This window comes from Scyliorhinus torazame, chromosome 21 (assembly GCF_047496885.1).
Source record: "Scyliorhinus torazame isolate Kashiwa2021f chromosome 21, sScyTor2.1, whole genome shotgun sequence".
Classification (NCBI taxonomy): domain Eukaryota; kingdom Metazoa; phylum Chordata; class Chondrichthyes; order Carcharhiniformes; family Scyliorhinidae; genus Scyliorhinus; species Scyliorhinus torazame.
Window position 1 is genome coordinate 106,280,894 of NC_092727.1, and position 144,179 is coordinate 106,425,072.

Sequence of the window (144,179 nt, forward strand, 5' to 3'; positions counted from 1 at the left end):
GCACCAACCGCTAAGCCATCCTTGGCTATGTTGTGGAAAATAGAGTTCTAGGGCCCGACCCGACCGCATGCGCCCCCTCATGGAACTCCCCCTCCCCACTGCCCCAAGGCCCTCAAACGATGACTGGGGTTTTTCTCCTATTATGCCCAGTGGGTCCCTAACTATGCGGACAAGGCCCGCCCACTCTATCCACTCCACAGTTTTCCCCCTGACGGCTGAGGCCCGCCAGGCCTTCAACCGTATCAAGGCTGACATCGCCAAGGCCGCCTTGCACGCAGTCGACGAGACCCTCCCCTTTCAGGTCGAGAGCGATGCATCGGACATCGCTCTGGCCTCCACCCTCAACCAGGCAGGCAGACCCGTGGCATTCTTTTCCCGCACCCTTCATGCCTCCGAAATTCAGCACTCCTCTGTCGAAAAGGAGGCCCAGGCCATCGTGAAGCTGTGTGGCATTGGAGGCATTACCTGGCCGGCAGGAGATTCACTCTCCTCACTGACCAACGGTCGGTTGCCTTCATGTTTAATAATACACAGAGGGGCAAGATCAAAAATGATAAAATCTTAAGGTGGAGGATCAAGCTCTCCACCTACAATTGCGAGATTTTGTATCGCCCTGGTAAGCTCAACGAGCCCCCCGATGCCCTATCCCGAGGTGCATGTGCCAGCACACAAGTGGACTGACTCCGGGCCCTACACGATGGCCTCTGTCACCCAGGGGTCACCCGATTCTTTCACTTCATAAAGGTCCGCAACCTGCCCTACTCCATTGCGGAGGACAGGGCTGTCACCAGAGACTGCCAGGTCTGCGCAGAGTGCAAACCGCACTTCTACTGGCCAGATCGACGCACCTGGTGAAGGCCTCCCGCTCCTTTGAACGCCTCAGCATGGACTTCAAAGGGCCCCTCCCGTCCACCGACCGAAACACGTACTTCCTGAACGTGGTCGATGAATACTCCAGATTCCCCTTCGCCATCCCATGCCCCGATATGACGTCTGCCACAGTCATTAAAGCACTTAACAGCATCTTCGCCCTGTTCAGTTTCCCCGCTTACGTCCACAGCGACCGGGAATCCTCCTTTATGAGTGATGAGCTGCGTCAGTTCCTGCTCAGCAAGGGCATTGCCTCGAGCAGGATGACCAGCTGCAACCCCCGGGGAAACGGGCAGGTGGAGAGGGAGAATGGGACGGTCTAGAAGGCCGTCCTGCTGGCCCTGAGGTCTAAAAATCTCCCGGTCTCCCGCTGGCAGGAGATCCTCCCCGATGCGCTCCACTCAATTCGATCATTACTTTGCACTGCAACTAATGAAATCCCCCATGAACGTCTCCTTGCCTTCCCCAGGAAGTCCACCTCCGGGGTTTCGCTCCCAACATGGCTGGACATCCAGGACCCGTCGTCCTACGCAAACATGTGTGGCTCCTCAAGGCGGACACGTTGGTCGAAAGGGTACAGCTGCTGCATGCGAACCCGCAGTACACCTACATGGCGTACCCCGACGGCCGCCAAGACACAGTCTCCCTCAGGGACCTGGCACCAGCTGGATCCCCACCCACGGCCCCACACCACCCGACACCCCCCCTCAGATTGCCCCGGCGCCACCCATCCTCCCCCCGCGCACCTCACTACAGCCCCCGCCCCAGGACGGTCCGTCCTCCCACTGGTTCCACCCAGGGATGAAGATGAGGACAACACGCTCCTGGAGTCACAAGCGACCAAACCGGCGCCTGCATCACCTCCGGCACCGAGGCGCTCACAGCGGAGGATCAAGTCACCCGACCGGCTAAATTTGTAAATTTTCACCAGATTGTAAACTTTAAATGCTCTCATACCTGTAAATAGTTTTCCACCACCCCCGCTGGACTCTTTTTTTAACAGGGGGTGAACGTGGTAGTCACCACTGTTTGTATAATACTTTTATTAGAGGTAATACGGTAAGGCTCCTGTACTATAGGTACGGGGATAGATCCCTGCCTGCTGGTTCCGCCCAGTAGGCAGAGTATAAATGTGTGTGCACACCGAGCTGCTACCATTTCTGGTAGCAGCTGCAGGAGGCAACACATCTCTGCTTAATAAAGCCTTGATTACTCTCTACTCTCGTCTCGTCATAATTGATAGTGCATCACATGGTTTCTGCATTTATTGTTCCAACAACTTCTTCAGGTTATTTCATCCAATCAAAACAGAAAATAAATATGTTTTGCATGTTCTTAAGATGAGTTGAGGTGTGATTTGATTTACATGTTTTTTTTTAGTGTCACAATCTTTTAAAGAAGCACATAAATCAATTAGTGTTGATGCTAAACTAATTAGCCTGTAGTTATCTGTTGTGGCTTTTGATCCTTTAAAAGCAATGAAACAATACATGCTGCTTTGAAACCCATAGAACCATAGAATCCCTACAATGCAGAAGGAGGTCATTCAGCCCATCGAGTCTGCATGACCCTCTGAAAGTCATGCAGACTCAAAATGTTAGCTCCCATCTCTCTCCACAGATGCTGTCAGATCTGCTGATTGTCCATTTTTTGTTTTTGTCTTTGAAAGAGCACATAGGTCCACTTCCCGACCCAATTACCGTAATCTCACCGAAGCTTCACATCTTTGGACACCAAGGGGAGATTTAGCATGGCCAATCCATTGAACCTGCACATCTTTGTACGCAAACATTGGGAAAATGTGCAAACTCCACACGGACAGTGTCCCGGGGCTGGGACCAAACCTGGGTCCTTGGTGCCGTGAGGCAGCAGTACTAACCACTGTGCCGCCCCGTTTCCACTCCCTTTTAACTTGTTTTTTCTCTCTCAGTTATCCTCACACCATTTCCTCAACCTCTGAAGCAGCGTGCTATTTTTGCAATGTCAATTCATAAATACATTGTACACAGGGAGGTGGACGAGGTACGTTTATGGTACTGCTCTGAAATCATTCCCCACATCCCATAGGAGAAGCAATGAATCTCTACAATCCCTATCTGATGATATGGTTGAGTGAGTCTGCAGAATTACAGGAGGTGGAGCCCTGGAAGAATTGAGATTTCTGTTTGCAGAAAACACAGCCATAAATCTCAGATTTTATGAAAGTGTTTCTTCTTGTATTTCAACGTATGAGTGTACTGGATTAATGATTTCCAAATATTAATGTGGTAAATTTTAAAAACATTTTTCATGGAATGTGGGTGCTACTGCCAAGGACTGCATATATAGCCCATCCCTAACTGCCCTTGAGAATATTTCATAAGGCAGTTCAAAGCCAAACACATACCGTGGGCCTGGCATCGCAGAGGCTAGACAAGATTTTGTTAGGTGAAGGAAATTAGTGAACCAGCTGGTTTTTAATGAATCTTGTGGATTCACAGGTCATAGGTCATTATATTTTATTCCAGATTTATTTCATGAACTGAATTAAAATTCCCCAGCTGCTGTGGTGGACCAACATGAACTCATAGTAGAGGCCTCTGGATTACAGGTTAAATACATAACTGCTACCTATTTCATTTCCAACTGTATCTATTAATATAGTAGTTGTATATATTGGTGAGGCCTGATTATGGAATATATTTACTGGCATGGCATGGTATACTTGGAATGAATATTTATGAACTAAGGGTAAGTAATTTGTTTATTCCTTTGTTGATGCATATCTACAATTCTGTCTGTGGCTCACACTGAGCAATTCAGACCACCCTTAAAGATAGTCCCATTACAATGATTAGGAATAGAAGTAATTCAACCGTGACAAATATAAGCCTGGGAAATTATCAAAAGCTGCAGATGTTGCCCTCTGTGTTTAATTTATTTGAAATGATATGCTAAGCCACACTTGCGATTTCATTCCACACTTCAATGTATAGGACTCTTTTGAAAATAGCTGTATACTGTACTGGACACTAAGAAATACAACTATAGCCCCTTTCCCAAACTAGCATTCCATGTAAATTTTAATAACATTTTTCGAATGTTTCAATAAACACTATGGAATATATATAATTTCTAGGTGTCTCATTTCAATGCCAGAACTTTGTCATGCCTCAAAGATGCATCCAAGCAGGGCAGCACGGTGGCACAGTGGTTAGTACTACTGCCTCACCGCGCCGAGGACCCAGGTTCGATACCGGCTCTGGGTCACTTTCCGTGTGGAGTTCGCACATTCTCGCTGTGTTTGCGTGGGTTTCGCCCCCACAACCCAAAGATGTGCAGGGAGGGGGATTGGCCACGCTAAATTGCCCCTTAATTGGAAAAAGTGAATTGGGTTCTCTAAATTTATTTTAAAAAAGAAAAAAAAGATGCATCCAAGTGAAGGACGGCATGATGGCACAGTGGTTAGCACTGCTGCCTCACAGCACTGAGGACCCAGGTTCAATCACGGCCCTGGGTCACTGTCTGTGTAGAGTTTGCACATGCTCCCTGTGTCTGCGTGGGTCTCACTCCCACAGCCCAAAGATGTGCAGGGTAGGTGGATTGGCCATGCTAAATTGCCCCTCAATTGGAAAAATTTAAAAAAAGATGCATCCAGGTGGAAGTTGGTTAAGTACAGAGGAAGGAAGGATAGGAGAATATGTTAATAGGGTGAGATGAGGTTAGGTGGGGAAAAGCATTGTGTGAAGCATAAACATCAGCAAAGATCTGTTGGGCTGAATGGTCTGTTTCTATGTTTAAATTTCCATGTAATTTTTTCATGCCCAACTTTGTAATGATATATACAATGTAAGGAGTGTAAAGGCTAACAAGATGATGTTCATGTATCTCAACACTAGATGACACCACATAGTCTTATAAAAGGCTGCATCGCTCGGAATTCTGGGAGGTTATGAGGAAGGACAGTGAGAGATTGAGATAGTTTGTTAGCTGTACTAAAAATATATTATAGATTTCTGTAATGTAGATTTTATACTGTTGTTTTATTAGCTATTGCTTAGTGAAGTGTGGAAACCATTTGAAGTAGTGTAAAATAAACTAGCTTTGTTTCAGATACATAGCTTGATGTTTTTTGTCAACATTGTGGCACAAATCCTTCTCCAGAGATTTAAATCCATAACCTAGGCGGACACTTCGCTGTAGTACTGAGGGAGTGAGACACCGTTGGGGATGTTGCCTTTTGGATGTGGCGCTAAACCAAAGCTGCCTGTCCTGTGGATGTGAGGAGTTCTCTTGGTGTCCATCAAAAACATGATTAAAACAGATTATCTGACCATTTTATATCAGTGCTATTTCTGGGACTTTGCTCCTGGCTGATTGCCCACTGTGTTTTCTTCTCTGACAAACAGGTATTTCAAAAGTACCTAGGTATCCATGAGGTACTTTAGCATAAAAGCAAATTATGGTGGATGCTGGAATCTGAAACAGAAAATGCTGGACAACTTCAGGTCTGACAGCAACTGAGGAGAGAGAAGGGAGCTAATGTTTCGAGCCTGGATGACTCTTTGTCAAAGATGAGGATGTGAAAGTACTTTCGGATGCTGGTTTGGGAAAGGGGCTATAGTTGTCTTTCTTATTGTCCAGTTCAGTGTCACAGAACCACAGAAAAATACAGTGCAGAAAAGGCTCTTTGAGTCTGCACTGCCGCATGAAAGGCACCTGGGGCGTCATTCTCCGCTGGCGGGAGTGTCCGTTTTGCCGGCACCCGGGGGTTTCCCGACGGCGTGGGGCTGCCCCACAATGGGAAACCCCATTGACCGGCCGGTGTTACGGAGACTCCCGCCGGCCGGTCGGGGCAGAAATGTGGCGGGGCGGGTAGGAGAATTTCGCCCCTGATCTGCCAATCCTCATCCCATTTGCCAGCATTTGGCCCATAGCCTCGAATGTTAAGATGTGCCATGTGCTCATCCAGGTACGTTTTAAAGGATGTGAAGCAACTCGCCTCTACCATCCTCCCAGGCAGTGCGTACCAGACCGTCACCACCCTCTGGGTAAAAAGGTTTTTCCTCAAATCCCCCCTGAACCTCCCGCCCCTCACCTTGAACCTGTGTCCCCTCGTAAGAATCACAAAACCAAGTATGTATGCAGCTATTTTCAAAAGAATCCAATCATTTCTTTCCCACTGTCTTCCTTTCAATCAAACCTTGTATTCTGTAGCAGCATGGTGGTTCAAATTATAACTTTGCAATTGATAAGCAGCGTTAATCTCCTGTTGACAACAGCCAGCCATCAAGCCAGGGAACTGTTGGCAGGGCTGAAGACTGGCCACAGTCCCTGAGCTTATTTGTGTTTTAAAAGTGTCGGGTGACATCAATGGAATTGCATTGAAAAGGTAAATCGCGCAAGATTTGGTTGTTGAGCAGGGGAATGTTTTTAAAGGTTCAGAAGCTCCCGTCCCAGGGACAGTGATGCTGTGGGTGGGCGGGGGGAGGAGGGGAACCTGATACTAGGCGCCAGGTTTCCAGCCGGAATTGTGTTCGGGGCGGGCCGGCCGGTAGTCATGGCGCTGGAGGCTCGCAGGCGGGTCTTTAAACTTCTCATGCGCTTCGGCGCCATCATCCTGACCCGCTTCCCCTTCTGGAACTGCTTCAGCATGTTGATGCTTTTCGCTGAGCGGGCCGACCAGCGCAGGTGAGTGTGTGAGAGCCGGGGGAGGAGGCCCAGGGGCCCGCCGCTTCTCCGTCAGCGGAAGCCGCTCGGGGCGTCGCTCCTCCAGCGGCTCGCTAGATTTCAACCAGCTCGGGCCTCGTATGCCGCAGGGATCCGCGTTCGAGATCCCCCCTCAAGGCTGACACCCCCAGGGCAGCACTGGGGGAGCTCTGACCTGCCCGGGCGGGAAGCTGCCCGGGTCGGGGCGGGGCGGGGCTCTACCTGGGTGGGGGCGGGGCTCTGCCCGGGTGGGGGCGGGGCGAACTCCATGATATACTTTGGGGTTCTCTAAACCCTGGCCCATAACACTAAATACCATAGACTCACGAGTATAAAATAAAGCTGCAAAATGATTTTAAAATTATTTTGGTAGTTGAGATATGAATATTGAAGATTTATTTTGAGGTCTCCACCTTTAGTGGGAGGTGGAATGAAGTCAGCGTTATAAAAAATACTTGATATTGCTGTTCACAGCATTTTTCCATGTATATTTTCATAAACTCTGGCCACACCTTTCAAAAACTGATGACCGCACTTTAAAAGTATTAAACGTACAATGCCTCTTTAGGATTTATTTTGTCAGCTATTGATGGCTGTGTGCAACAGCTGCACAAGAACAGTGTCCCAGGCCAAAACGTTTAATAGAATCATAGAATCCCGACAGCCCAGAAGGAGGCCATATGGCCCATCGAGTCTGCACCGACCCGCTAAAAAAGCTCCCCGCCCAGGCCCGTAACCCCACCTAACCTTTGGACACTAAGGGACAATTTAGCAGGCCAATCCACCTAACCTGCACACCTTTGGATTGTGGGAGGAAACCGGAGCACCTGGAGCAAACCCACGCAGATACAGGGAGAATATGCAAACTCCACACAGTCACCCAAGGTTGGAATCAAACCCGGGTCCCTGCCGCTATGAGATAGCAGTGCTAACCACTCTGCCGCTGTGCCACTATTTGACCTTTCACAATGTGCAATGCTAACCCATTTGTAGATTTTCAGTTGCAATACGTTTGATTGGTGGTGTTAAAAATCTGCTGCAGGATTGTCTTCCTTTCCCTTGCCTCTGTTATCTTTATTTTTGTGTATATCACTTTTAATCTTGGGAGGGTGACAAATAACAGGCTCCAGATGGGTTAGGTTAGATCTTAGGCAGGGGCTGGGGTGGGAAAGAAATAGACTTTTAACACTCAGATCAAATCTCCCCTCCTTATGGCTGTAAACTCCTCCAGTCCCACAACCCTCTGAAATATCTGCACTCTTCTAAATTTGGGCTGATGTGCACCACTGGTTGTAATTGCTGCACCATTGGTGACTGTGCTGTCAGTTGGCTGGATGCCAAGCTCTGGAATCCTCTCCCTTCACCTCTCTACCTCTCCTTTGCTTTCCTACTTTTAAAACATTTTTAAAAAACCTGCCTCTTCGACAAAGGTTTTGATCATCTGACCTAATATCCCCTTGTGTCTTGATGTCAACCTTGTTTTATGATGCTCCTGTGAAGCATTTTGGGGCATTTTATGTTAAAGGTTTTATATAAATAGAAGTTGTTATAGTGAGTTATTATACTTAATATGCATTAAACATAATGGATTTTATTCACAGTTCAAGTATGTTGGCTGATACAGCGTGGGAGTGATCTTATCTTTTTATTATTGTCACATGTAGGCTTACATTAACACTGCAATGAAGTTACTGTGAAACTACTGTAAGCTAAAGCCTGCTGTTACGTTACCCGTGGCATGTGCAATGTTAATCAATGGAAAATCATTCACCTTTTGTGGAATGGATTGGTGTTTAACCCTGATATCTTAAACATTACATTGAAAGATAATTAATAATTAAAATTTCTTCATCCAAAATATATTTTCACCCAAATGTTTCTTCCCACTTCTGCTGAAAGCACCAATTCCTGCTCGCCTTTCACAATCTCTCCAAAGAATGTGCCCTTTATATGGGAGCTTCAGTGATGGGTATTGATTGGTTATTCGTCTTTGGAGTAATGGGCCCTCATCTGACATACACTGTCACTGCATGCGTTAACCAGTGCTCTCTGGAGTCCACGATAATAATAATAATAATCGCTTCTTGTCACAAGTAGGCTTCAATGAAGTTACTGTGAATAGCCCCTAGTCGCCATATTCTGGTGCCTGTTCGGGGCGGCCGGTACGGGAATTGAACCCGCGCTGGCATTGTTCTGCATTACAAGCCAGCTGTTTAGCCCACTGTACTAAACCAGCCACATGAATTGACATGATTTTTTTTTCTTTTTAAAAATGTGCCTTATCTAAGAATGCTGAGGCCTGTTACAATTTCACATTGCTGCTGTGACTGAAGTGATCTGTTTTAGATCAGTACTGTGTCCTATGTTGCACTGATCTACTAATGGGAGTAGGCACGGAGTCCAAGTCGTTGAGCATCTTTAAGACAGAGACAGATAGGTTCTTGATTAATAAGGGGATCAGAGGTTTTGGGAGAAGGCAGGAGAATGGGGATGAGAAACATATCAGCCATGATTGAATGGCGGAGCAGACTCGATGGGCCAAATGACCTAATTCTGCTCCATGTCTTATGGTCTTATGGACTTGTACAAAACTTTGGGAAGATGGTCTGAAATGAACTTTCTATTTGCAGTGATTTAGTTATTAGTAAATTAATACTTTTGAAGCTTCTGAAATGATGAAATGAAAATGAAATGAAAATCACTTATTGTCACAAATAGGCTTCAAATGAAGTTACTGTGAAAAGCCCCTAGTCGCCACATTCCGGTGCCTGTTCGGAGAGGCTGGTACGGGAATTGAACCGCGCTGCTGGCCTCCCTGGGTCTGCTTTAAAAGCCAGCTATTTAGCCCTGTGCTAAACTAGCCCCTGCCCGCTGTTTCTGAAGGGGTGGCTTCTTAGAGCACAAGAAATTTAACCTCATTCATTTAATGTGGGAAAACAGGCTGCCAAGTTCTGGTAATATGGTATGTCTTTGCCTCATTCATGCCAGTCATCTGAGGTTGGGTTGCATTGCAGTGCAGGGGTGCTGGGATTTGCAATCTTTTAACTAGAATCCTTAGTGTTAGTTTGAGATTTGCCTGATGGATTACAACTGTTTGAAATTCAATCCATATCAATATCTTCGTCCATGGATGCTCGTGTAGTTGATTTTTTAAAAATCACCATGTACTTTAGAAGTTTATGTAGAATGGACTTGAGGTTCACTTGAAATGCACAGTTTCATGTGTTTGCTGATTTTTCCAATGGAAATTATGGCGTATGTCTTCTTTTTAGGAAACCGGATATTCCAGTGCCATACCTCTATTTTGATATGGGTGCTGCAGTTATCTGTGCCAGTTTCATGTCCTTTGGGGTGAAGAGGAGATGGTTTGCTTTGGGGGCTGCTCTTCAATTGGCTGTTAGCACATATGCATCATATATTGGAGAACAAGTGCATTATGGGGACTGGCTCAAGGTAAGAGAATCAAAATTATTGGTATTCTGAATGGTTAAACTGTCTAAATGTAGAATCCTATTGCAAGGGTATCTTGTATTCTGCACCACTTCGTTTTTTCACGTAGCAAGAAGTAATTACATTGGTGTTATTCTATTGCATTAACTAATGTCTGCCACAGGATCAGGGGTGGCTTGTTACTCACAGTAGTTTCAGCTTGCTCTGTATTGGTTTACTCACTGGAGAGAAAAGTGAAGGATGTAATTTCTGGGACTGTTCAGACTAGGGGCCAGTTATGTAGAATTGGCACAAACCGATGGTTTTGGTGTTGGGAAAGCTGAGGAAGAGGGGAGTATATGTAATCGACTAGCTGGGCACATTTGGCTGCTGGATCATTAACTTGCACCACAAGGTAAATTTAAGCTCAATTATAATTCACATAAAGGCTCAATTTTATATCATCAGTTTGAATCAGGATGTGGCTCCCATTGAAGTCATTTTAATTCCAGGTTTTATGGGTGTAAAGGAAAGGAGGAGTTTCAGATTTTGGGAACGGACTGTACTTGTGTCAGTTTTGTAAAAGACTTTGAACTTGAATTTTTGTTCTGTTCTTCAGAGCTATGATCTTTTAATTTATTCATGGTATTTGGGCATCGCTGGCCAGGCCAGCATTTATTGCCCATCCCTAACTGCCCTTGGATGTTGATGGTGAGCTGCTTTCGTGAACTGCTGTAGTCCGTGTTGTAGACTCACCCACATGCTGTTCGGCAAAGAGTTCCAGGATATTGACCCAATAATAACTGAAGGAATGGTGATATAGTTCCAAGTCAGGATGGTGTGTGACTTGGATGGGGCGTTGTTCCCATGCTGCCTTGCCCTTTGAGCTGGTGGAGGTCATGAGTTTGGAAGGTGCCGATGAAATAGCTTTGGTGAGCATCTTGTAGAAAGCACTCACTTATGACATGTGCATTAGTGATGGAGGGAGTGAGTGTATAAGATGGTGTATGGGGTACCATTCAAGCAGGCTGATTTATCCTGGATGGTATTCCGTTTCTTGAGTGTTGTTGGAGCTGCACTCATCCAGGTAGGTGGGAAATATTCCATCACTCTTGACTTTTGGCTCGTAGACAGTGGACTGGCTTTGGGGAGTCAGGAGGTGAGTTCCTCTCCACAGGATTCCTAGCCTCTGACTTGCTCTCATTGCCACAATATTCATATGGCTGGTCCCGTTCAGTAACCCTTGGGATGTTGATGGCTGAGGATTCAGCAATGGTAATGCCATTGATTGTCATGGGGAGATAGTTAGATTCTTTCTTGCTGGTGATGGTCAGTGCCTGCCACTTATGTGGGGCAACTGTTACCACTCAGTCCAAATCTGAATATTATCCGGGTCTTCCTGCATATGAACATGGACGGCTTCAGTATCTGAGAAGACATGGATGGTGGTGCTGAACATTGTGAAATCATCAGCGAACATCATCCGTGAGTATTCCCACTTTGGAAATTGTTAAGGGAAGGTCATTGATTGGACAGCTGAAGATGTTTGGACCGAGGACTACCCTGAGGAACTCCTGCGACAATGTCCCAGGGATAGGGCGGGAGAGTGGGCCTAGTTAGGGTGCTCTTTCAGAGGGTTGGTGCAGATTCAATGGGCCGAATGGCCTCCTGCACTGTAGGAACTCTATGGATTCTAAATGATTGATCTCCAATAACCCCACAACCATCTTCCTTTGTGCTAGGTATGACTCCAACCAGTGGAGAGTTCCCCCCGATTCCTATTGACATCGGATTGCTTGGGCTCCTCGATGTCATACTTAGTCAAATGCTGCCGTGGTATCAAGAACAGTCGCTCTTGCCCCATGTCTTGAGTTCAGCTCTTTTGTCCATGTTTGGTTTAAGGCTGTAATGATGTCAGGAGCTGAGCAACCGAGGCGGAACCCAAACTGTGTCAGTGAACAGGTTATTGCTGCGAAAGTGCTACATGATAGTACTGTCCATGACCTTTTTCATCACTTTGCTGATGATCGAAAGTAGGCCGATGGGGTGATATTTGGCTGGGTTGGATTTGGCCTTTTTGTGTACAGGACATACAAATTTGGGCAAATTTCAACATTGATGGGCGGATGCCAGTGTTGTAGATGTACTGGAACAGCTTGGCTAAGGGTGCAGCTAATTCTGGTGCACAAATCTTCAGTACAATTACCAAAATATTGTTAGGGCCCACAGCCTTTGCAGTGCCTTCAGCTGTTTATCACGTGGTGTGAATCAAATTAGCTGAAGACTGCCATCTTGGGGACCTCTGGAGGAGGCCAAGGTGGATCATCCATTTGGCATTTCTAGCTGAAAATGACTGCAAATGCTTCAGCCTGGTCTTTTGTACTGATGTGCTGGGCACCTCAATCATTGAGGATGGGGATATTTGTGGAGCCGCTTCCTCCAATTAGTCATTTAATTGTCCACCACCATTTATGGCTGGACGTGACAGGACTGCAGAGATTGTATCTGATTCATCGTTTATTGGATTGCTTAGCTCCGTCACATGCTATTTTCACTGTTTAACATGCAAGTAGTCTACCGCATTAACACCTCATCTCTTTATCACGTGGTGTTGCTCCTCTGCTTATTTCTATGACCAGTTGAGTTAGTGAATGAGGAGAGAGGCTTAGTGTGTGGTTAAAGTATGATTCAAGATGGACTTTATTCTTGCTTATTTGCCGAGTACATTGTATTCATTCTGTGCACCTGATGAAGCAGATGAAAATAAATATTGACTCAATGATCAGATAATAGTAACGCCCACTGATCCCCATGCATACATGGATGCAAAACCAAGGGGTTTCAGAGACTGCTTTACCCATGAACGCACTTCTTGCCAAATAATATTTGAAGTTGCAAAAATGAAACCTTGATTCTATTTTCCTCATCTGAAGTCTGTCCAAAAGTAGTTATGACTCCTGTTTGGGTCCTCTCCTCCATCAAAGCGGACAAATTTCAATCCAAAGTAAGATTTTGTTGGAAGGGTGAATTTAAGCTGGATTAAACATTGATTTTACCAGGTGCCACATTTTCAATTGAGTTTGGGTAGGATTCGTTTGAGCTTTATTTGTGTTTCAGCATACACAGCAGTCTGATTCACAACATCTGGGTGATGATTACATTCTGATTTGAAATACATTTTTGAGCCTGTGTGGCATTTTACTATTTCATGTTCACTACTCTAATAAAAACTGCTCTAAAAACCACACAGTTTAATTGTCGATTGATGGAGGGGGGCGGGGAATAGAAAAAGTCAGTATGTAGATGAAGTAAATAAAACAAATATTTTGAATCTCTCAGGTAAGGATGTATTCCAGAACTATAGCCGTCATAGGAGGATTTCTGATTTTAGCGAGTGGTTCTGGCGAGGTTTATCGGCAGAAGCCCCGGACGAGGTCATTGCAGACTACCGGTCAAGTATTCCTTGGCATCAACCTTATCTGTGTGGTGAGTAATTGACCTTCCCGATGCTACAGTTAAAGATGGATAGATAAACATAGATACATAGAAGATAGGAGCAGGAGGAGGCCTTTTGGCCCTTCGAGCCTGCTCCGCCATTCATCACGATCATCCAACTCAATAGCCTAATCCTGCTTTCTCCCCATAGCCTTTGATCCCATTCTCCCCAAGTGCTATATCCAGCTGCCTCTTGAATATATTCAAAGTTTTAGCATCAAAACTTATAACATAAGCATACGTCTGCAATCACAAGCAAAACTAGTAACCATTTTCTATGCATATCCATATTGTGTATCAGTGTGCTATTGATTAGGATCAGTAGATCACTAGTGCTACCTAATGTGAGAAGTTACATATAAGTTTTTGACTATTTTCTCTATACTTTATCTTAAATGTTGTGGGACTCTAATTGTGTAGTATTTAACCTACAGGCCTATTCCCTGCAGCACAGCAAAGAGGATCGTCTGGCCTATCTGAACCACATCATAGGAGGTGAAGTCATGCTGCAGTTGTTATTTGTACTGTACGCTGTACTGGCCTTGTCTTTCCTTTCTGGGTATTGTGTACGGACTGCAGCCCAGATGCTCTCTGTTCTTATGCCCCTTGTAGTTCTCTTTATCGATGGAAATGTGGGCTACTGGCACCATTCCCGCCGGATCGAGTTTTGGAATCAAATGAAGCTGCTTGGGCAGAATGTGGGCATTTTTGGCGCTGCTATAATTTTGGCTACAGATTGTTAATAGATTTTAAATGTGGGGTCCTTAATGCATGGCACAGATGAAACCACTGCCTTGTACTGCTATTTATTTGACATTTTAAAAAAATGTATAGGTTCTTAAATATATTTTCAATATAGATCATATTCTTGGACAATTCTAAAGATAAAACAAGCGTATGAACAATTGCTTGGATAAGGTGAATGTGCTGAATAGCTGAGGGCCAACTTTGTAGATGTATGCTCCAAGTTTCGAGCTTGCTCTCCAGGACCATACACAGAGAAACCAAGAGCTGCTTTTGGCAAGTCAGCCTTCAAGCCAGGAGCACATATTTGGACAATCGGCCCACTTTCTGTTTATTGGTCTACTTTTTCACCAAAGTCCAATTTAGGTAAATTATTGGTTGTGTGTGTTGCATCATGAATGATAGAAAAGGTCCATGATTTGTTACAACTTGATCTTCTATGATTTATGTAATTGCTTATGATGTGTTCCTTTATTCTCCTGCAAACTATCATAGTTCTAAGATCCCAATATTTTCTCCACCTTCCATTTCTTTACTGACTTGTTTACTCAAGCCAGCAAGCTTTGTTGAAGAGGTATCAACTGATCTAGCTGACAGCTTCAAGGACCTGCTTTGAGTTGAACCAGTGGATTTCTTGCAGAACATTTTAGAACCTCATTCCTTTTGTGTGACATTTTTATTCTTGATCGCCAATACCATGGACACGTCTCAACTGCACAGTTTAACACTAAAAGGCAATCTGCCAATCAGTTGTCTACTGCTTCCAGCAGTTAAATCTAAGCAAAATCAAAACAAAATGCCTGATCCAAAAGGATTATTCTTCTAAAATGTCCCATTTGCTTCAATGGCCGGTCAATGGTGAAGCTAAATTATGGAAGATTAGCTAATGAATCAACTCAGGTGGATATTGTAGACCAGAGCAATATAGATGTTGCTATTAAGATGGAGCACTTAAACATCCTTTGAATGTAGCAATCACAGTGTTTCAAATTTTTATCTGTCCTGTGATTTTTCTTTTTGTGTGGAGGGGTGGGAGGTGTAGATTTCCCTTGACAGATCATTAACTTCTGATCAATAGTGGATTCATGGATGAATGTCAGATTATATTTTAAAATGATATAACTGTCTTTTTCAATATAAAAGTTGCTTTTCCGGGTTCATCCATGAAGCTCTTTGCCTCCCTTTAAAAGGAAAGTGAAACAGTGATGGGGAAGCTTCAATGTGCTCCGAGGAAGTTCCTCTCAAAGTGTGACAACTTATCAGAACCATTCATTAGTTTTCGGATGGACCGTGAGCTTTCTTTCTCTCCTCTTCTCTTCGAGTCCCCTTCCTCCTCACCAACCAACATCAGCGCAGAGGTCATGCAGCCCTTAAAAAAAAACACTTTGGGATTAACCTGAAAACAGTCCAAACAGATTGAAACCAGAGTAAAACGTGAACTATATTAGTGAATAAATAGAGGATATTTTATAAGCAGCCATATTATCGACAGTTCAATTAACTATGTTTAGTCAGAATGATGAAGACATGCAATAGAGATATGGATTATATATTCTGCTTGTACTATTAACGCTTATGAATATTTTTTGTTAGTTAGTTAGAATGCTTCGGTATAGCTTCCCATTGCGATGACCCTTCTGCGCACTTTATTATTACTTCTGCTTGCAAACAAGTAGAAATTCAATTTATTTTTAAAAGAAAGGTATTTAACAAATATACATCCATTTAAAGGCTCTCTGTCCATAGTGTTCAATCTTGGCCCTCTCTGTTTATAATCTGTTCAGAAGGGGATGATGGTCTGAATTGTCTTTATTGTCTTTGCTTTGGCACTTGTTAGCTTTGCAGGAACGGGGAGTTATTTTCCTTCTAAATCCAAGTGCTGATGAAATGTTGGGGCACCTATTACTCCTGTCCAGTGATGGCATCTGGATCATTGCCTGAAAAATAGGGTCTATATTCTATATGTAGCACTTTTGTAGGCTTGTAGTTAATGTTTATAAAATTTACATATATCTGAACCACATTTCAATGGAATTTAAAATCTTAGTTTGTGAATTTTTCCTGAAATTGGTGAAGAATATAAAACAAATACACCTGTCTCTTTACTGTTACTTGTTTTCCATGACCAGCGTGTTAACTTTGGGTGAGTGATGTGATTCTGGATTCAGTTCACTCATTGTGATTTGTTTTTGTGGTTGATCTGATTTGTATAAGACTACATTTTTATGGCAGGGATCTATATTGTGCTTCCAGTGCATTGATGTTACTGTATATTTAAAGGGTTTAGATTGAGTGATGACATTTGATCTGAATTCATTTTGGACTCATTAATAATAATGACTACTGGGGTACACTATTTGTATTTTTTTTTTCCTGATCTGTTCGGTGAATGGTAATTGTGGAAGGAGGGAAAAAGACCCCATCCACTGTGTGGCTGCATTGGACTGGTGTCCGAATAGATTGAACTTTGTGGCCTGCCTTTTCCCTGTTCATGTCAAAATCAATTGAAATTTGGCAATCACACTAGCAGAACCTGTCAGACCACAAACTTTCCATAGTAACAGGGCACTAATTTGCATAACTGATTTGATCTTGATGGCTGATGTAGGAGTTGGCACATAATTCCCAGCTTGGAATTGAGACATATTGTCAAAGCAAGAAATTGCAAGGGCTTTATTCCATGTGTAACCACTGTGCGTTTTGACCTGCGAGTGCCTTATTCTAACATTGGATACAAAATGTTGAAAATATTCAGTGTCACAACACTAATTTTTATATTCTCGTTAAAAGAAAGGGCACTATGAAAAATTAAATGTTGAAATGAAAATATCTGAAGTAAACCTGAACTCTTTGTTTAAAGCTCCTTAAGTTCTTGCTGATCAACATTTCATGGATATTTTTTTCCGAAGTAAGAGCATTTGATTTTTGTTTAAGAAGACACAGATTGTCAATCAAAAGATATCCTGTTGACTAATTAGAATAAGTATCCATTAATAAACTTGTAATTTTAAATTGTTTGTGCAACTTTCTTCAATTATTTTGAACTTTATCTAGTGATTGAATATTAATTTAAATACATGGCTTGCATTGTAAAGGCAATATTCTTTCAAATGTGGGAGCAACTGTATAGGCGGCATGGTAGCACAGTGGTTAGCACTGTTGCTTCACAGTGCCAGGGACCTGGGTTTGATTCCTGGCTTGGGTCACTGTCTGTGCAGAGTCTGCACGTTCTCCCCATGTCTGCGTGGGTTTCCTCCAGGTGCTCTGATTTCCTCCCACAAAAAGTCCCGAAAGGACGTGCTTGTTAGGTGATTTGGACATTCTGAATTCTCTCTCTGTGAACCCAAACAGACGCCATAGTGTGGCAACTAGGGGATTTTCGCAGTAACTTCATTGCAGTGTTAATGTAAGCCTACTTGTGACACTAATAAAGATTATTATTATCTGTTGTAATTAAAGCATGTTTGGGAGTTTTTACGATTTAGTTCTGTGCTACCAGGCACGTATTCTCTTTACATGCTTAATTTGGATTTATCTTCAATTACCTTTTAAACAAAGTTGATTTGAAATAGAAAATAATGGATGCCACTAACATCTTTATTTAAACCAAAGCTTATTGGAATACTCTTCAAAAAAAATCTTTTTTAACTTAAAAAGATGCATTTTAGTTGAGGTTAATTATAGTCATTCATTTTTCTTCCATGGAACACTGTCATTTTGTGTGTTAATCTACCGTTTAGAATGCCTCTTGATGTGAGGGCAAATCTCCAATACTAGTAGAAAAGTTTCTTCTAAGTCAAATATAATTCTACAAGTAGAGAATATTTCATGCTGGAAGTGCTCCACTCTGATTTTCTCCAGGTTTTTTGGTACAGTAATGCAGTATCCAATTTTTTCAATCCCATTAAGTTTTGTGGAAGTCAATTTACTAAAGATGGTCTAAGAACTAAAATAGTTTAGAGCTTTAAAAGCAAGTTAGAATATAATGAAATCCTCTGCTCTCACTCCTGTTAATCTGGTTCCATAATATGTATTCCACTAATGGCAAATGTTACAGTTCATACATGTGCAGCTTCAGTATGTGCTGAAATAGGAAACATGGAACTAGTTTAAAATATTCGGTGATTACCACTGTGCCCTAATTGTCTTTTGCAACTCGGAAGCTTTGTATGTAGGTGTTTGTCAGAAAGATTGGCTTCATTAACTGGTTCTTTACTTTGCCTTCCGTGTCTGGGCATGTGTTTGTCTCCAGTTATATTGTACTGAAATCACACTAGGTGTACACTTGTATGTTCCACTCTGTGCACTGATCAGAAAATTTGTGAATAGTTTAAATTTATTCCCTCTGTAATTTCTGTCCTCTGTCTTGACATTGTCCTAAGTAGTGCATGGACATTGTCTCTTGCCAGTTGTCCCCTCTGAAAATGTATGGTGATCCATGTTGATGTATTTTCCAATTTCTACATTCTTTCCCCAATATTGTAAACTCACCAGGGGCTCGAAGTGGAGATCTGGGCACAGATGCAAAAGTAGCATTAATTACTAGCTTGTTTTTTTCATTGACCAAATCTCATCAAAGATTGATTCACAACTTAATTAAAATGCTGGATTGATATCACTCTGAAGTTCCATTGACAAGGTTTTTAGAATATGTGTTTTAATTTAATTTCACAAACTGGGTGAATCCAAGTAATTTATGTTGGGGTATAAGGAAAACCAAATAGCTTGAATCTGATCGAAATTTCATCCTTAATAGATGTGAAAATCCGATGTTTTAAAAGTAATATGACTAACAACAGTGAGGCTTGCCTTATTTAATTTAAATTAAAGAGTTACATTTCTTTTTTTTTTGGTTAAACCTTTTATTAACATTTTCCAAATGGAACTTAAGTCAGGAACCTCAATCTTCTGTGTGCACATGCATACATTGTTTGCATGACCTCAATGAACATCAATGCTAGAATGTTTTGTAATTATATTTCGGGGGAATATTTCTCCTCCCTAAAATATATCCCCAGCCCCCCAATTAATTGTCAAGGACTTTCTCCAAATAGGTTGACATTTTTGTGACCTCAAAAAAACAATAATGGGAGTTTAGTAAGGGGTGTATGTTCTCTTTGTAAAGATGCTTGCAAAATCCCTACCACAAAATCTAATTCTTCAAATGTAAAATGTGTCAGCACCCCAACTTGTTAACTTACCCTCTGAAGTCTTAAGAATTGAAAATATATTTTAATATATTAGTGCAGTTTTCTTTTGCTTCAGTATACAAACCACCAGGTGTCGTGATTTCATTTGAACTCCTTGAAAAACGTTTCATCTTATACAAGTTTTAAAGTTCAGTTTTGCACTGACATGAAATCTCATGTAGAGACCTAAAACTAAAGTTATCAGTTACTGTGGTTATGAAAAATAGAACATCTGGACCAAATTTGTTTAGAGCCCAAGATAGAATACTTTGTAATGTTGTTATGCTTGTTAATTTTAAGTGTTAAGCAAATTAATTGGAGAAATGTGACCAGAGCGAATAGGGAACACCTTTCAGAAGATCTGGACTTTATAAAAAAAATAAAATCATTAAATTGATTTGTGAGGAGCAGTGCATTTGGGAGCTGACATATACTTCTAATAAAATTGTGGGTGGTGATCTGTTTAGTCATAGGCTTTTGTAATACACGGCAGCTACTCTATTGTACCAGTATAGCTAAGGGCATCACTAAAGCAGATCTGACCCTCGGCTGAGATTGAGTTTTCCACTCATTGTTGCGAAAATCTAGTCCCACTTATCCGCTAAGCATAAAGCGCCACCACTGAAACTTGCATGTTTGGAAAGTGTAAAACCTTTGGAACAACTGCCTGTTATATACTTGAAAAGTTTACTATTTAATGCTTGCCTGGATTATCTTTAGCCAGTTCAGAATTTTTCAATATATGAAGTGCGCTATTGGCAATGTGTGACTCAAAAAAAATTGTTTACACATTTGAAAAGGCATAATGAATAAATTTTATGTAACTAAATTGATACTTTTATTAAAAAGCTCAGAAACCTTTTTGCATTCAGTACCAATATTTTGTGGGCTCCCAATATTTTTTTGTTGTGTTCATGTTTAAAACTTTTAAAGTCTAGAACCATAGTAAATGTTTCCCATGTGTTAGATGAAGAGTTGAAAGTGGAACTAAACTTTCATCAATATAACTGTCATAAAAGTTTTAAAAGTATAGTACTTGTACCCATTTCTCAATCTTTCAGGAAAGTTTTTTTTAAACCAAGGTTGTCTTGTGTATCACATGATCTTGATTTCATTTTGGTTTTACTTTGATTATGTTAATTATGTATTGCTGTTAACACAAAGCACTGTTTCAACTCCTTGTAATCTCGACTGTTGTATGTAAGGATAACAGCACCATTAATCATTCATTGTTGAAATGAATATATATCTGTCAGCAAGCAGTTTGCCTTTCCTTTGCTTTTTATAATCTATTCAAAGTAAATATCCATTTGGATCTTTTCTTCCATGATCCAGTTTACATTTTGATATTTTAGGTTTTTTCCCATATTAAATATATTACAATAAACATTTGTGCTAAAACAATCTTGTGGGGCTATTTTTTTTATATTTTGTAAAACTTCTTCTGCATTTAAATCTATATTACTCTCTTGACCACTTTCAAACTTCCCCCTCAAATTTAAAGTTTTGCCTCTTTCCATTGTACTCTAAGGATAAGTTCCAGTCCATCCTTGACCTGTTAACTATTCAACCAAGCAACTCTTGAAAAATTAATTTGGACATTAAAAATAAAAGAAGAAGCAATGTTTGTACAATGCTTTCCGGTGGGGCGGTTAGGCAAAATTGAATAAGTAAACTTCATGCATGTTTTAGACTGAACCAGATTCAGTTTGTCCATATGGTCGCTATCCCAAATCTTGTTAAAGACCCCTAGATAATGGATATTTTAAACTGACTTCTTTTACATTTTTGAAAATTTGTTTTAGTGGAAAGTCAAGAATTTGCAAGAATTGCTGATGGATTGGTGTGCAAATCATTGGTAATAGACAGAATGCTATTGACCTGGTTACTATTGCTTCAAGCCCGAGATGCTTATTGTATGCAATAGATTAATCCCCAGCACATCTCCCTCTTTTCCTCCTCTGCTTGGAAGGCCAATTCCCAGTCCAAATTCTAGTGATCAAATTATGCAGGATGCAGCAAAATATCGCAATTCTGGAAACGGAAACCAAAACCATGTGACCAAGTTGCCAGTGAGATAAACAATAGACTAACTAAGGGTCAACAAGAGGATAGGGACAAGTAGATTGTGGGGGTGTGTGGCTATGGTCTCGAGCAGGGTTTGTAACTTTTAGACATGTCAGGCTACAGAGCAACTCTTTCTAGCAGAGTGTATTTGAAATTTGGTGTGCTTGTGAACAAGAGTTTCAACCTCTTGTTAACTGAAAGCCTCTGAACAGTGAGTTTGACTTTTGGGATAGTCAAACTGAGAAGATTGAGTGTGAGTGCTAAATACAAGACTAAAGAGTAAAAGAATATTATAACTTGGAGAGTCGTGACCCGAGGTGACTCAGTTTGAAAATCTAGCTATGCTTGTGTTGACCTGGGAGTTGACAATCGTGCGATGGATGGAGGAGATTTGAAGGGAGAATCTTGCCACAAGTGGAAAGCCCAAGAAAATTCAACCCGTATATAAATCTTTGAAGCAATACTCAGCCCAAATGTTCAATATTCCAAATTTTGGTAAGTATCTCAGTTGACTTTTGGGAGTGTAGAGTCAAATGGGTGTAGAATGAAATTTAAGGCGCTCTGTTTAGAAAATAACGGTTGTTTTACTTTTACTATTTTTAGTTGAACTGACCATTTAAGGCATAGTTATGAATATTCACATTCTTTTTGTTCAGTAAAATTCTTTTGATTTTTAAACTGAAGCTTCATTCTTTTGGTAAATACCTGGGTTTTTAGATTCTGGAAGAGAATAAGCATTGGTCTTTATTGAGATCATAGCTATTGGTGGTCTCGTCTAGGATCATAACACCATATATTAGGCTGTCTGGGATCATAACACACTTAAGTCCACGTTGCAAATTTTGACATACATGCCCTACTTTTTATGTTTCAGCCGCTGATGTGAAATGTAACCATTTATGTTAACCAGTTCCTCTTAACTTCTTCTGAAAATTAAAAAAAATTCTTCTGTTGTGATAAGTTTCACCTAGGTGGATTGAATTTCCTCTGATAATGCACAGCATTTTGCATCTACGTTTCAAGCTTAGCGAGCATTAAATGCTCGTCGGTGATCCTTTTGACCACGCTAAATTGTCCCTTAATTGGAAAAAAAAATGAATTGGGTACTCTAAATTTATTTAGTTTAAAGAAGGGGTGAATGGTGACGCATTGGTTAGCACTGCTGCCTCACGGCACTGAGGAACTGGATTCGATCCCAGTCCCAGGTCACTGTCCGTGTGGAGTTTGCACATTCTCCCCGTATCTGCGTGGGTCTCACCCCCAAACCCAATAAGATGTGCAGGGTAGGTGAATCGACCACGCTAAATAGCCCTTTAATTGGAAAAAGAAATTGGATACTCTCCAATTTTTAAACAAATCAAAATAGCCTCATGGCAAATTTTGAAAAGCTACATAATGGAAGAAATGAATGCAGTCTTGGAAGAGGGAAGGCCATAGTGAAGGAGCACAGCTTCGTCAATTCTGCCATTTCATCAGTGAAGGGGACTCCTAGATGGACAATTAATACCATTCATCAGTGGTCAAACGGACACCATTCAGTCATCAGTGGTCCTCCCACACGTCATACCCCTCCCAGACAGAACCAATCTTACTTTTGATTTTGGAAGACTGTTTTACCTGAGCATTGAGATGCTGCAGCATTATTATAAGATGGAGTTTGACCACCCCTCCCTCATTGTGTGCCTCCAATTCACCTGGAGCTTCCCGATGAGCGAAGAGATGACACCTGTTATCTCCAGCCTCCTCCACTAATATTGGATCCTGTCATTTTGCTGGTGGATATTGACACACTTAGCCATCACCACAGACCCCCCCCCCCCCAATTACCTGCTGCATGTGGGCCTGTACCCACTCCATCTGGAGGCTGTACACACTGACCCAGGGCACTCCCATAAGAGTATTATGCCCCCCTCCCCCCCCATTGTATGTGTTCCCTACCGACAGGCTGCAGGTGCACCGTGACCATTACCATACCGTCTATAGCCCAGTAAAGAGCCCGCCACACCTAGGGACATTGACTGTAGGGACAGCCCCAAACACCTGTGCATTTTCCTTTGCAGCACGGTGGCACACTGGTTAGCACTGCTGCCTCACAGTGCCAGGGACCCGGGTTCAATTCCCACCTTGGGTCACTCTGTGTGGAGTTTGCACTTTTTGTAATAATAATCTATTATTGTCTTACATTAACACCACAATGACGTTACTCTGCAAATCCCCGAGTCTAACACTCCGGCGCCTGTTCGGGTTCACTGAGGGCGAATTCAGAATGTCCAGTTCACCTGACAGCATGTCTTTTGGGACTTGTGGGAGGAAACTGAAGTGCCCTGAGGAAACCCACGCAGACACTGGGAGAACACATTGATTCCGCACAGACAGTGTCCCTAGGTGGGAATCGAACCTGGGACCCTGGTGCTGTGAAGCAACAGTGCTAACCACGGTGCTACCGTGCCACCCATGTGTCTGTGTGGGTTTCGTCTGGGTGCTACGGTTTCCTCCCACAGTCCAAAGATGTGCAGGTTAGGTCGATTAAAGTGTCCAAAGATGGTTAGGTGGATTGGACATGATACATTCCCTCCAAGTGGGATCACGTGGATGGGGTGGGTGCTTGGGCCTAGGTAGGTTGCTCTTTCAGAAAGTTGGTGCAGACACGATGGGCTGAATGGCTGCCTCCTGTATTGTAGGGATTCTATGTTTCACATAACCCTTACCATTTTTCCAATGATAGCACCTGCTGCACGCCCGCTGCTCTTCAGCACTGTCTCCAGACCGAGGTCCACATTGCTCCTGGACTGACTTCTTTCCATTTCGCAGCAGGAATATCTGCATTCTCTGACTCCTGTCTGCCAGCTCCTGAACTTAAACAGGAGCCATGACATAGTTCCTGTTTCCAAAGAGAACAATGGACAACAGTGACTGTGACAAAAGAGCTGCAGGCCTGACCTGTTAAATGTTGGTGCGAACCATCCCCAATGTGCCACAGTAACAGGCACATAATCCACCCATAATCTGCCATCTGTGTACATCCCCTTCCAGCAATACATGTGCTATCCCTTAGACCTCCTTGTTGGTCTGCATGCCAAGCAGCCTTATCGGGGTCCAAATTTCCTCCCCTTGGTCGTCATCCTGCCTTCCATTGTTTATCCTCATCAACCTCCTTGTCTCTCTGCCTGCCATTGTGAGCCGTTGCCCTTTTCCCACTCTCCATCTTGCACAACCTCCCCCTTCCAAATAGCCCCCTAGTATTTACCCTTCCCCCACCCCACTCATTCCACAGTCCTACTTCCACATCGTCCCCCTTGTCTTCATCTGCCCACCCTTATCGCCCAACTTGCTTGAACTTTGGACCTTTGTTGGGGTGGCTGCAGGAGTCCCACAGCACAGTGTTGTCCAAATGGACACTGGTGTGTGGAATCACTGGGAACGAGATCCACTGTACTCCACTCCAGGTGCAGCATGGATCCAAGTTGGTGACCGGAAGATCCATCGTTCCAGATAAACACTGGTGTGTGAACCGGCGGGGGTCCAGTAGCCTGGTACTAAACCTGAAGACCAGATCAGCATGGAGATGGAGGGCAGGAACTGGCCTTCCCCAGCAGAGTGGTGTACAGCGCATCAGGAGCAGTGCAGCACTACGCAGGTAAGCTTTGCATGTTGCACTCACTTCAATCTCTGGCACACTGATGTCCATCTTGTAAACAAGCCTCAGCCTTTATCTTTTTAAAAAAATATGTTTATTCAAATTTTTCCAACAAAATTTTTTAACAAACAAGCCCCCCCCCCCATAACAAAAAGAAGAACACAAACACCACAATCAAAAATAATAAACTCCTTATACATTGGGTTTCTCCCACGTATATTAACCCCCCCATATGACATTCAAGAGTACCCTTGGGGAAACTCCTCTTCCCCCCCCCCCCTGCCCAAATACCCCCCCGCCCAAATACCCCCCCGAAAGAGACCCCCCCACCCCCACCCCCCCGCGTTGCTGCTGACATCCTCCTAGCGCTCTGCGAGATAGTCTAGGAACGGTTGCCACCGCCTCAAGAACCCCTGCACAGACCCTCTCAGGGCAAACTTTATCCTCTCCAACTTAATGAACTCTGCCATGTCATTTATCCAGGCTTCCACACTGGGGGGGCTTCGCGTCCTTCCATAATAACAAGATCCTCCCCCGAGCTACCAGGGACGCAAAGGCCAGGATACCGGCCTCTTTCGCCTCCTGCACTCCCGGCTCGTCCGTTACCCCAAATATCGCCAACCCCCAACTCAGCTTGACCTGGACATTCACCACTATGGACATAGTCCTCGCAAGACTCCTCCAAAACCCCTCCAGTGTCGGGCACGACCAGAACATGTGGACGTGATTTGCCGGACTCCCCGAGCACCTCCCACATCTGTCCTCCACCCCAATGAACCTACTCATCCTCGCCCTGTCATATGCGCTCTGTGAACAACCTTGAATTGTACTAGGCTGAGCCTGGCGCAAGAGGGGGAAGAATTAACCCTACTCAGGGCATCAGCCCACAGACCCTCATCAATCTCCTCCCCAAGCTCCTCCTCCCACTTGCCCTTTAGCTCCTCTACCGAAACCGCCTCTTCTTTCATCTCTTGATAGATCGCCGAAACCTTGCCCTCTCTGACCCATACACCCGAAATCACCCTGTCCTGAATCCTCTGTGCCGGGAGCAATGGGAATTCCCTCACCTGCCGCCTCACAAACACCCTCACTTGCATATACCTGAACGCATTTCCCGGGGTTAACCCAAACTTCTCCTCCAGTGCCCCTAGGCTCGCAAACGTCCCATCTATAAACAGGTCCCCCCATTCTTCTGATCCCTGCCCGATGCCAGCTCCGAAACCCCCCACCCACCCTTCCCGGGACAAACCGATGGTTCTCCCGAATCGGGGACCAAACCGAGGCTCCCATCTCGCCCCTATGCCGTCTCCACTGCCCCCAGTTCTTCAACATTGCCGCCACCACCGGACTCGTGGTGTACCTTGTCGGCGAGAGCGGCAGCGGCGCCGTCATCAACGTGCTCAGGCTTGTGCCCTTGCAGGACGCCATCTCCAACCTCTTCCACGCCGCGCCCTCTCCCTCCATTACCCACTTACGGATCATCGCCACGTTGGCTGCCCAATAGTAGCCGCACAGATTCGGCAGCGCCAGCCCTCCCTGTCCCTGCTACGTTCCAGAAACACCCTCTTTACCCTCGGGGTCTTATTTGCCCACACGAAACCTATGATGCTCCTACCTACCCATTTAAAAAAGGCCTTGGTGATCACAATGGGAAGGCACTGGAACACAAAGAGAAACCTCGGGAGGACCATCATTTTTAACCAACTGTACCCTGCCCGCTAGCGAGAGTGGCAGCACATCCCATCTTTTGAAATCCTCCTCCATCTGCTCCACCAACTGTGTCAAATTGAGCTTGTGCAGGGCCCCCCAGCTCCCAGCCACCTGAATCCCCAAGTACCGAAAGTTCCTGTCCGCCCTCTTCAATGGTAGGTCATCTATCCCCCTTCCCTGATCCCCTGGATGCACCACAAAGAGCTCACTTTTCCCTACGTTGAGCTTATAGCCTGAGAAGTCCCCAAACTCCCTTAGGATCCGCATGACCTCCACCATCCCCTCCACTGGATCTGCCACATACAGCGACACCTGATGTTCCTCTCCCCCCTCGGACCAACCCCCTCCATTTTCTGGACTCCCTTAGTGTCATAGCCAAAGGCTCATTTGCCAATGCAAACAATAAGGGGGACAGGGGGCACCCCTGCCTTGTCCCTCGGTACAGCCGAAAGTGCTCCGACCTCCGCCGATTCGTAGCCACACTCTCTATAGGAGCCTGACCCAACTGATAAACCCCTCCCCGAACCCAAACCTCCGCAGCACTTCCCAAAGATACTCCCACTCCACCCGGTTGAAGGCCTTCTCCGCGTCCATATCTGCCTACCTCCACCTCTCCCTCCACCGATGGCATCATAATCACGTTGAGGAGCCTCCGCACATTAGTGTTTAGCTGCCTGCCCTTTACAAATCCCGTCTGGTCCTCATGAATCACCCCAGGGACACAGTCCTCAATTCTTGTAGCCAGCACTTTTGCCAGCAACTTAGCATCCACATTGAGGAGCGAGATCGGTCTATATGACCCTCATTGCAGCGGGTCCTTCTCCCGCTTCAGAATCAGCGAGATCAGCGCCCCGGACATTGTCAGGGGCAGGGTCCCCCTCCCTTGCCTCATCAAAAGTTCTCACCAACAACGGGCCTAGCAGGTCCACATATTTCCTATAAAACTCGACCGGGAACCCATCTGGCCCCGGGGCCTTCCCCGCCTGCATGTTCCCCAATCCTTTCAGCTCCTCCAACCCAATTGGCGCCCCTAAACCAGCCACCTCCTGCTCCTCCACCCTCGGGAACCTCAGTTGATCCAAAAATCGTCGCATCCCCTCTTCCCCCGCTGGGGGCTCAGATCTGTACAGCTCCTCATGGAAGTCCTTAAATACCTCATTTACTCTCTCCACACTCCGCACCGTATTCCCCCTGCTATCCTTAACTCCACCTATCTCCTTCGCTGCCACCCTCTTACGGAGCTGGTGTGCCAGCATTCGGCTCGCCTTCTCCCCATACTCGTACGTCGCCCCCTGTGCTTTCCTCCACTGTGCCTCTGCTTTCCCTGTGGTCAACAGGTCAAACTCCGTCTGGAGGCTTCGCCGCTCCCTAAGTAGTCCCTCCTCGGGGGCCTCTGCATATCTCCTGTCCACCTTTAAGATCTCCCCCACCAACCTCTTCCTCTCCCTTCTCCCTGTGGGCCCTAATGGAGATTAACTCTCCCCTGACCACCGCCTTCAACGTCTCCCAGACTACCCCCACCTGCACCTCTCCGTTGTCATTGGCCTCCAAGTATCTCTCAATGCACCCCCGCACCCTCCCGTACCCCTCCTCATCCGCCAGTAATCCCACATCAAGACGCCACAGCGGGCGCTTGTCCCTTTCCTCTCCTAACTCCAGCTCCACCCAGTGCGGGGCGTGGTCTGAGATGGCTATGGCCGAATACTCCGTTTCTTCCACTTTCGGGATTAGCGCCATACTCAACACAAAGAAATCTATCCGGGAGTAGGCTCTATGTACATGGGAAAAGAATGAGAATTCCCTGGCCGGGGGCCTAGCAAACCTCCACGGATCCACTCCCCCCATCTGGTCCATAAACCCCCTAAGCACCTTGGCCGCAGCCGGCCTCTTCCCCGTCTTGGATCTGGAGCGATCTAATGCTGGATCCAGCACCCTGTTGAAATCCCCCCCCCATTATCAAGCTTCCTGCCTCCAGGTCCGGAATCCGACCCAGCATGCGCTTCATAAATCCGGCATCATCCCAGTTCGGGGCTTATACGTTTACCAGTACCACCCACACCCCCTGCAAACTACCGCTCACCATCACGTATCGATCCCCATTATCCACTACAATATTCTTGGCCTCAAACGACACCCGCTTCCCCACCAGTATTGCAACCCCTCTGTTCTTCGCATCCAGCCCCGAATGGAATACCTGTCCTACCCATCCCTTTCTCAACCTGACCTGGTCTGCCACCTTCAAATGTGTCTCTTGAAGCATGTCCACGTCTGCCTTCAGTCCCTTTAAGTGCGCGAACACTCGGGCCCTCTTAACCGGCCCATTCAGGCCCCTCACATTCCAAGTTATCAGCCGGATTGGGGGGCTTCTCACCCCCCCCCCCCCGCCGACTAGCCATCTCCTTTTCTAGGCTAGTCCCGTGCCCGCCCCTCCCACACCATCCAGTCCCCCAGACGGCGGACCCCCGCCCCGACCACCTCTCCTATTTCCAGTTCCCCATTGGCCAATGCAGCAGCAACCCTATACCCCCCTCCCCCCGCTAGATCCATATCTAGCTCTTTTGCTCCCCCCATCACACTCCCGTAAGTCAGCTGACCCCAGCCTCTCCCGCCTTCCCATCGACCCCCCCAGTGTGGGAATCCCCCCTCCCCCTCCTCCCTAGCAGTCAGTGTGCGCTCCCCCGACTCCCACCGCCGTCCTTCCCTTGCGCGGGATAAAGCCCGCGCTTTCCTGAGCCGGCCCCGCCCCCTCTGGCGCAGCTCCTTTTGCGGCCTTATCTCAATTCCCCCATCCCCGGGCCTCCCCTCCCTCTAACACCGGCGCCCACACTCTCCCCATCAAATCCCTTCATCCATCCCCATCCAGCACCCAACCAAGGGAACATTCCCTACACGTAATTAAAACCATATATACAGCAAACATCCCCCCCACAACAACAAACCCTCAATTTGAGTCCAACTTTTGAAATGAAATGAAAATGAAAATCGCTTATTGTCACGAGTAGGCTTCAATGAAGTTACTGTGAAAAGCCCCTAGTCGCCACATTCCGCCGCCTGTTCGGGGAGGCTGGTATGGGAATTGAACCGTGCTGCTGGCCTGCTTTAAAAGCCAGTGATTTAGCCCAGTGAGCTAAACCAGCCCCGGTTTTCAGTCTGTATAAAGCTCCAAGCCTCTTCAGGCGTTTTGAAATAGTGGTGCCGATCTTGGAATGTGACCCACAATCGCTCTGGCTGCAGCATACTGAACTTCACCCCCTTCCAATGGAACACCGCCTTGGCCCGATTAAAGCCAGTTCTCTTCTTGGCCGCCTCTGCACTCCAGTCCTGGTAGATTCGATCTCCGTGTTCTTTCACCTGCTGCTCCGCTCTTTCTTGGCCCATCTCAGGACACACTCTCGATCCATAAAGCGGTGAAACCTCACCACTACAGCCCTTGGTGGCTCGTTGGCCTTGGGTCTCCTTGCCAGGACCCGATGAGCCCCATCTAGCTTCAGGGGCCTCGGGAAAGCTCCCGCACCCATCAGCAAATTGAGCATCGTGCTCACATATGCCCCGGTATCGGGCCCCTCAACTCCTTCAGGGAGACCCAGAATCCGAAGATTCTTCCTTCTCGACCTATTCTCCAGGTCCTCAGATCTTTCCGCCCACCTCTTAGGTAGCGCCTTGTGTGCCTCCATCTTCACCGCTAGGCCCAAGATCTCATCCTCGTTCTCCGAGGCTTTCTGCTGCACCTCCCGGATCGCCGCCCCCTGGGCCCTCTGGGTCTCTACTAGCTTCTCAATCGCCGCCTTCATTGGCACCACCATTTGTCTTCAGCTCCTCAAAGCAGCATTTAAGAAACTCCTGCGACCATGCTGCTTGGTCTCCACCCGCCACCATCTTGCTTTTTCTCCCTCTCACTTTTTGCTGCTCCAAGATCTCTTTTTTCACCGCTCCACTCCTGGTCCAATCCATATACTGTCGGGGGGACCTTGCTGTCACCTTCCCACACTGGAAGCCGTCGAACAAGTGCCGTTGGGGGCCCCTCTAGTGAGCCCTAAAGTCCGTTCCCGGCGGGAGCTGCCGAACGTGCAACCTATTCAGGCATGGCCGCAACCGGAAGTTCCGCCTCAGCCTTTATCAATTGTGATGTGGAGATGCCGGCGTTGGACTGGGGTGAGCACAGTACGAAGTCTTACAACACCAGGTTAAAGTCCAACAGGTTTGTTTCGATGTCACTAGCTTTCGGAGCGCTGCTCCTTCCTCAGGTGAATCCTGAGGAAGCAGCGCTCCGAAAGCTAGTGACATCGAAACAAACCTGTTGGACTTTAACCTGGTGTTGTAAGACTTCGTACTGTTTATCAATTGTGTTTAAGGCTGCCATGATTTCCCACTGGCATGATGCAAGACTGAAAGGCCTGATGGGATTCTGGAGACCAGCTGTTTTAATAAGCATTCATGAGATGCAAATGGTGTTTGCACCACCTGCCATTGGGAAGACCAACCGGTCATTGAGAATGGCAATGGAATTTTACACTGGTCACAACCTGGCGTGGGTGGTTGGGAGAATTCTGCCCTTCATCTTCTCCACCTAAGGGAATATAAGCCTATGCAGCAGTTTCTGACATTTGGAAGAAACGTAAGACGGCACGTGTGTGGCGACGAGGTGATTTTCAAAGTAACTTCATTGCAGTGTTAATGTAAGTCTTCTTGTAACAATAATAAAGATTATTATAATCAGAAGAATCTAGAAGTGAATCAAAGCTAAAATCTACATCACTGAACTGCAGGGATGCTCGCCAATTAAGTTAGCCAGATTTTATTTTATTTCCATTTGAATCACCTGGCTTTACCTTGACTTTACTAAATTCATCCGCTGTCTCAAATATTCTCCAAATCAAATCATGACAACTCTTAGGAACTTTTCAATTTTCTTTCAAACAAAATCAAATTTGTTCGCTTTCTCTCTGCTTCAATCACCCTTCTTTTAAGATTTTGATGGTTCCCAGCAACACCGGTCCAGTTTTTCATCTTCCACTAGTGAAATTGGAAAGATTGGAGGACAAGAAGCCACTAAAGTTGAAAGCTGGATTTCAGTTACAGACCAGAGTTGAGCTACAATTGGCCAAAATGTACATGAAAACAAGATAAACAAATGAGAAAGGGAGCAGTATTTGTACTTGAGCAATGCGTCAAACTGCTCTGAAACCATGATTTTTCAATCTTGTGTATGGCTCAGAACATTGATAAGTAAATAAACAAGGACCAATGACTGTCAATGACATAATAGGGATGGATCGCACCTGTTCTCTGTAGTAATGTTTCCCCAGGCAAAATTGTATGACACCCGCTCGTGTTGAATTGACACTGCAGTTAAACTGCAATTTTTTCATGCTGATAAGAGAGATACTTGTCAAGGTGCTACTAATGGCACACGGTAGCACAAGTGGATAGCACTGTAGCTTCACAGCGCCAGGGTCCCAGGTTCGATTCCCTGCTGGGTCACTGCCTATGTGGAGTCTGCACGTTCTCCCAGTGTGTGCGTGGGTTTCCTCCGGGTGCTCCGGTTTCCTCCCACTGTCCAAGGACGTGCAGGTTTGGTGGATTGGCCATGATAAATTGCCCTTAGTGACCAGAAGGGTTGTTGGGTTACGGTGGAAGTGAGGGCTTAAGTGGGTTGGTGCAGACTCGATGGGCCGAATGGCCTCCTTCTGCACTGTATATTCCAATATATGCCTACTTGTGACAATAAATGCCTTCAGCCACCTATCATGTAGCCACAGTGGTTAGCATGGCTGCCTACGGCGCTGAGGGCCCGGGTTCGAATCCCGGCCCTGGGTCAGTGTCCGTGTGGAGTTTGCACATTCTCCCAGTGTCTGCGTGAGTTTCACCCCCAAAACCCAAAAATTGCCCTTTAATTGGGAAAAATAATTGAGTATCTAAATTTTTTTTTCTCAAAAATATCACGTAGCCAGTTTGTAGAGCTGGACTTACCTCATTATCTCCCACTCGGTGCAGTCTTTCCAACACCTTGAAGAATAAGGGGGCAGAAAGTGAAGTTAATGAGGAAGATTTTAAATTAGCGGTGAAGGGAGAAGAAAGAAAGCTGATTGAGAAACTGGAGATGTTGGCGGAGATGGGAAGGAATGCAAGGGGGGTATTTGGATAAAAGGGAGATGGTCACTGTCCTTTGGAGAATGAGACAACCATTGAGACTATGCAGGAAAGAGAAAACTAATGCTGCATTAACGCCCAGAAATAAATTTACCACCTCTTGTAGCCGAACGGTGATATATATATTAATACTTTTGAACAATACCTGATGATGACTATAAAAGTGTGAGGCATTTGCTGAATTAAATGAGGTGCTTATAATTTAATTAGAAAAGGAACATTCAGTATTTTTAATATCTGGAAGACAATCACTTGGGTGTAATGAATAACATTGCAATATCAAACCCATATAATACAGATCAGTAAAAATAACAAACTGTACACGGTTAGAAACATAGCAATAGCTACAGTCACAATGAGGTGTATCTGTATTGCTGTTATTCATATGTGAGGCACTGAAAGCAGGCTGTTCAACCACAGGGAGTATGGCTATCAAAGGCTGTTTTCCACATACATGCATGACTAACAGGAGTTAACTGGCTAGTGATCACCAGCAGGAACCCATGCCTAATTCTCATTACCTAATTCTTGTGACCACTTATACTTCTGCCGCTATTTAACTAAGTTAGTACAGTTCAGGGTAGGTTGTGTGGCTAAATTCACGAAAGCCATCAGACAATGGCTTCCACCACTCTTAAAAATCTTCACACAGCCTGGTAAAGAGTAATGTTTTTGAAATTTGGGGTAAGGGTATATATAAAAATTTAAAATAATATTTTTGTCCAGTTACACTACACATTTAATGTGACTTTTGTTACATGGTGATAAGTATTTTAAAGGAAGTTTTAATTAGGACTGAAAAATATGAATCTGATCAGGGCTTATCATTGCACAATATATTTAAACATTGCTTAACAAAATAAATTTGCTACAGAACTAGGTTATCAAAACAGACATTGAGTGAACGATAGTCCAGTTAAAATATATACAGATTTTGAATTAGACAACGCACATGATTATTTTACAAGAAGGTATAGAACAATAGAATTTACAGTGCAGAAGGAGGCCATTCGGCCCATCGAGTCTGCACCGGCCCTTGGAAAAGGCACCCTGCCTAAGCCCACTCCTCCACCCTATCCCCATAACCCAGTAACTCCATCTAACCTTTTTGGACACGAAGGGCAATTTAGCATGAGCAAGCCACTTAACCTGCACATCTTTGGACTGTGGGAGGAAACCCACGCAGACACGGGGAGAACGTGCAGACGCTGCACAGATAGTGACCCAAGCCGGGAATCGAACCTGGGACCCTGGAGCTGTGAAGCAATTGTGCTAACCACTATGTTATGGTGCCGCCCGTACTGTACAGGTTTTATGGATGATGCTAACTGATGTGGACAAGCTACATTGCTCCGGACAATCAAGTATTTATTTGTACTGTTCGAAACCTTTGTTAGTATAATCTATTTTTTAAAAAAAAAAGGTGATTTGACACTTGCCACGGGATTCTAATGCCTGTCAATATTTAAGTGAAGTTATCTTTTACCTCTGTTAATGTTTTTTGAGTTAGGTTCATTATTCAATTGATGACCTTTTTATGTTGACTTTAGTGTCCAATGATCTGGGTCTTGTGTTCTAGATTGCCAGAAACACATTTCTCAGTAATTGTACGAGTCAGAAATCTCAAATAGTCCTAGCAATTAGAAGAGACATAAAAGTAACATTATCATTACATTTTGACTCGTCCAAGAAAAAAAGTAGTGACAGATCCTGCTAAGTACAAAGGGCTGAGGGTGTAAAACTATGAGAGAAATTGGCCAGCAGCTCCTATGCATCCAGTTTCTTCACTTACCAACAGTGTCCTAGAGGAATACACTCCTGTAGGTTATAAAGCAAATGGATAATTGGAAATCAGACCCCAAGAATGCTGCAGTTTCAAACATTGGTGAGATCCGCTCCAGAGAAAACACTCTTGTTGGAGATTTCCCATATTTGCCCCCCCACCCCACCGAGTGTCAGGCTCTGACTGAAAACCGATGTGTAGCTCTGCAGCTGCACAGCCAAATTTTTAGACCAGAATTTTTGGCACGCTGAAAGAAAAATAAGTGGGTGTGGTTTTTGCTATTGGTCTGGCTGGGTGGGGTCTGATGGAGCTGGCAAGGCTAGCTCAACAGAGATCAGCACAGAAAATAATCCCCCCCCCCCCCCCATGGAGACGGAGTACCCCCCCTCACAAGCATCAGGCCTCCATCCCTCGCACACATCGGGGCGTTCCCCCCTTCCAACTCACTGCAGTTTTGGAGGCATTCCTCCCTCACAGGCATCAGCTCTCCTCAACACACATAAGGGGAACCCATCCCATGGGCCACCCCAGAGGGCCCAACCCTAATACTACACACCTGCCACACGTTGACACTGTGCCAAGTCGCCGCTCTCCCCGGGGGCTATGCTTACTTTTGCACCCTTGGTAGGATTCCCTTGACTGTTTCCGGTCTTCACAAACCCGTAGTAAATCACTGCTTGTTGGCGAGGTATCAATATGAAGTGAGGGGTGAATCATGCGGCGAGGGGGTCATTAATTATATTAAAATACATTCAAATAGGGAGGTGGCACTCTGGCACAGTGGTTAGCACTGCTGCCTCAAGATGCCGAGGACCCGGGTTGAATCCTGGCCCCAGGTCACAGTGCATGTGGAGTTTGCACATTTTCCCTGTCTCCGTGGGACTCGCCCCCACAACCCAAAGATGTGCAGGGTAGGTGAATTGACCACGCTAAATTGCCCCTTAATTGGAAAAAAATGAATTGGGTACTTTAATTTATTTGTAAAAAATGCATTCAAATGTATAACAATGAGGTTCTCACTCTTTTTGGGCGGGACCTCATTAAGTCATCGGCAGGGGGTGTAGAAAATCGGAAAATGCGATCTCACTGGTGAGAATCGCGTTGCCTGACTCATGATATTTTGCATCTGTGTCGCCATTCTTGCTGATGACAAATGCTGGCGCAAAATTGGCTTCTAAGTATTTCGATGCCTCTGATGCCATGACCCAAGACATGTTATTGAAATAGCATCTCATTTATCTGTTCTTTTTTAAATAACCCATCAGACAGGAATATAATGGTTAGTGCAGAGTCAGACTCCTTGCCCAATTAGTGGATTGAATTAAATGCGACTTTAATTGAGTGCACAGCCTCAGTAGAACACTGAATTTTTCATTTGACGCAATGCCTTGCTAAATTGCTCTTCTATCATCAGTGCTGTGGTCAAAGAATTGTCACTTCCATCACTCATCGATACAACGTTGATATGCTAACATTTTTTATCAGCAAATAGACTAATCAACTAAAATGTTGCTTCCCCCTCTCCCAGATTTAAGATTTTCATTGAAGTGCTGTTAGTCGTGAATGGGTAGCACTGTTGCTTCACAGCGCCAGGGACCCAGGTTTGATTCCCAGCTTGGGTCACTGTCTGTGTGGAGGCTGCATGTTCTCCCCGTGTCTGCGTGGGTTTCCTTCGGGTGCTCTGGCTTCCTCCCACAAGTCCCGAAAAATGTGCTTATTCGGTGAATTGGACATTCTGAATTCTCCCTCAGTGTACCCAAACCGGCGCCAGAGTGTGGCGACTAGGGGATTTTTACAGTAACTTTATTGTAGTGTTAATGTAAGCCTACGGACACTAATAAAGATTACTATTATTAAAAAGTCTCAAAAATGGAGGAAGGAGCTGAAGCAAAAAACAAATTTGCTTTTTTCAGGCATCAATCACCCTTGTCCACAACTAATATGGGCTGGACAAAGGGTAGAATTTGAAAGGCCACAGAATCCAAAATTAATTTGTTAATTCTTTGAAACCTGTTATTGCAATGATAGCCAGATTGAAGGGTTTGGCATTTTCATCCCTTTGATTAAAACAATTACATAACATTCAATTTAAGACATTGCCAAGGGTAGAAGGAATTAAATGCTTAAAATAAGAATGGAGAAACGATTTAATAAAATGCTCACTTGTCATATAGATAAAGTTACATTAATTCCAGATCCATTTTTGTCCTCCGACCAGTCCACAAGTTAAGATGGGCAATAGTTTTTGTGGCAAAGGCTTGTCGGTTTTAAAAGTAGGCCTTAAAATTTAGTCATTTATGGATTATAATATACAGCGTATACAAACTGGGATCACTGCAGGTTCATGAAGGGATCATGAAAGCCTTTCACCAATCACTACCAAAAAGAAAACTGCTACGATTAAATGAAAAAACCCTCGTCTGTACCCTTCTGAAGAACTATGGAGCACAGACCCCTTACATATATCATGCATCTTGGAGTCAGGACATTTCTCTCAGTCAAGTGATATATAAAGTGTGTGTCCCTTTCCAAACACAAACATCTCAAATGACTATCAACATATTGTTGTTTAAATTTGGACAACCCTCACAAATGGATGCGGGGATCGGGAAGCACGATTAACCCTTGCCCAAGGCAGGACACCAACTCTGTGCTGCCTGCTCATTTGAATATAGAAGGGAGAGCCCTCGTCACCCGACAATCGGTTCTTTGTCTGACATGCTGGCTCATCAGACAGAATGAAAGTCACTGAACTGCAAGACACTGCCAATGATGGGCAGTGAGAGAAAGGAATCCCTTTTGGCTCCAGGGCGAGGTTGACATACAGCATCCATAAATCAATAGGCATGTTGTTAATGGCACCCTGCATTATGAGGAAGCTTAGCAATCCCAGCAAAGTTGAGTACTCACTCTGCCTACTTGTCGACGGCAAGAGAAAGTGAAATGCACACAGCTCTCTTGAACCTTATGCAGCAGTGGATGGCAAACCATGAGATGGTGCAAACATTTCCAACTCCAGTCTGGAACGAGCAGAATCATTTGTCGCCACAGGCCCCTTAGCCACCACAAGCAATGTGGTCCTTGCCCCGTTTGGAGGTTGCAGCGGCGACTGCTGGAAATGGCAGCTTCCAGTGAGCATTACCTTACTGAAACAAATATCTCCCAAACTGTTCCTCACCCAGGGCAGCTGTGGACTCATTGCCAAGTGCTGTGCTCCTCCTCCCTCTTTCAGCAGCAGGTCAGTGTGGCCCCTGTTCATTCTCCCAGTCATGCTGTATTTCAAGGAGAAAGTCTGCTATTACACCTATATCTTGGGAGCAACTGGTTTGTGCAGAAGAGTTCAATACACCACTCCTTATAGACTTTTTCATCTTGCAACAGCGATACAAACTACAAACTGTTAATGTGTAGATGTGTACAAATTGTTGTTGGCGGCAAGCAGATTGAGGAATTGGTTAAAAAGGCATAAGAGATCCTGGACTTAGTGGCACCTGGAGTACATAAAGAAGATAATGATGAATCTTTTACAAAACACTGGTTCAGCCTCAAATGGAGTATTGTGCCTAATTCTGGGGAGGGACAAGAATGCAGAAAAAAAAACTTACAAGAATGGTTCCAGGGATGAGAGGATCCAGTTACCTGAACAGATTGGAGAATCTGAGGGATAATGGCCTGAAGAAAACAATTTGTAGGGTTACAGCGGAGTGGGACTAGCCCAATTAAGCAGACGTGGACAGGATGAGCCAAATGTCCTGTTCTGTACTGTAACCAGAGGCACAGTTTCCGGTTGCATTCTGTGCATACTGTACCTGGGATAGTATATTCTCATTCTTTTCCAGGGTGCTAACAAGATCTTTACGTTCAACATTTGCAAAATAACCCCCAGGTCAAATAGCACAGCTGTGAATTATACCCACTCTCTCACCAACAGCTGTGGTAGACCTCTAACTCGATGCTAAGCTTTCAGCTTGTGATCCACATTTAGCAGTGATAAAAGTGCGATTCCCACGCTTCTCCGTGCTGTATTTTTAAATTTATTCAGAGGGTTGTGACACTGCTGGCAAGGCTAGCATTTATTTGGCCATCTTTAACTCCCTGTAACAGAGTGCCTTGCTCAGTCAGAGTCACAGAAGTTTACAGCAGGGAAACAGGCTCTTCGGCCCAGCTTGTCCATGCCGCCCAGTTTCTATCACTACGCTAGTCCCACTTGCCCGCATTTGGCCCATTTCAGAGGTCAGTTAAGATTCATAGAACATAGTGCAGAAAGAGGCTATTCGGCCCATCGAGTCTGCACCGACCCACTTAAGCCCTCACTTCCACCCTATCCCCGTAACCCAATAACCCCTCCTAACTTTTTTTGGCCACTAAGGGCAATTTATCATGGCCAATCCACCTAACCTGCACGTCTTTGGACTGTGGGAGGAAACCGGAGCACCGGAGGAAACCCACGCAGACACGGGGAGAACGTGCAGACTCCGCACAGACAGTGACCCAACAGGGAATCGAACCTGGGACCCTGGCGTTGTGAAGCCACAGTGCTAATCACTTGTGCTACCGTGCTGCCCACATTCAAGCACATTTTGGTGGGTCTGGAGCCACATACAGGGTACATTGCTCAAGGGTGGTGAATTTCCTTTCCTCAAGGAGAGCAGTGAACCAAATAAGCTTTTACAAAACAAATCCGATAGTTACATGGTCCACATTTCCGATACTACCTTTTCATTCCAGATTTATCTATTAATTGAATGCTCCAATGGTGAGACTTGATCATTAATCCACCATTCCCAGAGGCAGCAGATTCAGTTTGAATTAAATCAGACTTATCATTTAGTTATCGTTCACTACATAAAGTCAATATCCTGCAGAAGTCAATACATAGAATTTACAGTGCAGAAGGAGGCCATTCGGCCCATCAAGTCTGCACCGGCTCTTGGAAAGAGCACCCTACCCAAGGTCAACACCTCCACCCTATCCCCATAACCCAGTAACCCCACCCAACACGAAGGGCAATTTTGGACACTAAGGGCAATTTATCATGGCCAATCCACCTAACCTGCACATCTTTGGACTGTGGGAGGAAACCGGAGCACCCGGAGGAAACCCACGCACGCACGGGGAGGATGTGCAGACTCCGCACAGACAGTGACCCAAGCCGGAATTGAACCTGGGACCCTGGAGCTGTGAAGCAATTGTGCTATCCACAATGCTACCGTGCTGCCCTGACTGAATACGTAGCTGTCTTGTGTTCTTGGGAGTTCTCTTTGATCTTGATTTTATTAGCTACACCTAAGTAACGTAATAGAATTTTTCCCTCTTCTACCAGAATGGAATTAAGGTAACCAATCGCACTGGACAACTTGAAAAGGTTGAGGAGTTCATAGCAACTTGGGTACGCCGAAGAAGGAAACGTAAAGCATGTCCAATCTTAGAGCAGCAAATCTTTGGACATAGCTGAAACTGACACAGTAACTGATGATATTTAGTTTTCTGTAGCCGATGTAGTCTGTTGACTTGTAGGCTCTTTTGGTTGGAGGAAAGAATCAGGTAAACTTTCAGCATGGTCCACCAGTTCATAAGAGTCGCGCATATTAGACAGGCCGTACCAAAATACAGTCCACTGTCCAGTTGTGAAGCTTCCGTCACACTGCTTGAAATACCTGCACAAGAGAAAAACGGGAATATTGGTTGCAAACAGAATTGGCCATGGTTGCTACAAAATGCACATCCACTCATCTGAAAAGCTAAATCAAAATGAGAACCAAATTAAACAAAGCAAGAAAAAGTCAGGTCAAATCTACATCACTGGAGTTTAGAAGAATATGAAGTAATCTTATTGAAACATAGAAGATTCTGAGAGGCTTTAATAGGGTAGATGCTGAAAGAATTTCTTCCCCTGTGCAGGAATCTAGAACTAGGGTGCATAGTTTCAGAAAAAGTTGCCCATTTAAGACAGATACGAGGTCAGGGGTTCTTCCCGCCGAGGAAATTCTCCACCACAGATAGCACTGGAGGCTATGTCATTGAATATATTCAGGGCTGAGTTGGACAGAGTTTTTGAATTACATGAGAGTCGAGGGTGGTAGGCAATAGGTAGAAAAGTGAAGTTGAGGCCCAAATCAGGTTAGCCGTGAACTTACTGAATGTTGGGAGTCAAGTGGCCTTCTGCTCCGATTTCTTACATTCTTAGGAAAAAGGGTGTGGTTAGATAATGAGAAAATAATAGTTATTCACAACATGTCTCTCTGTGGTGCAGCATTCAATCAATGTTATACCAGTCTGGCAATGACCAGTACATTGTACCAGTAAAATCCAGAGCTGGGCTTTGGAATGTGTACACGCATTAATGCAGACCAGGAAAATAAGAGGTTCAATCCGCTGCCTCTCCTGAAGTTACTCAAACATAGTGCTAGTCGGGCTCCCTGCAACCGGCCACAAATTGTTGAGATTATACAGAATTTGGGGATAGGTGGGATTGTGAAATACCACCAGATATCCAGCTGTTAGCCTCTATAACAGTGACACTTGGTGAAAAGTGGTTGTGAGTCGAGGACAGCGCTATTGAAGCTAACAATGGTTAAATAGTCAATTGACACTCGCTGCCTAATGGTCATGTAAAACCATTGGGCAGTCAGACAAGGGAAGCACAGGGATTTATGTAGGAAAAGTGCCTGTATCTCCGGAAATAAAAAAAAAGGGGGGGGGAAATTGGGAGGAGAAATATGTTGGTCCAGGTTTAAATTAACAAGCCCTGGTTCTAGATCAAGATGCCAAGAGAATTCAGGCCCTGAATCTGCTATGCCCTTTCTGTAACAGGCTGGAGTCACAAGGATTTGGGTTACAATTTGGTTGTTGAACAGTCAAGCCGGCTTGTACGTGGCATCGACTTGCCAAAATCTCATTCAGGTGGCTGTTGCATACAAGCAGGCTTACCTCTATAAATTAGTTTCTATGCCATTCTGGCTATCCAGTTCTGTCTGTGCCACTCAGTCTCTGGCTTCGGTTTGCTGATGTGTCTGTATGTTATGCAAGTAAACATAACAGAAGATTAAGAAAAGCAGACAGAGGCAGGAGGAACAAGAATGGCAGGAGAAAAAGGAAGACAGCAGCGGAAGCGGGCGGGGATGGTCGGGAAACGGGGAAGGTAGCGACAACGACAAGGGGAAACAGGATGAGTGAAGGGTAGAAGAGGCAGCAAGGCAGGGGCAAGGGAGTGGGAGAATGGGTGAATGGGAGAATGGGTGAATGGGAGACGTGCCAACAGAATAGTACCCGCCACGGGCTCAGCGCTATGGCTGTCTACCGTTTGTGGTGCACTGTCCCATTTCTTGCTGGGCTTCTATGTTTGCTCTTGGTGATTTTATAATTTAATAGCTTTGTTTGTGAATAAATTTGTTTGTAAGCAACATACTGATTGCCTGCAGTTTTCTCAGCCTGCGATGGAGTATAGCTAAGAATTTTCGCTTGAACCAAAAGGACTGCAGACAGAGAGAACAGAGCAGCGGGGTGGGGCGGGGGTGTTGTCAAACGAAAGTGCACAGCAGGTGGGAGTGAGGGGCAGCTGCATGCAGGTCGAAGTGTACAGCACAGTGGAAGGTGGGCAAGGAGCGCAGCATAGTAGCATTGAGCACTGGATTTTAAAAATCAAATAATTGGGCCATGAGGGGAGAGCTACCTATTTTATGGTACCGGATTACAAAGAACTAGGACAGCAAATATTTAGAGAATTCTTGTTCCTGGATCTGATTTCCATTCAGAATGTTGCGTTTGGTTTGTATCTTTGTAGTTTTGGTGTTGTATTATGATTATTTCTAAGACTTGCTATTCACAAAATAAGTCTTCCTTTGTGCAAACTGCATTCTCAGTGCGGAGTACAAAAATACCTCATTTTCACTGTAGCAAGAACCTTAACTGGCAGTATGGCAATCACAATTTTATTTGAGTAGACGTAAATGCTTGGAGAGGGCGAATAAATTCTGTATAACTGTCATGATGTGATCTTATTTAAATCCCCAGCCCTTTAGAAAGGAGAAGAACTGCCTCCCTGTGTCATTGAGGGGTTAAAAATAAACACTAGCTGAGTGAGAATTGAAGAAAATCTGTTTGAATAATTATAAAAAACTTTGACGACATTTCCACGGGGACTATCATTATGTCATTATTAATGCTTGGCTGATTTCCAAAATCTACAGTTATTGAAGCAAGGGATCCCAGGTAACAAGTTTGATTGACAACTCATGTGATGTAGGGCAAAGAGTAAAGTCTGTTTGCTTTTATTAGGGATTAAGTAGTGAGGGGATTTAAAAGTTTTGAATGGGCTTGTGTGAATGGGAGTGTTTTTTAATGTAATGAAAGCTGCATTAGATATTTGGACCTTCATCGTATATTATCTTAACATGGTTCCCGAGGTCTGCCCATGGTGGATACTGGGTGAGTTGGCATGGAGGGTATAAAGGCATAAGGGTGGTGGGTGGGGGGGCATGGGTTGGCTTCAGTTGGCATAGGGTCTACAAGATCATGAGAGTTGGGGGGAGCATGGTGAGTGTGATAAGGGGTGAAGGATTCAAGGGCCTAAAATATAAGGAAACAACTGGGACGAAGTCTCAGGTAACTGAGGTGGTGCACTCAGCAGCCTCTCTGACCACCTCTGATCTGCATTTAGGGGGAAAGCTCAACTCCGTCTCACACCCGCCCCAAAGCGAAAATGGGGTTTAATTAGGCACTTTCTTTCGTGGCCGGTGCGTTGAATCAGGAAATTACCCAACTCGCGTTAGGGAGCAAAATTCTGACCTAAGATTTCTAAACATACAGATTTACTGTTCAAGTCAGGCTTCAAACAATCATCCACACAAGATTTTAATTGTTTCTCAGACATGGGCAAGGCCACAGGTTTGTGATTTACATGTGAAGTTATTTTCAGTTTTTGTGCAGTATTGCAGTGGGCGGGAAGAGTGATGTTGAAGCCGTCGGCCCCAATGGCGACTTTCTCCACCATGTTGCGAGGAACTCTGAAAATAAAAACTCCAAGGGGTAGCTCCTACGATGTCACACTGGTGTGGTGGGTTCTGATCGAGCATGCAACGCCGGCAAATTTGTTTTTTTTAGAGATCGGGGTGCCATTTTTAAAAGGCTGCCTCGATACAAAAAAGTAAAAACAGACCCACGCCGCCACACAAGCAAACTCCCCACCTAACCCCTCCCCCATAGACAATATCGCTCCCACGTCAACATTGAGCTCCTCTGGTGGGTACTGCCCACCGGGTGCATGGCATGGGAGAGCAGTCGTAATTTCCGCTGTGCCCTCATGCGTCAGGCTCAGATAATTAGATTTGAATTTATTCTTATGGGGTACTCTATGTTCGACGTCAATGTTGCACCACTGGAAGGGGTGGGGACGAACACAATTGGACATCCCATCAACGTAAAATGCAATTTTAATGGGAGCGTAAAATCCCGGCCACAGTTTGTTAAGTCAGCCATTAACTTATTCCAGACTATAAAAATGTGGGTCGCGATCCAACGGCCATGCTGTGCCCAAAAAGCAGCTCGTCACAGCGCAGTGTGGCATATAAAAGGCGGGAGACCCCGCTCTCAGGATCTACCCCACTCGCAATGCCTCACAAGATCGAACGCAATCTCGCGAGACATTGTGATGTAAATCCCGCCCAATGTGGGCGGGATCACCTTTTAGCAAATCTGCGTATTAGAGTGATTCAGCTAGTCGCACTCCAATATGCAGTTTCTTGAGGTACCCGAGGCATTAAGATCTATCCCTTTTGCTTTGGAAACCTTGGGTGAGCGCTGCTCAGCACTGCACCCCACAAAATGTGGGGTTCTCTCAAGTGATCGGAGGCCTCCAGGTGCATGTCCTTTGGGCAGGGTGGTATCCTTGCACTGCTGGTCCATTTCAGAGGTCAGTTAAGATTCATAGAACAGCTTGGCACCCTGGCAGTGCCACCTGGGTGCCAGCCTGGCAGTGCCATGGTGATCAGCTGACATTTTTCAGGGGGGGGGGGGGGGGAGGGGTTGGAAAGAGACCCTCCCATAGTGCGTTGGGGCTTAGACAGGGGTTGGTTCAGGGGCGTCGGAGATCTGGAAGCCATTTAAAAATGGCATTCTGATCTCTCGCTACATTGAGGATTCCGGCAAGCGGAGTTCCTCAGTGTAGCAAACGGGGCTTTGTGCAGCCTCGGCCGCGCGTTCCTCGCTGAGGCACCTTATTTAAAATGCGAGTGGTGTTGTATAACCATGTGTTGCTCGGTTCTGCGAGCGCCGAGAAACACTCGGCTAAATGCGCTCGCTATGCGACTTTGTTTCCATTTAGTTGAATTGTGCCCCATAGACATGTATTTCTGTAGAGTTTTTCACATAGAAAAACAACCCAGGGTGTGTCACAGACATCACTTTTAAAAATTGGATGCAGAACCCAGGAGGTAGATATAAGGAGGTGACCAAAGGCTTGGTACAAGAGATAGATTTTAATGAGGCTCGCAGTTCAGGTAAGAGGGAGAGAATGGAGGGGTTTAGAGAGGGAATTCCAGAACTTATTATCAAGGCGGCTGAAGGCATGACCAAAGTTGGAGCAAAGAAGGATGCAAAGACCCCTGTTGCATTTGTGAACCTTCAGCTAAATTATTGAATAGATCCCACTTTGCCACCAGGTCTGTTAGGATTATTAGAGAAACCATACCCAAGTATTAGTGGCTTCTGGGAAAAGGTACCAGTTGCATAGAGTCAGACTAGGAGCTATGGTTTGGGATAGAGATCAAGCGTTAGACCGTTGCTATTTCAAAGGAATTTGTAAAGGATGAAGAAAATGTATTGCATTGAAACTAGTGAAGGTAACCATATTATTTATTCCTCCTCTGTATAATTGAATTTCTTTTTAGAATTTATTGCACTGCAGAAGATCCTTCAGGAAGAGGACTTGTGTTTCTGTTCAACACCTATAATGAAGGGAAACTACCTCAAGTATTCAATTCCAATCACTGAAGTTCCAAATGAGAGGATCTTACGAGCAATTGAAGCGGGAAGGCGGGCCTGCAAGGCGTGGAACACTGACCAGAGGAGCTGACTGTTAGAGTGTTATTATTGTGCATCTTCTTATTCAAATCCATTGCTGATGTCATCAGTAAGTTTTGTTCGCTAATGGATTTTCGTATTTAACTGTCGTTAGTTCTAATTCTATTAGTTATTTTGATGTTTAGCTAGTTGCTCCAGTTTTTGAGTCCATATTGTATTTAAAATATCATTTTTGTATCTTAAAAGATTAGCTTTATTTATTAACTTTATTAACATTGCGTTTGACTACCTCTTTGTGGCTCGAAGATCTGACCATGGGAAGATCGTCACTGCTTACAAATGGTGCCATCTGATGATGAAATCTAGACCATGAGTGGATAGACCATGAGTGGATATCCCCCCCCCCAAAGCGTGTTTTCCGGTGGGATCTCCCAGTCTCATCACTGTTACGGAATTTCCCGTTGTTCGTACTCTCCATCACCAGGAAACCCACGGTGGGGTGGGGAGGGGGGGGTAGCTTTTGGCGAGACCAGAACATCCAACCAGCGGGAGCGGTCGAAGGTCCCATCCCACGTGTGGAATTTTGTGTCACTCCTGCTGACGTCAGTGGACGTTTGAATGACTCGCCACATTTTCCAGCCCCACCCACTCTGTGACAGGGCCTTAAAATTCAGGCGTACATGTCGATGCTCGATTGTTCCATAGATCATCAGAACCAGAGCACGGATAATCCTGTTCTACAGCTTTGTACAGCAGTTGTGTTCCACAAACTGACACGCCGCACATTATTACGTAACTGTCTAATGGTTTCTTGTATGTGCCGATGAATACACGGCAACCTCAGCCTGACACGTAAACCGTGTAAGTGACAATGAATTATTTAAAGGAATACAGTTGATAAATGCTAAATTTAGAAAGTAATCTACCAGGGATTGATTCTGTTTGTCCCCCTCGATCTCCAGAACAGCGAGTCAAAATCCTGCCGAATACATTCCCACAACATCAGGCTGGTACCTTGGCCACGTTTATTTGTGCTGACAACAAACTTGTCCAGGTACGGCATCCCATTCAGGACTGGTTCTCTGGTGATAATTGCAGCAGCGTTGTACCTGTGGCAGCACAACAGAAAATAGTTGCAGTGAGCTTTTCATAACCTTTTCCTATGTTATTAATCATTGAAACATGTCATGTTGTACAGCAACTCGGTCACTATTTTCACCACAGGAAAATAACACAAGAAATAGGAGTAGATCATAAAGCCTATTGTATCTGCTCCGCTGTTCAGTACGATCATGGATAATTGTCAGCTTCAACTCAACTCAACTTTCCCACCAGCTGAATTAACGGTGGAGCATCCACAACCTTCTGGGACAGAGAATTCCTCATCTTGGTTGGCCTCTTATCCCGAGAAATGTCTAATCTATTTAGAACCATAGAATTCCTACGGTGCAGAAGGGGGCCCATCGAGTGTGCATTAACCTGATGTACTCAAACACCTTGCACAGAAAAATGGTCTCATTATGCTGAAACATTAAGTGATTGCGTTCCAGCTATTGGGAGGACCAGAGCACTGCTTCACTAACCAGCTCCATGGGGTGAACCTTACTTGCTTGATAAAAAGATTGGATTTAGCAATAACTGGAATGTTTAAGCTTTTCATTGGGCAACTAATTTTTTAAATCCGATTTTCTCCCCATAGAGGTTGCGCAATGTCACATAACCGGCAGGTAGGAGGGTCCGGAGAGAAGACAATCGTTACCCAATTCTTTTTTCCCAATTAAAGGGCAATTTGGCGTGGCCAATTCACCTACCTTGCACATCTTTTTGGGTTGTGGAGGCGAGACCCATGCAGACACGGGTAGGACGTGCAAACTCCACATGGACAGTGACCTGGGCGGGATCGAATCCAGGTCCTTGACACTGTGAGGCAGCAGTACTAACCACTGCACCACCTATTTCGGATCACTTGCTAGAAAGTATGCATTTATCAGGTGAGAATTAAATTGGGCTCAGCTAGCAATATTGCCCACAGTTGGGTATAGTTTGTCTGAGCTTTGGACATGTTTTGTGATTGACAATCTTCAGGAGTGAAATAAATTCTCATCCTCTGTTTGGGATGGACTGTAGCCTGAATTTCACTGACTTCTCAACTGCACCTTCATTCTGTCCACACTATGAGCTTGTGTCACTTTCCAGATAGCTTCTCAACTGAAAGCAGGTGCGACCTTTATTTAACCGTTGATATTGGAGAAAGCATTGCAAAGTCAAAACGATCAGTCACTAAATCCCGATAGTAATTAAACATAAATGAATAGGCTTACCCTTCCGACAAATAAATAGAATGTAGCCTGGGATTCAGTACTAAAATATAATCCTTGCGTAGATCTTTCCCGAAAGATTTATTTATTAATGATATTAGACGGGTTGTGTCTATTTCATCGAGACTTGTATATCTGCGGATGGGTTCAGCGTTTTTGAATAGCGTTCCAGCTCCTGTAATAAATTCAAAATTAATATTCACAGTCATCATCTCTAATCTATCAGAGGAGAGATATCGCTATCATTTTTGCGCTTCTTGAGGCATTATATTTGTTGCTCAGGTACGCTGCCATAGCTACAGGGCAGTTTCTGTAGCTCACCTAAAGAGCCACTATTCATCAGCCAAGCCCCACACAGTGTCCTTCAAACCCACACTGTTTTCAGAGGAGGGCGCTGGACAGAAATCAAATGCAAACTCTGGCCAACTTTCCCCTCCCCGTCTGGGGAGCTGGCAGCCCCGCCCAGCTGAAATCAAGCTAATTTAAGACAGACTGCGGATTAATCCCGGGATTTTTATTCTACTTACTGAATAAACTTGTTTAGCCATTACAGAAGGTCGAGAAAGCATCTTCATAAGTAAGTCAATTCTATTTACATGTCTATTTCTAATTCACTGGTTCATCCTGTGTGTGTCGCATGCCCCTGCAAATTAGGAAAGAGCTGTCGTTAGTGCAGTTGTCCGATTGGTGGATAAATCGGATCACCAAGATCTGTTGCCTTGAGAAACTGGAGATGCATGCAGTTTAACAAGAATTTGAGCTTTAAGTTTTACGTGTTATCCCTGAAATTCCATAATTGCACCCCAAACATCTTGCAAAGTCCTGCTCTAGATAGGCTCAGAATCAATCCTGCTTGTGGATACGTAGGAGCTGGTTTAGGTTCAGGGCAAAATACCAAACTCTTATTCTTCAGTCAGATTCGGGAATCAGCTTTCATCTCAAAAGCTTCTTCTGTTTCAAGAGGGCGCCGTCTTAAACATATTCATATTGTGGTTGATATTAGGGAATGCACGGCTGTAAGGATGAATCAGTTCGATAATCTAATTAATCAGGATGCAAGTAAGAATTTTAACTGGAACTGTTAATCTCAATGTTCATACAAATTGGATTTGAATAAGTCACATTGTAACATTAAAAAAAACAAAAGATAGATTGCTAAGTGTCTTGCAAAGTGGTGTTGGTGACAATTTCAAAATATCCTTTCCCTCGGATAATAATATTTGGTCCTTCAGTAGTCGCTATATCTTGAGAACTTCTTGGATTTGGATCATCATAGTTCATTTATACATTCTGTCCATCTTTTTGCTACTGCATCCCTTTCAATTTTTTGAAATCTCTCTTTTATGTACCTGTGGCGAACCACTGTATTATATTGAACATACTGTTCTTACTTATGGTACTTGCTGTTCTTACTGTTTGTTACATGTCTGGGTTTGTCCCTGCTGGCTCCGCCCCTCAGGCTCAAGTATAAAGGTAGCTAACCTCCAGCCCTGCCCTCATTCTGGGACCGGCTGCCAGCAGGTGTCTTTTAGCTGATTAAAGCCAGAGTTTACTCTTCCGACTCTCGTCTGTCGTCATTGATGGTACATCAGTACCCACGATCTGGTGTTATCCCTTTCTTTAAATGTCAAAAGATTTCACCTTCTGGTGTATAACTCTCACTTTCCAGCTCCAATACTTCCTCACACATCTTATCATAATACAATTTCACATTAGCCTGCCTACACATTCTTCATTTTCTTTTCAATTTCACCATACTATTCTGAGATTCTTGAGGATATCACTACGGTGTTATAAGTAAATAATGCTTTGAAATTCACGAACACAGGAAAAGCTCCAGCCATATAATGAAATGATGACAGACCATCCAAAAGCCCCAGAAGTAACACAATTAGAAATGATTTGAGATCATCGTTATTTAATAATAATAATAATAATAATAATCTTTATTGTCGCAAGTAGGCTTACATTAATACGGCAATGAAGTTACTGTGAAAAGCCCTAGTCGCCACATTCCGGCACCTGTTCGGGTACACAGAGGGAGAATTCAGAATGCACAATTCACCTAACAAGCACGTCTTTTGGGACTTGGAGGAAACCCACGCAGTCACAGGGAGAACGTGCAGACTCTACACAGACAGTGACCCAAGCCGGGAATCGAACCTGGGACCCTGGAGCTGTGAAGCATAACCTCTAGGCTTGACTGACATGCTTATATAAAATATTGATTTTTAATTCATCGCTGGATGCATGATATTGGACTTGTTAAAAAAGTTATTTTGTTGTAATAAGAGTCTTTAACTTGCAGCAAGCTGGCTGATATAATTTATATTATATTATCCACATTCCAAACCTGTTGGGAAGAAACAGCAAATCTGCGAAACTGGTGAAAGGCCGGACTTGACTGACTTTTGTTAGTGGCGAGATTCTCTAGTCCCACAGGCAGTGCACTCCCCCTGCGGGTTTCCCAGCAGCGTGGGGTGGCTTCGATGAGCATTCCCATCGGGAGCAGACAATCCCGCCGCAGCAAATGGCATGCTGCCTCCCATCGCCGAGAAACATGCGCTGGGAGGCTGAAGAATCTCACCCAATAGCTCCCCATCGAATTGTAAATAATTGTCCTTCCTGCATTATTAACAAGACATCTATGGAAGCCACCTACGATATTCAACAATTTCAAATTAACCATTCAAAAGCTGATCACTTGGGTAACAGGACCTCGGTTTTGAAATAAGTCTCAGACTAGGTTCAATCAAGTTATAATTGGAATATCCAATTATGTTTGAGTTACTGGCAGTTGGAGAGATTGCATGGCCTGCGCAGGTTATCTTGGTATGATTTAAACCAAGTGTTTTTCTCAGACGAATTGGACTAGCAATTGAGCTATGTGGAGCTCCTGCTCTCTCTCCCTCACCAACATATTTGGACCATGCTTAGAATTTGACTTGGTCTCCATTCGGCAGTAGGCAGAGATGTTTGCTTTATAAAGAATTTCATTCCACAGCAGGGTCTCCAGAAGGACAGAAAGCCCAGTTAATTTTTTTTTTAGCTGCCACGTCACTGAAGGCGGGAGTGCCGGATTCTACCTGTAGTCCGTATACACTGCAAGCTGTAAATTATTTTTATTTCCTGCAGACCAAAAGTTGGCCAAATCTATCCACACCTACTCTCTAATCTGTATTTGTGTGTGTGTGTGTGAGAGAGAGAGAGAATGAATTTAACAGTGCTTGTGAAGAAATTGAAGCGTATTTTACTATTTTGATGTAATAAAATGAACCTTTCTTTATTAAACAAGAAAATTTGTCTCATTGGTTCTTTTATTATCAAGCATGCAAACAGTTAAATATTAACTGAATTGGAAGGAATATCCTGTGTGTTGCGGTCAAATAAGGAGAGGGCAAAGAAGGGACCCATTTGGCCCTTCCTCACCTGGTTGTAATACAGGGGTCTCCTGGCCGACTTCCATCATTCACTACACCTACACCTTCTGCTCATTCACAAATCTCCAACCTGTATCTTAATTTACTCCAATTCGTGTTACTCCATCAATCCTGTACTCGCTGATCTATATTGATTGGTTCCTGGTTTGCCAAAGTAATTAAAAAAAATTTCATTCTCATTTTCAATCCCTCCAGTCCCTTGCTCCTCCCTATCTCTGTAACCTCTCACTCGTGTCGGAGATGTCCGCACTTATCCAATTCAGGCCTCTTGCATGTTACAGATCTTAATTTCTCTATCATCGGTGGCTGTGTCTTTAGCTGCCTAGACCCACAACTCTGGAATTCCCTCCCTAAACCGTTAAGGCTTTTGTAACACCTCTCACCCTATTAAAGACTGGCCTTAAAATTTACATCTTTGACTAAGCTTTTGGTCATCTGATCTAATAGCTTGTTTGCTTGGTGTCAAATTCTGTTCACTAACGCTCCTTGGGATGTTTTACTACAGTCCTAAAAATGCCTCTTTATTTTTGAAAAATGATTTTAACAAAAACTTTTAATTGGCTGGAAATTCGGTACTTTAAAAAATGATACAGTAAACGACTATCTGTGTGGAGTTTGTATGTTCTCCCCGTGTCAGCATGGGTTTCCTCCGGGTGCTCCAGTTTCCTCCCACAGTCCAAAGAGGTGCAGGTTAGATAGATTGGCCATGTCCAAAGGTTAGGGTGGGGGAGTGGGCCTGGATGGGGTGCTCTTTCGGAGGGTCGGTGCACACTCAATGGGCCGAATAGCCCCATTCTGCACTGTAGTGATTCAATGCTTTAAAATGCAATGCCACATCAAAGGCGAGGTGAGAAAAGCAAACAAGAACCTCAAGGGGCTGGTTTAGCACACTGGGCTAAATCGCTGGCTTTGAAAGCAGGCCAAGGCAGGCCAGCAGCACGGTTCAATTCCCATAACAGCCTCCCCGAACAGGCGCCGGAATGTGGCGACTAGGGGCTTTTCACAGTAACTTAATTTGAAGCCTACTTGTGACAATAAGTGGTTTTCATTTCCTCTGGAAGGGAGTGAGAGGAGTGAGGCGTTTCAAAGGAAACCTATAGGCACCAAACCCCAACACTCAAACTCAGGAAAAGATTACAAGTGCAAGGGAAGCATGGTGGCGCAATGGTTAACATTGCTGCCTCACGGCGCCGTGGCCCCAGGTTCAATCCTGACTCTGGGTCACTGTCCGTGTGGAGTTTGCACATTCTCCCCGTGTTTGCGTGGGTTTTGCCCCCACAACCCAAAGATGTGCAGGGTAGGTGGATTGACCACGCTAATTTGCCCTTAATTGGAAAAAACGAATTGGGTACTCTTAAATGTTAAAAAAAATTTACAAAGTGCTGAGTTTTAACCAACTAAACAATAGGAACTGCTAACCAGGCAGATACACTCAATAGACACCAACCTCCTGATGGAGGATGAAATAACTCCATATTCAGTTGGTTTCCACGGTCTTGAAATATGTCAAATGTTTCCAAGATGAAAGATCAAAATGTGGTTACCTTTTTGGGAATATACAGATACATATTCAGGAGAAACCCATCGATTTTTGGGAGAAAATTGAAAAGAAAATAGTCTCCAACAATGTCCAGTTACCTGGATTCAGTGGTGTGTGGAGTTTGCATGTTGTCCTCATGTCTGCATGGGTTTCCTCAGAGTGCTCCCACAGTCCACAGATGTGCTTTTTAGGTGGGGTTATGGGATACGGCGGGGGAGTGAGCCTGGGTAGGTGCTCTTTCGGAGGGTCAGTGCAGATCTGATGGGCTGAATTTCCTCCGTCTACACTGTAGAGATTCTATTCTATGAATTCACGGCAGGATTTTAAAGGGAACCAGCTAACTTCAAACGGCCACAATGTTCAACAATCTACGCCTCAAGAATAAGCAAATTACTTAAGCATATATTCTTTTAACTTTTATTTGGACACTGGGTTTTCTTAGTTCTGATATCTGTGCATGTGTATCGTCGTGTCTTTCATTGTTTTTCCGTGGGTTTAGTAGTTAACTAGGCAGCACGGTAGCATAGTGGTTACCATAATGGCTTCACAGCGCCAGGGTCCCAAGTTCGATTCCCAGCTTGGGTCACTGTCTGTGCGGAGTCTGCACGTTCTCCCCGTTGTCATGATATGTAAACATGCAGCTAATGAACACACAGAATAGGACACGACCAATGAGCAGTCAGGACACTCAGGAGTGGTATCTCACTATAAAAGGGATGAGGCACTCACACCCTGCCTCTTTCCACAGACCAACATCTACGGAGTGAGACAGGGTGTATCCTCAGTATCACACCCCAGCACGTGGCTTAGCGCAAGGCTGGTTCAGTTAGACTGAGTTACTACATTTAGATTAGCAGGGAGTCGAACTCATTGAGAACTGTGCTAATAGTTCAATAAAACACATTGAACTCACTTCAAAGTCTGGAGCATCTTTTACTCACAACTGTATCAAGTGGCAGCTTGTGTTATTCCAAATTACACAACACAACATGATACCAGGGGCCTGTTCAATCTAGTGTTACTTCAACTCAGCAAGATTCGTGACGACCAGCGAATGTATATCGGCACAATGGAAAAGATTCAGGGTCCTCACCAGCACAGGACCTCCGGCAATCTCAGTGCCAACTGGCAGACATTCAAACAGAAATTTCAGCTTTACGTCGAAGCATCAGACCTCAATGGTGCGTCCAATGCACGGAGGTTAGCTCTTCTCCTCGCCACAGCGGGTGATCACGCTTTGGAAATATTCAACTCCTTTCACTTCGTCGAAGACCAGGACAAGACAAAGTTTCAGACCATCCTGGACAAGTTTGACAGCCACTGTGAGGTGGACACCAACGAAATCTTCGAGCGCTACATATTCAAGCAGCGATTGCAAGGTAAAGACGAATTCTTCAACTCATTTAACTAACCGTAGGCACACAATCCTGCAACTTCGGTGATATCACTGACTCCGTTATCAGAGACCAAATCGTTTTTGGAGTTCACTCTGATCCTCTTGAGGGAGCAGTTACTGAAGATCAAGCATATGACCCTGTCAGTCATGATTGAAACATGCACAGTGCATGAGCACGCTAAAAATCGCTATTCCCAGTACAAAACGGCAGAAAATGATAAACTAGCCTCCCACGAGTCGGAGAGTGTGCAGGCCATCTCCCGGATGCAGCGCCTCAACATTGACGAAAGCGGCCATTTCGCGTGCTCTTCCTGGGGCCCGACGCATACGCGATGCGAACGGGATAACGAAGCGGACGAAATCTGCACTGGGCAGGTGCAGATGTCCGAGAACCACACTGCGCATGTGCAACGACGCACAGAGCGTCAGGACGCCGACGTCATGACATGTTCGAACTGTGGCACCGCCCATTTAAAGAAACACTGCCCTGAAAGAGGCAGACGCTGTTTAAACTGCGGGAAGCCAGGCCACTATGCAGCCCTGTGCAGATCTGCACCACCAGTCAGGAGCCAGCGCTCCCAATTCCGACGACGGCGCATCCGGAATGTGCAACAAAGTCTACAGGATTCTGAGCCCGGCAGTAAAACGGATCTAGATGATGAATGCCTGGACAACGCCTACCGTGTGGGCATTATTACAAAGTGTGAATACGCCACATCAGACACATTGAAATTCCAATCGATCCTAGCTATGGATTCAGAGTACGAATGGTGAGCAGTATGAAGGTCAACCACTGCCCCATCCAGTTAAAGCTGGGCACAGGTGCCTCTGCCAACCTCCTCTCACAGGCAGACTTCAGACGCATTAAGAAGCCCCCCCACGGCCCTTCCAGCTGCCTGCAAGCTCCTGGATTACAACGGGAATGCCATCACGGCACTGGGATCCTGCCATCTGCACGTATCCAACCGACATACACAAGCACGGTTACGCTTTGAAATTGTTAAGCCGGACAGGGCATCCCTACTAGGTGCGCACACCTGCAAGCAGCTGAACCTCATTCAAAGGGTTTACTCCACGATATCCTCCCATGTGGACCTTCAGGCCAGTATCGACAACATCCTCGCCCAGTATCCAGATGTGTTCAACGGGATGGGCACGCTGCCGTATCGATACAAGATTCTGCTCCGAACTGATGCCAAGCCAGTGCTCCACGCACCACAACGAGACCCTGCTCCACTGAGAGAGCGCCTGAAGGCACAGCTCAAGGATCTCCAGCAAAAAGGCATCATATCCAAGGTCACCGAACCGACTGACTGGGTCAGCTCGATGGTGTGCGTAAAGAATCCTTCGGGCGACCTGCGCATCTGCATTGATCCCAAGGATCTCAATAAGAATATCATGCGGGAACACTACCCCAGCCCGAAGCGGCAGGAACTCACGAGTGAGATGGCACGCGTGCGCTTCTTCACCAAATTGGATGCGTCGCAGGGATTTTGGCAAAGCCAGCTGGAAGAGTCCAGCAGAAGGCTCTGCACCTTCAACACGCCTTTTGGCAGATACTGCTACAATCGCATGCCATTTGGCATCATCTTGGCATCAGAGATATTCCATCGCATCATGGAGCAGATGATGGAAGGCAGTGAAGGGGGTCGTGTGTACATGGACGACATCATCATATGGTCCACAACCCCTGAAGAACATGTGTCCCGTCTCCAGAAGGTGTTCCGCCGTGTCTATGCCAACGGCCTAAAGTTAAACAGGTCCAAATGTTGTTTTGGCACATCGACGCTCGAGTTCCGAGGCAACCAGATCTCACAGCATGGTGTGCGCTCGGACACAGACAAAATCAAGGCCATCGAGGCGATGAAGGTCCCAGAGGACAAAAAAAGGCGGTGCTGCACTACTACGGTATGGTCAGTTTTCTGGGCAAGTTCATTCCAAACATGGCCACGCACATCATGGCCCAACGCAACCTGGTGAAAAAGCCAACTGCCTTTGAGTGGAAGGCGGCACACCAGACAGAGTGGCTGGAGCTGAAAGCTAAGCTCACCACTGCACCAGTCCTGCCATTCTTTGACCCGGACCAGGAGACAAAGATATCCACAGATGAGTCAGGATGGCATCGGTGCGGTGTTGCTTCAACGCAATGACACTTCATCCTGGGCACCAGTAGCCTACACACCAAGGGCGAGGACACCCACTGAAAGCAGATATGCACAGAATGAGAAGGAGTGCTTGGGTCTTCACACCGGCATCCTCAAATTTCATGATGTCTACGGCCAACCGGCATTCACTGTCGAGACGGATCTGTTGCAGAGAATCCTGCTTAAACTTAGGAGGTATGACTTCAACTTGGTGTACACACCTGGCAAGGAGCTCATCTTGGCTGATGCATTGTCCCGATCCGTCACCTCGCCCAGTGAGCCGCTGGAGATCATCCAGCACATGGAATCGCAGGTGCAGCTGTGTGCTGGCACTCTCCTGGCGACAGAGGAGAAAGTAGTTCTCATCCGTGATGAGACAGCCAAGGACCCCCTCTTGCAGTGCATCATTCACAACTTCACCAATGGCTGGCAGAAAAGGCAGTGCCCACAATTTTATAATTTGAAGGATGACCTGACAGTGATTGATGGTATCCTCCTCAAGCTGGACAGGATTGTCATTCCGCACAGTCTCCAGAGCTTGGTGCTGCGCCAGATTCATGAGGGACACCTGGGCGTTGAGAAGTGCAGACGCAGAGCCCAGCAAGCTGTCTACTGGCCCGGCATCAGCCAGGACATCACAAACATTGTCCTGAACTGTGCTACCTCTGTCAGCGGTTCCAGCCAGCACAGAGCAAGGAGACGCTCCAACAGCATGTCATAGTGACCTCTCCATGGTCCAAGGTTGGCATCGACCACTTTCATGCGAATGGTCGCGACTTCGTATTGATCATCGACTATTTCTCGAATTACCCGGAGGTGCTGAAGCTCCCGGACCTCACCTCTCGGACGGTCATCAAAGCCTGTAAGGATACGTTCTCAAGGCATGGCATCCCAATCACCGTCATGAGCGACAATGGCCCGTGCTTTACCAGTCGAGAATGGTCCACGTTTGCCAGGTCCTACAATTTCCAGCATGTCACCTCCAGTCCGCACTATCCGCAGTCCAATGGAAAAGTCGAGAAAGGGGTGCACATTGTGAAACAGCTCATCTGCAGGGCCGCGGACTCTGCTTCCGACATACACCTCGCACTGCTCGCGTACAGAGCGACTCCATTGTCCACTGGCATGTCGCTGGCTCAACTCCTGATGAACAGGGACCTGCGGACGATGCTTCCAGCCATACACCTGCCCAACCTGGATCACCTCCCGGTGCTGCAGAAGATGCAGCAGCTCAGAGACCGTCAAAAGCAGGGCTATGATGCCCATGCCACCGATCTGGCTGTGCCATCTCCGGCAGACACTGTCAGGATCCAGATACCGGATGGTGGGTGGTCTGCCCCGGCTGTCGTTGTTCGACAGGCCTTGCCCCGCTCTTATGTTGTACGTATGGCTGATGGCTCCATCGTGCAAAGGAATCGACAGGCACTGCGCAAAGTTGCCTGCCCGCAACCACTTTCTCCTTCATTTCCATATGTTGAATTGCCACCTCCCGAGACCTCGCACCATGAGGCCACCTGTCAGGCTTCCATCGTGCACCCGGCCGGCGAAATAGTGCCCCCCCCTTTGACTGGCTCGCACGCCCCTGACCAACCCCCTCAGTGGCCCCAGTCCCTGGCAAAGTCCCCCCTGCCTGCGGATCAGCTGTCCCCGACTGTGGCGGGGCTGGACTGAGTCCAAAGCTGCTAGGCCGAGTTCCCGACTGGCGAGACCACACGTGACCCACACCGTTGGAAACTCGGGCGGAGCATCGGGGAGAGGGCCTCAGGCAACATCCTGAGGCCATCGATACGCTGCACGGCGCACTCCTAGAGTAAGTCACTTTGGAGGGGACGGAGCATCGTGAAAGCAGCACCGCCCCCGATTTGGTAGTGAACGGGAATTCTCCAGCCGATTGGTGAACGCAATTCTGGCGTCGCCGACCGGAGAATCCCGCCCCCCTATTTAGATTCCATTTACATGCATCTACGCTATTGATCTCAACCTCTCCATGTATCAATTCTATCCATTTTGAATGAAGAAGCTACTCCTGGATTCTTTATTGCATTTATTCATGATCAAACCCCTTCACAATTTGAAATCCCTGAATAAGCTCAGCTCTCGCTCTTGCCTTTGCTGAAAAGAAAAAAAAAAGTCCCCGCCTGTTCAGTGTTTCCTGATATTTATAACCTCTCCATTCTGTTATCAACCTTTCTGAACCTTCTCCAGTGCCTCTGTACCTTTTATCTAATGCCAAGCGCAGAACTGCTCGCAGAAGTCCCAAATGCCCATTCTGTGTAAATGTAACTTAAATTCTCTTTTGAATTCTATTCCTCCAGAAATGAACTACAGTGCTTGGTATGCATTCTTATGGCTTTATTAATATGCATAGCTCCTCCTAATGATTTGGAAATCTATTTCCGAAGTCCCTCTGAGCCTTTGCTTCATTTAAACTATTTTCCAAGTAGATGGCATCATTATTCCTCAATCATAAATGTTATTTACATGCCTTTTGTTAATGTTTGTATTTTGTCATTCTTCCTCAGTTTGAAGTCTACAGATTTTGATATTGTACTTCTGATTCCTTTGTCCATTGAAAAGTACACGTAACAGTAGAAAACCGAAATGATAAACTTACTGTAACAATAACCAAATCTGGTTGTGTGTGTGGAGCATTCGTCTATCTTGACATTCTAATCAAACAGATAAGAGAAGCTGGCTGCTTGCAATCCAATGTACAGGACAAATCTTGAACAAATATGGAATGCAACACAACCTGATAATGTCATTGTGATGAAAGAGCCTGCGCAGGGACTACATAACGTTCAAATCTCATATCTTTGCTCCATTACCTTGTGTGTGTGTGACGTGGGCTAGTTAATGGCCCAATAGCTTTTCTTTGCGGCCCTGCCAATAATCTGCACTGTGTTACAAGTGGCCCTTTGGAGGTTGTTGTCTGGAGGCAGCTTTTCCAATTGTCTTCTGCTTAATTGGCTTTGAGATTCCCAGAAGAATGGGATTTCATACTTCCTACTCTATAAAAGCTACCAATAAATCAGCTGAGAATATTCACATACCAGAATAAGTGTCAACAACACTGAACTAACTATAAAGATGCTGACGTGAAATACAACACACATTGAGAAAAATATGAAATATTAAGTTAATTTCCTTTGGCATCTGTATATTACCAGTAGGGAGATCTTACGGTCCTTACCTGTGGGTCAGAAGTTCTGGGTTCAAGTCTCACTTCAGGACTTGCAAATAAAAGGGCTATGGGTACCCCCAGGTTATGACTGTCTTTTTGTGGGGTATCACCAAACACTCATTCAGGTTAAGCAACAATTCGCTTACATCTCCTTCAGTCTGTTCGACTGTATTCACTGCTCCCAATGTGGTCTCCTCGAAATTGGGGAGACTACACGCAGATTGGGTGACCGTTTTGTGGAACACTATCAGTCAGTCCGCAAGCATAATCCCGCCATTTCAACTCACCATTTTGATCACATTCCCACATGGCCTGCTGCAATCTTCGAGTGAAACCCAACACAAACCGGAGGAACAGCACCTAATTTTCCGATTGGGCACTTTATAGTCTTCTGGACTGACTTCAACAACTTCAGGCCATGAACTCTCGTCTCCATCTAGAACCCCTTTTTAAATCCCATTTTCTTTGTCCCAAGGCCGCACCCCTCCCCGCTCCACCACAGGGCCACTTGTTTCAAGTTTTGCTTTCCGAGAACACTGACTTTTGTTCTGCTATTAACACATTCAGCTTTCTTACCTTTATGCCACCATCAGCACCTTCTTTAGTCTTTAACACTCCCTTTGCCTTATGCCCATAACATCTTTGTCAAATCTCTCCTAGTTCGCACCTATCCATGACCTTCTACTCTGCTTCCACTACTCTACTCCCTCTTAAACAGTATAAAGCCCATCACTTTTCTTCCTCTCATTAGCTCTGAAGAAGAAGCATACAAAATCTTAACTTCTCTCTATGGTGTGATGAATGTAGGAATTAAAAAAATATATATTGTATTTTGCGTCAATGTTATTAAAACTTACATTAGGGATTCAGATTATAGGTCTGCTAAAGCTGTGATGAAGGGGTAACAGTTCGGCAGTCTGTGATGGCACTCATGGGAGGGGATAGGCCTGGTTTTAGTTTAAGGCCTGTCTGTGTCTGTAGTTTTTAAGTTTTGGGATCTGCTCTGGATTCTGAGGAAAGGAGGTGTGTTTCTCAGACTGACCTCTGAAAGCTTCTTTCCCAAGGACTTTATGCATAAATCTGTCAGTCACGGGGTGTTAATTTTAGTTATGTGGCATTTGACCAGTATGCCTAATTGAAATTTTAGAAGTAGATGGGAAAGCAAGCTCAAAGACCTTTCTTTACTTTTTGTTTTAGAACCGGTCAACTGTTAATTGAAAAGCTGTTTTTCTTGGATGTTAATGGGGTAAATTGTGCGTTATTAATAACGTTTGTTTTAATACAAAATATCCCTAGGCGCCAGTGGAATCACTCCCAGAGTGAAGTATCCTTTCGTCACAGTTTTTAAAAATTGGTTAGCCCTGCTGCCTCACGGCGCCAAGGTCCCAGGTTCGATCCCGGCTCTGGGTCACTGTCCGTGTGGAGTTTGCACATTCTCCCCGTGTTTGTGTGGGTTTCACCCCCACAACCCAAAGATGTGCGGGGTAGGTGGATTGGCCATGCTAAATTGACCCTTAATTGGATGCTCTAAATTTATTTATTTATTTATTTTTTTTTAATTGAAAAGTTGTTGGGGTCGTGTCCGGTTTCCCAAAATAATTTGGGGTTTGTTCTGGGTACCATAACAGAAATCGGGGGCTGGTCCAGGATTAGAAACAATAATTCCCAGGTTCGCTTGGTATTATTGAACTTAAAAGACAGTGAGTGTGAGGAATTGGTGCCTTCTTTCGGGTGTTGAATTCTTAAGTTTAAATAGGGGGTGACTTAAAAATGGCTCTTTCAGTGGCTAAGAATTTCCTGGGTGAGGAAGAGGTCACTGGGAGTGGTTTACAAAGTGGTTAAAACAAAGCTTTTGGATTTGGCGAACAAACTGCAGTTGACTGTACCTGGAGAGGCAAAGAAAGTGGAGATAATTACAGCGATAGCTCAGCATTTAAATTTGTCAGAGGCATAGAATGAATTAATGGAATTGGCCAAGCTTCAATCACAAGTGAGATAGATTGATTTAGAAGAAAAAGAGAGAGAAAGGCAATGGCAGAAGCAAAGGAAAGAGAGAGAGAGAGGGAGTCAATGAGACGAGAAAAAAGTAAATTGTAAAGATAGAAAATTTGAACTTCACTAAATGGAAATGAAGGAGAGGGCATTGAAAGGAAGGGAGAATATCAACTTAAAATGTTGGAGTTAAAGGTAGACAGTGAGGAAAGGTTAGAGGAAGGATTAACACTTCTTAGTCAAAAGCCTAGTGGGGATATGTTTAAATATATTCAAGCACTATTAAAGTTTGAGGAGAAAGATATGGAGCCTTTTTAAAAAATCTCATATGAGAAAGTGGCTAAGCAATTGAATTGGCTAAATACCATGCGATTATTGTTGGATCAACAAAGGTAGTAGGTAGTGCTAGTGAAGTGTTTGCATCACTACCAGAGGCGATATCTAGAGATTATGATGAGGTGATAAAATACATTTTAACTGCATACGAACTAGTGCCAGATACCTACAGACAGAAGTTTAGAAATCGCTGGACTGCCTTCAATGTCAATATATCTTTCCTTAGATAAGGGTGAGGGCTATTCAGTTTGTAAGGACAGAATGGAAAAGGTGGTGGAGTTGCATTGTTGATTAAAGAAAATATTGGTACAATATTGAAGAGAGATATTAGCACAGACAATGTGGAATCACTCGATTCTGTAGACCTAGGAGACTGCTTGTGTTCTTGGTGTATGTGAAACGAGTCAGACTTGCAAGTCGAATAAAAATAACTAATGCTATGCCTAAAAATCCATCTCGAGTTTTATTGAGGCCAGACTGACGGGTAAAGAAAGTTATGTTTTCTCATGGGGGGTTATTGTATATGGGGGAAATCCAATGTATAATTTCTGATTGTTGTGTTCTTGTTTCTTTCTTTTTGTTGGGGGGGGGGGGGGGGGGGGGGGGGGTTTGTTGAAAACTTTGAATAAATATATATTTTTAATAAAAAGGAACGAATAGGTGAACTCCAAAACTTGTTTATTGCTATTTGGCACAAGAGTAGATAGTATCAGATTCAGTGAAGAGGTATACAAATTAGCAAGAAAAAGCAATAGACTTGATTGGGAACTGTTTAAAATTCAGCAAAGGGCGGACCAAGGCATTTATTAAGATGGGGGAAATACAATACGAAAGTAAGCTAGTGGGGAACATAAAAACTAACTGTAAAAGTTTCTATATGTATGTAAAGAGAAAAAGATAGATTAAAAATTAATGTAGGCCCCTTACAGACAGAAACAGAGGAATTCATAACAGGCAGCCAAGAAATGGTGGAGGAGCTAAATTCATACTTGTTTCTGACTTCACAAAGAAAGACTTAAATAATGTACCGGAAGTCCTAGTTTTAGTGAGGAGTTGAAGGAAATTAATATTAGTAGCTAATGGTTTGGGGGGGAATTAATGGGATTGAAGATGGTCAAATCTCGAGGACCTGATAATCTTCATCCCAAAGTACTTAAGGGACCTTAGAAATAGTAGATCCATTTGTGGTCATTTTCCAAAATCCTTCAGACTCTGGAATAGTTCCTACTGATCGGAGGGAGGGTAGCTAATATTACCCCGCTATACAAAAAGGGAGAGAAAACAGGGAACCACAGACCCAGTGAGCCTAACGTTGGTAGTAGGAAAGTTGCTAGAATCCATTATCAAAGATTTCATAGCACAGCATTTAGAAAACAGTGGTATAAATCAGACAGTCAGCATGGATTTACGAAAGGAAAATCAGGCTCAACAAATCTACTGGAATTCTTTGAAGATGTAACTAGTAGAGTTGACCAGGGGAACCTGGTAGATGTGGTTTATTTAAGTCGTTCAGAAGGTTTTCGACAAGGTATCGCAAAGTGCATGGGATTGTGAGTGGTGTCTTGAGATGGATAGAAAGCTGGTTAGCAGACAGGAAGCAAAAAGTTGGTTGGCAGACGGTGACTAGTGGGGTACCGCAGGCATCCGTGCTAGGACCTCAACTGTTCACATTATATATTAATGATTTGGACGAGGGAACTAAATGTATTATCTCCAAATTTGCAGATGATACAACGTTGGGTGGGAGGGTGGACCGTGAGGGGATGCAGAGATGCTTCAGTGGGATTTGGCCGGGCTGAGTGAGTGGGCATATGCATGGCAGATGCAGCATAATGTGGATAAATGTGAGGTTATCCACTTCAGTAGCAAAAATATAACGGCAGATTATTTGAATTGGTGTACATTGAAAGAGGTGGATACTCAGCGAGACCTTGGAGTCATGCATCAGTCGCTGAAAGTAAGTGCGCAGCTCAGCAGGCAGTAAAGGCGGCAATGCCCAATGCAATTGCAGTAAAACATTCCTCTTCCTATATTTATAGCGAGAGGATTTGAGTATAGGAATAGGGATAGGGATGTTTTACTGCAATTGTATAGGCCACACCTGGAGTATTGTGTGCACTTTTGGTGTCCTTATCTGACGAAGGATATTCTTACTATGGAGAGATTGCAGCAAAGCTTTACCAGGCTGGGATTGCAGGACTGTCATTGGAGGAGAGACTAAGTGAGTTAGGATTATATTCAGTGAAGTTTAGAAGAGTGAGGGAAGAGGGAATCTCATAGAAACTTAGAAAATTCTAGACAGAGTAGATTCAGAAAGAATGTTGCCGATGGTGGGGGAGCCCAGAACTAGGGGTCATAGTTTGAGGATAAGAGGTAAACCTTTCAGGACTAAGGTGAGGAGAATTTATTTCACCCAGAGAGTGGTGAATCTGTGGAATTTACTGCCACAAAAAGTAATTGAGGCCAAAACGTTGTGTCATTTCAAGAAGGAAATAGATATAGCTCTTGGGGGTAAAGGGATATGGAGGGGAAGGCAGGGTCAGGGTATTCAATTTGATGATCAGCCGTGGTCATAATGAATGGCGGAGCAGGCTCGAAGGGCCGAATGGCTTCGTCCTGCTTCTATTTTCCATGCATGTTACTATGTAACAGTATTATGAGAACCAGGTCAGGGGTGGGCGGGAAAGGGATGTGATAGCCACCCATCATATTTTACATGGCCCTTGCTGAAATCACGTCCATCGGCGGGCCGTAAGATCCAGCCCATGTTTAGAGCTATTCTAGTCTTCTTTAAAAACCCGTGAAATGGAGTATACAAAACAAATGTTTGCGTGCATTCCACAGGAATCATCAGTAACACGTTCTGAAGGCGGGATACCAAGAGGAACTATTAAAATAAACCTGATTTCACACAAAGCCCATGTGAGATTTCTCAACGCACTACGATTCGTTGGATTTGCGCAATTATCCATTTTAGTTAATATTACAATTTAAAAAAAAAAAAGTTCTTTCCCCCAAAATAGAGTAAGGAAACTATCCTGGAGAGCTCCAAGTTGGAAAGAAGCTGTTCAGTTGGCATGAGGAAATAGCCCGTTAGTGCATGGCAAATAATACATAATTCAGTCCTGGACATAGGAGACGTTGAGTACCACATGATACTTGGAAGCACAAATTAATTTGCCACAAAAGCACTTCAGCATAAAAGAGCTTTGCAGGGGGAGATGGACAGTTGAGGATTAGAGTGCCACAGAACAAATGCGGTCCAATGCAGACAACAACTTGGGAGTTCATACAGAAAGTCATTGACGTAGAGAGTTCTGGTCACCAATTATAGCTCACAGTATATATTTACTTCCTGCAAATAGCTTGCACAACCAGATTCCTTGGTGAACAGAGTTAAAACTAGAAACTTTAACTGCAAATTCAACACATTTTTTATTTTGACAAAACAATTCTGGTGTTCGTTTCCCAGTGAACAATAGGACAATTTGTGGTGGGTTTTCTACTGCCTTTGTGCGAAAATCCATTTGACCTTCTCTCCCTAGTTATTCAACATGCTGATGCAATCATTCTGATAACATACAATTATACCACTAATCATTTAGTAGCACACTTATACCACTAATCATTTAGTAGCACACTGACAATTCGTATCAACATATTAAAAGTTAAACCCATTACCCCTATGTCGACAAATGTGAATGTTCTGCGTACACAATCATCAGATAGTGGTGTAGAAAGTAGCCTTATTAGAATGAAAAGCCAAGGTTTAAAAAGAGCAGGCGTTGGATGTGCTGGAGGAGATGGTACGCACAGAACCATAATTCCAAGCTTGGGAGGAAGGCGTCAGAGGCAGGTACCTCATGGTCAAACTGGATTTGTGACGCCAAATAACCTTGGCAGGCTACCAAGAATGGTTTAGTAATTACACGATGAGTCAACAAAAATGGCTTTCCAAACAAACATGAGTGAGGAGCTGGTGAAGGACTGCAGAACTAAAAAGTACTCCAAGGTAGTGCAGAAAGTGCAACCACTTGTCCTTCATAAAAACCCAGCAAGGTGTGGGATGAGTGGAGTTGGGAATTGGTTTGTACCATTAGCAATGTTTGTCTTATTTAAGTTACAATTTAGAATTTTTTGCTCTCAATATGGAACTTCGATTTAGGCGTGTGAATATTTTACATTTCCGTTCAATGTGAATTATTGATTACTGAACAATACAAAATGCTGTTTAACTGTGTTAACTATGATGCTGCTGTGATATCCTAACATGTTTGTTTCACACAGCACCTTAAATCTGCCTGAAATACCCCGACTCCAGCCTTGTTATTGCTCATAACTTCTAGGAGTCCACTATTGGACTCGATGAATGTAGCTTTATGAAGTACCAATTGCTATCTTCCTACTCCTCTGAAGTCTCTACATTTTTTGATTCTTTACCAAAGCGGTCTCTCTAAATTCTTCACAACAGACTTGAAGGGAAGCATGAAAGAAAGGCTAGTTTTCTTTCCTACTTTATTTATTTATTGTCACGTGTACCAAGGCACAGTGAAAAGTATTGTTCTGCATACAGTCCTGGCAAATCGCTCTGTACATGAATAATGGGCAGTACGGTAGCACTGTTGCTTCACAGCGCCAGAGACCCTGGTTCGATTCACAGCTTGGATCACTGTCACAGTGCCAGAGACCCTGGTTCAATTCCCAGCTTGGGACACTGTCTGTGTGGAGCCTACACGTTCTCCCAGTGTCTGCTTGGGTTTCCTCTGGGCGCTCCAGTTTCCTCCAACAAGTCCCGAAAGACATTCTGGTTATGTGAATTGGACATTCTGAATTCTCCCTCTGTGTACCCGAACAGGCACCGACCGGAGTGTGGCGACTAGGGGATTTTCACAGTAACTTCATTGCAGTGTTAATGTAAACCTAATTGTGACACTAGTAAAGATTATTATATAGAACATGCTATAAATAACAATTATAAAAGATGTAGGAAGACGATTTGTGGGGGAGAACATGCAGAGAATCGTCATGTTCTGACGCAATCTCAGAATTCAAGTGCTAACGAAGCACTAAAGTTTCACATGAGGAGGTATGACACCACCATTGTTGGAGAGTGGTGGTTTGCTGAAACACATTATAAAGTTTCTCTATCTCGTTGGAAACGAGAGATTTTGAACAAATTGGGCACTTGAAACCGCTATGTTGAAAAGCTTGGCGCCAGGTGAAATGGCAGTGAGTCAGACAGTGATGCCACCCTCAAGCTCAGGTAGAGCTGTAGCTCCCGAGCGCCCAGCCCTCCTCCTCCCCCCGACTCCTGGTAATCATTACCCACCATTGCTGCCAGGAGCTCCTGCATTTCTCCCGCTGCCGTGCTTGGCACCATCGCCACCCTGCCACCACCACCTTCTCCGTACAGCCCAAACGGATGAGGCGGCTCCATGCCTCCCACTATGCTGACCGTGGTGGGGCCAACTACTCCACCGCCAGTTCGGTAATGGCCGTAGTGAGCCATGTGGATGGCACTGTCGATGCTCGAGACACTGGGAAAAAGCAGCCCTAGAGCGGCCTGCTGTGCTCTGCTTCCCTCCCATGGTTGTTCTTTTGTGCCAAAAACTTATTTTCTCCTCCCGAGGAGTTATCAGAGAATATTTACCATCAAACCACCCAAGGAGATATTGGGAGACCTAGGCAAAATCTTGGTTTTCAAGGAGCTATTTTAAGCAAGAGAAGAGGTGAAGAAATTTCGGCCCAGAATGCTGAAGGCAAGGTCACGAGTGGTGACAAGAACAGAAAGTGGGATGTACAAAAGAGAAGTGGAGGAATACAAAATTCTTGGGAGTGTTGTAGGGCTGGATGAAGTTACATATATAGAGAGGGGGACGAGGCTATGGATGAGTTTGAACATAGGATGAGAATTTGAAAACGGAGATATTACTGGATCAGTAGCTCAATGAACAGCGGAGTGATCAATCCGTTCCTAGACTTGAAAACTGCTTTATGATCTACGGAGGCTCTTAAAGCACTTTTGTTCAGCAACAGGATAAGGTCCAGAAAAAGGTTTGTTTTATCACAAGGTATTCTTCTAAGCTTGAACCTTACAATTGTACTCTCTCTCTCTCTCCATTGCAACCCAACTTATCTCTATTTATCTACAATGTCCTGGTCATTGATCCTCAGAACATTTCTTTCATGTTTCGCCTAAGCTTCAAACATGCTGCCCTCCTCCCTCTATTTCACAGGGAACTCATGATGCATCTAGCTTCAATTCACTTTTGCAGGACATGGTTGAGTTTACTTACTGCCACATCTTTTATTTCCTTCTCCAACATTCAAGCTTTGATGCTAACCACAACATAATTTGACAACCGTTTATTGTTATATCTCCTGTTGTCTCTTTTTTGAAATTGGTTAGGGTTAGGGCTAAAATTGGTCACTTTCCACAATGTGGACCCACCAATCTAATGGTTCCTTGTCCTGTGCAGTGGTCAGTTGCTGCTGTTATTGCGTCCAGTATCCATAGAATCCCTACAGTGCAGGAGGCTATTCAGCTCATTGAGACAGTGCCGACCACACTTCAAACAGACATGATACAAGCCGAGATCATTAAAAATGGAGGAAACGTGTGGGGAAAAATAAACAACGACATAGGCTGAATGGTCCATTTCGGTGTTGTTGATTCTCGGAATGTTTGAGTAATTGTACAATAAATACTAGAATCTAGATCATAGAATATTATAGGATCGCCACAGTGCAGAATCTACAGTGCAAAAGGAGGCCATCCAGCACATCATCTGCCACGACCCCTTGGAAAGAATACCCTGCCTAGGCCCACTCCCCTGCCCTATCCCCATAACCCCACCTAACCGTTGGACACTAAGGGGCAATTTAGCATGGCCAGTTCACCTAATCTGCACATCTTTGGACTGTGGGAGGAAACCGGAGCACCCGGAGGAAACCCACGCAGACACGGGGAGGAAGTGCAAATTCTACACAGAGTCACCCAAGGCCGGATTTGAACCCAGGTCCTTGGCGCTGAGGCGCAGCAGTGCCACCGTGCCGAATCTAATTTTTGCATGTAAAACCCACAGTATGTCATTTCATTGACTGACTAGCTCTGAATATTTCCGATTTAATTTATTAATGTCTAAAATACAGCAAGAATCTTAAATGGCAGAATGATACCTCTGTGGCTGAAGAGCTCTGTGAGTATGGTGTTGGCAGAAGTGATGACAGCCGACGATTCTGATGGCATGTGATTGAGGAGATCTGTTATCACTTTTGTTTTCTCTTCCTCTTTCGGACTAATCCAGTTTGCATTTGAAAGGAGGTCTAGGTCGGACGGAAGATTGACCTGCCCCACAACCTGCACCGTGCAAAAGAACATGCTTATCAATCATCAAGAAAGGTACTGATATGGAGAGTCACATGAATATATAGGTCGTGCAACTTTATAGGATCAGGAACTTACAGGACAAGTCTTATAGGATTACAACTCCAAGCTGTGTGGGTTAGGTGGAGTGCTCTTTCAGAGGGCCGGTGCAGACCCGCTGGGCCAAATGGCCTCCCTCTGCTCTGTAGGGATTCTATGATTCTAATTGACGCAGAACTTGGGTGTGAGAGCAGCAACGGAGTTGTCCATTATGGTTTGGATAAATCAGGGAATGTTGTTCTGTGAATTATTTTGTCTGTGTGCTGTACAATGCGATTGTCAGTTTGAGTTTGTGGAGGCTGCTGTTTCCCAGGTTTTCAAAAAAAAAAAGCCACGATTACCAAATCACTAGTTTTGAAATCACCCCTTTCTCCTCAGGAATATACTGGCTCGATACTGCCATACAAATTACTGCCCAGTGTCTACATGTTAGGTGACAAATTTAGGAAGGAGGAAATTGCAATATTTGTCTTACAGGAAGCACAGTTTTGGCATATCTATCCACTTAGATTGAAGGTTTAGTGTGGTCCTCACAGATTAGGCAGTTATTCCCTGTCTTCATTGTAGAGAACAGAGAGCACAAAGCAAAGAGACTGGCTTTTAAAGGTTAAAACATTCAAGTAAAGAGCGGAACGGTGGCACAGTGGTTAACACTACTGCATCACAACTTCAGGGACCCGGGTTAGATTCTGACCTCTGATGACTGTCAGTGTGGAGTTTGCACATTCTCCCAGTGTCTGTGTGGGTTCCCTCCGGGTGCTCCGGTTTCCTCCCACAGTCCAATGATGTGCGGGTTAGGTGAATTGGTCACACTAAATTGTCAAAAGGTTAGGTGGGGTTACGGGGATATGGCAGGGCCTAGGTAGGATGTTCTATCAGTGCAGGGGTCAGTGCAGACTCCTTCTGCAATGTAGGGATTCTATGAATCCAGTTGCTTCATAAGATTCACCAATAACCAAGGGGACTTTTGAAAGGTAGGTTTTCTAAATGTAACAAACAAGTAGAATGAGTGTCCAAGATCGATCTTTTAGTTGAGCCGGAACCACTCTGAAGTATTTAGTATATGTATATGCAACTACTTAAATCCTAAGACGAAAGCCTAAACTTGGGACCGTTTTCCTTTATGCAACTTTATTCTGACAGGAGGCACATTGGAGTTAGACTGACCTTCATGTGTTTCAGAGGCAGCAAAGAAGAGAGTTTGGCAGGCATTCTGGTGGGCCTCTTGGAAACCACGGAATTTTGAAATGGCTCACAGATAACTTTGCAAACTGTGTTTCTGTTTGAAGTTGTCACTTCCTCAGCAGGGTTTCTTTTTGTTCCAGAATTCATTCATGGAATGGTGTCATTGGTTGGGCCAAGTGATAGATACTCCAAGGCAGGAACTCTCAACTGAGTAGAATCACAGTTGAAGATGTCAATATAAAACATTTCTGTGCTGGAGATCTGTCCTCTGCCCATTTTCATTGGAGAGATTGACAATCTAACGAATCACCATGTAGTAAACTTCAAAGCAATACAGAGAAATCCACAGGTTTGAAAATTATACAGAATGGTCCGATGACACCATTCAATGTCTCTGCTCTGTACCAATTTGATTCCATTGACCACATAGAATTTTGCGCTCCTTACTCATCAAACTTCCCATTACAAATTTCTGTCAATATATTTTATGAGAAGTTTAATTATTTCTGTCCAATTGTCACCAACTTGAGGGAATATATGTAATAGCACAGTGAACTTACAGCATCGATTTACTTTTCTTTGCATTATCTGATGTATAATTTAAAGAAGTGTGTGTGTGTGCGCGCGTGCGCGTTCCCTCCGGGTCTCCAGTTTCAAAGATGTGCATGTTAAATGGATTGGCCAAGCTAAATTGCCCCTTAGTCACCAAAGATGTGTCGCTTAGGTTATGGGTTAGGGGCCTAGGTAGAGTGATCGTTCGGAGAGTCGATGCAGACTCAAATCGGTGCAGACTCGATGGGCCCAATGGCCTCCTTCTGTACTGTAGGAATTCTAGTAGCTCTATGTAGTATATGTAAAACATTAATATCAGATTGATGTATGATTATAATGTCAAGGGTATTTCATTGATATTTAGTATGACAAGACATGATCGTTGAGAAATATAAATTCGGTCTGTCCAAAAATCTAATACAATATCTCAACCATGCACATCACATGCACAATGCTGCCTCAGCCAAGCGTCCAGCCATTACATCCACTTCATTTGCTTGTAATAGGAGCTTGGCCACTACAAAAACAACTGTCACATTCTACATGTTCGATCTCAGTAGTAACCAACCCATACCTCATTTGACTTAATCAGCACACAAAAGAATGCCAAAACGAAGTCACACAAATAAACACAGGGAAACTAGAGAGGACTTTAAAAGGCTATTTAAAAAGGTACATGCAAAGAGCACTTGTTGGCATCGGACTGGGTTCCAACCACAAAATGTACGGAGGGAAAATGTGGGCTGGCAAGAAGCAGATGACTGTGGCCATCGTGCTCATTTCACTTTAGGTGGGCCCCACAAAACTCACTTCTGTAACAAACATCAATTCCTTATAGTCACGATAAAATAGCTCACTAATGAGTTACTATCAAGTGTTAGGACTTATGGATTACATTAAAGGTTGTTGCTGGTTTCAAATTTATTTGTCATGTTGAGGCAGCAAGAGATATTTCTTTAAAAGCAGATGAATGAATGCAGCAAGCGAATGCTATGTGCCTTGTACCAGTGTGTTAAGTGCAGCCCCGCCAGAGGCCTGGGGGATGGAGAGGGTCGGATGCGCTGGGAGGTCTAGCTGTGATGACACCCATTCAGTTGGGGGTGGTGGGGGAGGAAAGAGAGACCACCTTTAAAAAGAAGAGAAAAAAGGTAGTCTGAATGAGAAAAGGAATTATGAATAATTTTATAAACTGAATGGGGATTGCAGTCCATGTATTGTCTCCATTTAATGTAGGTCCCCACAAATTAGACTGTTGAGGGGGAACGTGGCCATCCTGTTACAGGTAGGAGATGATGTGTAGGAATTGTGTAAGACGACATAGCATGAAGGTAGAGCAAGTCATTAGGAAGACCAATTGCAAGGGGGATGGAGTAAGGAAGTATTGCTACAACTGCACAAGGTATCGGAGAGACTGCACCAAAAAAATTGCATACAGTTTTTGTCTCCTTATCCAAGAAGCGATATACTTGCATTGAAGCCAGTTCAAAGAAGGTTTGCTAGATTGATTCCTGGGATGAAAGGGTTGTCTTAGGTTAGACCTATATCCACTGACTTTTAAAAGAATGAAAGGTGATCTTATTGAAACATATCAAATATTGAGGGGGCTTGACATGGAAGATGCTGAGAGGTTGTTTGTGTGGGGGAAACCTAGAACTAATGGGGACAGTTTCAAAATAAAGGGGTTTCCCATTAAGATGGAAATGAGGGGGAATTTTCTCTCAGATGGTCACCAATCTTTGGAAATTCAGTTCCTCAGAGAGTCATTGAATATATTGAAGGCCGAGTGAGATAGGTTCTTGATCTCAAGGGAGTCGATGGTTATTGAGGGGTAGGGAGGAAAGTGGACTTCAGGCCACAAACAGATCACCCCTGATCTTATTGAATGGTGGAGCAGGCTCAACAGGTAAAATGGCCTACTCCTGTATCTTAGGTTCTGGGCGAGTTTTTCTCCAACCTTCAGGCAGGAATTGCTCCGTTCCATTCAAATTCCCTGCAAAACCATGACCGATGAGCTCAACCATGAGGATTTACATTCCCAAAGCTCACGTGCTTATTGTAGCACGTTGGAGCACCCACAACTGCACAGAGCTTGAACCATCCTGCGGGCGTCTGGTCCATCTTTTAAATGATGATCCGTATGATTTAGGTATACGGCCTTAGGTTTAATGATAGCCATTGAATTCAAATATTGGGATCTTGATCTCGGGTCCTTCAGAAGTAGGTGAAATGTTAGCTTGAGAATTACAATCCAAGTGTGACTATTGCAGATGCACTGCACAATGAATACCGAAAGCAATCAGACATGGCAGCACAGCTTCTACCTTCCTGCAGGGAGGAAAAAAAGGAAATCCTTGCACCCGTCAGGATCTCGTGTCAATCTCACTGTGCATTCTGAATGAACTATAACAACAGAGACAGATGATCTCTTAATTAGCTCACAAAGTACTTTCCCTGCAGTAAGTGCACTACATCTTAGTTCCTGGAGCAGAACACCAATACTAATTCAATGGAGCCACTGGAATCAGCTCCTAGATACAGTAAACTGACTGGGTAAATTAAGGTGGAATTTGGACTCCGGTAGTCGCAGTCAAGTATTTAACAGTGGCGTTTTGAGTAATTTTATTTTTAAGCAGTCACCTGGACTCTGCCTTTTTTCAGATGCAATAACGACACTTTATTCACCTCAAACTCTCTGGCTCTTTCTATGGTAACCATTCTTATCCACGTAGGTCATCGTTTCCCCCGAGGTCCGCAAGTGAATTGTTATGAAAACTTCACCCTTTCTTTCGCCTCTTGTGGTGTTGAAATTGAGACTCCTTTAAGAGTCTTCTTTTTTATAGCTCCTATCTAGGGCAGAAAGAGATGTTCGCGAGGTCCTCACGCAGCGAGTTCCTGATCTCAAATCGCTGCGGTTGGTGAACATGACTGAGGCGTGTCCCCACAGAGAAAAAGAAAGAGAAAACCAGAAATGTTTTCTCAAGGCAGCTCTCATGGAGGGCAGAGAGAGGGGTTCAGACAAAACGTAAGAGGGCGCAAAGGGAAACTTACAAATTAAAATTGGTAAGTAAATAAATAGCTGCTTTGGTACTTGCTCTCAATCATCTTCTAGTCTATATGATAGAGTCATAGATGTTTACAGCATGGAAACATGCCCTTTGGTCCAGCTTGTCCATGCTGCCCAGTTTCTATCACAAAGCTAGTCCCACTTGCCTGCATTCGGCCCATATTCTTCTATACCCACCCTGCCCAGATAATCTGTTCTAATTCAAACACCAATAAAGTATTTTAAAATCATTGAATTGAATGGATTTTGATCGGTGGATTTAACTTGTTTACAGCAAGGGTAAATTTGTTGTCCATGCAATTTGGGAAAGACAGCAGCCAAACTCGTTAGGCATCTCTGTACTGACTGCTTTCCTTCAGATTTCCCTCCGTCTTGGCAGTGAGAACTTTTTCATTTTTGACTTGGTGCCTCACCTTATGGACAACTGGGATTTGGTGCTCCAACGAGCTGCCTCTGTGGATCTCATGGGTTCGCAAAAAAAATATAACAAGCAATAATATAAAAGCCTCGAGGGATCTGTGTTATAAACGCATTGGCCTGTGTGTAAAAGTGATTGGACTTGATCTTCCACAAAAGGGACAAGTCCACCTCTGCCAATCTCTACCTTTGACAGTAGAAGCAGGTTACCAGGGAAGAGGTTGGGTACATGTCCAACCATCTTCTTAATGGGCTGGTGCCAAAATCAACTCCACCAACCTACCTGAAGGTTCTCCACACATCGATTACCAAGAGAGATTCGACGTTGAAAACACCCATTGGCACTTGAGGCAGCGCATTGAGAACGACGAAACTGAAAAACAATTACAATGAGGTCTTCTTGTCTAATGCAGGCCAGCTGCAGAAGAGTCTCTGAAACTGGCAATGCCAGGGGAGTCACCTTTCACAAACAGCTATGGCCACTCTCCCAGATGTACTGCTGGGGGCCCCCATGATGTGCTGGTTGTGAATACCTGATTATACTGAAACTGGGAAAATCTGCATTATTAAATATATGCTTTGGTGAATTGGTGTGCTCGTCAAAATGAGGAACGTCGGTGCTGATAAAATTGGATAATGCAATACTTTCCTAATTCCTGTTCCCGATGCTAGCAAACGTCACATATGGTATAGTCAGATGCAGAGTAAAGCTCCCTTTACTCTTCCTGAACAATGTGCTATCAGTCCAACTATAATTTCCACACCAGCCATTTTTACGATCTATGTATGATTTGCAAATTTAGTGCCAAATTGTGGGCTATTTTGTGGTATGGGTCTTTCTCAACCAGAAATTGGGATGAGACTAGCCAAACTCATTCCACATGGGATCTTTACAGTCTTAGAGAGCACGCTTTCATCTGGGTTTGTTGAAATCCAGGTTCCTGAAAGGTGCTATCAATATCCACAAAAACAAATCAATGCACCACTGTTAATTAAAGTACAAGGAAAGTGTTAGGAACTACTTTCAGTACACACAAGACCCTCATCTAACCAGTGTTCCCATAAATGCCAATTTCAGTAACGTTACTGCACTACACAACTCCTCTGTGCGCCCATACTGCTTTGGTGTTGCTAGTGGCTGAAAAATCATAGCTTAGTTTGGTCTGGTTCCTTCACTCATAATGTTGGGCACAATACTGGACCACATTAAAGAGTATGGAATTAGGCGGGAGCATAGAACATTGGTTATTTACAGGGAGTAGGAATTAATGGGAGTATTTCAGAAGAGCAGTTGGGATTAGGCACTGGGTTCCTCTGGTGTTCAAATCTACAGCCATTTCTATTTGTTGTGCACATGAATGATTTGGAGAGATTCCCCATTGGGAATGATGTCGAAGTTTGCAGAAGAGAAGGTATAGCTCTTGAGAAGACCAAAGGAAGATGCAAAGAGATAACGAGAAGATGGCAAGAGGGGCTAAAATGTGAGAGATGGAATTTGCTACAAGTATGGGGTGATATCATTGGAAGTAGGCTCAGCGTTGTGGAAAAGTAGGGGGATTTAGGGTTGCAGGTAAACAAGACAATAAAGAGAGCACCTCAGGTTGATAGGGCTAAAAGAAAATAAATTGAGGAATAGAATATAAAAATTAAGAGATTATAATTAGTCTATATAAAAGCTGATAAGGCCTCAAAGATTCCAAGCTTTATGAGGGCTATTAAGATTTTAGAGGGGTTACAACCCAGATTCACTAGGATGTCACCTGGAAATGATAATACAGACATGCAAAAAGATTACAGGCCAATAAGTATTTAAAATTATGTAATGATGTTTATAAGGGAGAGAAGAGTAGATACAAAATGATCAGGGGGTTAGATAGGGTGGACAGTGAGAGCCTTCTCCCGCGGATGGAAATGGCTGGCACGATGGAACATAGCTTTAAACTGAGGGGTAATAGATATAGGACAGAGGTCAGAGGTAGGTTCTTTATGCAAAGAGTAGTGAGGCCGTGGAATGCCCTACCTGCAACAGTAGCGAACTCGCCAACATTGAGGGCATTAAAAAGTTTATTGGATAAACATATGGATGATAATGGCATAGTGTAGGTTAGATGGCTTTTGTTTCGGTGCAACATCGTGGGCCGAAGGGTCTGTACTGCGCTGTATCGTTCTATGTTCTATTGTTTCCAATCATTGAAGAGTCAAGCACGAGGGGCCACAGTGGCACACATCAATGCAAAGAGATTTGTAACAGGAGAGATCTTCTTGCACAGAAAGCGGTGAGCATTTGAAACTCATTTCTAGCATTGTTGGTTGAGCCAGGAACCACGTCAACTCAGATTAGTCTGGATCGGGTGGGTGGAGAAAAAAGGGTTGAAGGGGTTTGGAAATAAAATGGGCAACTGGGATTAGAACTAACAGCATTGCCTGGTTGGGATACGTGCCTCGTTTCTTCACTGTAACTTTGACATTTCTATAGATTAGTCCTCTTGCCAACCATTGAATTTTGTAGGAAGAAACATTGATCAAAGCTACAGAAGATTTTCTTTGTTCCATCTTTGGTTTTGTTGCTTTATGGGATCTTTAACTACTATTGTAAAACTCTTGGTGTTGAGCAGCTGCAGAAAGACACTTAAAAATGAATGGCTGAAAATGCGCAAATTTCTTTTTCCCCCAAGGGCATGTTTTTAATACCAGAAGCTGATATGGCTCAACATGTATAAGCTTTAATGCATTCATGTATAATTCCCATTCTGTTTCAAGTTAAAATAAATCGGCTATCTCCACTTCAAAAATAATGGAGAGAGGAAATTCAAGCAATCCCATTTTGTTATCATTCATATTTTAATGTCACATGCTACCATTTCAGAGTCTCCAATGTTAATTTGAAGGAGTATTCAACACTAAAAATACTCCACCCACACTTTCCTTCTACAGTAATGAAAAGCAGAGCCACATCAGAAATAGCGATCAACAGGTCTGTTACACTAGAGGATGAGGAATTGTTAGGAATTTTTCTGTTCTTAATGGTAGAATGTCATGTTACAATGATTCCTATTACAGACAAATATTAAGTTATTCTTGTCCCAGGCTATTATCTGAAACCGCTTGGAGAGGCCAACCCAGTGAAATGAAAGGGTCACGTTCTGATCCACTCTACATTCAGCTGCCTCAGCTAAATGCTTTAAATTGGCCCCACTTCCTCAAATACAGCACAAATCCTGCTGAAACATTAATTTATTATCTTTGGAGAAGTCGGAAGAGTTTAGAAAACAACAGTTCTAAGGATCCTGTGATAAAATTTGTTATATTATCAAATACATGTCAGGGTTGAATGTGGTCTCTTTTCAGCTGTTGGTTCCTGACTTAAGGGTAGCTTCGGGTATTGAAAAGTTGCATCCTGATCCAACAAATACTTTTATTTGGTTTGGATCTCCCTCCTGCATGGTGTGTGGCTGTACTCCGTGCACCAGAATATCTCCGCCAATGTCCATTACCTTCGCTTGTGCTTTTTATTTCACCCTTCTTACTTGTAATTTTGACCTTTGCTCCCCCAAGGAGGGTGGCCCAATGTTGGGGTGGGATTGGAGGAGGAGATAAACAGTACGTCATCTCATGGTCTGGAACTCTTGCTTGTTCAGGGCTCTACTGAGCACCTGGTCATGGGAGGAACATCATTGCAGCTTGGAGGGCAGCAGGGACTGAAAAGGATTTCTGCAGTAACTCAGGGTTGGTAGAGAGAGAGAGAGAGAGAGAGAGAGAGAGAGAGAGAGAGAGAGAGGTGCAGAGGGTTCAGGCTGACATCAGGTGGACTTACATGGGTAGACTTGGAAGTGGGACAAGGCTAAAGGGTAGATGAGATACCAGCAGGTGGGATTTTCTGCACCCCCCCACCCCTTGGCATGTTTTGCAGTGGTTTGATGAAAGAGAACATTTTCACACAAATGTCAACCTAATTATCTATCCTCTACAGGAGGTCATGAAGTAACACGTTTCCAGAATGAGCAAAGAAAAGTGCTTTTACTCACCTTTTTCTCACAATCCTGAATACCTCCTGAATTGTTCAGAAACATCACTTTCAGGGGTTGCATCAACTTGGCAATAGTCGCTGTGACACCCAAGGAATTTAGAAGCACCAATTGTCCATCAGGGGTCTCTCCCACAGAGCAGATGATAGGAATGTGTCCCGACTCCAGGCTCCAATTTAACAGATTTTCCTCCACTGAAACTACGTTCCCAAAACTAGACAATAGAAATTAGAGTCAATCCTATTGCTACTTTAGTCCTTTGAACAGAGTTGGCAGTCAAAGAGCATAAGAAATAGAAGTAGGAGAGCAGCACGGTGGCACAGTGGTTAGCACTGCTGTCTCACGGCACCGAGGTCCCAGGTTCGATCCCGGCTCACTGTCCGTGAGGAGTTTGCACATTCTCCCAGTGTTTGCGTGTGTTTCGCTCCCACAAGCCAAAGATGTGCAGGCTAGGTGGATTGGTCACGCTAAATTGTATTGGAAAAAAATTAATTGGGTACTGTAAATATTTTTTTTATGAATTAGGCCAAAAGACCCCTTGAATGCCATTATTGTGAAATGCATGTAAATTAAATGAAAACTATTAAGTGTTTTTATGGGGTATGCATGGAGAAACTATTTCCTCTGGTGGAGAGGTTAAGAACAAGGGGGCATAACCTTAAATGAGAGAGAGACCATTCATTGGCAAAGTCCTAAAGTACTTCTTTACACAAAGGGTAGTTGGAAATCTGTAACTTGCTCCTCCAAAAAAGTTGTTCGGGTTAAAGGTCAATTGAAAATTTCGGAACGGAGATTGACAGATTCTTGCTGGGTAAAAATCTAACTGAGGGATATGGCACCAAGTTGAGCAAGGGGAGTTATACAGGTCTGCTGTAATCTAACTGAATGGTGGAATGGGATTGGGTGGTTGAATGGCTTACTCATGTCTGTTATATAAGAACATTGAAGAAATATATAAGAACATTGAAGAAATGTAACATGAGGTCTTGCAATGCCCCTATTTAGGCTAAACATTCCATCTCTTGAATGTGAATGAAAATCCTTATGGACGTTGTCACACCCCAGGTTTGGGTGAGGGTAGTGGAGGCCCGAGGGTGGGCTAAAAATTATATAGATATTTGACGGCAAAACATGCCATGCAATGGTGTTTATTTTTATTCCTAATCTCAGTGCAAAAAAATACATTTACAATATACCACAAAGGACAGACCAAAATAACCAACTAGAAAACAAGCACTTTGCAGGCATGAGCTCCGGTCTCAGTTCCAACAGTAAAAAAAAAAAGTCCTTTCCCACCAACGTCTCATCCTCATCGGATATCCAGTTAACTTTGTTAGAGCTTATTTGCACCTTTCTGTTGAGACATATTATAGTCACGATCTTAGAACAGATGTTCACCATCTTCTTCTTCACTCTGGTGTCGCTTGGCCATCATTGACAAGGATGGTTTGTATCTCCTGGCACTCACTCATTGTCTTCCCTCTCTCACTCACGGGGCTCCGGGATAGTCAGTGCCAATAGTTAATAAAACGGCTGAGGGTCAATGTTCACTGACTGGGTGCCAGCAATGGAGTGTCCAGGTACTGGTTGCCCTGGTTGTTAAGTAATGGGTTAAGAGGCATTCCAATTAGTTGTCTCATTTATGTTAAGTATCCAATAATTGACACTGATATGTAAAGGGGCTTCAGGTGGCCTTTGTGTCAGGTGATGTGATGTTAGAGTTTTTTTGCAGATGGAATTTGGCAGACTATATAAAAAGCTGCAGAAACACAACCTGGAATTTCCACAGTCTGTGTTGGCCTTTAAATTGCTTGACTGTGCTCAAGTGAGCAACATGGATAGGCTCCTGGTTTTGACAGGAGTTCAGTTTGCGGATAAGTATACTTTATTCGATCAGATGACAGAAGCTTTAAAGACGTTTCTGGGGAAACATTCGATTCCGATGGCTCTGATGACCCAAATAGGTCAGCCTGCAATAAAGCAGAATATGGAAGATACGCTACTAACAGGATGGCGAAATCGTACGGCTACAAACAGGTTCCAAGACTATAGAAGGAGATCGGGACCTGGAAATTATGAAGACATAAACCCAGTTAGAACCTACAATAGGAAGATGAACCCCAGAAATGCACGGGGCATGATAAATCGATGTTTTTGATGTGACACTCAATACCATTAAGCTTTAAACTGTCCAACACGTTATAATAGAGTGTTTGAAGCGACACATGACACGGAAGAGTTAGAAGAGGAAAATGATAGTGACCAGAAAGAAGGCATTGTCCTATTGACAAGCAGTTTTACGCCGGTAATGAGGGTGTTGGTTGCAGAATCCTTCAACTGTGCTGTATTGGACAGTGGCTGTACATCTACTGTGTGTGGAATTGACTGGTTAAAATGTTACCTGGACTCTTTGAATGCTGAAAATCGTAACAAGTTTAAGGAATTTGAAAGTTCCACAAGTTTCAGGTTTGGGGATGATAATACTCTGATGTCGCTGAAAAGAGTGGTGATCCCTTGCAATATTGTCGGAGTGAATCATTTCATTAGCACGGATGTTGTATCAAGTGAGATACTTTTGCATCTGAACAGACCGTCGATGAAGAAAGCACACATGAAACTGGATATGAAACAGAATAAGGCAACAGTTTTTGGAAAGACGGTGGACTTACAATTTGCACAGTCGGGACACTATTGTATTCCATTACTGACAAATAATTTTTCAAGTAGAGTTGTTAAGGATGTGTAAATGGCAGTTGAAAATGAGACTTTAGCTGATAAAAGGCTTGTTGTATTAAAACTGCATAGACAATTTGCGCATCTATTTTCTCGGAGGCTGAAAAATTTATTAAAGGATGCAGGGGAAGGAATGAAGACTGACCGAATAGAACAGGTTAGTGATGGCTGTGAAGTTTGTAGGAAGTACAGAAGGACACCAGCACGACCGATAGTAACCCTACCTTTGGCCATGGATTTTAATGACATTGTGGCCATGGACCTTGGGATAAGGCTAATAATGTATTTATTTTGCATTTTGTAGATTTAGCAACCAGATTTAGTCAATCAACGATTGTAAGAAGTAAAGAGAGAGTAATTCTGGATCAAATCATGGAAAAATGGATAGGGAGAGGAATAGGCCAACTGGCAAAATTCCTTACGGACAATGGGGGAGTATTTGCTAATGAGTTTAGGGATGTGTGAGAAAACGTGAATATCACAGTTCTGAATACGGCTGCAGAAAGCTCATTTAATAATGGTGTATGTGAAAGAAAGCATGCGGTAATAGATGACATGCTCTGGAAAATTGTGGCAGGTGGACCAAACTGCAAACTAAATTAATTTTAGCATGGGCAGTACATGCAAAGAATTCATTGCAGATGGTTGGGGGCTTTAGTCCCTATTAATTAGTGTTTGGTAGAAATCCTGAAATTTCATCCATTTTGGATGACCAGCCTCCAGCTTGGGAAGGGACTACAATTAGCTCTGCCTTTGCTGAGCATTTAAATGCATTACATAGCAGTAGAAAAGCTATTTTGGAAGCAGAAGTCTCTGAAAGAATTCGCAGAGCTTTGAGGCACAATGTACGGCCATAAAATACCGTTTTTCAGCAAGGAGACATAGTATGCTATAAGAGAGACAATTTTAATGAACGGAAAGGCCCAGAAAAGATCATAGGCATAGATGGCAAAACAATTATTTTGCAACATGGCAATCAAACTGTGAGGATACATTCATCAAGGATAATGGGTCCAGATTACAAATTTTCAAATTTAGACAGAGCAGACAGACATGACCAGGAACCAGTGTCATCTGGTACGCATGTGTTACAGAACTATGAGGACCAATTAACTGATATAGACAGGGATTCTGTAGAGGAACACAACACTTCTGATGATTTAGAACAGGCCATTTTTCCAAAAGGACAACTGCCAAAAGTTGGTACAAAAGTGACATACTTGCCTGAAGGGTCTAGTCAATGGCAGGATGCAACTGTTATTAGTAGAGCAGGGAAGGCCACTGGAAAGTATAAACATTGGTTGAATGTACAGCATTCAGGGGAGGGAGTCAAGACAATGGATTGGGAACACAAATTTCAAAAATGGAGGACACAGAAACGCAGTGCCAGTTCAGATAGTACATCGGATAGTGAACAGGTCCACAGGAAAAGGTCGAGAACTATTGAAAGGACATCCCACAGCAGAAGGGAAAGATCAAGCAGTAGCAGTACAGAACGAGATACCAGGTGGGAGAGGGGGTGTAGTCTATCAAGGTCTCGGAACACGAGTAAGACTACAAATACTAATAGGAGTAGAAGCCCACATGATGAGATTTTGGTGGCTTCCAATAAGTTAGATGAAAAAGTTATCAAAGATGCCAAACAGCAAGAACTGCATAGTTGGAGTGAATTTGGGGTATACTCGGAAGTACCAGATAGGGGACAAAGAGCTCTATCCCACAGATGGATTTGCACGGTAAAGGTTCTTCCGGATGGAACTTATAAGGCAAAGGCCAGGCTTGTGGCGAGGGGATTTGAAGAAAACTTAGAAGATCAGGATTTAAGGGTGGAAATAACACTGGTGTGTGTATGTGCATGTGTCTGCTCGCCAGCCCAGTTTCTATATTCCACCAAATCTTTACGGCAAGTCTCTCTCTCTCACGCATCCCCCGTTAACATTTGTATGAATGTGCACACGTGTCCTGACCGTTCATAGGACAAATGTCCACTGAGGGAGGGCACAGCTAGAAATTCAAACGCAATCAATAAATGGATCTCGGCACGGCTGAATAGAGGATCCATGTCTACTCCATCCTCGAGGTTGAGACTATGGGTGGGCTGGAAAATGCGGCGAGCTGTTCAAAGGTCCATTGACTTCAGCAGCATTGGAAAATCCTGCCAGTTGGAGGGACCATAAAGAAGTCTTTTCTTCTCTCCACGGCTTGTTCACAAAAATTGCATGATTCAAAACTGACATTTCCGAGCTAAGAAAAACCACCATGTGCAAATATTTTGGAACTTTATGAAAGCTCAGTACTTGATGCTGCTTGCCACTACGAATGGAGCATCACAATCATTGAGAGGCACCCAACACCCCACATTGTTGTGCGTGATAATAGCTCTGTGTTATGGTTAATGATTCGATCACCATGAGGTTGGGGGGGCGGGAGAAGGGGAAGAGGAACGAGTGGGAAACCTCTTCTCCTTTTCCAGTAGAACTAATTTCACAGCGGGGAAAATTAAATCTCTGCCTGCAAGTTCAGTTACGAGGATAGAACATAGAATTTACAGTGCAGAAGGAGGCTGTTCGGCCCATCGAGCCTGCACCGGCCCTTGGAAAGAGCACCCCAATTAAGCCAACAACTCCGCCCCAGACCCATAACCCAGCAACCCCACCCAACCCCTTTGGATGCCAAGGGCAATTTAGCATGGCCAATCCAGCTAGCCTGCACGTCTTTGGGCTGTGGGAGGAAACCGGAGCTCCCAGAGGAAACCCACGCAGACACGGGGAGAACGTGCAGACTCCGCACAGACAGTGACCCAAGCCAGGAATCAAACCTGGGACCCTGGAGCTGTGAAGCGACAACGCTAACCACTGTGCTACCATGCCACCCACCATGCCTGGAGATAGATTGGGACAGTACCCACGGGAGAGAAGAAAGTTGAGATGAGTTTTGATAGAGATGTTCAAAATCATGAGGAGGCTGGACAGAGTAGATATAGAGAAACTGCCCCCCCTCATAAAACCATTAAGAACAGGAGGGCACAGATTGAAGGTGATTTGCAGAAGAAGCAATTGCGATGCGAGGAAAAAGCTTTTTCGCACGAGTGGTTTGGGTCTGGGTTGCTGCGCCTGGAAGGGTGGGGAGGCAGATTTAATCAAGGCATTCAAGGGGACATTAGATGATTACTTGAATAGAAACAAAGTGCAGGGGTACGGGGAAAAGGCAGGGGGATGGCACTAAGCCATGATGCTCATTTGAAGAGCAGGTGCAAACACAATGGGCCAAATGGCCTTCTTCTGTGCTGTAACAATTCTGTGGTTCTCAATGATTCTGTGATTCTACTTGTTCCAGGTTTGCCTTATATGCTGAGAAATCTACAATGACAAAAACGTATACGGCGACACTGTAACAATGATTTGATAGCAATCATTTCTGCGTAACGGTATATCATTGTCATTTAACTTGACTCTTGATACCCTTGCTGACAAATCATTGATGTTCTTACAACTTTGCTGCTCATAGTCAGGAATAGCTGTACCTGTTGTGAGATGAAGACGCCTCTGCTCGCAGTAAGGATCCTCCATTAAAAAATGGCATAGTGACAGCGGAATTCCTGTGCAGTGCATCAGTCAGGATCCTGCAATTCCGGAGTAGTAAGGATTTGGTTTCGGTGAATGAATTTGATCCCCCTTCAGCATGCTGACATGATAATCCCATCACCACCACAGGCTTCATGTCCATACGTTGCAGGAATGCCAGGCCAAATGCCAGACTGGATACCATCTCTTTCGAGCAAAAGATCTCTTCATCCACCTGATAGACAAAGATAAGTTAGTCAATACCACAAACTGGTTATGAGGGAGCGACTGCAATGGTTCTATTTTCAGACAATCAACATATTGCATATTTAGCTTCCACTTCCCGCTGCCTGTTGGTAGGCGTTTTTTAAAAACCATGGGTCATATGAATCCTGGGTCCGGTTGAGAGAGTCCTTCTGCAACCTTCCCATATCTATGTAAAAATCCAAAATATATTTCCATACTATTTTAGTCTAGCTGAATCTTAAAACCGAGAGAGACAGAGATTCTACCATGTCAACACACCACCCTCTGAAAAAGTGGAAGAGATAGATGATGCAATGTTATTCTACGAAAGGATTAATTTTCTCCTGCTTTGTCGTTTAATTTATTTTAATTAATAGAAGCACAAGGGGGCATTTATTATGAAAAACATGCTGCAGTATTTTACGCTAGTTGTCAAAGGTACCTGGGCTAAAACTGGGAGGCGAAACTTCTAGTTAGCTTTATAAAACACAACAGGAAACATCAGGATGGAAGAAGACCACTTAGCTCATCAAAGTTCACCCTTTTATATTTTAACTTGAAAATTGTAGCATCCAGCTGTATTTTAACAGCCCCAATATTCTTGTTTATAACACTCTCTTCGGTCAGTACTGTGATGAATGTATATTTCACATTTGTGGAAGTAATGATATTAAAACCCCTGGTTTGAAATACATACAGACAGCGTGTCTGCTAAAGCTGTAATTAAGGTGTTGTAAATGTTTGAGGTAATCGTACATTCCAGCCACTTACCTGGTTACAGATAAAGGGCTAATGGAACATTGTTTATATTTTTAATGGTTCCCTGGTACACAGATAGTTTTAGGGATTTTTTTTAGCCCTGGCTAAGCAAGTCATGGAAATTAGTGGGATACAGATGAAGTCATTAATGGGAGGAGCCAGGCCTGTCTGTAGTTTTGCAGTCCGCTATAAGATTTTAAGTTTGAACAACAGTTTGCCGTAGGATTGGACATCTCTACATGCCAGGTATCAGTGAGAACCTGACACAGAAAAGATATGGGAAAATTCCATCCCATATTTAGGTTTCTCTCTCTACAGATGATGCTCAACCTACTGAATATTTCCAGCATGTTCATTTTATTATTTTATAAACATCTGTTTGGTAACTGTCCTCCATCCATGATAAAAATGGCATTGCTTGTGTTGCCATTTGAGGCTATTGTCCAGATCTTTGTGGGCTAAATGTTCAATAGCATGCACTGATAGGCTGGGGTTTTCCACCCGGACATAGCGGGACCCGCTGCGGGATAGTCGGCAGCCCAACCAGAAGCCCATTAACTATTGACAGGACTGTATGATCGGGTTGTAGTCGCCCCAACATTGGTCAGTACCCTCTGCTTTGAATTCAAAGGCTCTGCAGTTTGTAGCCATCTGGGATGGCCACGATTACAAAATGGACACTTGCAAAGAATGCAGGGAAAATTGGACAATACTGAAAAGCAAGCAGGTGCAATGTCTGTCTGTTGATTAGAGTCTTGGCTCTCAGACAGGACCGGTACTGCTAAGCCATCTACATACTAATGAGCCATCTCCGGGGACAAAAAGGAAACATTTAGATAAACAATGTTAAGGCAGACTCCCTGGTGCCAGAGGAGACTCAAACAAAGCAGACCAAAGGTCACCTAGGGCATGCCCAGCAATCAGGGAACCCACCCCTCTATTGGAGGAAGATAGAATAAGAATGGGAAAAGCCCAATTAATTGAGGCCAAATTCAAGGCCCACCCAAAAGCGCGCGAAGCCCTTTCGGGTATAAAAAGTATTCCCCAAGAGAGAATCTTTCTTCTTTGGCCTTGGCTCTCAGCGAAGAGAGACCAGCCTAGCAGCTACGCCAGACCAAGTAAGTTCCAAGTCAACGCACGCTACGAGATAGACAATCCTAGTTGCTATCCTGTAAACAGCTCAACCCAGCAGCCTCAGAACCGAGCAACGGCCATGGTTCCTCTGACAACCAAAGTGGGCAACCGAAGCCAAGTATAGGCTTTTAGTAATAGTGATAGTTTAGGTTGTAGAGTTTTATGCATGAGTAGATTTGACTGTAAATAAATGAGCAATGCTTTTGAACTTACTAACTGGTGTATCGTGTCTTTAATCAGTATTCATTCTGAACCTTGTGGCGTTGTCGAAAGAAACTTGGCAACTCTTAAGCAAACGTAATTAAGCAGGGCCAAATTAAGAGACAACAGCAAGTTAGCAACAAGTTCCTTCCACCAGCATCAAAAAAAACCAGACAATTGTATTTTGCATGAATGACGTGGAGGAATATATTTTGCTAGTTTATCAACAAGTAGGGGGATTTTCCGCTGCTTCTCGGCAGTCCACTTTTGGCAGGCGGTGGATACGTCTGGTCCCTGCTGTCAGAGGAATTTCCCATTGAACCCACCCCCTTCCCCCCTTCCGGGGTTTACTCTTGGAGGGTCCGGAAGATCCTGTTGACGAGAATGGATGGAAATTCCCCCCCACCCCCGGCCATAGTTTCCTTTTCCGAATCCCATCACATTTTAAAATCAGCATTCAAGGCCTCTGCAGTTCTATTCTGTATATCTTGCAAATCCAGTTGTCTGATGGGATCAATTAGTTAGGCCCTTTTGAACACTATATTTACTCCAAAGTAATACTTTCTAATTTGATCTTGCTGTTGCAGAATGAAGGCAAGCACATATTTAGTCAATGCAACAAATCTCTCTGTACTCAAACCACTTCCAGACAAAGTGGGCTTTTGTTCAGCAGTGATGGATCACTTTTTCTAATTCAGCGGTATGGTGGAGTTTGCACATTCTCCCAGTGTCTGCCTGGGTCTGACCTCCCACAACCCAAAGATGTGCAGGGTAGGTGAATTGACCATGCTAATTGGCCCCTTAATTGGAAAAAAGAATCGAGTACTCTAAATGTATTAAAAAAAAAAGTTTATCAGCATCCAACCATTTAAGCTGATACCACTTAAGAAGTCTGCCGTTATTTAATACATAAAGCAGCCTGGAACAAAAGAAAAGGTCAGGTGACAAGGGAGTCCTGGCATACCAACTTGTTCGTTCACTATTATCATCACTCTGGTTTTGGCTCGATCACTTATTTTTAGGCTTATATAGAAACAGAATTTACAGTCCAGAAGGAGGCCATTCGGCCAATCGAGTCTGCACTGGCTCTTGGAAAGAGCACCCTGCCTAAGCCCACACCTCCACCCTATCCCCCACACCTCCACCCTATCCCCCACACCTCCACCCTATCCCCGTAACCCCACCTTACCTTTTTTGGACACTAAGGGCAATTTAGCATCGCCAATCCACCTACCCCTGCCCATCTTTAGACTGTGGGTGGAAACCAGAGCACCCAGAGGAAACTCACACAGACACAGGGAGAACATGCAGACAGTGACCCAAGCCGGGAATCGAACCAGGGACACTAGTGCTGTGAAGCCATTGTGCTAACCACTATGCTACCGTGCTGCCGGACATACGAATTAGGAACAGGAGGAGGCCACTCGGCCCTTCGATCCTGCTCCGCCATTCAATAAGATCATGGCTTGTCTCAATGTAACTTCAACCTCAAGTTCCTGCCTACCCCCAGTAACCTTTTACACCCTTGTTAATCAAGAATCTATCTAGCGCTAAAAATATTCAAACACTTTGCTTCCACTGCCTTTTGAGAAAGTGTTAGAGAAGCTCAACCCTCAGATAAAATAATTCTCCTCAGCTCTGTCTTAATTGAATGACCCCTTATTTTTAAACAGTGAATCTTAGATCTAGATCGTTCAGCAAAAGGAAACATCTACACCCACCCTGTCAATACCCCTCACGATCTTAAAGGTTTTGATCAAGTCACCTCTCATTCTACTAAACTCTAGTGGATACAAACCTGACCTCTTCAACCTTTCCTCACAAGACAGCACCCCCCCCCATTCCTGCTATTAGTCTAGTAAACCTTCTCTGAACTGCTTCCAACGCATTTTACATATTTCGTTTAATAAGGCGACCAGGGGCGGCATGGTGGCGCAGTGGTTAGCACTGCTGCCTCACGGCACCGAGGACCCGAGTTCGATCCCGGCCCTGGGTCACTGTCCGTTTGGAGTTTGCACATTCTCCCAGTGTCTGCATGGATCTCACCCCCCACAACCCAAAGATGTGCAGGGTAGGTGGATTGGCCACGCTAAATGGCCCCTTAATTGGAAAAAAAGAATAAGGAGACCAGTACTGTACAAAATACTCCAGATGTGGTCTCACCAATACCCTGTACATCTGAAGCATAATCAATTCCCTTCACAATAAATTATAACATTTTATTAGCTTTCCTCATTACTTGCTGTCACGGTTGTTGTTGATAAGATGTTCATTGGACATAGTAATGCTCTAAATGTATTTTTTAATCTGCAGGGAATTTGAGCTTCTTGTAGTTGAAGAAAAGAGTTTAAAATTGTTTTGACCACTCAATAGAAATCCATGAATTGATGCAGCTCCCGATTAATGCAGAAAAACATACTATTCAGTATATGATTTTTAAGAACATTTTATCTGAGTTCTTTGCCCTCAAACTCAGCAATGTTTAGCAAAACTAATTCAAGAGGATTAGATGTTTTTTCTCCTTCAGGGACCCCTTGCAGAATCCCGTCACTCAATGTGTATTGGTCAATGGCCTACTCGTTACATCAAATGGTGCAGTGTCAATGATTGCGGAATCAATCACATGATTGCATTATCTGTCCTTGGCCCCAATCAGCAAAAACAAAATCCAAGCTGTAAAAGACTATTAACCTTGCTGATGATTATGAGGAAGACCAAAATTATCCAGAATAACGTGTTCTAGACTGAGGTCCAAGAGGGAACAGCCTCTTGATTTTGAGAGGATATATAGTCAAAACAGTCAATCGTATTGTTGGGGCATCTTTGGTACCTCCCTCAGCTCTCAATTCACCTGTAGTGTGCATTATCCTCTACTGTTATATGGTGGGTTATACAGTATCATAGAATTTACAGTGCAGGAGGCCATTCGCCCCATCGAGTCTGCACCAGCCCTTGGAAAGGGCAAACTACTTAAGCCCATGCCTCCACCCTATCCCCATTACCCCACCTAATCTTTTGGACACTAAAGGAGAAATTTATCATGGCCAATCCACCTAACCTGCACATCTTTGGACTGTGGGAGGAAACCGGAGCTCCCGGAGGAAACCCACACAGACACGGGGAGAAAGTGCAAACTCCACACAAGTCACCTGACATTGGAATCAAACCTGGGACCCTGGAGATGTGCGGAAGCAGTGCTAACCACTGTGCCACCCCATGCGTGTGGTGGCACTGTATCAAGCGAAGTGTGCTGTACAGTATTGTCACAGCATATCACAATTTTATGAATTTGCACTCCCAAGTGTAGAGCCTTACCTTGTGAGCGTGCATATTGGGAAGAGGGCTGCCCACCCCCACACAATTTCCCATAGGAGAACCAGGGACACATATCGGAAATTTGAGCACACTGATGAAGCATTTTGGTTATTGCGATACTAACAAGGTGAATGTGAAAGGGTCAAGTGGATCTGCACTTTATCAAGCAGAGGATGAGGGGAATCACTGCATAAATCGATTCCTTAAATCGCTCGTTGTCCTTCAGCAGTCTTGACTACACATCTATACAATGCCTGAATACCACTATAAAAGGTTCTTATTGGACAAGACTGTATCAACTGGTGAACTCGGTTCTCCTCAAATAAAGGGATGTTCTTGCTGTGAATTCAATCCAGCTTCTTGCTTTTTGCAGAATAATTCCCAGATCTTTCTACTCTGCCCCAATAATCTGCCTCAGCATTTATAGCTAAACGGAGCAGCATGGTGGCGCAGTGGTTAGCACTAGAATCTTACAGCACTAAGGACCCGGGCTCGATACTGGCCCCGGACCACTGTCCGTGTGGAGTTTGCACATTCTCCCAGTGTCTGCACGGGTCTCGCCTCCACAGACTAAAGATGCGCAGGGTAGGTGGATTGGCCGCGCTAAATTGCCTCTTAATTGGAAAAAACAAATTGAGTACTCAAATTTATTTTTTTTTAAAAGCATTTACAGCTAAAGGAATAGAGTATAAATTTATTTTTAAAAAAGCATTCATAGCTAAAGGAATAGAGTATAAAGGTAAGGAAGTGTTGTTGCAACTGTACAAGGTGTTGGTGAGACCGCACCTGGTGTACTGTGCACAGTTTTGGTCCCCTTATTTGAAGAAATACGTAGTGGTATTGGAGGCAGTTCAGAGGAGGTTCATTAGATTGATTCTCGAGATGAGGGGTTTGTGTTATGAAGAGAGATTGTGCAGTTTAGGCTTATAACTCTCTAGAATACAGAAGAATGAGGGAGATCAAATTGAGGTATATATGATAAAAGTATGGATAAAGTAGACGTGGAGAAGATGCTTCCTCTTGTGGGGCATTCTAGAACAGTGTTCTTCAAACTCGGGGGCCCGACCCGCGGGCGGGTGTCGGGAGGGTTGCGGAGAAGTCCTTCGCGGCGCTCCCGATCGCGCAAATCCCCGCGCAGCAGCCGGCTTTTAATAACGCCGGCTGCAAGCGGCCTTTAAAATGGCCGCAAACATGTAAAAAAATTCACCCGCATTCGCACAATCATCGGCGCGCATGCGCAAAACTATGCACACCGATGAAAGGGCACGCATGCGCAGTGCTGCCACTATTTTGTTTAAATGGTCGCAGCTTTTTGTTTTACAAGTTTAGGGGGGGTTTATTCATTTTATTTATTTATTATATTCAATTAATTTTAATTTTTTTCATTTGTTTTATTCATTTTTTTTTTACAAGTTTGGGTTTTTAAAATTCATTTTATTCATTTATTTTATTCATTTTATATATACTTTTTTTACAAGTTCGGGGGGGGTTTATTTGATAAAATTTTACAGGAAAAAAAAAAGCAGAACAGACAGATGGAGACTCCATGCTTTCCGACACCGGAAGGCTTCACCTTCATCCAACAGGTTCCATTGGAGGAGCGTGTCCGAGGGCCAAAGGAACCCAAAACCATTTCCTCCATTTTTATCAGCAGCAAACAAGATAAGAGAAAATGGTGGGTCGCTCAGGTCGGCCGGGTAAGGTCCCAAAGGTTGGCCAGTTGGTAAAAATGGGTCCCCGGAGAAAAAGTTTGAAGAATACTGTTCTAGAACAAGAGGTCATAGTCTCAGGATAAGAGGCGGCAAATTTAAAACAGAGATGAGGAGAAACTACTTCTCCCAAAGGATTGTGAATCTGTGGAATTCCCTACCCCAGAGTGCTGTGGATGCTGGGACAGTGGGTAAACTTGAGGAGTTAGACAGATTTTTAATTATTAATGGGTTGAAGGTTTTGCAGAGAAGAGATGAGATCAAACATGATCATATTGAACGGTGGAGCAGGCTCAACGGGCTAAATTGCCCACTCCTGCTCCTAGTTCCGATGGTCTAAGAAAGATCTAGTCTGTCTATTTCCACCTTCCAGCTCTTGGTCTGCAGTAGAGTAGGTAATAGCACTTCAAGCACAAATCTGGTGTTCTTGGTTACGAAGGGGATCAGGGGTTATCATAGAATTTACAGATTATCATAGAATTTACAGTGCAGAAAGAGGCCATTCGGCCCATCAAGTCTGCACCAGCTCTTGGAAAGAGCATCCTACCCAAGGTCAACACCTTCACCCTATCCCCATAACCCAGTAACCTCACCCAACACTAAGGGCAATTTTGGACACTAAGGGCAATTTATCATGGCCAATCCACCTAACATGCACATCTTTGGACTGTGGGAGGAAGCCGGAGCACCCGGAGGAAACCCACGCACACACGGGGAGGATGTGCAGACTCCGCACAGACAGTGACCCAAGCCGGAATCGAACCTGAGACCCTGGAGCTGTGAAGCAATTGTGCTATCCACAATGCTACCGTGCTGCGTTATAGGGAGAAGGCATGAGAAAGGGGATTAGGAACGTATCAGCCATGATCAAATGGCAGAGCAGACCCGATGGGCCAAATGGCCTAATTCTGCTCTTGTATCTTATGGTCTGGACTACCTCAGTACCAAACTCAGAAGCAACATCCATCATTGCACAAGTCAAACATGTCCACATTGTCAATCAGCTGTCTTATGGCTTCTTCCAACATTGCTGCTTTTTGGCTGCTAAATTAGGGATAATTATGCTGAAATTACTTTCACATTTACAGTCAAATGTGAGAGTGGGGCACCTTCATTCCAACAGCTGTGGTAGACCCAGATTCCAGAGATAAAAGGACAGGATATCCAACTCACTTTACCATTTAAAAAATGTATTTGTTCATGGGACGTGGATGTCTTCTGGCTTGGCCAGCATTTTGCACCCTTCGCGAGCCCCTGCAGTCATTGTGGTGTAGGTACACCCACTGTGCTATTAGGGAGGGAGTTCCAGGATTTCAATGCGATGAAGGAAGGGATTGTACAATTCCAAGTCAAGATGGTGATCATGGTGAAAATATGATTCCACCCACAATATGCCAATTGTGTTAACCAGAAATTTTTTTGGTGTCCATGTTCCTCCCTTGATCACTCCTTGTGGCTGCACAGGGGCATAATAAAGCGCAGAAGGCCGGGTAGCACAGTGGTTAGCACTGCTGCCTCACAGCACCAGGGACACAGGCTCAATTCCAACCTTAGGTGGCTGCCTGTGTCGGTTTCCTCCAGATGCTCCGGTTTCCTCCCACAGTTCAAAGATGGGCAGGTTAGGGTGAGTGTCCAAAAATTAGGTGGGGTTAGGATGGGGTGGGGGTTTGCACTCTATCAGAGGGTCGTGCAGACTCGATGGGCTGAACGGCCTCCTTCTACACTGTAGGCATCCTATGATTCTATGAACACTCCTGCCGCACCAGCAGAGATGCCACTTTAATCCGGGCTGGCTTCCTGCCAGCATTGTGGCCATGATGCAATGAACCCATGATTAGAATCATGGTGGAACCGGTCCTCCCTATCCCCAACCTGTCAACGCTGACGAGGTAGACTATGACAAGAGGGAATTTAAAAAAGAAAATCAAACATAACAAGTCCAACACTGGTCCAGTTAAAACAAAAAAAAAAACCAATCATTGGATAGTATAAAGCTGACAGACATGTTTCGGCCGCATGAATGCTATTTAATAAAGTTCAGGCTTCTTTCCAAAAACAGGCAAAACCAGAAGTGTCAAGAGAGTTTCACAACTTTCCAGAGGTAAACACACCAAATCTAACAGTAAAGAAAGGGGGAGGGGGAGCGGATAAATGGACTGAGCCTCAGAATATTTACGAGGGAGACCAGGCTGGGATGGGGGGGGCGGGAGGAGAAAGAGAGGCGGGAGACCGGGATGGGGGGGGGGTTTGCTGGGATGGGGGGGGGGGGGGGGGGTTTGCTGGGATGGGGGGGGGGGGGGGGGTTTGCTGGGATGGGGGGGGGGGGTTTGCTGGGATGGGGGGGGGGGGGTTTGCTGGGATGGGGGGGGGGGGGTTTGCTGGGATGGGGGGGGGGGGTTTGCTGGGATGGGGGGGGGGGTTTGCTGGGATGGGGGGGGGGGTTTGCTGGGATGGGGGGGGGGGTTTGCTGGGATGGGGGGGGGGGGTTTGCTGGGATGGGGGGGGGGGGTTTGCTGGGATGGGGGGGGGGGGGGGTTTGCTGGGATGGGGGGGGGGGGGTTTGCTGGGATGGGGGGGGGGGGTTTGCTGGGATGGGGGGGGGGGTTTGCTGGGATGGGGGGGGGTTTGCTGGGATGGGGGGGGGTTTGCTGGGATGGGGGGGGGGTTTGCTGGGATGGGGGGGGGTTTGCTGGGATGGGGGGGGGGTTTGCTGGGATGGGGGGGAGGGGGTTTGCTGGGAGGGGGGGGAGGGGGTTTGCTGGGAGGGGGGGGAGGGGGTTTGCTGGGAGGGGGGGGAGGGGGTTTGCTGGGAGGGGGGGGAGGGGGTTTGCTGGGAGGGGGGGAGAGGGGGTTTGCTGGGGGGGGGAGGGGGTTTGCTGGGAGGGGGGGGAGAGGGGGTTTGCTGGGAGGGGGGGAGGGGGTTTGCTGGGAGGGGGGAGGGGGTTTGCTGGGAGGGGGGGGGAGGGGGTTTGCTGGGAGGGGGGGGAGGGGGTTTGCTGGGGGGGGGTTTGCTGGGAGGGGGGGGGGGTTTGCTGGGAGGGGGGGGGGGTTTGCTGGGAGGGGGGGGAGGGGGTTTGCTGGGAGGGGGGGGAGGGGGTTTGCTGGGAGGGGGGGGGAGGGGGTTTGCTGGGAGGGGGGGGAGGGGGTTTGCTGGGGGGGGGTTTGCTGGGAGGGGGGGGGGGTTTGCTGGGAGGGGGGGGGGTTTGCTGGGAGGGGGGGAGGGGGTTTGCTGGGAGGGGGGGAGGGGGTTTGCTGGGAGGGGGGGGTGCTGGGATGGGGGGGGTTGCTGGGATGGGGGAGGGGGGGGGTTGCTGGGATGGGGGAGGGGGGGGTTGCTGGGATGGGGGAGGGGGGGGTTGCTGGGATAGGGGAGGGGGGGGTTGCTGGGATAGGGGAGGGGGGGGTTGCTGGGATAGGGGAGGGGGGGGGTTGCTGGGATAGGGGAGGGGGGGGTTGCTGGGATAGGGGAGGGGGGGGTTGCTGGGATAGGGGAGGGGGGGGTTGCTGGGATAGGGGAGGGGGGGGTTGCTGGGATAGGGGAGGGGGGGGTTGCTGGGATAGGGGAGGGGGGGGTTGCTGGGATAGGGGAGGGGGGGGGTTGCTGGGATAGGGGAGGGGGGGGTTGCTGGGATAGGGGAGGGGGGGGGTTGCTGGGATAGGGGAGGGGGGGGTTGCTGGGATAGGGGAGGGGGGGGTTGCTGGGATAGGGGAGGGGGGGGTTGCTGGGATAGGGGAGGGGGGGGTTGCTGGGATAGGGGAGGGGGGGGTTGCTGGGATAGGGGAGGGGGGGGTTGCTGGGATAGGGGAGGGGGGGGTTGCTGGGATAGGGGAGGGGGGGGTTGCTGGGATAGGGGAGGGGGGGGTTGCTGGGATAGGGGAGGGGGGGGTTGCTGGGATAGGGGAGGGGGGGGTTGCTGGGATAGGGGAGGGGGGGGTTGCTGGGATAGGGGAGGGGGGGGTTGCTGGGATAGGGGAGGGGGGGGTTGCTGGGATAGGGGAGGGGGGGGTTGCTGGGATAGGGGAGGGGGGGGTTGCTGGGATAGGGGAGGGGGGGGTTGCTGGGATAGGGGAGGGGGGGGTTGCTGGGATAGGGGAGGGGGGGGTTGCTGGGATAGGGGAGGGGGGGGTTGCTGGGATAGGGGAGGGGGGGGTTGCTGGGATAGGGGAGGGGGGGGTTGCTGGGATAGGGGAGGGGGGGGTTGCTGGGATAGGGGAGGGGGGGGTTGCTGGGATAGGGGAGGGGGGGGTTGCTGGGATAGGGGAGGGGGGGGTTGCTGGGATAGGGGAGGGGGGGGTTGCTGGGATAGGGGAGGGGGGGGTTGCTGGGATAGGGGAGGGGGGGGTTGCTGGGATAGGGGAGGGGGGGGTTGCTGGGATAGGGGAGGGGGGGGTTGCTGGGATAGGGGAGGGGGGGGTTGCTGGGATAGGGGAGGGGGGGGGTTGCTGGGATAGAGGGGAGGGGGGGGGTTGCTGGGATAGAGGGGAGGGGGGGGTTGCTGGGATAGAGGGGAGGGGGGGGGTTGCTGGGATAGAGGGGAGGGGGGGGTTGCTGGGATAGAGGGGAGGGGGGGGGTTGCTGGGATAGAGGGGAGGGGGGGGTTGCTGGGATAGAGGGGAGGGGGGGGTTGCTGGGATAGAGGGGAGGGGGGGGTTGCTGGGATAGAGGGGAGGGGGGGGTTGCTGGGATAGAGGGGAGGGGGGGGTTGCTGGGATAGAGGGGAGGGGGGGGTTGCTGGGATAGAGGGGAGGGGGGGGTTGCTGGGATAGAGGGGAGGGGGGGGTTGCTGGGATAGAGGGGAGGGGGGGGTTGCTGGGATAGGGGAGGGGGGGGTTGCTGGGATAGGGGAGGGGGGGGTTTGCTGGGATAGGAGGGGGGGGTTTGCTGGGATAGGGGGGGGGGGTTTGCTGGGATAGGGGGGGGGGGGGTTGCTGGGATAGGGGGGGGGGGGGGGTTGCTGGGATAGGGGGGGGGGGGGTTGCATCTGCTACTCTTACCTCCACCACTGCGAACAGTCTGTTGTTGCCGCTGCTGCTGACGTTCTGAAACTGGGTGAGCCAGTAGCGGGCTTCCCTGGGGTCGGCACCGATCTCGTTCAGGAACAGCCTGACGTCCCGGTAGACCAGCGAGCGGGTGGCCCGGTGGTGGCTGACCAGCGGCACCGACCGGTCGGCCGCCTCCTGGGTCGGGCTGCTGGGCGACCTGTTGCGCCCGCTGGCTTTCACGGCGCTGAGCCGCCGCGCCGGGGCGCAGGGCGAGTTCAGCACATGCTTGGAGGAGAGGAGCTGGCCCGCCTTGGCCACGGCCCGTGTGCCGGCAGATGCCGAACTCGCTGTAGCCATTGACTGATCCTGGCTGCAGCCGGCGCTGAAACTGACGAGTTGCCTGCTGAAATTGACAAACACCCACAACACACGGCGCTGTCAATCACCCAGATCCCAGTACTTCCACCCAATCGCAGTCAGCTGTTCAAACTCACCTGGCCGAACGGGGAGGTGCAGCCCCCACCCCCCAACAACACAGACATTGGGCAGGTTGAAACTCATAAAGAAGGATTCAAAACACAAATTCCTGCCAGCACTCAGCTAGTCTGGCACCACTGTTCTGAAATCGCCCTGTGAGGTTTGGTTCCTGGACATACATAAAAAATAGAAGCAGGAGGAGGAGGCCATTCGACCCTTCGAGCCTGCTCCGCCATTCATTATGATCACTCCAAGTTCAATACACTGATCCAGCCTCCCCCCCCCACCCATATCCTTTGATCCCAGTAGCCCCAAGAGCTCTATCTAACTCTTTCTAACTTACCTGCGCTACGAAAGCTAGTGATTCGAAACAAACCTGTTGGACTTTAACCTGATGTTGTCAGACTTCTTACTGACTCCTTGAAATTACACATTTTGGCCTCAACTACTTTTTGTGGCAGTGATTTCCACTCTCTGGGTGAAGAAATGTCTCCTCGCCTCAGTCCGAAAAGGTTTACCTCTTATCCTCAAACTATGACCCCCTCATTCTGGACTCCCCCACCATTGGGAACATTCTTTCTGAATCTACGCTAAGTTTCTATGAGATCCCCTCTCACTCTCCCAATCTCCAATGAATATAATCCTAACTGGCTTAGTCTCTCTTCAAATGACAGTCCCGCCATCCCAGGAACCAGCCTGGTAACCCTTTGCTGCACCAACTCCACAGCAAGAACATCTTTCCTCAGGTAAGGACACCAAAACTGAACACCATACTCCAGATGTGGCCTCACCAATACCCTATACGATTGCAGTAAAACACCCCTATTCCTAAAGTCAAATCCTCTCTCTGTGAAGGCCAATATATAATTTGCCTTCTTTACTGCCTGCTGTACCTGCGCGCTTACTTTCAGTGACTGATGCACGAGGACACCAAGGTATCTGGCATCGCTGGTATCTGCTAACACATGATTATTAGTACTACTTCTAAAGAAGTTATTGAGTTAGCACATAGCTCCTAGGCACCATTCCACCTCTCTCTTGAGAGTTTAACATGTGACCGACTATTGTCAATGGTTCCTCATCATCTATGGCATATATTAGCGAATTACCTCTGTTAATCCTTTATACTATACATCCCCCAATATGCTATTCTACCTTTTAACAACATGAAACTGTCTCTTTAACTATTTGCATTGCATTTCTGTAACTCCCTTTTTAAGAACTACAGATTCTACCCAACTCGAACTCCCTACTCTTCCCCTCCCCAAGTCCTGGGGGCTGGTTCAATCCCCTACAGTATTCCCGGCCCTTACGGAAGACAACTTAAGTGGGGTGCTCTTTCCAAGGGCCGGTGTAGACCCGATGGGCCCAATGGCCTCCTTCTGCACTATAAATTCTATGATCTATGATCTAACTTGGAGACATCTGAGCTTTCTTCTGCATCTGGTAAGACATCATCACCTGCAGAATAGGGACACCACCAGCCGTCAGAATATCTGGGAAGCAGAGTGTAGGTCTCAGAATAACGGAACTGCAAGGACAACTGATTCAAACGGGAAGTCTGAAGAAATCTTTTGACACTCTGGGACTGGAAGAGAGGAGCTCAAGACAGTCGGAGGAACTTGTTGCTCCCTCAAAGGACACTGGCAAGAATCTTCAGAACAGGAATGATATTCAGCTCCAGGGAAGGCTATCACAACTTATCGAATGCCATTTCAAAAACTGAAAAGGCATTGAAGATCTGAGATTTTAATGAACTTGGATAAAATAACCAACCTCCTCTAAGACAGTCGGAAAAAGAAGAAGAGATGAACTCCCAGTGATTTTCCAGGACGACCATTTACTTTCTGTAGGCAGTGGTCAGAAAGCCACACCTCCCTCTGTGTGAAGTTTCTCCACTCTGGTCAATGGGTTGAATTGTTGAGCATATGGAGACAAGAGAGTCCAAAAGCTTGGGTGAGGTTGCTGGGTTACAGGGATAGGATAGAGGTGTGGTCTTAAGTCGGGTGCTCTTTCTAAGGGCCGGTGCAGACTCGATGGGTTGAATAGCCTCCTTTATTCTGCATTGTAAATTCTATGATTCTAAGAGTTTCATGTTTTGTAATGAGATGAATTTCCTATCGACAATCACCGTGGATACTGCAGCTTCATAGGTTCATGAGATATAGGAGCAGAATTAGGCCATTTGGCCCATCAAGTCTGCTCCGCCAGTCGATCATGGCTGATCTCATCCTGACCTTAACTCCACTGTCCTACCCATTCTCCATAACCCTTCAACCCATTACCAATTAAAAACATGTCTAACTCCTTCTTACATTTACTCACTATCCCAGCATCCACCACACTCTGGGGTAGTGAATTCCACAGATTCACAGCCCTCTGGGAGAAGTAGTTTCTCTTCATCTCTGTTTTAAAGTTGCAACCCCTTATCCTGAGACTGTGACCTCTAATTGTAGAATGTCACACAAGAGGAAGCATCTGCTCCACCTCTACTTTATTCATATCTTTTATCATCTTGTACACCTCAATTTGATCTACCCTAATTCTTCTAAACTCTAGAGGATATGACCCTAAACTGCTCAATCTCTTTTCATATGACACACTCCTCACCTCTGGAATCAACCTAATGAACCTCCTCTGAACTGCCTCCAATGCTACTACATCTTTCCTCAAATAAGGGGATTAAAACTGTGCACGATACCCCAGCTGTGGTCTCACCAATGCCTTGTACCGCTGCAACAACATTTCAAAAGGTTCTGCCACAGTTTATGTGCCGACTACCAGCTCTGAAGTGAAGACAGCCTTTGACTGGGACTGAAGTATGGATGGCCAATTGAATCCCACCCTTAGAAGGTTCAAGCTCTTTAAAAGTGTAATCCTCTATGACATGTAATCTGGATTTAAACAAAGAATCCTCTGTGGAAGACTCTTCATGAACAGCAGGAGCTAAAGTAGACAATACATCAGTAAATTCAGTGGAACTAAGATCTGGATACTGCTCCGCCATGAAAAACACAGTTGATTCTTCTGAAAAGATAACAGGGACTTTATAAAGTGCATCCACCAACAGGAAAGACAAATTATTCTCTAGGACCTCAATTACTGAGAGATCACTTAGTACTGAAAGAGATTCTTCCTCAACACTCTCTAGGAAGAGCCAATTCAGGTTCAACAGCTCTCCATGGGGATGGTCACCGTTTGCTCCAGTGCTTTCTGTATCCGCCACCTCTGCCCTTACTTTGTGAAGAACTGAGATGTTCATGACTTCCATCTCTGCCCTGGGTCTAGTGTATTGTGTCTTCATGAAAGGAAGGAAAATATCTCTGAGTGTATAAATTTACTCATCTTCTGATAGCTGAATTTCCACTGCTTCTAAATAAGAAGTTGAAGATTGTAGCACAAAGTCGTTCAAATGATGAACATCACCAGTTTTTTTGAAGATTCCTAGAAGTTGCCGCTCAACAGGGATTTATATTGATTGTGAAGAACACAGAGTGCACCTACAATCTGTTACCCCCTGTAGCTGATAGCAGCAATAATCCTGCCTTTGAGAGAATGCCAATGCCCCCTGGACATTGTAACTTGATGTCTTATGGATGAAGGTTTATTGGCTGAATCCAGTCGAGATCATCAACTAATATATTAACAGCAGCTCCGGTATCAATTTTAAACAAAGTATCGAAGTTCTGAACTTGTACTGTAACTGACCAGTAATCTGGATTAAGACTATCTACTTCCCCTGGGAACTCTGTAGGGCCGTTGTTTTCTGGACTTTCTATTTCTTGGAAAGAATGTATTTTGTAAATATTTGCTGCTCTGCGACTTTGATTAAAATTACTGTATTTGCAAAAATGCTTGAAGTGCCCAGTTTTGCTACATTGGAAGCAATCCCCATACCCCCTGCTGGGCATTCGTGGCATCTATGCTGGGTTTTGGTGCCACAATGTAAAAATGCCAAAATGGTCACTGGCATGGAGTTTTCTAGCTTTTTGGTTTGTTTAACAGGATTTTGTATGGGTGGTACCACTGCCTGTGGGTCTAACCAACCTACGGAGTCATGTGACGCCTCACATTGCCACAAATTTTAGCCCAATTAAACTCTCTAAGCTTGGCCTGCCTGGCATACTGGAGCGCTTAATTCAATATGAGATCACATTTGGTCTGCAGAATGTGGGAGAGTTTCACTTCCATGGAGAACACCCATAACTGTATGAGGTTATGCCCTTTGGTAGGAAGAATGGAGGCATGGACTATTTCCTAAATGGGAAAAGGCTTAGGAAATCAGAAGCACAAAGGGGCTTAGGAGTCCTAGTTCAAGATTCTCTTCAGGTTAACATACAGGTGCAGTTGGCGGTCAGGAAGGCAATGTTAGCATTCATGTTGAGAGGGCTAGAATACAAGAGCAGGGATGTACTTCTGAGGTTGTATAAGGCTCTGGTTAGACTCCATTTGGAGTATTGTGAACAGTTTTGATCTCTGTATCTAAGGAAGGATGTGCTGGCCTTGGAAAAGGTCCAGACGAGGTTCACAAGAATGATCCCTGGAATGAAGAGCTTGTCATATGAAGAATGGTTGAGGACTCTGGGTCTGTACTCGTTGGAGTTTAGAAGGATGAAGGGGCACCATATTGAAATTTACAGGATACTGGGAGGCCTGGATAGACTGGACATGGAGAGGATGTTTCCACTGGTAGAAAAAACTAGAAACTGAGGGCACAGCCTCAGGCTGAAGGGGAGGAATTTCTTCAGCCAGAGGGTGGTGAATATGTGGAACTCTTTGCCCAGAAGGCTGTGGAGGCCAAATCACCGAGTGTCTTTAAGACAGAGATAGATAGGCTATTGATTAATAAGGGGATTAGTGTTTATGGGGAGAAGGCAGGAGAATGGGATGAGAAACAAATCAGCCATGATTGAATGATGGAGCAGACTCGATGGGCTGAATGCCTAATTTGGCTCCAATGTCTTATGGTCTTATATGATCACAGATGAGCTCATTCTTCAGCGCAAGATCCAGCTAGGCGATACAGGAATAATTCAATCGATTCCCCAGGTCACTGTGAGTATTGGTTAAAACTTGCTCTTTAAATGACTAAACTATGTTTCAGGCTAAAATAAGTGTCAAAGGTTTGGAACTAAAGTCCATGGTGGATTCCTGCTCACCCTGCAGTAAGGGAATGTCATTTGCTATTGGACCTAAAGAAAGGAACTAACATGGAGTTTGGTTCCTTTTCATGAAGACCTAATGCTACTCGACTGGAGAAAATGGCATTTCCATAACTCCCACTTCTGGTCCCTCTGCGGGACCTCGAGGCAGTCGAGTGGGTGGGGCAACAGCAGGCTTTGCTCAACAAGTACGTCATCATTATCAGTGCGCCTCATTCTACTGCCAAAATTACTCCAGCTGCTTTCAAAGGTGTCTTCACTCTGAGGTTCCTTCGCTAACACCAATGTGTCGTTTACATTGATGTCTCCATCACTGCCGCCATGATGTTCTGAGAATGGGTTCTTCTGTCTTGGATTTGTGGCATGGGACTTGGTTCTTAGACAGGCTGTAAATGTACTTTGGTATCTGCTTAACAGTTGTTTATTAGTACTAAATAGGTTGTACAGTAGGCATGAAGCTGCTAGCATGATTCCACCCTCTTTCTTGAGAATCGAGCACACGACTGACCAGTGCCAGTGGTTCTTTATTAGCATATCCCGTCTGTTAATTCTTGTGAATACAAGCTTCAGTAGCGAGAGTGAGGGTGAAAAACAAGTTAGTTTTTCTTGTCTGACATGATCTCATCTTTTATGACTTCTTAATTACAGCTTTCGCAGACACACAGTCTGGTTACCTGAACCTAATTTCTTTAATAATATCAACCTGATGCCCCAGTGCAGCGCTGCCGTAGTCAGAAGCTACTCCAATAAGGTGTTAAACGAGGCCCCATCTTTTCACTCAGGTGGAAGTGAAAGATTGTAGAGGGTGAATATTCTGGATACCTACATGAAGTTTTTCCTCAGTGTTGGCAAAATATATCTCACAATCAACATCAGCAAATGGTGAGACGGGAGGGATGGTGGTTTAGTGATAATGTCACTGGACTAGGAATCAAGAAGCCCGACTAATGTTCTGGGCACATGTGTTGAAATCCCACCATGGTAGCTGGTGGAATTGAAATTCAATGAATAAAATCTGGAATATAAAGTGGGCCATCAGTAATGGTGACCAAGAAACTATCATTAATTGTTGTAAAATCCTATCTAGTTCACTAATGTCCTTTCAGGAGGAAAGAAATCTGCCATCCTTACCTGGTCTGGCCTACATGTGATCCATAGCAATATGTTTGATTCTTAATTGCCCACTGAAATGACTGGGCAAGCCACCAGGTTCAAGGGCAACAAATGCTGGTCTTGCCAGTGATGTGCACATTCCATGAAAGAATAAAAACAAGATTATCTGGTCGTTATATTGCTGTTCCCTACATTATAATAGTGGGCTGTTATTCAAAAATGCTTAATTGGGTGTAAATGTCGCCACAGTCCCAGAGGACCGTAAGGTCCTTTGGGAAGGACTGCTGTTCATTTAACCTGAGGGTCACCACACCTCAGTTGAGGGGCAAAATTGAGAAGGCGGATCCTTCATGGAAACCTAAACCGGTACAGGAATTGAACCTGTGCTGTTGGCGTCGCCCAACATCACGAACCAGCCATCCAGCCATCTGAGCTAACTAACTCCACTTTGTGAAAGGCAGTAGATTAGTGCAAGGTTTCTTCTTTTGAGCTGGAAATCTATCTGTGATGATTCTCGCTCTTCCCTGTAGCGAGGAATCACGTTAAGTGCTTTCACTCAGCACCACAGACATCAGCATCCCAGTGGCATTGAGAAATTGCATCTCCACGATTACTTTCCATAAATTACATTCTATCACACAAAACAGTCCCTGTGAAGTAAACATTTGGTTGCTGCCTAAGGCAGCTGAAAATAGACCAATATATCTTTGATTCAGAGGCATATTCCTTGTTTTAATGCACTCTTTCAATGTGTTTGCATTTCCCTATTTTATGTTTCTACACTAGCTAGAAGATGACCCCAATTTTAGTTTTAAAGGGTTCCTCAACAGGGTGGCACGTGGCATAGTAGTTAGCACTGCTGCCTATGGTGCTCAGGACCTGGGTTTGAATGCCAGCTCTGGGTCACTGTCCATGTTACGGTGTATCATTCTCCCCGTGTCTGCGTGGGTTTCACCCCAACAACCCAAAAATGTGCAAGTTAGGTGGATTGGCCACGCTAAATTGCCCCTTAATTGGGGAAAAAATAATTGGGCGGTCTAAATTACACCGTGACAGGTGGGCATGGTACTTCCCACGGGGGACAGGTGGGACTATTTCAGGTTGACTGATGGAATGGTTGAAAATGTTTTATTTGGAGTTTTCTGAAAGTAAGGAAAACAGTGTTAAAGAAAAAAAATGCTTCCGGAAGAGAATTTCAGAGGGGGAGAAACATAGTGATTGAAGCCTCTGATGGTGGAACTAATGGGGTGGTATTCGCCGAGCCTCAGTGCCGAAATCGCAATCGGCGCCGAGGCGGAGAATGGGCGTCAAACCCGAGATCGGGCCGACGCCGCGCCCGCGATTCTCCGATCCCCGGATTCACCGGTGATTCACCGAGTGCAGCTCGCCGAGTTCCTGACGGCCTGGTTCTCTCATGGTTCCACCTGGCGGGAACTCGGTGTGCTGGCTGCGGACTCAGTCCGCTGCTGCCCTGTTGGAGGATGGGGGGATAATTCACGGGGGAGGCCTCCAGGATGGCCAGCCTACCGATCGGGGGCCACCGATCCGCGGGCGCGCGCGATCTGGGGGGGGGGGGGGTGTGCTATCTTCTTAGTGCCGTCCGCGGTGTGGGTCGGCCATGTCTCGTGAAGTGCAGGGCCCCGTATCGGCAGCCGGAGCTGCGAGAACTTCTCCGAGGCCCTGTTAGCCCCAGCGAATCGGAGAATCACCCTGGATTTTCTCCAGGTAAGTCCAGAGTGATTTGCGCACGTTTTTTCACGGGCATGGGGAAATAGCCCCATTAGTGAAGAATAACGCCCATGAAGTGGGGAATAAGCAACAATTCAGGGCGGAATTCGCCCAAGCCCCTATCACATGTTCAATGGCGAACATGGGAGAAGGCCTAGAAATTGGTTTCACACTGTGCGTATTTACAGTGGGATCTTCCGCTGGTGCCCGCCATGGTGGGTTGGAAAACATGCCTGAGGCTGGCGTGATCCTCATTAGCATTAATGGGATGCAATGCAAGGCCTGGCTTCCCACAACAGGGGCGGGATTCCTCGATCCTGCAGCGGATCGGAGAATCGCTGGGGGGGGGGGGGGGCGTGCTAATTCCGCGACGCCACTCCGAGGCTGCCCACTGATTCTCCGCCGACCGGAGAATTGGCACCAATGGCCAATCAGTGGTGCAGTCGGCGCGGCGCTGGTCAGGGGCCGCTCAATGAGGCCCCCCCGGCGATTCTCCACGCGCAATGGGCCGAGTGCCCACTGAGTTCAGTCAAGTCCAGCCGGCGTCGTTCTCGTGTGGTTCTACCCGGCGGGACCTCAGCGTTCATGCTGAGGGGGGGTGCCTGTTGGGGGGAGGGAGGGGGATCTGACTCAGGGGGGGTGGCCTCCATGGTGGCCTGGCCCGCGATCGGGGCCTACCGATCGGCGGGCGGGATTATACCGGTGGGGGCCTATGTCCCACCACACCGGGCCCCTGTAGGTCTCCGCCATGTTGCGTCGGGGCTGGCGCGGGGACAGCAACCCACGCGCATGCGCAAACTCACGGCGGCTGTGGCGCGCATGCGTGAATTCGCGCCGGCCGTGGCATGCAAGCGCGTACCCGCGCTGCCCGTGCTGATGCCCGTATCGGCAGCTGGAGCTGCGTGAGGCGCGGCAGTGCCGTGCTGGCCCCCTGTGCGGCGCAGGATCGCTGCTCCTAGGGGCCAGATGACTCCATCGTAAAACGCTCCGGCGTTTACGACGGCGTCAACACTTAGTCCCAGGATCGGATAATCCCGCCCCAGATCCTCCACAGTGCTGGCGGGAATACACACTGCCGTGAAATACGTTAGGAATGCGTTGTGCCGATGTTGCAACTCATCTGAACAACAGAGAATGCTCTTCATTTTCAGGAGGTCCTCCGTCTTTCTTCAATAGTGGGTCAGTGATGTTGAGAGATTTTTAAAATGGGGCCCAGGTATGATGGCGGACTATACGCCGTCCAAGCCTGCCCCAATCATGGAACACAGCAGGAAACCATAATTAATGAGGTCGGGGGCGGGGGATTTGGTTTCTTTTCCCACCGGCCGACACAGCAGTCCCTGTTTCCACTTTTGCCATGGAATTGAGTCTCAAAATGGGAGCATTCCGCCCTCAGAGTCGGAGCATGTGTGCTGGGAGGTTGGACTGCTGGACATTTTCCGAATAGAGTGGAGCAAGGTCAGAAAAAACTTTGAAGGAAGAGGTCTTAAAATCGATTAGCTGGGCCGGGCACAGGGATCCATGGAGTTTATGAGGACAAGGTAATGGGTGTGGAAGAGGACATGAAATATAGGATTCTGAAGTGTTAAGGGCAGAATGACTGATGAGGTGAGCATTTGAGAAAATTATTTTCCAAGTTAAGGAGCCGCGGGGATGTATAATGGAGGTTTAAAAGAGACAGTCTTGGTGATGGATTGACTGTGATTTTAAAATCCAGATCACTGTCAAATGGAATGCTTGAAGATGCAGCAAAGAAGATTGATGGAATTTGTGCCAGACATGTGGGTATTGGTGAGAGCTGAATGCTGCTGCCAACATTGACCAGTAGTAAATTGTACAGGACTTGATGTTGGAAGGCCAGAGAGACAGAGCAGCAACAGCTCTTCATTTGGTTATGGTTGTGGAGAGAGACTGGTTATTATCAATATACGAGTGGAAACTGATTCGATGTGGCTGATTTGAACCTAGCCGTCAAACCATTTTACACTGTATCCAACTTTGCTCTACACTGAAGTTATCTATATCATGTAGAAGGTATTAATAATAATCTTTATTGTCACAAGTAGGCATGCATTAACACTGCAATGAAGTTACTGGAAAAGCCGCTAGTCACCACATTCCGGTGCCTGTTCGGGTACACGGAGGGAGAATTCAGAATTCCTAAATTATCTCACAGCATTCCTCATAGACTACTACTTGAACTACCCTGAAGTAATGAAGCTGTCTGACCTTGTCATAATATACACCAGTATATCATGGTACAGATACACACACACTGATGGACACACAGCGGGACCAATCAACACACACAACACCGCAGCCAATCACCAGTTAGAGCACACTCACTATAAAGACAGGGAGCATCAGAGTTCCCGCTCATTCGGGATGCAGCCTCCTAGAAGGACAGAGCTTACAGCTTACAGCACAGATCTTCACCATGTGCTGAGTGGATAGACTGGTTAGGACAGGCATAGGTCTTTAGTTTAATCTAACATCGTATTAACCCACAGTGAAAGTATGTTCAACAGTTTCTAACTTAATAAAATAGTGTTGCACTATTTTAAGTGTTGGCGGCCTGTATGTGTTCCACGATCCAGAGCACCCAACACATCAGACCTCACCTCAAAGACCGTGATCAAAGCATGCAAAGAAACCTTTTCTCGTCATGGCATACCGAATACTGTTATGACTGACAACGGACCGTGCTTTCACAGTCGAGATTGGACTACGTTTGCAAAATGCTACAACTTCAAGCACGTCACCTCTACCCGCAGTCCAACGGCAAAGTTGAAAAGGGGGTGCACATAATCAAACAGCTCATCAACAAAGCCTCGGATTCCGCATCCGACATTCAAGTAGCACTACTCTCATATCGTATCAACTGGCATGTCACCAGCTCAACTACTGATGAACAGGGACCTGAGAACAATGCTTCCGGCCCTACAACTATCTAATCCAGATCACCTATCGGTGACAAAAAAGATGCAACAGCTGCGTGATAATCAGAAACATCACTACGACAGACATGCAACCGATCTGGACGCGCTATCTCCAGCAGACACCGTCAGAATCAAAATACCTGATGGCGGTTGGTCTGCTCCAGCTCTCATTATTCGACAAGCCGCACCCAGATCCTACGTGGTAAAAATGGCTGATGGCACCATCATTCGCAGAAAGCGAAGGGCACTTCAGAAAATCACACGCCCATGACCGATCTCCCCTCCACTGTCGTTTGCTGAAGCGATACCTCAACACACCAGAACTCATGATTTCACGAGTCATAATTCACACAGAACTATCGAGCCACCGACGTCTCCACCGCCACTTCTCAGAAGGTCATTGAGAATGAGACGGCGACCTCAAAGACTGGACGTACGAACATTTTCTTTCCCATGTCTGTTGTGTATATAAGTCATACATATTGTCATGTGAGAATACCTTTAAGAAATGGGTGTTTAAGAAATGTACCTTTAAGAAATGGAGCTGCTCATGTTATTGGAGTGATGTCAGAGTGTGGGTGGAGCTGAGCTCTACGTTTGCTTTTTAGTTTCAGTTTGAGAAAAGCTTGGGTGTGTCTGTGTTTTTCAGTGAGCTGTATCTGAAGTACAGCTATACTGTTGATCTCTGCCATCCAAAGACTATCTATGGATCACTTGGTGAACTCAGAATTATAAAGGTTCACAGTATTGAATGTAAACCTAAAGTGCTCTTGTTTGAAGGTTTGTTAAGTCTTTTGGATGTTAAAAGGACAGCTTACAGGGTTACTTAGGGTTGTAGTTTTTGGGATTGTATTTGAATTAATGGTTGCTTAGATTTTCACTGTTTGTTTTAAAAAAGGTTAACTTGCGTTCATAGAATAAACATGGTTTTGTTTTTAAAAATAATTGTCCTTTTCTGCTGTACCACACCTGTAGAGTGGGCCGTGTGCTCCCCATACCACAATCTATTAATAGTTGTGGGTCAGGTGAACTCAATGATACACTTTGGGGTTCGCTAAACCCTGACCCATAACAATTGGGGGCTTGTCCGGGATAAAAGTCTATTGATTGGATTGGCTTAGTGAACTTAAAGACAGTGAGGGGTGAGCATATTGTGGTTGCTTTTCAGGTGTGGTAGTTTAGTTTAAGTGGGGAGTGTGTTGAGGACAATGACTCTTTCAGCGGCTCTGAATTTTTTGGGGGTGGAGACGGTCACACGCAATACTTTACGGACAGAGACTAAAAGCAGACTGTTACATTTGGCAAAAACATTGCAGTTAACATTACCTGACAAAATGCGAAAAGATGAGGTAATTATGGCGGCGGCTAAGCAATTAAAGTTGCCTGAGATACAGTCTGACTCATTAGAAATGGCAAAGATCCAGTTGCAGATTAAGCAACTTGAACATGAAAAAGAATTAAAGCAGCTTGAATATGCAATGAGACAAAAAGAGAGAGGGAGATACAGATCAGGAAAAAAGAAAAAGAGAGAGAAGAAAGAAACAAAGAAAGAATAGGCCCAGCAGAACAAAAAGAAAGAGATAGAGAAGAAAGGGAAAAAGAGAGAGAAGTTGAACTTCAGAAAATGGCTATGAAACATAACAGTCAGTTAAAATTGGCAGACGTAAAGGGAAATGTACAGATGGATGATAGTGATGCGGATAGTGAGAAAGAGTGTCAAAGTCGAAGGCTTGGGTGGGGATCTATTTAAATATATCCAAGCATTGCCAAGGTTTGACGAGAAGGAGGTAGAAGCCTTTTTCATTTCATTTGAGAAGGTAGCTAAACAAATGAAATGGCCACAGGACATGTGGGTATTACTGATTCAAACAAAGCTGGTAGGTAGGGCTAGTGAAGTGTTTGCATCATTACCGGAGGAGGTATCTGAGACATATGAGGAGGTGAAAAAAATCCATCTTAGGTGCATATGAACTAGTGCCTGAAGCTTACAGACAAAGGTTTAGAAATTTAAGGAAAGAATTTGGTCAAACATGCATGGAGTTTTAAAGGCTCAAATAGAGTCATTTGATAGGTGGATAGGGGCTTTGAAAATAGACAAAACGTATGAAGCTCTCAGATAAATTATACTTTTGGAGGAGTTTAAAAATTCAATTCCTGATGTAGTGAGAATAGAGGGTTAAAACTGTGAGGTTAGCAGCAGAAATGGCAGATGATTATGAATTAGTTCATAAATCAAAACTTGGTTTCCGACATCAGTTTCAGTCTGTGAGGGATAGAATATGGGGACATGAGAAATACTCAAGGCGTAAAGGTAAAGGTGATCTGATGGGAGATAATAAGGAGAGTGTACCTCAGATTAAAAAAGAAATCCAGGAGGGTGGAAGAGACATGAAAAGTTTCAAATGTTTTCACTGTAATAAACTAGGCCATGTAAAGTTGCAGTGTTGGTGGTTGAAGAAAAGCCCTGGGAAGGCTGATGTGGTAAAACAGTACAAGACAGTGGGGTTTGTTAAAGTGGTAAAGGAAAGCCCAAGTGAAGCGAAGGAGGTGCGAAAAATTGTACAGCCTGATCAAAAGGTGATTGATAAGAAGATGCCAGATGTCTTTAAAGAATTTACTTGTGTGGGTAAAGTTTACTCATGCGTATCAGGAGGAGCAGGTAAAGAAGTCACAATTTTAAGAGATACGGGAGCTAGTCAATCTTTAATGGTACGAGATGAGGAGTTATGTAGTTTGGGAAGAATGTTGCAAGAAAAGGTGGTAATATGTGGAATTCATGGTGAGAGGAGTAGCATTCAATTATATAAGGTAAGGTTGGAAAGTCCAGTGAAAAGTGGTGAAGTGGTAGTAGGAGTAATAGAGAAACTATCTTGTCCAGGAATACAGCTTATCTTGGGTAATGATGTAGCTGGATCGCAAGTGGGAGTGATGCCTACTGTAGTTGATAAGCCAGCGGAAAATCAGACAACTGAAGTGTTGAAGGATGAATATCTTGGGATTTTTCCGGTTTGTGGAGTAACAAGGTCGCAAAGTCACAGGTTAAGACAAGAGGAGGAATCAAAGAGTGAAGATGAATTTAATGTGCAATTATCAGAAACGATTTTTGATCAGATGGTTGAAAAAGAACAAGAACAGGTGGAGGATGATGCAGATATTTTTAGTTCAGGAAAATTGGTTGAGTTACAACAAAAAGATACAGAAATAAAACGGATGTATCAGAAAGCATATACGGAAGAGGAATCTGAGTGTATACCAGAGTGTTATTACCGTAAAAGTGATGTCTTAATGAGAAAATTGAGACCTTTACATATGCAGGCGGATGAAAAGTGGGCAGAAGTTCATCAAGTAGTATTACCGGTAGGGTATAGAAAGGAGGTGTTGCGAGTTGCACATGAGGTACTAGTGGGAGGTCATTTGGGAATCAGGAAAACTCAAGCTAAAATCCAAAAACATTTTTATTGGCCTGAACTACATAAAGATGTAATTAAATTTTGTCAATCATGTCACACATGGCAAATGATAGGGAAACCTCACGCAGTGATAAAACCAGTCCCCTTAATACCCATTCCAGCATTTGAGGTACCTTTTACAAGGGTCCTAATTGATTGCGTAGGACCGCTTCCTAAAACGAAAAGTGGGAATCAATATCTTTTGACTATAATGGATGTGTCTACTAGGTTTCCAGAGGCCATTCCAGTACGTAATATTAAAGCTAAAAAGATTGTGGAGGAGTTCCTTAAATTCTTTACTAGATATGGACTACCCACAGAAATACAATCGGATCAAGGATCAAATTTTACCTCAAAGTTATTCAAAGAAGTTATGGATAGCTTAGGAATAAAACAATTTAAATCAACTGTGTATCATCCAGAATCGCAGGGAGCGTTAGAAAGGTGGCATCAGACATTAAAGACAATGTTGAGGGCTTATTGTCAAGATTATCCAGAGGATTGGGATAAAGGAATTCCATTCGTACTGTTTGCAATTAGGGATGCACCTAATGAGTCAACCAAATTTAGTCCTTTTGAACTAATTTTTGGTCATGAGGTAAGAGGACCACTTAAATTGATTAAGGAAAAATTGGTGAGTGAGAAATTGGAAATTACATTATTGGATTACGTGTCAAATTTTAGGGAACGATTAAATAGAGCAGGTGAATTGGCTAGACAACATTTGAAAGTTGCACAAAATGTGGTGAAACGGGTCGCAGAGAAGAAATCCAAGGTTTGTAGTTTTGCCAGTAGAGATAAAGTTTTAGTATTGTTACCAGTGGTAGGTGAACCTTTAAAAGCAAGGTTTTGTGGACCTTATCAGATTGAAAGGAAATTAAGTGAGGTGAATTATGTGGTAAAAACACCAGATAGAAGACTCACCGAATGTGTCATGTAAATATGCTTAAAAGGTACTCTGAAAGGGAAGGAGAGACTAAGAAGGAGGTTTTAATGATTCTAACTCAAAGTGACGAACCAAATCCAAATGACTGTGAATTTGACATACCTCAAATTAAATTGGAAAATGAGGATGTTCTTAAAAATTGGGATAAATTATTGAGTTATCTTCCAGAGGAAAAACGAACTGACCTGAAAGAGTTATTGATATCACATGGACAAGTTTGTGGAGATAAATTGGGAAGTACTAAAATGGCTATACATGATGTAGATGTGGGAAATGCTGTTCCAATCAAACAACATCCATACAGACTTAACCAGTTAAAATTGGCACAGATTAACAAGAGATTGAGAGTATGCTTAAAAATGGCATAATTGAAGTGGGTTGCAGCCAATGGAGCTCACCCATAGTGATGGTGCCTAAACCAGACAGTACGCAACGGTTGTGTGTGGACTATAGAAAGGTTAATGCAGTTGCAAGAACGGACTCTTATCCTATCCCACGTTTGGAGGATTGCATTGAGAAAGTGGGACAGTCCGCTTTTGTTTCCAAATTGGATTTACTTAAAGTTACTGGCAGGTACCTTTATCCGAAAGGGCGAAGGAGATTTCAGCTTTTGTGACTCCAGATGGTATATACCGATTCAAAGTTATGCCATTTGGCATGAAAAACGCCCCAGCCACATTTCAACAGTTAACTAACAAAGTTGTTTCAGGATTATCCAATTATGCGGTATACATCGATGATCTGATAATTTTCGGCCAGACATGGAAAGAACAGTTAAAACATCTGATGGAGTTATTCGATCAACTTCAGGAGGTGGGTTTGGTGATAAACCTAACCAAAATTGAATTTGGAAAAGCCCAAGTCACTTTCCTTGAGGAGATTATGGTACCCTCAAGATGAAGGGATATAATGTGATTTCTTGGCATGAGTGGATTTGATCGAACATTTGTGCAAAGGTTTTGTAGCGTGATTACTCCACTGATGGACTTGCTGAAGAAACATCAAAAATTTCAATGGACAGCGGACTTTTGACAGGCATTTGACTGCCTGAAAGTTGTGATAACCAATGCTCCTGTGTTGGAGAATTACAAGGAACTCTGTGATCAGGTTGAACTAAAGTATCTGACTTTAAAGAGAAATGCTGAGGCGTAGAGAAATGGAGGGATCGTGAAGAGACCTTCTTGTTCAAAGAGACTGTCAATCGAGAAGGAGTTTCAGTTGGAGGAAGAAGAACCAAAAAAAAAATGGACTATATTATTATACGTGTTTGTGTGTGTTGTTTTTTGAAACGATAAAGTATATTTATTGTGTGCATTTCTTAAAGGATGGTGAAAAGGTGAAAAATGAAACCATCTTAAAGTTGATGGTTTATTTTTTTTGTCAAAGGCCTTGCCATTTTCATCCTTTCCCTGTCTGTCAACTCTCAATTTATAGTTGTCATGATACCATTGGCTTTCCTGACCTTTCTGCAGCTAACAACAGTCTGAATTTGTGTCGCACTCTGGACAGAAATACAAGTCACCATTTTAGAAATAAGGCCTATTAGGATTTATTCAAAGGAAAACCTGTTTCTAGTTGCGACCATTTTCATTTGTAAACATTGAAAAACAACTCTTTATATCATCTACTCCTCGTGTCAACATTTCTGTGTCACTGCTTTCCATCAGCTTGTGGAATCACATTTTGATTTTTGAAAGCTTTATTCGAATAATTTAACACAACAGCTCTCTCAGGAAAACGTGCTGAAGCATGTAGGCGTTGAGGTTAATAACAAACTGTCCTGGAAAATCTTTGACAACACCTTTTTCAAGTAATTCTAATTTCATCAGAGTGGTTGCACCAACAAATCCCTTCAGGCGAATTTATCATACCGCAACTCAAACCAGAAATTTGGTTTCATGCTCCTTCTGTGAACAGGTCACGTGGTAGCATGGACAAGCATATGGTCGCATGGACAAGCATGTGGTAGCATGGACAAGCATGCGGTAGCATGGACAAGCATGTGGTAGCATGGACAAGCATGCGGTAGCATGGACATGCGTGTGGTAGCATGGACAAGCATGTGGTAGCATGGACAAGCATGTGGTAGCATGGACAAGCATGCGGTAGCATGGACATGCGTGTGGTAGCATGGACAAATATGTGGTAGCATGGACAAGCATGCGGTAACATGGACATGCATGTGGTAGCATAGACAAGCATGTGATAGCATGATTGGCTTTCCTACATGTGGCTTAGATACAGTTTATACAGCTAGTCAAGTTTACTGTGTTGCTAGAATTAGATCAGCAGAGTGTCGAAGTCATTTATTAGTTTTGTCATTGCTAAATAAATACTTTCAACTTACTTCAAGGACTGGAGTATTTTTCAACATCGTCTACAGTTAGTAGCGACTTATGTTACTCAAATAACATAACATAATAAATCCCACTGCTGGCGGGAAACTGGTGCGGCGGGACGGAGAATCCCGCCCCAGGTGTCTATTGGAGGTGATCTTGTGTGAACATGGCCATTGAATGAGATACACAGATTTATTTCCCTCTACAGGTTGGTGCATCTCATCTTACTGGGTGTAGCCTCTAGTCGAATGCAGGCTGTGAATTACCTAGGGATGTTAGAATTCATGCATGTAGGGAGTCCCCACCTGTAGCTATACCTCTCCTGTAAAGGGCAAATGGATGTTCTGTCCTTTACAGATAGGCTTAAAGACAGCGAAACCTACTGTCTTTCAATGGTCTCTGCTACTACTGTCCAACAGTGTTACAGTGGGGATATGGCGGTTACTCCCTTGATTTTCAGAGCTTTGAATTTTTTAGGACTGCATAAGTTTTATTTTCCACTGTTCACAAATCTACCCTGATGTATTGCTAGAGGACCAGTTTGTTACACTTCGCACTGTAAAGTGGTGGACCCTTTTACTTATAGTGGTTCTGTAATTCACTTTAGAAGCTGCTGAACTCAGCTATTCCAGTGCTGATGCTAGTGGAACTGTAGTTTGATACTTTTGGGTTCATTCACTTAATGTAAGGAAGTTAGAAGAACACGGCACCCTAATAGCCTCCGCTTGGTTTCTTTTGGTAGAGAATATCAAATTGCACCTGTGCCAACATTGAAAGGTCAGTGGCAGCCTGGACGCATTTGGACACCAAGTTTACTGACAGCCACAGATGGAGGAAATCTGGGTCACACATGGTTCTGAGGCAGTAATATTAGTTTTGCTGGTTTACATGTGTGGCTTGGACAGGGGTCCTCTTGCTTCCTCAACGTTCTTAGTCAGTGTTCTTGATGTCCTATTTTCATAAAGGGAAGTTTCTTCCATTTGGTTCATTTCCTTCATGCCAGGCCTCATTTTGGAGCAAGAAAATCACTGCCGGGCCTTGTTCAATACTTCAAGAAGGGTAAGAATACATTATAGTTATTCCACCAATCTCTTCACCATTCTCACACGGAAGCAAAATTTTTGATCATCACTTGCCATTACCTCTGGCCATAGATTCCAGGTTGGCATGTCCATGCTACCACACGCTTGCCCATGCTATCACACGCTGCCCATGCTACCACACGCATGTCCATGTTACCACATGCTTGTTCATGCTACCACACATATGTCCATGCTACCACACACTTGTCCAGGTTACCACATGCTTGTCCATGCTACCAGATGTTTGTCCATGCTACCATACGCTTGCCCATGCTACCACATGCAGGTCCATGTTACCACACACTTGTCCATGCTATCACATGCTTGTCCATGCTACCACACGTATGTCCATGTTAACGTACGCTTGTCCATGCTATCACATGCACGTCCATGTTACCGCATGCTTGTGCATGCTACCGCATGCTTGTCCATGCTGCCACATGCTTGTCCATGCTACCACATGCTTCTTCATGCTACTGCACACATGTCCATGCTACCACATGCTTGTCCGTGCTACCACATGCTTGTCCATGTTACCACATACGTGTAAATGCTACCGCACGCTTGTCCATGCTACTACACACTTGTCCATGCTACCACATGCTTGTCCATGCTACCACACGCTTGTCCATGCTACCACATGCTTGTCCATGCTACCACACGTTTGTCCATGCTACCACATGCTTGTCCATGCTATCACATGCTTGTCCATGCTACCACATACATGTCCATGTTACCACACACTTGTCCATGCTACCACATGCTTGTCCATGTTACCACATACGTGTCCATGCTACCGCACGCTTGTCCATGCTACCACACACTTGTCCATGTTACCGCATGCTTGTCCATGCTACCACATGCATGTCCATGTTACCGCACACTTGTCCATGCTACCACATGCTTGTCCATGCTACCACATGCTTGTCCATGCTACCACATACGTGTCCATGCTACCACACGCTTGTCCATGCTACCACATGCTAGTCCATGCTACCACATGCTTGTCCATGCTGCCACACGTTTGCCCATGCTACCACATGCTTGTCCATGCTATCACATGCTTGTCTATGCTACAACATGCATGTCCATGTTACCGCACACTTGTCCATGCTACCACACGCTTGTCCATGCTATCACATGCTTGTCCATGCTACCACATACGTGTCCATGCTACCACACGTTTGCCCATGCTACCACATGCTTGTCCATGCTATCACATGCTTGTCCATGCTACCACATGCATGTCCATGTTACCGCACACTTGTCCATGCTACCACACGTTTGTCCATGCTACCGCATGCTTGTCCATGCTATCACATGCTTGTCTATGCTACCACATGCATGTCCATGTTACCGCATGCTTGTCCATGCTACCAAATGTTTGTCCATGCTACCACACACTTGTCCATGCTACCGCATGCTTGTCCATGCTACCACACGTTTGTCCATGCTACCACATGCTTGTCCATGCTATCACATGCTTGTCTATGCTACAACATGCATGTCCATGTTACCGCATGCTTGTCCATGCTACCAAATGTTTGTCCATGCTACCACACACTTGTCCATGCTACCGCATGCTTGTCCATGCTACCACACGTTTGTCCATGCTACCACATGCTTGTCCATGCGACCACATGCTTGTCCATGCTACCACGTGACCTGTTCACACAAGGAGCATGAAACCAAATTTCTGGTTTGAGTTGCGGTATGATAAATTCGCCTGAAGGGATTTGTTGGTGCAATCACTCTGATGAAATTAGAATTACTTGAAAAAGGTGTTGTCAAAGATTTTCCAGGACAGTTTGTTATTAACCTCACGCCTACATGCTTCAGCACGTTTTCCTGAGAGAGCTGTTGTGTTAAATTATTCGAATAAAGCTTTCAAAAATCAAAATGTGATTCCACAAGCTGATGGAAAGCAGTGACACAGAAATGTTGACACGAGGAGTAGATGATATAAAGAGTTGTTTTTCAATGTTTACAAATGAAAATGGTCGCAACTAGAAACAGGTTTTCCTTTGAATAAATCCTAATAGGCCTTATTTCTAAAATGGTGACTTGTATTTCTGTCCAGAGTGCGACACAAATTCAGACTGTTGTTAGCTGCAGAAAGGTCAGGAAAGCCAATGGTATCATGACAACTATAAATTGAGAGTTGACAGACAGGGAAAGGATGAAAATGGCAAGGCCTTTGACACTGAATCCCAATCTCCGCCCAAGTGTACTTGAACATCCATCCTTAAATAACTGCACTTGTTCATAGAGTCCATAGAATCCCTGCAGTGTAGAAGGAGGCCATTCGGCCCATCAGGTCTGCACAGACCCTAACCCGCACATGTTTGGACTGTGGGAGGAAACCCACGCAGACATGGGGAGAAAATGCACACTCCACACAGACAGTCACCCAAGGCTGGAGTAGAACCCGGGCCCCTGGTGCTGTGAGGCAGCAATGTCAATCACTATGCTGCCATGCGACCGTGTTGAAAACAGAAATTTAAAAAAGTGACCCCCAAAGTGAGAAATCAGGTCAAACTAAGAAAATGGGATTGGTACAGGGATGTTTGGTGAATATTATTATTCAACATGGGGGCAGCACGGTGGCACAGTGGTTAGCACTGCTGCCTAAGGCGCTGAGGACCCGAGTTCTAATCCCGGCCCTGGGTCACTGTCTGTGTGGAGTTTGCACATTATGGGCAGCACGGTCGCACAGTGGTTAACACAGTTGCTTCTCAGCGCCAGGGTCCCAGGTTCGATTCCCGGCTTGGGTCATTGTCTGTGCAAAGTCTGCACGTTCTCCCCATGTTGTGAGAGTTTCCTCCGGGTGCTCCGGTTTCCCCCCCACAGTCCAAAGATGTACAGGTTAGGTGGATTGACCATGATTAAATTGCCCGTAGCATCCAAAAAGGTTAGGTCGGTTACTGGGTTACAGGGATAGGGTGGAGGTGTGGGCTTAAGTAGGGTGCTCTTTCTAAGGGCCGGTGTAGACTTAATGGGCCGAATGGCCTCCTTCTGCACTGTAAATTCTATCTCTATGCCCTTCTTCTTCAGTTTTGGACCAGGCAAGGAGGCAGGTCTCGAATTCTCACCCCAGCCAGAAAAGCTTGTGCTGCTGGCACTGATTTGACCCACACTGCCCATCCAGGCAACCGAGCCAACCAATTTCCCGGGGAGCCGGAGTTGCTGTGGCAGCATACACATATATGTTGTGTCTAGAGCCATGAAGAGTGGTAGTAGAGGCTCTGAGTATCTTTCCATCACATGGATGTGTGATCACATGCCTGTGCAAGAATGTCTCACACTTTTACCACCCTGCCATTGGAATATGTTGGAAGGTTTTATAGTTTGATACTCGACCTCCAATATATAATGAAAACGTTAAATGGCAAGGCCATCTTGGTGAACATCGATTTAAGAGAATACAAAACATATTAGTAGGCGAGATGGATTTTGAGCTAGGCATAGCTGATCTATAGACAGGAGCAGACTTGACAGGTTTAAAAGCTTTTTTTATTTTGAAGAAGTCTTGCCTTGTTGTAAATTTAAAACAAACTTCATAGTTTTTAGCCACCTGTCATATAAATTATCATCTTACATTAAATATAAGTGGTGTTGTTTCTTCACGCAATCTATTTTTATGACACTTGATTAATTTCCATCTTACCATATTTCATGACCATATGTATAGTCAGTCACACACTGCAGTGACTAATTGGAACACTATTGATTTACTGCAACATGGACTCAATTCAGTGGAGAAGCTGCCTGATTCTGACTAAGAAATTAAAGATGTTTCCAGAGAGACTCGTGAGGCATAATTAATTAAATGATTTCTTTGCCAAGACAGATGGAATCGTCTGACATTGCAGATCAAGCTTGAGAGGCTGAGAGTAAGTCTCAAATCTCCCTCTTGATTCCTTGTAGATCACAGAATGCCAGGAATTGCTAAACCAGTAAAGCTTTAGACGGCTCGTGAGCATTTAGCCTTTTCAGAATTAAGCCAACAGCTTAGTTTCTTAAAAAGACACGGGGCCGAGTTTCCACTGATCTAACTTGGAGGGAGAGGGCTGTTCAGAAAGTCAGAGGGGACCTGCATTTGGAATTTTGCCACAAGCTGTGAAAGTTATAACTCCATGACGTGTCACTGGTGTCAATGATTGGCCCCCCACCTGGTGTCTCAGCCCGAATGAGAGTTGGGCCTTCAGCCGGTCAGTGCAGCAGGTTAGTCCGTGCCAGAGGTGGGGGAGGATGGGGGCAGGGGAGGTTGGAGGGGAAGGCTGGCCTGATACCCACTGACGTTTAAAAGATTGAGAGGTGATCCGACTGAAACATATAAGACGTTGAGGGGACTTGACATGGTAAATGGTGAGAGGACATTTCCCCTTTGTGGGGGGAATCAACTAGGGGATGCATGTAAAAAAGTATGGGTCTCCCATTTAAGACTGTATTGTGGAGATTTTAATTTTTCTCAGAGGTTTGTTAGTCTGTGGAATTCTCTTCCTCTAGGAATAGTGGAGGCTGTGTCCTTGAATATGTTCAAGGCGGATTTAGACAGCCTTTTGATCGACATAGGAGACAAGATGAGCAGTCAGGTAGGCGGAGTTGAGTCTACAATCAAATCAGCTGTGATCTAATTGAATGGCAGAGCACCCGTGACAGGCTAAATGGCCCACGCTGGTTCCTAATTCTTGTGTTATTTTGTGTTTTTGAGAGTGGTGTGGGGGGAGGGGGCGGTTCAATTGGAAGAGCTTGATCAGCGAGGTAGAGAAAGCGATTGTCAATCGGAGAAATAGGGCAATCACTTGTGGATTTAGTCAGGAAAAACCTTGGGCTGGATTCTCCTTTTCCCGATTTCGTAATCGGCGATCGGGCGGAGGATCCCTTTTTACGATGAAATCTGTTTGGCGCGGGTTTTGCATGCTCCGCCTCCCCGAAACGGCGTCATCGTCCGTTGGGACGGCCGCAGCGCGTCGCCTGAAGGCCCTCCCCCGATGCGCCGCCTCCGATGGGCTGAGTTCACGATGGTGCGGTTCACTCATGGTCTCGGGCGTGCGGGAACCCGGCACGGCGGCTGAGGACTGTGTCCAGAGCTACCACAGTCGGGCGGGAGCTGTGCTGCTGACTGGGGGGGCTTCCACGAGGGATGGGGGGACTGGTGGGGGGTGGCCACGGGGCGGTGAGGGTATGTCCAGGGGGCACTATCTGGCAGGTCAGGACAACGCAAAGCCGGCGCCATGTTGTACGACGTGACCGCTGCAGGTCGCCGCCGTGTGCATGCGCGGCCATGGACCGAGCCATACTCCGGCCGATTATCTTGTGGCGCGGCTGCTAGACCTCACCGGTCGCAGCATCGGTGAGGGGATGGCAATGATTTTTTCCATGTAAAACGTTACGGATCCTCCGCACTTAGCCTCAGAATCAGAGAGTCTGACCTCTTTTGTTTTTCTGCGTTTTTACAATGAAGGTGTCAAGGGGCCTTGTCTATCCTATACAGAAACATACGTAGAAAATAGAAGCAGGAGGAGGTCATTTGGCTCTTTGAGCCTGCTCCGCCATTCATAATGATCAATACCCTGAACCTGAGCGAGCGTGTTTCTCTCAGTGCCGGGAAACACATGGCTATTCAACATGACTCGCTCTGAATAAAGGGCCTGATCGGGGAACGCATGGCCGAGGCTGCACGTAGCCCCGTTTTTCACAATGGGGAGCTCCACTTGCCGGAACTCCCCATTGTAGCGAGAGATCGGGACGTCATTTTTAAATGGCTTCCCAATCTCTGAGACCCCAAAAGGAATCCTCCCCCCAGCCGCTCGCAACATGGGAGGGCCCCCCAACATCCCCCCCCCCCCCCCCTCCCAACAATCGCACCGGGCAACCCTGGCCCAATTCTACGCATGCAAAAAATGCCAGCTTGGCATGTTGGCAGTGCTCCTGCCAGCTAGCAGTGCCACCCAGGCACCTTAGCACTCACCTTGGCATGACAGAGAATTGGGCAAGGGTGGAAGATTCCAACGGAGCCTTCATCTGTATCCCAGTAGTGGAATGCAAGTAAATTTCACGCTGGTCTCCAGCAGAATTCCCGACCCGCATGGGGGAACCAGCAGAAGACCCTGTGGGAAATTCAATCCGGTGTAAAACTGATTTTTGGACTCCCGCTGGATTCCAATCCCCCCACCCCCCCCCCCCACCCCGGGCCCGGCCACCATTGAACCTGCCAACTAATTTTCCCATCCCTGATCACCAGCTATGTTTTTCAAAATGGAAGGTATGTCTCTATGCTAGTTACAAGTTTGTGACAAAAGCTCGATTAATCTTCCCGCAGGAGTAACACTGCTTCTCTCCCTGTTTCTGCTTTCCTCTCTAGTTCTCTGCTACAACCCACCAATCATCATTAGAGCAAAGAACAACACAGTGGGTTCACCTGAAGTCCGCGCAATATTAATGCTGAATCATCATTTGGCACCGATGAATGACTTAATCTTTTTTACAGTACAAGCTATGGGTAGCAGTTAATTGATTGTAAATAGATTTGTTTCTCTTTGGAAGCGAGTACACATAATATGTAACTGGGACATCAATTGTTTAATTTGTTTAAGTATTGCAATACTTATTATACTTTGAGCTACATCAAAAAAAGTCTTCTGTCATTCATAAAAGAAAATAATTGGATGTGTAAATTATTTCATTCTGGTTTCTGATTAATGACCTGTTCTGGGAATTGCGAGTTATGGAAACAGATGAAAGTCCGCTTTAGTGCACTGTGAGGTGGGGGGAAGAGAATAGGTTGGAAATTATTTCATGGTGGGGGGTGCCATATTAATGTCTGAAATGGGAAATATTGAGAAATAAATAGTATTGTAATTGACCCCTATTGCTTGCAGGCAGCAGAAACCCAACGAAGGATTGCGTTCAGCTCTGTATAATGCAGACCTCTGCGCCTACAAATAAACATACACATTGCGCACAAATGTACACAGAATCTGAAAGGAAAATTCAGGAAAGATGCCCAATTCCATTCAGTAGTTTCACAAATTCACTCAAAGTCTTTAAGTGCTTTCACAAAGAGTGTGTAGAAAGATTGGACTGGATGTTACGTGCTCCTGCCAGGCATGCTTTTAGCGGGGGTGGCGGTGGGCACATAAAGCAGTAATCATCAGTCCCTGTTGATCAAACTTCATAAAGTCAAATGTTGTTGTACGTTTTGAGTTATTAAAATTGCTTTATGAATAGATCTGCTCGGCATTCACTCAAAACACTCAACAGGTGTTACATTAAATAAAAACTGAACCACCTGCAGTCTTATAGCATTTTGTGACTTTTAGAAAACATGATAAATGGAACAAGATTAGTTGGGCAAGTCATGGCAGCCATTTTGGACTCCTTCGGAACATTGGTTGAACTGGTGACCTTGAGGGCAGTGGTAGCTGTCAAATGGCAAGGGAATAGGATTGGATTACAAACATAAAAATATAGGGGACGTGGTTTACGTCCGACTTGGTGAAACGATTAGGCCGTTGAATCGCGCCATTTAAGACATCTTGCGAGATTCAACTGAACAAAGGTGGACCAGTCGTAACGGCACCTGGGCGGGTCTCCCAGGCCACTGGAGACCCCCGGGTTGATGGGCTCTGGGCTGGGTGGTACCCTGGCACTCCTGCTGGCACCCAGGCACCTTGATACTGCTACCCAGGCACCCACCCTGGCACCCTAGCAGTGCCACCCTGGCACTGTTAGTATACCAAGGTGCCTGTGTACCAGGTTGTCCATGCCAAGGGTGGGCCCAGGTGTCTTGCCTTTAAGAGGTGGTGTGAGGGGGGCTCGTGTACCCCAGAAGAGGTAAGTTGGCTGCATTGGGGGGGGGGGGGGGGGGTCTGGAGCCGCGGTGGGAATGATGAGGGGGGTCAAAAGATTGGGCTGCCTTTAAAAATGGCTCACCCATCCATGATGACTGTTTCCTGGCAAGCTGAGCTCGGCAGTGCAGGTGATGATGTAAGCACGGTCTCGACAGAATGTTCCTCAGCGAGGCCAAAAAATCTCAACACAGTGCTGTTGAATAGCGGGGTGATTCTCGGAGCGACAGCCGCCAGGAAACAACCCACGAAGCACTCCCAAAATCGGACACTAATTTTACCTCGTTAAATCGCACCCAATATCTTGTTGTACAGAATTGACAAGAACTTTTCCTCCTGCTTCTCAATCTGTCTGCAGCCTTTAAGCATATCGTCTTCCTCCAATACCTGTCCACTGCGGTCCAGTTGGGTATGACTGCTCTCACCAGCAGATTCTAAGCTTATCTATCTAAGCTTATCACACTTGACCTCGAGATGAATTTCCAACCTCGTAATTGTGCCATCACAATAACTACCCATTTTGTCGGACGGCACGGTAGCATTGTGGATAGCGCAATTGCTTCACAGCTCCAGGGTCCCAGGTTCGATTCCGGCTTGGGTCACTGTCTGTGCGGAGTCTGCACGTTCTCCCCATGTGTGCGTGGGTTTCCTCCGGGTGCTCCGGTTTCCTTCCACAGTCCAAACATGTGCAGGTTAGGTGGATTGGCCGTGATAAATTGCCCTTAGTGTCCAAAATTGCCCTTAGTGTTGGGTGGGGTTACTGGGTTATGGAGGTAGGGTGGAGGTGTTGACCTTGGGTAGAGTGCTCTTTCAAGAGCTGGTGCAGACTTGACGGGCTGAATGGCCTCCTTCTGCACTGTAAATTCTATGATAATCATAGCCAGAGTATCACTTGCAATGGCTTCTCTTCCGTTTCCCACACTTACAACCTGTGGTGCACCCCAAGCTCCATTTTTGGCCCCATGTTTCTGATCTTTATGCTGCATCTCAGCGTATTGGGTGGGGTTACTGGGTTATGGGGATAGGGTGGAGGTGTGGGCTTGGGTAGGGTGCTCTTTCCAAGAGCCGGTGCAGACTCGATGGGCCGAATGGCCTCCTTCTGCACTGTAAATTCTATGTAAAATTCTATGAGATATCACCCAAAAGCACAGTGTCAGTTTTAACATGGATGCTGATGACACCCAGCTCCACCCCATCACCACGTCTCTCAAGCCCTCCGCTGTTGTTAAGCTATCGGATCGCCGATCCAGTAATGGATGAGCAAACATTTCCTCCAATTAAATATTGGGAAGACTGAAGCCATTATTTTCAGGCCCCACTCCAAATTCCATTCTCTAGCAACTGACTCCCCTCCTTTCCCTGGCAACCGTCCAAGGTGAAGCCAGTCAGTTCTCAACCTTGGTGTCACACTTGACCTCGAGATGAATTTCCAACGTCGTAATTGTGCCATCACAATAACTACCCGTTTTGTCGTACGGCACGGTAGCACAGTGGTTAGCACTGTGCCAGGGACCTGGGTTCGATTCCCGGCTTGCGTCACTGTCTGTGCGAAGTCTGCACGTTCTCCCCGGGTCTGCGTGGGTTTCCTCCGGGTGCTCCGGTTTGCTCCCGAAAGACGTGCTTGTGAGGTAAATTGGACATTCTGAATTCTCCCTCGGTGTATCCGAACAGGCGCCAGAATGTGGCGACTAGGGGATTTTCACAGTAACCTCAATGAAGTGTTAATGTAAGCCTATTTGTGACACTAATAAAGATTATTATTATTCTGCATCTGTACCATGGCCTGACTTAGCCCCTTGTTTTCGGCAGGGAGGTCTCGTAAAATAGGACGGGTGCCAACCCCACCACCTTCCTGCCCACCCCAGAGCTCACTTACATAACCTAGAGGGTGGGTAGGATCAGCAGCTTATCCGCCATATTTAAGTAAAAATTGAAGGGTTAACTGAGCTTACTAAGAAACCAATTGATCCGAATATATGGTCCCTTGCTAGAATATGGTTGCTGTGGGCATTTGGATGGGAGTGTTTTAAAAAAAAATGTTTTTGAAGAGTTGGCGGGAAGGAGGTACTATCATAGGGGTTGCACATTGGGCAATATTCCTCTTTAAGATAGCACACCTCCCTTCCTGCTTTGTAAAATCCACCACCCTGCCCCCTTCCCTAAACTGCCCAAACCCTGCCCAATATCCCAGACGTAGCTTTTCTGGGATCCATGGGTCTTCTTCTTGGGCCTGCTTGTAGTCCTGGCAGTGCCCACTAATACACCCCCGATGCTGCCGGGGGCTGGTGGAGCTGACGGACAATCCAAGGGGGTGGCAGCTCCCGAGGGTGGGACCTCCTCCCGAGTGAGAGGCAGAACTCCACATTGTCCAGACTTTGCATTATGGCTGCAGGGTGGGCTAGTGTGGAGCGAGTACAGGCATCTGCCCCGACCAGCCGGCGGGATCCTGCGTTACGCCGGCCGGTCAATGGGGTTTCCCATTGTGGGGCAGCCCCACGCCGTCAGGAAACCCCCGGGCAGCGGCATAATGGAGAATCCCGCCGGCGGAGAATCCCGGCCCATAATTCCCAGATTGAACTATTTTTTTCCTTCAGGGTTAGTTTCAAGTCCCTCAATGGCCTCCCTCCACCCTATCTCTGCAATCTCCTCCCCCCCCTTTGAGATAACTGCCCTCCTCTAATTCTGGCCTCTTGAACATCTCTAATCTGAATCGGTCCACCATTAATGGTGTTTAGGGACTCTTCTTTCCCTATCATGTTCTAATTTCTCTCCCACTTCTCATATTCTGCTACTCCATTGTCCATTTCAGAGCATCTTGAACATGGGAAGCCTATGTCAAGCCTTTCCCAATACACCTCTTATAGTGATCTGTACATCAGAACCCTGGCTGACATGTCAATTGATCAGTCACATTCTCCTTTCCCTTTCCCTCATCACCCCACCACCCTTACAGTGGCTTCAACTTGATGCTCCATGTATTTCACACCTTAATTCATTCCCATGAAAATGACCCAATCTCGAGTCTGTTGGCATGGCTGAGATTGAGAAATTGGCAATGATGTTACTCCGCGCCAAACTCCATCGTGCCACAAATACCACGCCCAGCTGCCGAAATACAACATGTAAGATTCTCTCGAGGTTAACTATGGTGTAAACTGAGCAGAAACGTCTGGGGCAGGAATCTCCGTTTCTGAGGCTAAGTGTTGACGCCGACGCAGAATCCTTGGACTTTAACAACAGAAAACCAGGCGCCGCGCCTGGACCGATTCTGCTACCGTTGAGGGGCTGGCACCGGTGCCGCGTGGAGCACAATCGATTCCAATGGAAAACGGTGCGGGATTCGCCGGGTCTGTGATCGACACTCGGGGGGCTGACAAGCTGCAGCCGCACAAACACACATTACACTCCCTAAACACACTTAACCCAGCCAAACACATGGCACTGGTTGTGCTGGAGTGTGCCCATACAGCTGGTGGGTCGGCTGGGAGGACACCTACACGACCCGTGGCCCTAGATTCACAGTGGGCTGTTAGCGGTGTGCGCAGCTGCATGGCTGCCTTGCCGGCTGTGGCAATGGTGCTTCATGCCCATCCATCCCGACCCCACAACCCACCTCCAGCCTCCCCCACTATTACCCCCAGCCCTGGCAGAAGCCCCCCGGCCAGCGGCACAAATGTGAGCAAACTATGGTGATGTTGGACACCTTCCGTACCCCCTCACTCTCCCTCAGCAGCTGCCACGCCAGTTTCCCGATCTTTAAACGCACAAGTGAACCACGCCGTCAGGAACTCGGCTCACCGGAGGCGGAGAACCGCGGAGGCCCCGGAGAATACCAGGCCGGGCCTGCTAATGATATGCAAACGGTGTCTGCTGTACGTGCGTTCCGGAGTGCATTGATGCCGCGATCAAGGTGCTGGAGCTGGATGATTGTGATTTGGCGTCAAATCGGCGCCTGCTGCGACTTTGGCGTCGGAACCGATTCTCCGGCCAATCTCCTTTCCCGATTTCGGCGTCGTCTAATGGAGAATCCCGCCCCTGATTTTTGTTCAGAGGAAGGGATGCGCTTTCTTCCTGTGAGAGGATCAGCTTTATCGGAGAAAATGGCAGTTATTTTTATACGTAACAATGTAATTATTTTGCCCTTACCAAGTTCCCATAATATCACAATTTTCTTCTTTAATATTTGCCTTTGTCATCTAGTTTGACAGGAATGTTCCTCCAACAAAACACGGCCACAAGGTGGCATCCAGACTAAGGAGTTTGAGGGCTCTGGTCCTTACCTTTCCTTGTGTGACTTCGTTCATTTTTCCACATTTTTCCATATTTGTCCACAAATCAAATATTGTTGATTTTATAAAGTGAAAATATGTGTTTTTAGCAACTGAGGTGGTTAGAATGCCACCAATAGTCCACATGGTGATTAATTATGCCGGGGGTTTTCACAGAGATTCACAGAGTTTCTACAGTGCAGGAGGAGACCATTCAGCCCATCGAGTCTGCACCGACCTTCCGAAAGAGCAGCCGACCCAGGCCCATACCCCCAGCCTATCCTCGCCAACCCACCTAATCTTTGGACACTAAGGGGAAATTTGGTACGGCCAATTCACCTAACCTGCAGATCTTTGGACTGTGAGAGGAAACCGGAGCACCCGGAGGAAACCCACGCAGACAAAGGGAGAACGTGCAGACTCCACACAGTCAACCAAGGTTGGGATTGAACCCGGGTCCCTGTGAGGCAGCAGTGCTAACCACTGTGCCGCCACTTTTCACTACAAGTTGCCTTTATCGTGTGGCTGGAATTAGCTGCTCGCAGGGGCAAATATCTTTGAGTGTGACCTAATATCTTTGCAACTCATCAGCAGCATAGAGTATTCTGGAACTACTTAAAGAAGGATTTAATACCCCAGTTTGTGCTCAGAGTCTTATGTAGCAGCATGGCTCGATTGATAAACCAGTCGCAACAAGAAGAAAGCTATAAAGGCAAAAGTATGTCAGTCACCAACTTAGAATCGTAGAATAGAATCTTAGAATCCCTACAGGGCAGAATGAGGCGATTTGGTCCATTGAGTCTGCACTGAACTTCTGAAAGAGCACACTACCTGGGCACAATACCCCTGCCCTATCCCCATGACCCCACCTAACCCTTTGGACACTAACGATTAATTTAGCATGGTCAATCCATCTGACCTGCCCATCTTTGGACTGTGGGAGGAAAACGGAGCACCCGGAGGAAACCCACGAGAGATGGGGAGAACGTGCAGACTCCACACAGACAGTAACCCAAGGTCGGAATTGAACCCGGGTCCCTGACGCTGAGAGGCAGCAGTGCTAACTGCGCCGTCCAACTTTTCTGTCCCCTATTTTTGTCCTGGAGCTTTTTGAATTCCCCCCCCCTCCCTCCAAGTCCTGGCTTTACTATGGTTTGACTGCCTATTTTTTCAAAACAACTGTGTATGGTGTGTGTGTGTGAGTGTTTGCATCTATTGTTTAACCGAATAAACTAAATCAACAAATTGAGGGATAAATTATGCGGCGGTCTCCTGTTTAAAGGATACTGCATGAAAGTAAATGGAATCGCAAAGGAAATTTGTAACAGCGTCAGAAAAAGTGATTGAAAGGGTCAATAAAACACTCGAGTCCCCGTGGTGCCCAATGGCCACGGGAGGGCTCGATCGCGCCGGCGGACATCGCTTCCCAGGGACATTTGTCAATGAACATAGCTGTGGAAGAAGGGCAGGCAGTCAGGATGTTAGGAGTTATGTGTGTCTGTCTGTGCTGTGCATGTGCCACACAAACCACATTCCAAATCCCAAACTCTATCCACTTTGACCAAATAAAGACAACATTTTGCAGATGCTGGAAATCTGAAATAAAATCGGCCTGTAGCGGATCTTCTGGTCCCGTCATTGTCAACATGGTCTACTGTTGAATGCACCCCTCACCGACGTGAAACCCACAGCGGGGTCCGCCATCAGCAGGACCGGAAGATTCCGTCGCCGTGAAGGGCTGGAAAATTCCGTCCAAAGTTAACATTTCGGATCTAAATGCCCCTTCTGCAGAATTAACTGACCGCACACCTTAACAAGCTCCTGAAGGACCTCAATGGCCTGGCTAATTGGTGGCGAAAGGATTGCCTGTTCATTTCCCCAGGCCACCCTTTGAAATTGTCCCAAAGATGGTGGATTACAGTTCCGTCCTCCAGGAACACAACACTTTCTAATCACAGGACTGTAAAAGGGTCATTATGCCTCAAAATATTAACTCTGTTTCTCTCACAGAAGCTGCCAGACCTGTTGAGTTTACCCAGCATTTCCCACTTTGATCACTCTCCTTAGCCCCTAACTGTACCCTTCTCAAAGTACAAATTTAAATCTGAGCTCAAACAATAATAGTTAAGCATTTGCTCCTCGTGTCAGAGCCTTTGATCCTTCATATTCAGAAGGATGGTAATACGTTGAACATGATTTGAACACAGGCTCAGAATGTAAAGATTGGTTGATTTGATCAAAGGCAATTACAGAGGAAGGAAGCAAAGATATTGAAAAAATTAGGTAATGCAACTATGGATAGATTATTTAATTGTGACTCTAATATCACAGCGAGAGACATGGCAGTTATGTTGGCCTACGCCAATAGGATCATAATCCAGTTAAAGTCAATGAAAAACAAAATCAGCAGTGACATAAAAAAAGGACTGCCAATTCTCTAAGAACCCATTTTACAGGTACTGGCATTGACAAATTTAGACGCATCAATAAAATAACTGGGTCGCACCAGACAAGACACTAGAGTTAGAGAAAGAAGCCTGCTAATATTTGAAGGTGGAAGGAATTATAGATTTGATTTGATTTATTGTCACATGTACTGAAGTACAGTGAAAAGTATTTTTCTGCGGCCGAGGGAACGTACACAGTAGGTACATAGTAGACAAAAGAATAATTAGCAGAGTACATTGACAAATGGTACATCGACAAACAGTAATTGGTTACAGTGCGGAACAAGGGGCCAAACAAAGCAAATACATGAGCAAGAGCAGCATAGGGCATCATGAATAGTGTTCTTACAGGGAACAGATCAGTCCGAGGGGGGAGTCGTTGAGGAGTCTTGTAGCTGTGGGGAAGAAGCTATTCCTATGTCTGGATGTGCGAGTCTTCAGATGTCTGTACCTTCTGCCTGAAGGAAGGGTCTGGAAGAAGGCAATGCCTGGGTGGGAGGGGTCCCTGATAATGCTGTCTGCCTTCCTGAGGCAGCGATTAGTTCTGTAGATATATGTTCTACAAACGCCACTGTGCACAAAATGATCAAATACTTTCTGGATTACCTTGGTTCCATTTCAAACATGGGAATCTTGGGGTAAGGTTCCCACCGTGGGTACAATTGGCAGTTGAGGCACAAATTGCACCCATTTCAAAGTGATTTTCATCTCCGGAGTTACAGCTTAAATGTATGTGTGTACCGCCAATGCAAAATCTGGCATGAAGCAGCACCAATTCCAGTAATATTACCACAAGGCACAACCCTTTGTTGCTATAAGGAAGATCTGCCACAGGGCTTCCATCTCTCTTACTCGCCTGTGGAAATCAAAGGGTTTCAATGAAACACGTCTTTCTGGAACAAACAGACATTTTTCGGGGGTGTCTGAAGGCTGTTCACATCTTCATGGTTCTGTCCCAGTACAGAGCACACTGCAGGGTCTTACATGGCCACTCCTCCCAATACGTCTCTCAACCTTTCCTTAAATATATTTTGCTTTTTTATCTTTAAAACCATTGTTCACCACACCTTACTAAGAACTTAACTGTCTTCAAAATATAAAAATCTTTCATGTTCTCTATTTCTGTGGGTCAAATACAACTTAATAACATTTCCCAAGTTTACTTACGATCATTTCCAAATTTACTTATGACCTTTCCTTAAGTTGTGAACTCCTACTTCCCTCTCTTTGAAATTAAACAGCTAAAAATCCAAATCCTCACTTATCTTCCAATGCAAATTTTTGTACCCAGGTTCTGTTTACTTGAAGAAGATTCAAATTGGCTCTGTCCACTTTAAATGCCTGATTTTCCCATTAGACCTTTGATTCCTGGTTCAGCACGCCGTTTCGGGATTTACCGTTACGCCGGTTGTTGAATGGGGTATCCCATTGTGGGGCAGCCCCATGCTGTCGGGAAACCCCCGGGCGTCCGGCAAAATGGAGCATCCCGACGGCGGAGAATTCAGCCCACTCAGTCCCCAGCTTAACTAAATCAGTCACACACAGCATTTCCACAGACCAACACAATATCCTCAAAAATGTTAAAATAATAATCTTCTCATCACATGACTGAGAATGACTTAAAAGATACACACAACTTTTTTTAGTTAGCTTGGTGTATTATAGTCAGTTTCATTGTGGGGGCGGGGGGGGGGATATTTCGCTTCTATTTTCCGGAGACCTTTTCGGGAGACGGGATCGGCAGTGGAAGCAGGAAATCCTACAGAAGTCCCAAAGCAAGGTTTATTCTGGTTTGATTTGCCATTCCGATTGTCTGGAATGTCAGGCTGCCTATTTAAATGGGTTTACATATAATTATCAGGCTGTTATGCCAGATAGCCCTCCCCCCCCCCCCCTCCGTAGGAATGCACATTCACATCACCGTGAGGGCATGCCAATGTGAATCACAACAGGTTCCCCATGACATGCACCTGGGGAGCAGAACCTACCAGAGATGGGTAGGTGAATATATCTCATGGGGCGGGGGGGGGGGGGTGTGGAATGTCAAGCCTGGGCAGTGATAGGGGGAAGTGTCGGGGGTGGGGCAGTGTTCTGTGTGGGGCTGCGTTCTGTGGTGGAGGGAAGTTCTAGGGTGGGGCGGGCTTCTGAGATGGGGGGATGGTTTTGTGGTGGGGGGGAGGCAGTTCCAGGGGGTGAAAGGACAGTTCCGTGGTAGGGGCCCATTTTTATTTTAAAAATTAGGGAGCCCTTTAAAACGAGCACTCCGATCCTTTACTGACTAAGTTGTCAAAAAGAGCCTGTTCGGCCAGCGTGACATTGTGGGATCCATCCACACGCTTCTTTTCTGAGCCCCCCAAAATATGGCGGCTTCCATGCCTTTTTTCCCCGCTCGATCCGCCACACTGCCGAAAAATGAGAAAACTCCGCCCGTTGTTTTTGTAAATTAGTTTAAAACCTTTAGCAATGTACCTATTAGTGTTCTTGTGCTCAGAAGATTATTTATTTTACTCCTCCAAGACCTGCAAAAGATGAGCAAAAAGCACCCAAAGCTGCTGAATTCAGTGTTTGGTGGCCAGAACCAGCTTCCAAAAAGTGTTAACTGCACCGACTCTGGCGTTTGAAGATGGGATTAGATGTTTAGGGTGTACTTGTACAAATGGCCACTTGCAGATTCCAAAAGACCAGTGGTGAGGTTCTACAGCATCTGGGGTGGGATTCTCCAATAATGGGGCTATGTCCCCACGCCCGCGAAAAAACGGGTACGAATTTCTCCGGAATTTTTCTAGTAAGTCCGGAGTGATTCTCCGTTTTTAAGGGGGCTAGCAGGGCCCCGGAGTGCTCCACACAGCTCCGGCTGCCGATACAGGGCCCTGCACTTCCAGGCATGCGCTCAGCGGCATGCGCTCAGCGGCTGCCTGTGGCACCTGCCCCGCGCGACATGGCGTACCCAAACTGCGGGCTAGCGCTGAAGAAGTAGGCCCCCTCCCCCAGATCCCGCATGCCCAACGATCGGTGGCCCCCGATTACGGGCCTGGCCGTCATGGCGGCCTGCCCCGGTAACGGATCCCCCCGCCTCCCCACCATGACGGTCACCGCAGCCGCGACACCGAGCTCCCGCTAGGTGGAACCATACGTGAACCACACCGGCGGGAACTCGGCCGGTCGTCCGCGGAGAATTGCCGCGGGGGCATCTTTCATCGGCCCCCGACCAGCCCCGTGCCGAGCACAATTGCGGCGTGGAGGCTTGGAGTATCCTGGCCCATGTTTCTGCTTGCTTCTGACAGACTTGGTATCATAATGTTATATTATGCTATGTTAGTTCTTATGTTATTGGGCCATAGCGAGCATGTTTAGCCGCGTGTTTCCTGGTGCTTGCAGCGCACAGAAACACACAACAATAAAATGGCACTTCCGTTAAATAAGGGGCCTCAGTGGGGAATGTGCAGCTAAGGCCGCACATAGCCCCATTTTCTACACCGAGGAGCTCAGCTCGCCGGAACTCCTCAGTGTAGCGAGAGATTGAGATGCCTTTTTTCAATTGTGTCATTCCTTGTGTCTGAATAAAGCTCATAGTCTTACAGTTGAAGTAGATGTTTTATTTGTATGAGTTTGTTCTCTCTCCAGCGTTTATACTATGTTACCTCTGAGCTGCCTGTCTGTGTCCTGCTCACCGGCTGCCGTTCCTGCGAAGAGTCTGACTTCCTGTCTGTCTGTGTTTATACATCTCCTGTGCTCCCTCTCGTGATTGCTTAGTTGTATTGCATTTACATTGACCCCTTGTTATACACAGATATGCAGATCACTACATCCCCCTTTTTTCTTTTACATATTTTATGTACAGTGTTAAAGAAAATTGTACAAAACAGTTAGATTAATTATGATATGTATATCTGTGCAAGTGGTGATGATATTGGTTATTATACAAAGCCAATTAATATTTATGAGTCCAAACTTTATGAATTTGTTCGGTTGAGGTTTTTTTTCTGTTGTTGACATGGTGATATTGATATTGTAACTTCTTTGTGAATGTCGTCAGTGGTCTTGTGTCTTTTTTTAAATAATATTTTATTAAGGGATATGAAATTTTTTATCACAGTAACAAAAACAATGACATCAACATGGGAAAATAAACATTCCCCCTCCCCCCAGCCCAATCTTCACACACCTCAACCATACAACAACAATCCACCCGAATACTGCATCTGCTGACATTTTTAATTTTCCCCAAGAAAGTCGACGAACGGCTGCCACCTCCGGGAGAACCCTAACATTGACAAACTTTATTTTCTCGAGACTGAGAAACCCAGCCATGTCACTAACCCAGGTCTCTACACTCGGGGGCTTCGAGTCCCTCCACATTAATAAGATCCGTCTCCGGGCTACCAGGGAGGCAAAAGCCAAGACGTCGGCCTCTTTTGCCCCCTGAACTCCCGGATCCTCTGACACTCCAAAGATCGCTACCTCTGGACTCGGCACCACCCGTGTTTCTAGCACCGTGGACATTGCCTTTGCAAAACCCTGCCAAAACCCTCTAAGCTTCGGGCATGCCCAAAACATGTGGACATGATTTGCTGGGCTTCCCGCGCACCTTGCACACCTATCCTCTACCCCGAAAAACTTGCTCATCCTAGTCACTGTCATGTGTGCCCGGTGGACTACCATAAATTGTATCAGGCTAAGCCTGGCGCACGATGAGTAGGTATTAATCTTGCTTAGGGCATCCGCCCATAGACCCGCCTCTATCTCTCCACCTAGCTCGTCCTCCCACTTGCCCTTAAGCTCCTCCACTGGAGTTTCCTCCACCTCTGAAAGCACCTGGTAAATATCCAATACCTTCCCCTCCCCCACCCAGGTACTGGAAACTACTCTATCCTGTATTCCCCCGTGGCGGCAGCAGCGGAAAGGCCGACACCTGTTTTCTCAGGAAGTCTCACACCTGCAAATACCTAAAACCATTCTCTGGTGGCAATTTAAATTTATCTTCCAAAGCTTTCAAGCTGGGAAAGCTCCCATCTATAAATAGATCCCCCATCCTTCTAACTCCTGCCCTATGCCAACTCCAGAACCCACCATCTAGCCTACCCGGTACCACCCTGTGGTTGTTATAAATCGGGGTCCAAATTGATGCTCCCTCCACTCTCTTATATCTCCTCCACTGCCCCCAGATCCTCAGTGCCGCCACTACCACCGGACTTGTGGCGTATTGGGCTGGCGAGAACGGCAGAGGTGCGTTACCAAAACTCCCAGACTGGTGTCTTTACATGACGCCACCTCCATCCGCTCCCATGCCAACCTCTCCCACACTACCCACTTCCTAATCATGGCTATATTAGCCGCCCAGTAGTAATTGCAGAAGTTTGGCAGCGCCAACCCACCCTCCCCCGACTGCACTCCAGCAACACTTTCTTCACTCATGGGGTTTTACTCACCCACACAAAGCCCAAAATAATCTTATTCACCCGCTTGAAAAAGGCCTTAGGGATGAAGATGGGGAGAGGCACTGGAAGACAAACAGAAATCTGGGGAGGACTGTCATTTTCACGGTCTGTACCCTCTCCACCAGTGATAGCGGGAGCTTGTCCCATCTCTTAAAGTCCCCTTCCATTTGTTCTACCAACTGGGATAGGTTTAACTTGTGTAGTACCTCCCCTTTCCGGGCTACCTGGATTCCCAGATATCGAAAGCTCTTCCCTACCATTCTAAGCGGCAGCTCTCCCAGTCTCTTCTCCTGCCTCTTGCCTGGATCACAAACATCTCGCTCTTCCCCATGTTCAATTTATACCCTCAAAAATTGCCAAATTTCCCCCAAGATACGCATTATTTCCCCCGTAGCCTCTAATGGGTCCAAAATGTACAAGAGCAGGTCATGTGCGTGGCGTGCTCCACCCCCCCCCCCCGAACCAGCCCTTTCCAGTTCCTAGAGGAGTTTGTTTTAAGTAACGAACAAATCATCACGAGGTGTTCGAATATGTTTGTATTCTTCTCTTTGTTTTGGAGTGTGCCGTTGCATTGTGCAGAGTTGTACCATGTTGCACAGGTCGTTGTTTCATTGTTGTTGTTTCTGTCGTTTCTGTCTTTGTTGTTTTCGTTGTTGTTCTTGTTGTTGTTTCTGTTGCGCTTCTTGTGGTTTTTGTTGTTCTTGTTGCGCTCAATGACTGTTCCATGTGGCTACTTTGAGTCATTCTCAAAGTTATTGGTGTCAGTGTCCTTTGTGGTATCTGATGTTTCATTGAGCGTTTCTTCTTGAGGATTGTGAGAATGATCTGATGTTGCATTGATCTTGGTGACGTCACTCCTTTGTGGTGGATTTGATTCCTCTTCTTTGCTTCCTTGGTGCTCTGCTTCTGGAGTCATTTGTGGTTGATCTGCTTCATCTGTGATCTCTTTGTGCTCCTCTTCTGGAGTCATTTCTGGTTCATTTGAATCATCTTTGGTTTCTTGGTGCTCCTCTTCTGGAGTCAAAATCTTCAAGATTTCATTTTCTTATGGGTAGTTTAGAGTAGATGAGGTTTCAATTGACGTGGTCTCACTGGACTCATGAGTAGCTCTACTCTGATTGTTGAGTGCCTCTGTACAGACGAGCTGAGATCTGTCTCGCTGTGATCCTGCACATCCTGTATGTCGATTATGATCACATTGCCACTGTTTTCACATACAGTGGGTCGACTTACATTGTCTTCTTGTTGATTATGTGAGGTGGGTAGACTTTCATAGTCTGCTTCTGGTTGCTCAGATATGGTGGGTAGACCTTCATGGTCTTGTTCATGCATGGCGTTCGCTATGGAGTCTTTAATCGCTTCCATTTTGGAGTCTGAGAACGAGCTCCCTGTGGAGGCTTACGTCACTCTCTCTGTGGAGTCTTTCATCGCTCTCTCTGTGGAGTTGTGCAGTGTTATCTCTGTGGAGTCGATCTGTGCTCTCTCAACGGAGTCGTTCAGTACTCTCTGTGTGGCGTTGTGTTCCTCTTGGGTATTTGACAGGTTGCTGTCATCCAATGTATCGACGATCCGCCATTGCATCATGGTGTTGGATTCATCTACCATGAGTAAAGAGTAAAGTCATGTTGAGCTTTGCATCGTGTTGCTGATGCTATGATTAGCATATCCGAATAACTCAGCCATGTCTGAGTAGTATTTTTCGATAAACAAATCATCTTTCTTTGGTTTCGGATTTGTTATTGTGCTCTTCCCTTTGGGTGGTGCAAACTGCTTGTTCCAGGGTGCTGCGAAAGTTATGTTCAACTGCTGGTAGAAGTTCAGGCAATGTTGTGCCTTTTGAGGTTAAATTTGTTGGTTTTGTGCCTTTAAGAGTGTTGTTTGTAATTTTCGGGCATTGCCCCTTTAAGTGGGTGTGATCTAAGTCTTCTGACGTCATGACGCTTGTGATGTAAAGCGTAGGAATCGTTTGCGCATGCGCAAATCGGTTTTCCTTCCCTGTGCGCTTTTTCGTAAACTGCGCACGCGCAGATCCGTCGTCAAACTGTGCGGTCTTTTTGTTCAACTGCACATGCGCGACTTGCGCATGCGCAGAACGAACTGCGCTCAAACGTCTTTTTTAAATTGCGCAGCTTGCGCAGAACTATCTGACTCCAAAACGGCTATTTTCAACTGCTCATGTGCAGGAAACCCAGATTTGCGTCTTTTGTTCCCCGGGGACTTTAAAATGTGCTGAGACGTCATTTTAATGTGGATTTTGCCGTTTTTTCTTGGTAAAAAGTTAATGTTGCTTTTTTCTTTCGATCTGCACTTTTCAATCGCGATTTCCAGTGTTAAACCTTTCTGTTCTGGTGATGATTGTTTGAGTTTCGCATCACTCATTCCCTGTGCAATTTGGTCTCCAAGCATTGAATGTCTTAAAGCAGCATTGTTACTGGTGCTACAGTGATCTTCAAATTTTTTGAGTAGGACTTCTAATTTGGTGTTGGCTCCACCTTTCAAGTATTTAAAGTAGTTATAGATTGCTCTAGCTTCATATCCTGCTGGGAGCAGTGCTATTTTCATTTCTTCTGAGGTCGTGTTCAAGTCATTAGCTATGATATATATTTTGAACATTTGTTTAAATCTTTTCCATCTATTAAATTACCGGTTGTTTCCAGTTGCGGTGGAGTTCCAACGAGTTTCATTGAATCAGCGACGTCACCCCACGGCGAATGTCCGGTACGGGTTTTCTTGTCGTTTCGATCTCTCTGTGCCTGCATCTTGCGTAATCTTATAGTAAACGTTCTGAAGTCTCCTGGTACCATGTGTTATTCCTTGTGTCTGAATAAAGCTCGTAGTCTTACAGTTGAAGTAGATGCTTTATTTGTATGAGTTTGTTCTCTCTCCAGTGCTTATACTATGTTACATCTGAGCTGCCTGTCGGTGTCCTGCTCACCAGCTGCCGTTCCTGTGAAGTCTGACTTCCTGTCTGTCTGTATTTATACATCTCCCATGCTCCCTCTAGTGATTGCTTAGTTGTATTGCATTTACATTGACCCCTTGTATATACACAGATATGCAGATCACAACATCAATGGCATCCCGATCTCTGAGGTCCCGATGCCACCCCTGACACTCCCACCCAAGCCCCAGTGCACTATGGGAGGGTACTTGGACACCCTTCAGTCAGTCACGCACTTCCACGCACACACACACACTCAGTCACTCAGTCATTCACTCCCACTCACACACCACACACACACCTAGTCACTCACTCATTCCCACACACACTTAGTCACTCACTCCCACACACACACAGTCACTCACTCCCACACACATTCAGTCACTCACTCACTCCCACACACACACACTCAGTCACTCATCCACTCCAACACATACACTCAGTCACTTACTCACTCCCACACACACTCACTCCCACACACACACATCACTCACTCCAACACACACAGTCACTCACTCACTCCAACACACACTGAGTCACTCACTCATTCCGAAGCAAACACACTCAGTCGCTCACTCCAACACAAACGCACTCAGTCACTCACTCTCATACACACACTCAGTCACTCACTCATTCCCACACACACTCAGTCACTCACTCACTCCACACACACTGAGTCACTCACTCCAACACACACACTCAGTCACTCACTCACTCAATCACACACTCAGTCACCCACTCACTCCTACACACACACTCAGTCACTCACTCACTCCCACACACACACTCAGTCACTCATTCACTCCCACACACATACTCACTCACTCCCACACACACACTCACTCACTAATTCACTCCCACACACACTAAGTCACTCACTCACTCCCACACACACACTCAGTCACTCACTCACTCCCACACACACTCACTCACTCCCACACACACTCAGTCACTCACTCCGACACACACACACTCAGTCTCTCACTCACTCACACACACACACACTCAGTCACTCATCCACTCCAACACATACACTCAGTCACTTACTCACTCCCACACACACTCACTCCCACACACACACATCACTCACTCCAACACACACACAGTCACTCACTCACTCCAACACACACTGAGTCACTCACTCATTCCGACGCAAACACACTCAGTCGCTCACGCCAACACAAACGCACTCAGTCACTCACTCTCATACACACACTCAGTCACTCACTCATTCCCACACACACTCAGTCACTCACTCACTCCACACACACTGAGTCACTCACTCCAACACACACACTCAGTCACTCACTCACTCAATCACACACTCAGTCACCCACTCACTCCTACACACACACTCAGTCACTCACTCACTCCCACACACACACTCAGTCACTCATTCACTCCCACACACATACTCACTCACTCCCACACACACACTCACTCACTAATTCACTCCCACACACACTCAGTCACTCACTCACTCCCACACACACACTCAGTCACTCACTCACTCCCACACACACTCACTCACTCCCACACACACTCAGTCACTCACTCCGACACACACACACTCAGTCTCTCACTCACTCACACACACTCAGTCATTCACTCACTCCACACACACACACTCAGTCACTCACTCACTCCAACACACACTCAATCACTCGCTCACTCCACACACACTCAGTCACTCACTCACTCCCACAAACACACTCAGTCACTTACTCACTCCGACGCAAACACACTCAGTCACTCACTCACTCCCACACACACTCACTCACTCCCACACACACACTCAGTCACTCACTCACTCCCACACACACACTCAGTCACTCACTCACTCCCACACACACTCAGTCACTCACTCACTCCAATGCACACACTCAGTCACTCACTCACTCCGACACACACACTCAGTCACTCACTCCAACACACACGCACACTCAGTCACTCACTCCCTCACACACTCAGTCACACGCTCACTCCTACACACACTCAGTCACTCACCCACTCCCACACATACTCAGTCACTCACTCACACCCACATACACTCAGTCACTCACTCCCACTCACACACACTCACACACACACTCAGTCACTCCCACACACACACACACTCAGTCACTCACTCACTCCCACACACACACTCAGTCACTGACTCCCACACACACACTCAGTCACTCACTCACTCCCACACACACACGCTCAGTTACTCACTCACTCCAACACACACATTCAGTCACTCATTCACTCCCACACACACACTCACTCACTCCCACACACACACTCAGTCACTCATTCACTCCCACACACACACTCACTCACTCCCACACACACACTCAGTCACTCATTCACTCCCACACACTCAGTCACTCACTCACTCCCACACACTCTCACTCACTCCCACACACGCACTCAGTCACTCACTCCGACACACACACTCACTCACTCACTCACTTTAACACACACTCAGTCACTCACTCACTCCCACACACACACTCAGTCCCTCACTCACTCCAACACACTCAGTCACTCACTCACTCCACTCACACACACTCACACACACACTCAGTCACTCACTCACTCCCACACACACACTCAGTCACTCACTCACTCCCACACACACTCAGTCACTCACTCACTCCAATGCACACACTCAGTCACTCACTCACTCCGACACACACACTTAGTCACTCACTCCAACACACACGCACACTCAGTCACTCACTCCCACACACACTCAGTCACACGCTCACTCCTACACACACTCAGTCACTCACCCACTCCCACACATACTCAGTCACTCACTCACACCCACATACACTCAGTCACTCACTCCCACTCACACACACTCACACACACACTCAGTCACTCCCACACACACACACACTCAGTCACTCACTCACTCCCACACACACACTCAGTCACTGACTCCCACACACACACTCAGTCACTCACTCACTCCCACACACACACGCTCAGTTACTCACTCACTCCAACACACACATTCAGTCACTCATTCACTCCCACACACACACTCACTCACTCCCACACACACACTCAGTCACTCATTCACTCCCACACACACACTCACTCACTCCCACACACACACTCAGTCACTCATTCACTCCCACACACACTCACTCACTCACTCACTCCCACACACTCTCACTCACTCCCACACACACACTCAGTCACTCACTCCGACACACACACACTCACTCACTCACTCACTTTAACACACACTCAGTCACTCACTCACTCCCACACACACACTCAGTCCCTCACTCACTCCAACACACTCAGTCACTCACTCACTCCACTCACACACACTCACACACACACTCAGTCATTCACTCCCACACACACACACTCAGCCACTCCGTCACTCACTCCAACACACCCACACACTCAGTCACTCCCCCACACGCTCACTCACTCCAACACACACACTCAGTCACTCACTCACTCCAACACACACACACTCACTCCAACACACACACTCAGTCACTCACTCACTCCAACACACACACACTCACTCCCACACACACACACTCAGTCACTCACTCACTCCAACACACTCAGTCACTCACTCACTCCACTCACACACACTCACACACACACTCAGTCACTCACTCACTCCCACACACACACTCAGTCACTCACTCACTCCCACACACACTCAGTCACTCACTCACTCCAATGCACACACTCAGTCACTCACTCACTCCGACACACACACTTAGTCACTCACTCCAACACACACACACTCAGTCCCTCACTCACTCCAACACACTCAGTCACTCACTCACTCCACTCACACACACTCACACACACACTCAGTCACTCACTCACTCCCACACACACACTCAGTCACTCACTCACTCCCACACACACTCAGTCACTCCAATGCACACACTCAGTCACTCACTCACTCCGACACACACACTTCGTCACTCACTCCAACACACACGCACACTCAGTCACTCACTCCCACACACACTCAGTCACACGCTCACTCCTACACACACTCAGTCACTCACCCACTCCCACACATACTCAGTCACTCACTCACACCCACATACACTCAGTCACTCACTCCCACTCACACACACTCACACACACACTCAGTCACTCCCACACACACACACACACTCAGTCACTCACTCACTCCCACACACACACTCAGTCACTGACTCCCACACACACACTCAGTCACTCACTCACTCCCACACACACACGCTCAGTTACTCACTCACTCCAACACACACATTCAGTCACTCATTCACTCCCACACACACACTCACTCACTCCCACACACACACTCAGTCACTCATTCACTCCCACACACACACTCACTCACTCCCACACACACACTCAGTCACTCATTCACTCCCACACACACTCACTCACTCACTCACTCCCACACACTCTCACTCACTCCCACACACACACTCAGTCACTCACTCCGACACACACACACTCACTCACTCACTCACTTTAACACACACTCAGTCACTCACTCACTCCCACACACACACTCAGTCCCTCACT

The 144,179-nt window shown here is 45.6% G+C and overlaps 2 protein-coding genes and 1 pseudogene across 8 annotated transcripts; 1 reads left to right on the forward strand and 2 right to left on the reverse strand.

Annotated features, from left to right (window-relative positions):
• Nucleotides 1-6,395: 6,395 nt before the first annotated feature.
• On the forward strand, nt 6,396-49,657 carry tmem101 (transmembrane protein 101). Of its 2 annotated transcripts, XR_011937496.1 has the most exons (6): nt 6,396-6,540; nt 9,831-10,011; nt 13,327-13,473; nt 13,917-13,977; nt 45,649-45,890; nt 46,744-49,657. XR_011937496.1 is itself a non-coding variant. In XM_072487186.1 (4 exons), the coding sequence occupies exons 1-4, from the start codon at nt 6,410-6,412 to the stop codon at nt 14,223-14,225; spliced, it is 768 nt and encodes a 255-aa protein (XP_072343287.1). In that variant the 5' UTR covers nt 6,396-6,409; the 3' UTR covers nt 14,226-17,238. The 2 variants fall into 2 exon arrangements, 1 of the variants encoding a protein (XP_072343287.1); XM_072487186.1 differs by lacking the exons at nt 45,649-45,890; nt 46,744-49,657 and having other exon boundaries at nt 13,917-17,238.
• Nucleotides 35,152-97,836, reverse strand: nags (N-acetylglutamate synthase). Of its 6 annotated transcripts, XM_072487185.1 has the most exons (9): nt 97,456-97,836; nt 85,057-85,331; nt 78,801-79,014; nt 75,059-75,148; nt 69,311-69,491; nt 48,103-48,274; nt 46,796-46,890; nt 41,693-41,775; nt 40,262-40,419 (listed from the first exon to the last, which is right to left on the reverse strand). In XM_072487185.1, the coding sequence occupies exons 1-8, from the start codon at nt 97,798-97,800 to the stop codon at nt 41,723-41,725; spliced, it is 1,425 nt and encodes a 474-aa protein (XP_072343286.1). In that variant the 5' UTR covers nt 97,801-97,836; the 3' UTR covers nt 40,262-40,419; nt 41,693-41,722. The 6 variants fall into 6 exon arrangements, with proteins under 6 accessions (XP_072343280.1, XP_072343282.1, XP_072343281.1 ...); XM_072487179.1 differs by lacking the exon at nt 41,693-41,775 and having other exon boundaries at nt 35,152-40,419; XM_072487180.1 differs by lacking the exon at nt 41,693-41,775 and having other exon boundaries at nt 40,092-40,419; nt 46,708-46,890.
• Nucleotides 67,198-67,719, reverse strand: LOC140398718 (E3 ubiquitin-protein ligase ZNRF1 pseudogene; annotated as a pseudogene).
• Nucleotides 97,837-144,179: the final 46,343 nt, after the last annotated feature.

What these genes read in the sequence shown, in the direction of transcription:
- tmem101 (XM_072487186.1), top strand. Translation starts at nt 6,410, where the DNA reads ATGGCGCTGGAGGCTCGCAGGCGGGTCTTTAAACTTCTCATGCGCTTC. An exon ending in ATTATGGGGACTGGCTCAAG is followed by an intron (nt 10,012 to 13,326) that starts GTAAGAGAATCA and finishes TGAATCTCTCAG; the next exon opens with GTAAGGATGTATTCCAGAAC. An exon ending in GCATCAACCTTATCTGTGTG is followed by an intron (nt 13,474 to 13,916) that starts GTGAGTAATTGA and finishes TTTAACCTACAG; the next exon opens with GCCTATTCCCTGCAGCACAG.
- nags (XM_072487179.1), bottom strand. Translation starts at nt 97,800, where the DNA reads ATGGCTACAGCGAGTTCGGCATCTGCCGGCACACGGGCCGTGGCCAAG. An exon ending in GACTGTTCGCAGTGGTGGAG is followed by an intron (nt 85,332 to 97,455) that starts GTAAGAGTAGCA and finishes TTTGTCTATCAG; the next exon opens with GTGGATGAAGAGATCTTTTG. An exon ending in GATGTGTGGAGAACCTTCAG is followed by an intron (nt 69,492 to 75,058) that starts GTAGGTTGGTGG and finishes TGCACGGTGCAG; the next exon opens with GTTGTGGGGCAGGTCAATCT.